Source organism: Pieris napi, chromosome 22 (assembly GCF_905475465.1).
Source record: "Pieris napi chromosome 22, ilPieNapi1.2, whole genome shotgun sequence".
Lineage (NCBI taxonomy): Eukaryota > Metazoa > Arthropoda > Insecta > Lepidoptera > Pieridae > Pieris > Pieris napi.
Window position 1 is genome coordinate 540,961 of NC_062255.1, and position 114,792 is coordinate 655,752.

Sequence of the window (114,792 nt, forward strand, 5' to 3'; positions counted from 1 at the left end):
TATCGTGATGTAAGTCGGAACTATTTGTAAAATCGATTTATATTTATGTGTAAAAAATAATAATCATATACTCAAATACTCAATGGACTTCTAAGGTATATTCTGTATACAGTCTGTATACCAAAGCTTATAAAAAAAATACAAAATATATAAAATATTTATTTTTTCTTTCCTTTTGTGTATCAAATCTCGATATTGTCTTAAATTATTTTTTCTTGTTATTTTCGTGACCTTCCTGGATGTTGTTAATGTTGTGTTTGTACCTAATTATGATGCATTAAAATGTAAAATATAATAATTCTTTAAAAAGATGAGGTATATTTTTTGAACAATATATACTTTTCTGTACTTTTAACTAATAAATATACTTTGAGATATAATATGTTTTTTACTATCCCAATTAAAACCTTGTAAAATGTCATTGATCAGGATTTCAAGTTTTCACGTACAATCGTTTAGTATTAAGATTCCTGCATAGTACTATAATTACTTGTTCCGCCGTAAATTCAATGCGCGTCGAGTTTCAGGCGCAGTTATTTTTATACCAGAAGCATGCGCACGCGCAACGTGCCAGTATTCATTTGATAGTATTTATTTGCGGGTTATATTGTTGCTTTACAGTGAAAAGTGTGTTAACACCATAAATCAGGTAAAATTAGTAAATTAAATTAATAGCTAGAAGTCCAGCGAACAGTTTTAAGGAAAAAATATGCGGAAAGTCGTGTAGAAATCTTTTTCTAGTTTGTCTACACTCTACAGTTATTTAAAATACACATATATTTTAAAATAAAAATATCCCAATATAGTGTAAAAAGGATAAATTCTTATACCATAGCTCACGAATCGTGGAGTTATGTGAAAAATTCTGTAGATTTTCGTAAAAGAAGTGTAAAATCGTATCCCGTTTCGTTGCATTGCAGTAATGACACAGATCGGAAGCTGCGCTATCTGCTTAGCTCCGGCTGAGCAAAAATGTGCAAACTGTCAGTGGGTACATTACTGCTCAAGAGATCATCAGAAGCAGCATTGGAAGACACATAAACAGTATTGCACCCCCGCAAGGGTGAAGACAGATGAGAAGTATGGAAGATATTTGGAAGCTACGCGACAAATCAAGCCAGGAGATGTAATTTTGAAGGAATCTCCCCTTATATCTGGCCCTGCTCAGGTTCGGCTGATTTTCTATAATTATTATTATATTTTTAATTATTATTATATTAATACGGATTTGTGTAACTTTAATACGGTAAAGGTAACAACACCTGTTTATAGATCTTACTGCCCAACTCTGAGTCGTACATGCAATTATACTAAGTAATTATATAAGTAATCACGATTTATTAATAAATAGGTTAGTAAACACTGTTTAGCGTCCAATTGGATCTGTGGTATTCATTTATAAATTGGATACTATTTAAACAATTTTTATTTAGAAATTTAATTAATAAAATATAACGTATTTACAATTTTCTTAACCTATATTATTATAATAAAGTAGTTTCCTCCCGGTGGCAGTGTTCCTTTACCGCTGGCAGCATTTCCTCCCTGTATTGCGATACTTATTCATTGAGCCAGGAAAGTACCAGCTCTGGGGTCACCGGTACTATCTACCAGGCGCCAATTTAAATATTTCATTAGCGCCTGCGCACTTGTACTTAAGTATCTACTCCAAAGGAAACAAAATTGAACTTGGAGGAAAGACTCTTATATTTGAGATGTCTATAATTTCCCGCCTGCTCTGCGGCCGCCCCAGCTTTTTTGCTTAGGGGGCGTCCATAAACTACGTGAGGTGTTTAAGGGGGGGAGGGGGTCGAGTCAAATCTCATTTAATCTTACGATGGAGAGAGGGGGGGTCTTGGCAAATATCACGCAATTTTTTTTTTTGATTGAAAAAAAATTAGGAAAACGGTTGACCCTACAGGCCATCTCTCCAACTTCCTGCTAACTCCATACCTAAACTCTCAACATTTTACTTATTTTGTTTTAGTCGTAAATAAAAGCACGAAGCAAATTTTTTTTCTTTTTACAATAACAATCCAACGCGTTTACGTAAGAAACCTAAATTTTGAAAAATCTCACGTGAGATTGGGGGATGGGGGAGGGGGTTGAATAAAATCTCACGACATCTCACCAGGGGGGGAGGGAGGTACAGAAAATTCAAAAAAACACCTCACGTAATTTATGGACGCCCCCTTATCAGAGGGAGGTGAGACGGGGCAAACGTGGCACAAGTAGCATCCCATACCAAAGTCCGTCCGGCTGCTTGCCATCGTCTCTAGCGATGCCATAATCAATTTACTAATGGTTTAAATTTTATTGATTTCACAATATTATGTATCTATCATTTTAATTATAGGTAACACCGCCCGTGTGCCTTGGTTGCTATAAGATGCTAGAAGAAGATAAAACAGTGCCATGCGATAAGTGTGGATGGCCCATGTGCAGCACAGAATGTTCAGAAAGAGATGTCCATAGGCCAGAGTGTTTCTACACGCAAAATAGAGGGGAAAAGGTAAGGTAACAAGATAATTCACTTTTATTTTAATTACTCTTATGTAAAACTATTAAAAAAAAGCGCCTTGATGAAGTGCAAGGCAATCTTTTGATTAATTATATACGTTTTCATAATAGATACATTATGAAAATACACACAGATAGATATTAATTTCTAATTATTTATACGCAAATATCAATCCCATGCACCAGGTCAAAATATCAACTTACGGCGTCCCACATCCAAACTACCAATGCATTACAGTACTCCGTTGTCTTTACCAACGTGACCATGATCAGAAGCTGTGGTCAAAGCTCCAAGCTCTCCAATCACATTGTGAAGACAGAAAGGATACAGACAAGTGGAACAATGATAGGAAGATGATTTTAGAGTTTATCTGGAAATTCTTTAAATTGGAGACGACATTTAGTGAGGAAGAGATCATGAAGTGTTGTGGGATTATACAGGTATGCGTATGAAAATTATTATGGTATTACATTATCAAGCAATAATCATACATATTATGGTAGTGGGCTGATCAGTTTTATAGAAATATAATCCGCTGTTTTGCTGGAATTTCTGTTTTGCTAAAGAAAAACCAAAAATTAGTAGTATTTTTAGTTTAGTATACTTGCATATTGTGGTAAATAAAGTTATGATTTTTGTTCGTTACATATTTAAAAGATGGAGTAATAGGATAGTAATAGGATTATTGGAAGCAAGTAAAATAATTATTTGGTTAACTCAGATAAATGGACACGAGGTTCCCCTTCTTGAGCCGGAGTACGTGGCTGTGTTCGATAGGATATCAATGGTGGAGCATAACTGTCGGGCCAACTGCAACAAAAGCTTTACATCCGAAGGAGATATTGTAAGTCAATTATAATCATAATTGTTTCCTCGGGAACAGATCGAGTGTTTGACAATACCTCTTGAACTTATGGAGATGGAATAATTATACTGTTTAATAAATATAAAGGTTTTTCATTCTTTATTGTGAAATTAACGACCAAATCATATTAGGCCCTTACATATGAAATTGGCGTTTTGTATGGTAGGACCAAAAAGTACATTTTTTTTAAAATAATATATTTAATTAATCAAAGTATGTAAAAAAAACATTCGGATTGAAATCAATAAAATCTTTGTAGGCGGTTTCGACTGCCCCATCAGAGTTGTATATTTGCTTTGCAAAAAGTTCAAATTTCTAAAAAAATGGTAATCTGTTGGAGCAAGGTCCGGGGAGCACGGTGGATTAGACATTCCAATTAAAAAAAAACGACATATGTAAAGCCCTAATATCAATCCGACATTTTGATTAACTATATCATCAACGATAGCTATATATGAATAAAATAAACTAAACTAAAATAACATAAAATAAACTATGTCTTCCAGATTCTATGTGCAGGGTCTCCCTTATCACCCGGTACACATATATCAGTGTGTTACACAGACCCCTTGTGGGGAACAGAGGCAAGGCGTCATCACTTAGCTGACTCTAAGTTCTTCGAATGCACCTGCGAGAGGTGTTCCGATGTCACAGAGTTTGGAACTATGTACAGCGCTGTTAAGTGCAAGAAGAAGTAAGCTGTTTTATTTAAAATGTTTACTTGATTGATTGACTTGATGACAGAGTAGTGTTGTAGTAGTGGCTTCAGCGTGAGACTCTCATCCACCAATTGACTTTCTTTCTATGTATATTTACTATTCGAACGGTGAAGGAAAAGTAAAAATTCGACGGTAGGCACAGGAGGCCTATCACCTACTTGCCAATAGGCATAAGATGAACTAATTATCATTAAACAGATATCGAAATCTGAGGCCTAGACGTAAAAAGGTTGTAGTGCCACTGATTGATTTATTTATTTTTTTATATAAAGAAAGGGTGTGACCTTCAATGCGTGATGGCTTTTATCTTTACACATAAAACAAATACAATTAAGATAAATCTTTTCCAAATAATAAACACGACTCGCTTTAAGCATCTTTTTTTTCTTTATTTCAGGAACTGCAAAGGCTACCTCTTACCAGAAACATTCGTCCTTCCCATTCTACACAAGACGACATCCCCGGACCCAAAGTCGCGTGGTTTGGACAATAAATTCTGGAAATGCCCGGTCTGTGAGGACGGGGTCTCAGACGCCATCATACAACAGCTTTTGCAAGACATTGGCAAAGAGCTGAGCGCTCTGCCCAAAGAAGACCCTGATGCTTGCGAGAGGTAACACAGCTTTTACAAAACTGTCATTGGATCAAATATAAATCTAAGAATCTTTTAATATTACAGTGTTTCTTAATATTGTTACGAGCTAGGGGGATCGGATAGAAACGCCGTAAATCTCTTCAAGGGTTTATTTCTAAATAAATCTACGAGGAATTTGTAAACACTAAAAACTGGAAATTACGCACAATAATTCACTAAGTACACACACAAAATACTTTCTCTAATTACACGCACTTCACACAGTACTTGTATTCACTTGTATTCGCTTGTCTTCGCACTTTGTCACTCCGGTGTTTATCGCTTGGTATCGCATTCAAAACTGAACTAACTGGTCGCGTTTCGGCTCGCTTATATATCCCTGGGAGCGATGTTCGAGAACTCTCTAGGCGGCAGCGCAACTGAGTAGCGATCGCACAATTCTAGAACGTGCGTACTAGCTATCTCTTTCGCACATTGCTCCGTCCTTGTCGTACGGCGTTCTAGAGTGCTCGGTCTAGCTTCGAGAAGGTTCCGATCTTCCCTCTCTCTCGCGCATCATTCCGTCCTTGTCTCACACCTAGGAAATTCGTTCTAGAACATTCCTTCATCAAAGGGGTATAACCAGGCCTGAAAACGCCTGAAAACGGGTTTCCTGAATAGTTTACCAATCGACTACACGTGTTCTGAAACGGCCTGAAAAAATGTTTCAGCCTCCTGAAAACTAGGGTAACATTATGTAAATCACGATTTTCTAATATGTGATTGACCCTCTCCTGAAACGGTCAGAAATCACATTTCAGCCTGCTGAAAAGTTCTCTAAGTAGTGGAAAAATCAAGAAACATTGCAGTCGACCCGTCTTCGTAACACTACCCCCTCCTTAGACATGCTCGTCCCGAGCATCATTACTTCCTTTATAGGGAGCCAATCGATTTATGTGAACGACTTTCGGTTTGCTTCTTAAACTACTCATTTTCTTTATCCGGTAAGTAACGTCATTAATCTTCGTGACTATCGTGTATGGACCGTCCCAGTCAGCTTGAAGCTTTGGTGATTTGCCTTTGCGTTTTGTTGGGTTATGGAGCCATACTTGCGAGCCTTCTTTAAATTCTATGTGATTCGTCTTTCTGTCATACCTAATCTTCGTAGTCTCACTTATTTTGCTTTGTGATGCTCGTACGTGTTCATGGATTTCATGCAGTTTATTACGCAAATCCGCAGCATATTCTGTAACACTCTCCGGGGTGTCAGGTGGTCGTCCCGTTACAATGTCTGCTGGTAATCTAAGTTGTCTCCCAAACATGGCTAAAGCAGGTGTAACATTCGTGGTTTCATGAACCGCAGACCGGTATGACATTAAAAATAATGGAATATACTTGTCCCAGTCTTTTTGATGGCTGTCCACCAGTTTTGCCAAGTGCCTTTCCAAGGTTTGATTAAAGCGTTCCACCATTCCATCTGACTGTGGGTGATATGGAGTAGTCCGCGTCTTATGAATTCCCATTAATCTGCATACTTCTTGGAACAGTAAAGACTCAAAATTTCTTCCCTGATCACTGTGCATTTCCAAGGGTACTCCAAATCTAGAGAATACGTCATTTACAAGTATCTCGGCTACTGTAGCTGCTTCTTGATTGGGAATAGCGAACACTTCAGGCCACTTTGTAAAATAATCCATAACAACCATGATGTACTTATTTCCTCTTTCTGTTAACGGAAATGGTCCGGCTATGTCAACTGCTATCCTCTCCCATGGAGCTCCGACATTGTATTGCTTCATAGTCGCTCTGGTTCTCGTCTGTGGGCCTTTAACAGCTGCACAAGCTTTACATTTCCGAATCCAGTCTTCTACATCTTCGCGGCAATGTATCCAATAAAATCTCTCTTTAATTTTTAGAAGAGTCCTTTTTACTCCTAAGTGTCCGCCTGATGAGCCATCATGAAACATTTCTAAGATATCGCGAACCTTGGATCTTGGCACCACTAACTGTAGATGAGATGCATCCCCTCGAGTGTTTTCCCATTTGCGACATAACACTCCATTATGAAGAACTAAGCTATCCCATTGAGCCCAGTAACTCTTGGTCGTGGTGCTAGTAGATGCAACATCATTCCACCGCGGCTTGATAGCTGAAGATTTCATCCAGTCCAGAATTGGTTTAATGTCAGAATCTTGTTGTTGTTCTTCCTGAATTAATTTCCCACACCAATCTGGACTAATGGTGTCTGTCCTTAGTATCCTCACATGGGCTACCTCTCTACCTTCGTGTCTTGTACAATGTTTGCAATCCTCCTCACATGGCCTTCGAGATAATGCATCTGCGTTCCCGTGGGCTCTGCCCTTGCGATGTTCAGTAGCAAAGTCATACTCTTGCAGTTGTTCGATCCATCGAGCCACTTGTCCTTCCGGATTCTTGAACTGAAGTAGCCATTTTAATGCAGCATGATCTGTCCTAAGACGGAACTTGCGACCTAGCAAGTATTTACTGAAGTGCTGCAGCGTCTTCACAACAGCCAGTAGTTCCCTCCGAGTGACACAGTAGTTTCGTTCTGGTTTCGACAATGACTTGCTGAAGTAGGCTATTACTTGCTCGTGCTCACCTTTTACTTGTGATAGTACACCTCCAATGCCAATTCCACTGGCATCTGTATCTACCACATATTCACCATCTTGATCCGGGTAGACTAGTATTGGAGTCTCACACAGTCGGTTCTTCAGCTCATTAAACGCATCTTCACACTCTCCATCCCATGTGAATTTCCTCTTCTGTTCGGTGAGTCTGTGAAGTGGTTTTGCAATATCCGCGAAATTTTTCACAAATCTTCGGTAGTAAGAACATAAGCCTAAGAAAGCGCGGACTTCAGTTTTATCTTTAGGTACTGGCCAATCCTTCACCGCAACTATCTTCTCAGGGTCTGTTCGAACTCCGTCCTCTGATATAATGTGACCCAAATAGCTCACTGCTCTTTTGAAGAATAAACATTTCTTTGCACTTAGTTTCAGGTTGGCTTTATGCAGTCTGGAGAGCACCCGTTGCAGATTCCGTATGTGATCATCAAAATCCTTCCCAATGATGACTACATCATCCAAGTACACTAAGCAGGCTTCTCCTATCAGTCCTGACAGTACTTTTTCCATTAGTCTTTCAAAGGTGGCAGGTGCATTGCAAAGCCCAAACGGCATAACTTTAAACTGCCATAGTCCTTTTCCAGTTGAGAACGCTGTTTTCTCTTTATGACTTGGGTCTATTTCCACTTGCCAGTACCCACTTTTCAAGTCTAAAGTTGTAAACCATTTTGCCCCACTTAAGGTATCCAAGGTGTCATCTATTCTAGGTAACGGATAACTGTCCTTCTTCGTGATATCGTTAAGACGACGGTAGTCGACGCAGAACCTTAAACTGTTATCCTTTTTCTTGACTAAAACTACTGGAGAGCACCAAGGGCTGGAAGATGCTTCAATAACATTATGGTTTGACATTTCTGCAATCATCTTGTCTATATGCTTTTCATATGCGACAGGTACTCGTCGCGGTCTTAAACGTATAGGTGCTTCGGTTCCAGTCTCAATTCGATGTTTAACTACACCTGTCCTTCCTAGATCTCCATCGTGTGTAGCAAACATGTCAGAAAATGTTTTGAATAGTCCCTTGGCTTTCGACATTTCTTCCCTCGTCAAGGTTTCCTGACAGTCCTCCAGTATTGCTTGAACTATATCTCGTTGTTTACTAACTGTACCATCTTCAATGATAGCTCTATACATGTCGTACCCGTTCTTCATTGTGTTATCTTTTAGGGAAACTACTTCATCTCTACACTTGAATGTGCCGTTCTTCAGGTCAATCTTACAGTTGTAATGCTTCATGAAGTCTAAACCGATAATACAGTCATCCACGATATCAGCAATAACCACCTTATGTCTGTATGTTCTTCCACCAATCTTGAAGGTAGCGATACCTTCTCCTCGAACGGTTATGTGCTGACCAGTAGCTGTAAGGAGCTGTACATTTCCACCAGAAAGGCTCTTGTAAAACGACTTCAGAAGTTGGTATCTGATTACTGTCCGGGAAGCTCCAGTATCAAGGGTTAATTCACACCTAGTGCCGTTAACTTCGCCGTCGATGACAATGGTATTCCCATCCTGAGTTTGAGAGATCATAACTTTTGGGGCCTTCCTTACAGAATCGGCCAGCACCCGCCCCGTGGTCCTGGCTTCTATTCGTTTCCCTGCCGCTGTTCAGCGGCAGTCACATCCACGTCATCGGGCTCCCCACGTCCTGTCTTCATTTCGCCTCGGGGATCTCTCTTAGGGCACGAAAACCTCATATGCCCTACTTCCCCGCAGAGGTAACAGGTGGGTCCACGTTGGGAACTGCGTTTTTCCGAGACAGCCCTAATGCGGTTAGGTCGAGAATCCTTGCAAAATGCTTCCACTTCCAACGCATGAGCAAGAGCATTCTTGAGGTCCTTATGGTGACCTAGGTTCACAGCCATTCGAATTTCACGGTCACGAATACCGTCGACGAAGGCTTGAACCAACATCTTGTCTGCAACGTCTGGTGAGGATGCGTAGGCTTTCCTAACCAGCTTCTCTATTTCAAATCCCCATTTTTGCAAACTTTCATTTGTCTGCTGAATTCTATCCTTTAATTGAGCCCTATAGACGTGCTCATAATGTGCGTCTCCGTACCGTGATTCCAGGGCATCCAGCAGTTGCTTCAACGTCACTTTACCTGTCTTGGTTTCTAATATGGTGAGGGCTTCATCTCGCAGTCCCATAATAAGGGCGGTGACAGCCTGATCGTCATTCCACCCGTTTGACTCTGCCATAGTCTCAAACTGTATTTTGTACGCGCCCCAGGAAGATGTACCGTCAAAGGGAGGTACTTTAAGATTTCCAGATGGTGCTACAGTCGTTACGACACCTTTGGTCTTCAGGCACTGCATCTCTTGTTCTAATCCGAGAATACGTTTGTCCTGTTTCGAAAATTTGCAGTCCATATCAGATTCCAAGTTTTCTATTTTTTTATCTACTTGTATTTTCAGGTCACCAAGTTTTTCTCCAATACGGCGGGCCTGTTCCTCCATCAACTGATGAGCCTGCTCCTCTTGACGCCGTGCCTGTTTCTCCATCATACGACGTGTCTGAGCCTGTTCTTCCATCATTAGGCGTGCCTGTTCTTCTTGACGGCGTGCCTGTTCCTCCATCATTTGTCGTGCCTGTTCCTCTTGACGTCGTGCCTGTTCTTCCATCATTTGGCGCAGAGCAAAAAGCATGTTGGCATCGTTGCTTTCACCCATCCCGCGGTTTGCATCGAAACTTTGTCGCCGGGCGGCGTCGCGTGCTGATTGTGCCCTTGTCTGCACTCCCTCCGCAGCTGGAGACTCGGCCACAAACTCCTCTTGATTCTCCCTTGGAGTAATTGGCATTTTTCTATCCCACTTCTGACACCAAAATGTTACGAGCTAGGGGATCGGATAGAAACGCCGTAGATTTCTTCAAGGGTTTATTTTCTAATTAAATCTATGAGGAATTTGTTAACACTAAAAACTGGAAATTACGCACAATAATTCACTAAGTACACACACAAAGTACTTTCTCTAATTACACGCACTTCACACAGTACTTGTATTCACTTGTATTCGCTTGTCTTCGCACTTTGTCACTCCGGTTTATCGCTTGGTATCGCATTCAAAACTGAACTAACTGGTCGCGTTTCGGCTCGCTTATATATCCCTGGGAGCGATGTTCGAGAACTCTCTAGGCGGCAGCGCAACTGAGTAGCGATCGCACAATTCTAGAACGTGCGTACTAGCTATCTCTTTCGCACATTGCTCCGTCCTTGTCGTACGGCGTTCTAGAGTGCTCGGTCTAGCTTCGAGAAGGTTCCGATCTTCCCTCTCTCTCGCGCATCATTCCGTCCTTGTCTCACACCTAGGAAATTCGTTCTAGAACATTCCTTCATCAAAGGGGTATAACCAGGCCTGAAAACGCCTGAAAACGGGTTTCCTGAATAGTTTACCAATCGACTACACGTGTTCTGAAACGGCCTGAAAAAATGTTTCAGCCTCCTGAAAACTAGGGTAACATTATGTAAATCACGATTTTCTAATATGTGATTGACCCTCTCCTGAAACGGTCAGAAATCACATTTCAGCCTGCTGAAAAGTTCTCTAAGTAGTGGAAAAATCAAGAAACATTGCAGTCGACCCGTCTTCGTAACAATATTGATTTTTCTTCCCCGTATCTTAGATTTATCGAGCACTGCAGCGGCTACCTCCATCCATCCCACTACTACATAACGGACGCTGGACTTGCTCTTGCGCAGATGATAGGCCAGCAGCACAACCTTGGCCTCGCCGGCGTCTCCGACGACCGCTTGCTGCTCAAAACTCAGCTATGCCGGAAAATAACTACCCTGCTGGAGACTTTAGCACCAGGTACAAATAATGCCTTTAAAATATTAGACAAGAAATAAACTATTTTACTTTCATTAAAATATTTAAGAAGGCATGGCAACACAAGTTAGAAGAAACTGTATCGTTAAAAAGTTTTGTTTTACTTTCGTATGTATGCATACTTGACCTATGAAAATGCGCTTGAAAAGAAACGTCGTAATGGTCTAAGATCCCGCTATACAACGACCTTCACCGAGATGCTTATTTAATGAAACTTATTTTATATATAATTTAATATGTCAATAAATATAATCCATATGGGTTGCCTAGCAAATTTCAGTCCAGAGTATTTTTAATTAATTTAAAAAAAAATATTTTATTAAACATTTCACCGGTATGATTATTAAATAAATTCTATACCAATCGAAAGTATGAAGCCCATAGAATGTGCAAAAGTTAGGTTGTTTTTAATCAATTAATTATTTATGTGTATATTTTTTATGTTACACTAAAGTATATATACATCTTTAGTATAAAAGAAGGTTATAGTGATACATATATAATACTACCCTGATTAAAAATATTGATTGAAAAAAGTTCAAAAAATTTACGACATGCTAATTATAAAAAAATTTTTTTTTTTTAAATGTTAATTAAACATACTCTGGACTGAAATTTGCTAGGCAACCCATATGGATTATATTTATTGACATATTAAATTAAATATAAAATAAGTTTCATTAAATAAGCATCTCGGTGAAGGTCGTTGTATAGCGGGATCTCATACTATAACGATAATTGCAGGTTTTTACTCGAGTCTTGAGTGTTCAAAATTAGTTAATATTACTATTATTACACTAAACTGCATCTTCTACCGGATTTACCAAGGAGAGTGTTCAGAGGAATTGTTCGGACTAATACCTGCAGCTGAGTATGATCATCGGCAAGGCTGAATACGAAATTCCACCCATATCACCTCGACGTCCGTCGTTCCGCAACTTAAGGCAGTTTTTGCCGCGCGCCACTATGTGGAACCAGCTGCCCACTGAAGTGTTTCTGAACCAATTCGATTTAGAGTCCTTCAAGAAAAGACCATACCAATTCTTAAACGGCCGGCAGTACGCTTAGCTGTCAGTGTATGTCCTTGGGCGGCAGATTCACTTTCAGGTGAGCCTCCCGTAACATAAAAAAAAAGCCTGAACTCCTGCTATACTATATGATGCACAAATAAAAGGTGGACTTTAAAGACAACTACATGAAAGGACCTAGGGGAATAAGGAGAAGAGGGCGCCCTAAAAAAATAAGGATAGAAGAAATAGAAGCGTTAGCAGGAAGCGAATGGAGAAAAAAAGCCATGAATTTACTTTAAAAAAAAGTTATATAAACAAATCTAGCTTATAATATGCTACTTTTGTAAATGAATGAGCTTTATTAATATTATTATTATTGTAAGCTCCTGCTCTTACTTCCATGTTTATTAAATTTTTAGCTGAAACTCGTTTGCGCGGTTCTTTACTGTTCGAGCTTCACGCCGCAGTCGCGGAGTCGGGAAGAAGGAAATCTCTCACCGATGGCCCGATGGTGATGCTGGGATATGTTACGGTTAGTTTTTCTTTTCTTTTCTTTTCAATTGACACCATCAAAAAACACTGAAAACACATAAGTATTCATTAGATTTTTATTTACAATTTGAACATAATTCTTGCGCGCCTATATTTATCTATAAGTCCTAAAACAACATGTATGCTTAAAATATACAAGAAAATATGACTTCACAAATTTTACACATTTATCTTAGAACATGACAATTTCAAACTAGAGTTATGTAACCGAAGCCAGTTGACACCCAGCTTCAAATGTTTCATTTAACAAACATTTGAACATTCCTCCAAAAACCGCCACCGAACTTTACTTTTGCAAGGACAAAATTAAACACATGCAAAGAAACTAAATAGAAACTTAAACCTCATTAAATAAAATTACCGTAAGTTGGAAGATTTTTGTAAAATATATCAATATTTTCATTAATGTTAGTAATAAAGTTGTAAGAGCGAGATAGCCTATTCACTGAACCATTAAAAGTAGGAGATAAGCGAGCCGTGGGTACGTATAGAAGACTTCTAGTTGTAGTAACTCTAGGATTACAAAGAAAGGAAAGTCATGTAATAAATTTGTGTAAAAGAAATGTCTTTTTTTAATAAAATGAGTAGGTACACATAGATCTGTAATTATTTACATTTTAATCACATCTTTCACATTGTCTTCTAGGAATCTCGTAAAATCCTCTCCGAGTCAGCGAACCTACTTCGCCATGAGCCCGTGGAGTTACCAGAAGGTCAGGTGGCTCGGCAGGCCAGGATTAACCTGATTCAAATGGATGACCTCATAGAGAAACTGTCGAATGCTCTCCCTTCGCCACTCTAGTTGTTCTTTCTGTTCACTAGTAAATGTAAATTATGTTTAATAAATTCTTTATCAGTTAAATGTGTTTTAGTTATATTATAGATTTTTTTCATACAGAATTGGACTGCCATCGGGCGTCGATACGTGACGGCTCCATCGCCCACTGGCGAAATAATATATATGTATATTATATAATCCAAGAAGTCCTGTTTTCAGAAGAAACGACGATCCAAATCGTATAGCAGCAGAATTAATCGCCATTTCAATTATGTGGGAATCAGAATCGAAACTTAGGACTAACTCTATAACTATACTGAATTCAGTACCTATGTCAAAATAATTTTATAATTAAACTCCCCAGTGGTTATTTTATAAATATAAGGCGAACCCGCTGAATCCAACTAAAATGGATATCCATTTTAGTATTCAGATTTCTGTCCGTCAAGTGTCTTTACGACCTTATTTCCCAGATTAGAGCCTCCCGAGTGGCGTGTTGGCGAGATGCGAACTCGACCGTGCTCAGAATACGTTTAATCCAGTTATATCGAGTTAATTGGGCCACTATTGGTTCTCGGAAAGTGTCCACTATGACAAGTAACTGTAACCTCTCGCGAGGAAACGTCGGCCAACTTAAGCCAACTCAAAAACAAATATTTATTTTAATGGACTGCTCAAGTCGTTCAGAGCATCCGCTGTTTTTATCATAATAAGTGTAAATCTGTAGTTTATGGTACAATCATTGGTTAAGAGTGCCTTATCCATGTTTCGATTATGGGACGACGAAAAGTGGCAAATACATTTAACCCGTTAAAATGTTCAGTGGAAGAGAAAGGGACCTGTATCCAGTCACTCAATGCTATATTTACCTGGAGAAATATTATTGGAGTAAAACTTGCATGTATAAGACCCATGCCAATTTGGGAATAACGAATATTCAGATAAAATAGCATCGCAGATTGTGGTTTTAGTATATTATCATATAATTGACATACTTATACTGATTACTTAAGTCCTCCGTGAGATGAGGGTTTTCCAGAAAAGCAATTTACAATGTTGTTCTAATCTAAAGGGTAAAAAGCTGGAACAAAGGCAAAATATATGTACGCTTTCTAATGAATAATATATATGTATTACTGTTATACTTATTATATCATACAGATTTCTAAGCAATTTTAATTAGTTTCTCATAAAATATTAGTTTTTATGCTAATTGAAATTCATATACAAAATGTAGCGAAGAAATTATTAATAATTGTAATATTAACCTGTTTGTTGGTTGTAAGTAGTTTCCATTTTCATGTGGTAGGTCTAACATACCTGTACTGACTTTATCTTTATCATTCCGCAGGGAAAGTTATATATTACTGAATGTAGGTATATGTTTAAAGAACTTTATTTCTCATTACAAAAAAAAAAATATTTTTATATAGATGTGTTCCAAGCTCTATCGTATATAAATGATCAAAAGTTGAAACGACAAAAAAAGTAACCAATTCTTAGGTTCTATTAAATATTACGTGATTACTAATTACAGTTAGAATTATATTTTCCGTTACTTAATATTTGGTGAGTCTTCTGTCCGTTTGCCCCCTGATCTATAAAATAATCAGCTCTAATTCAATAGAAAAAAATAACGATATAATTGTTAACTTTGCCATTATTTAAACAAGATAGAACTAACCTAAGTCTTTGATTTACACATTTTCATAGCTCAATTTTGATTGTCTAATTTATAATCTAAATATGGTGGCAATACGGCAATTTAAAAGTTTCGGAAAAGGCCTGCGGGTGAAGAGCGAATATTCCGAAATCCGTCATACAATGCAGGCTTCATTGAAATTATCACTAGTGCAAATATTTTCATAGTCGTGACGGTGTATCATCATACTAAAATTTACTTAGAGCAATCGCAACTCGACTGTGGGCCAACGAAGGCTAAAATATTGAACGTTTTCATAAATTATTATTACGATGTGCAAGTGAATTGTGAAAGTGAAATAAATGGAATGTCCTGAGCAGATGCTTTATTTGTTAAGAATTAAAGATTGCAACGATTTATCTGAATGTAAAATCGACGGTAAGATTACTAACTTAAATTTTTTAACGAACCTTTATGACATTTTTCGCGTTATAAATAAAACTCTACGTCCCATTTTTATCTAATCTTTTTCACCTTCACTTATTTGTTAGATCGTAGTAGGCTAATAGTAACCATTTGCCAGTCAATAACTATAAAATGTAATGATTTTTCCAACATCATCATCATTCAACATATTTAATAAATAAAATTTATTATTTATTATTATTTTATTTATTTATTATTATTATAGAAATACATACATTATCCTTACAGCCTTACATTATGTTTAAAAACATCTTTTATATAAATCGCGAATGACAGCAAACTTATGCGCAGCAAGTGATCAGCATTGTTTATGTTTGCATGGTTACTTAAGTAAAAAATTAATACGATAAAAGGTACATTTAATAAATTATAAATACATTTCTGAGGCATTGGCATTCACCATAGTCATGTACTGTTTAGCACCTTCTTATTTATTTTTATTATTAGCTTATACCTACTTGATCTTATGTTATTGATGACTGAATATAAAATGGCGGAAAGAAATGTTTTGAATTTATAATTCAAGCTATCAAATTCTATTACTGCATGAGCCAAGGCTATACATTTTTCTCATTCAGGCTTTCTTAGTTTTGTTAGCGTGGTGATTTCCTAAATCGTCGTAGTTTAGTCCCGAGAGTATAGCCGGACGTTGGCACTCACTTCAACTGCGTTATACGTTGCGTTCATTCGTTACATAGCAATTAACATATCATAATTTCGCTTAGAATATAATTTGTAGCGCGTGGTTAATATAGAGTAAACCTAAAATCCTCTATTATTTAGAGCAACCTGATGACCCAGGAACCGTGCATGTTGGTCCATCGAGCCGGATTCGAACCGAATACGAGTTAAGGCACTGTACAGTTACAATTCCAGTGTTGGCAAATATTATAATTTATTGCATTGACTTTTGGACATCTAGTCAGTCTAATTTCATCATTTTATTACTACCATACTAATGGGAGACACGGACTCGTACTAATAATTTTGCTAAATGAAAATTTCATCAGCCTCACCTTGATGGCTGGAAGTCTTCCACACTCCGATTACAAGACACTTTTTTGCGAACTAGCTGTGGAATCGACTTCCTATGGGGGTCTTCTTACATGGGTGCACTTCAAGGGTCCATGAACTGCGATGACTGTACTTATTGGGTGTCCCATAGGCTCGTTTGACCCCTATAATATAAATGATTTAAATGGGCGGGCTTCTTGCTGAAAACAGTTACTGATAAAAATAAATGCCACAAAGAAAATTTATTATGGAACAATATGTATTAGGCATGGTTTCAGAAATGCATGATAAAAATTGGCTGATTGTTGTTTACTGTTATTGATAAGAATCGTACCATTTTAAAAACAAATAAACGTGTAAAAATCTAAAATAATCTTTATCATGTAGCTTCATCGTGTCCTTTGAAACGATTATATTCTATTTATATACTGCTTGAGAACTTTGCGCATAATATGACAAAGAGAAATAGAAATTGTGATGTTTCGTAAACCCTCACTCCAGTGATCATATATTTTCAGACTAGATCCGTATCTATCTATCTACCTATAGACTATGTTTTATTAATGTAAATATGCAGGGAGAGCAGTAAAAACTATTATACTACAGTGTCATCACACTTTCCCATTAAGAGCTCAACATCAAAAATGTTTGATTAATTTTCCCTCTTTATAGAAAACTGTACGTGAAATGCCCACTTTCCTATGGCTCTTACTGTCTTTCACCCTCAATGTGAAGAGTAACATAATGCAAGACTATGAAACTATCAGCGTCAATCTGTTGAGCCCGCCTGTAGACAAGACGAGCCTGGCTCTGCCCCTCGATGTGGGAAAGGACAAGGTTTCTGGCTGCCTGTGTCGAGGAACTATGGATAGGGAGGTCGTTGTATGTTTCGGGAACTATGAATGCAAGAGGTTTCCAAAGGTCTGTATTCTACCAAAAATAATATATATCATACTACAAACTGAGCAGTGTTCGCTTCAATGTGCAACTCTCATCCCTGAAGTCGTAGGTTCGATCCCCGGCTATGCACAAATGGATGTGCGCATTTAACTTTCGCTAGAACGGTGAAGGAAAACATCGTGAGGAAACGCAGGAAGGCACAGGCTGTTCACCTACTTGCCTATTTGATTGACAAATGATTATCAAACAGATACAATAAATCTGAGGCCCAAACGTAAAAAGGTTGCACCGCCTTTTTTTTTTTACTAAAAACTAAGTAATATAATTAATATATTTGACTGTTATGTTTAGATTTTCATAAACAATAATAATTTATTAAAAAGTATGTTGTTTGAGAAGTAAAGATTGTGTTTTTTACACATTAATTAAAAGATATGCATCGAAGGTAGTTGTTCAATGGAAAAGTCAGATAATTTAGGTATTCAATAGCTTCGTTAATTTTGTTTTGTTAGTTTTATTGACGAAGTTGCCAAGTCAGCAAGTGTTTTAAGGCAACATCGCAATAAGAGGTTTACAAAGCATTAGAACAGAATGAAGTATTATTATTGAAAAAATATAATATAGGCATTCGCTAGATGGGATGTTTACCGTTTAGAAATATATCTTACCTAATTGTTATCAAACGTGAGAAATTATAATCTCTTTAATCGCTTTGTTTGTTATAAACAACCTCTGAAAACATCGAGAACGTCTCGTAAGTTTGTTTTTTAACTAATATATTTGATGAAGTTTATTAAATTGACTACATTACATACAGATATATAAACTACATAGAAGGGCCCATCCATTGAATGCGTATGTATAGTAATAAATTTAAAAAATAACAATAATTATTTGTTAAATACATTACATACCGTATCAGTATGTAAACAACGAACAATAAAATTTTGCTTTCAGACATTGATATTAGGTTGATAATAAATATTACCTCCAACAAAGCTTATCAGTTTAAAATTTCCACGAATTTAATGATGTTCTTAATTGTGTTTATTAATTAGATAGCATATTTCCACATACTTAATAATTATATTTTCTAAACTCAATTTATAAGTAATATACAAACTTTCTTTTTCAGATAAAACTGGAAAAGTGCAAAGTGTTAGTTGTGAGGACAACAATAATTTCAGAAATATCAATCGGGGATTTGGACTCATACACCCATGTCCAAGTGTTGAAAATTGATGGCAACAGTCGACTGGAATATCTACAACCAGGTTTATTTAAAAACCTATCAAACGTAGAAGAACTGTCGATATCATACAATACTCAATTACATTCTATACATCCAGACACTTTCACGGGACTCGTCAAACTCCATAATCTGACGTTAGCTAACAACGCATTCAAAAATATTGGTTTAATCACGCCAGCCTTTAGACCCACCATCTTACCATCATTACGCGTCTTAGATATATCCGAAAATGCTTTTGGTGTAATTGCAGAGGATGCATTTATCCCAATGGAAGGCTCAAAACTTAGTAGACTTGTTATAAATTTATGTAGTCTTGACTATATTCATGCGAACAGTTTAACGAAATTAAAGGAGTTAAAACAGTTGCGTATTGGAGAAAATGACTTGTCTTCGTCGAATATAATTGGCTTTTTACTGGCGCTTCAAGCAGACAACATTAATTTAACACATTTGTGCATATCAAGTATGGGGTTCCGGAAGAGGCCCCCTATGAGCCTATTGAAAGTTATTGCGAACTCTACCATTTCAGTGCTCAGTCTCGCAGATAATCAATTTGAAGTTCTGGAAGATGATGATTTTCCTACGATGCCAAATATAGAATTATTAGATTTGAGAAGAATTTTTGTTATGTACATAGGAGCTTATTCATTTAGTCCAGTAAAATTCCCTAAACTACGGATCCTTCTGTTGAGCGAAAATAATTTACCTGGTATTCACGTAAAGCATATATCAAATCCACAAGTTCTGCTTCTGGATCTTTCATCGAACAAGGGCAGGCCAACAAGACCATTGTATTATGAAATAGACCGTGGGGTGTTTAGTGATTGTCGAGATCTACGTTTTTTGAATCTTGCTTTTAACAGGTTAAAACATATGTACAACCACACCTTTACCGGGTTAATAAACTTAAGAATACTTAACATGGAAAACGGAACTATTTTTCATATTGGTAACGGCACGTTTAAGCCTTTGAGGCGCCTGGAATTGTTAAATTTAGGAAATAATCCACTCACAGCAAACGAGAACCTTACTAGTGCAATGTTTGATGGGCTAAACGAGCTGAAGGTACTTATTCTGAAAAATTGCGGAATTAAACGTTTTTATGACGATGATAACATCTTTGAAATGATGCCGAATATCACCCATTTAATACTTACAAGTAACCAACTATCTTATATTACTCCTGAAATATTAAAACCATTAAAAACCTTAAGGGTTTTAGATTTAAGTCAAAATTTATTTGTATCTTGGTGGCAACCACTCTTTTTAGCTGCAGGCGTGCGTCCTTTAAAACTTTACTTAATGAATAACAAAATAACACATTTTACAATAAGTATGATAGGAGATATAGATTATTTATTAGAAAATTCTAATACCACTAGTGTTGAAATCGATCTCGCTGACAATCTTTTTATTTGCGACTGTAACACTATGTACAGAACCTATATGTGGTTGCAAGCGAACGGTTCGATTGCATTGCAAAGATATTTTCAATCTTCAGATGTGCAGTGCAGTAGCCCAGATGTATGGGAAAATCGAAAAGTAGCGGACTACATTTTATCAATTAAAAACCGGCGCTGTCTAATCTATAATAAAATCACAAATATGATGTTACTAATTTGGACTGCTCCCTCATTAGTTTCCATAGCTCTTCTTATAATGATTCTAGTAGTTATTTATAAATATAGAATATACATAAGATACTGGATATTCTTAGCCAAGATAGCGCTAGGACGAAAATTTATTAGAAACTCTATCAAAACTAAAAGCGATCAGAAAGGTTACAAATATGATGCGTTTGTGTCATATTGCAACGATGATAGACAATTTGTTTTAGATATGACGAAGGAGTTGGAAGCAAAACCTCCTTTTCTAAAACTTTGTATTTACGAAAGAGATTTCGAGATTGGTTCTTTTATATCCGAATCTATATTAGGTAGTATAAATGAAAGTAGATATATAATATTAATTGTAAGCAATGCGTTTGCAAAATCTCAATGGTGTAGATGGGAGACCCATTTGGCGGAATACCACAGATTATTTTTAGAAGATGGGTCACCGTACGATCCGTTAGTTTTAATCAAGATTGGGGAAGTAGATAGCAAGTACCTTACTACCACGTTGAAATACTTGCTTAAGACAAAGATATACCATACGTGGGACGAACAAAATCCAGAAGACTTTTTTATTAGGTTAAGAAATGTTTTAGTTAAAAATAAATGATTTCCTCACAATTTCATCGTTTTCATGAATCTGGAAAATCCCGGTCCATTACTTTCTCCACTCTCTAAATGAGTTGATATAAATAAAATTAAACGTCGGAGCGAAAGTGCTAAAAGCTGTATAAGTTTCCAATATGCATTAAGTAAATTTTTAGTGAAAGGGCTCCATAAACTTAATTGAAAAGATAATTTAGGCAAACACAGTTTCACTATAAATATTACACGAACGCAAAATAATATAATATTTAGCAGTAAATCAATGTGTTAACAACATTTTCATTAAAATTTAGCTTTGAAATAAGTAAATTAAATATGTTTTTGATATACTTATAAAAAAATCAATGGCGCTTTTTAGATCTGGGACTCAGATTTCTCTGTTTCATGATGTTTCATTTCATTGATCTGTTTCATGATCATATGGTAATCTAATAGGCAAGTAGGTGATCAGCCTTCTGTGCCTGACGCAGGCCGTTGACTTTTTGGGTCTAAGGCAAGCCGGTTTCCTCACGATGATTTCCTTCACCGTTCGAGTGAATGTTAAATGCGCATATATAATGTAAGTCCATTGGTGCACAGCCGAGGATCGAACCTACGATCTCAGGGATGAGAGTCGCACGCTGAAGCCTAGTGGCCAACACTGCTCCCTATTAATATATTTTACTGGGACTTATTTTACAAGATAAAAAAACTGGGTAAACCAAGTAATTTTTATGCTTTAGGTACAATTCCACCAAAATAGCGCACAGGACATTTGTTTACAAACATTTTGTGCAAAACTATAGCAGAACACGTATTAAACAGCTATCGCGTTTGGCTTCTGTCTCCAGCGGCAATGCTGTGTGCAAGTTTTGTGAGCGCAAAGTGTTGCACACTTGTTTACGAACATGTTCACTAAGATTTCATAGTATAAGTATGTATTAACACTAACTACATTATAAAATGAATGAAAATGCCATTATATAATGTGTCAATTAGGAATCATAACAAATATAGGTATAGTATTTACAATTTTAGTAATAATAAAAATAATTAACAATTAAAAAAGAAGATTAAAACAAATTTAAAAAGTTTGGTCCCTGTGGGAGTGTACCTTTAACGCTGGCAGCATTTCCTCCCTGTATTGCGATATTTATACGTTGAGCGAGGAAATCACCAGCTCTGGGGACATGCTCAGGGAATATACATTTCGATTAGCTCCGTCCTACTGGATGATCCCCAATCCCCTGAGACAAGCTGAGGATAGAGTGGTGTAGAGGCAGCAAGCCCACGTAACGGTTACTGCTTTTCAAGACAGGCACAACCTTTAGTAATTCAGAATACGAAGGAGAAGAAGAACCAGATGATTTTTATCTGGTGAGGCATAAGTCAAATTTAGTTTATCTGTCGTTTTAGACGTGATTCCTTATGAATGCCACTTAGTAGAATACTTATTCAGATAAAAGCCTCCTAACATTACAAGGAAATCTTTTGTTGCGAAATGTCAAAGCATACGCAATTGTTACAAGTTTCCGTTAATTGGGAACAAATGCGTTTGAATATCAATAGACATGGCTGACCAACAAGGTAAGATGCATTATGTAGTGATACGTATAGAAATCACTTCAAAAAGATAAGCGTACTGTGGAGTTGAGTTCCCTGGTAGGTACGACCTCCAATTGTTTAAAAAAAAAGTGTCTGTACTTATTTATGTACACGCGTTAGAAGTTATACTTCTTTGGCGTAACAAGATAAAAATACTTAAAAAAATTATCTTTCGCTTTATTCTACGTTTGTAGAAAAAACGACACTAAAAAAAGGTATAAATTAACACATTGAAAGTGTTTTTATAACGCCTTATTAAAATATTTCTACATAATTAAAGAAATGGACATTTTTTATTTTAATATGTTGACTATGCTACCTTCAGGGTTTTGGTTTTTTGTGACGGTGTGCGCGCATAGTAAAAAGATACTCTCATAATTTTCCCCTAACGCGCCAAAAGAAGTAAAACTTCAAAAAGTGCATACTCTTCGCATCCTCTAAAATTGGTGGCCATGGGCTGCGATGACTACCCTTTTTATGCGTCCCGTAGGATCATTTGTCCCCCCTATCCTAATAAAAAGGTATTTATTCAGTTTGTTCTTATAATTAAAGTAAATAATCAGAACATTTTCAACTCCAAAGAGCAAGCCATTGACAATAATATTTTCCCTGGAATAGCCACATACGGGATCGATGAAATAAATTACTAATAAAGGTCGTATTAGAGTCAGCGCATAAAACCATCCATTTTTTTTATATAACGAGGCAAACTGATATTAATAATTGATACCCACGGACACTCACTTTGCCAGAAGGCCCACAATGTGCCGGCCTTTTACAAATTGGTACACTCTTTTCTTGAAGGACCCTAAGTCAAATTGGTTCGGAAAAATTTTTGACTCAAAACTTAGCGATTAAAAAGAGTGGCGGAAAGTTTCTTGCCAGTTCTTCTTGCCCGCTCTACGCCCCTGACTTGCGAACTGGTGGTAAGTGTAAATTTACAATTATTTTACTTCTTTTTTGACGTTCATAAGTGTACTTGTTTACCTATATGAATAAAGTTATTTTGAGTTTGAGTGGGTAGCTGGTTCCACATACTAGTGGTGCGCGGCAAAAACTGTCTTAAGAATCGTTCTGTTGTGGAAAAAACTTTGCCTGGCAACACTGCATTAAAAAAGATCGTAGGGGGTCCGTGAAACGGGTAGACATTTGAACGAAAGAAGAGTCTTAAACATAAACAGTTTCAATGCTTTGTGATTCAGCTAAATTAACATTATACGCGTTTGTATAGAACTTGTGTAAATGGCATGTTATTGGCAATTACCGCACAAGACATGTCTGCGTCTGCAAACAAAGAATAGAAAGCGCCGGCGCACTCGCCATCGAATACTTTCACAAGGATACTTTCCATCTCTCGATATTTCGATTATCATCGTGGAAACTCTTATACTGTACTTTTAATGCGTTATATATGAATCAAAATTAAATAAGTTTTGGTAATATTTTCCCTAGCAATATATATATAGGAATATTTCCGGCTGCAACAATGTATTACAGCCATGGGTAAGCTGATGGATCGAACCCCGGTGCACCAATGGGGTTTTCTATCTGCCGAAATCAATAATCAATCCTGATCCAATTTTTTCCATCTAAGATTGGTGTTTGGGATGAGTGTTGAGTTTTTGGGACTAAGGATGCTAATAAACTATATATTGTTTTTTTATATGCGTAAGGAATGGCACCGTCAGGAAAACGGCCCGTCTAAGTATTATTTTTATTTATTTATTTATTTTCTCACAAAAACTTAGGACATAAGCAAGTGACAGTTATATCCTTACTTAAAAGGTATGTGACGATCTGTGTCTAAGAGTGCAAGATATTGTCAATGTATGTATGGTTTTATGTCAAAACTGTTTATTGGCGAATGCTACACGCTCGATATTTATCGTGATATTTGGATCGTGATCCAAAATTACGATGTGTAGTACATGCGTATCACGATCCGTGATACGGATCGCTGGATTTCTAGAAATCTAAAAATCCACGATCCGTATCAATTATCGTCGATAAATATCGAGCGTCTAGTCTCTGCTCGATATTTATCGCGTCAGTATTTATTCTGCCAGCGATGGAAGAGGACGCGCATATATGGAGGCGGAATAATATAGAGAATTCATACTTGTATTAGAAACATTACCTATAAGTATAGGCTGATTTACACGTATTAAGTTGCCAAGTCTTAACTAAATTTCAAGTGACTTAATTTTAAGTAACCGTTTACACGTAAAAATACTAAATAATTAGTTAAACTCATTTATTCGCTCAAGATGGACGACCACAGAACAAAATATTATAGGATTTTCTCTTCCTGATTGGGGATTTACTGTATTGTATGCTCCAATACATGATTGTGAAGGTTCTGGGGACTCAACGTAATACGTATTTGAAGAAGGCGAAGGAGTAAAACGGCTACTATTATTCATTGGGGAAGGGGTTCTACTACTGTTCATTAATTGTCGTATACGCATATCGGACAAATAGTTTTGGATATGTTTTTGAGCTTCCAGCGCCGAAAGCAAAAGCATAGCTTTGCAATGACTCCGCCAGCTTATGCTTTTCACTTAAATTTAACTAAATTTTGCCTGTCCAAACGTGTCAAGTGATTAGCCACGCCCACCAACTTAACCGAAAAATAGACAAAATTCTATTCTACCTTGTTTAGTTGCAACTAAATTTTAACTTGCAACTTCTTACTAAATTCACTGTTTACACGGGTTAAGTTACTTAAAATTAAGTTAATATTTAGTAAATTTTTAGTCAACTTAATACGTGTAAATCGGCCATATGGGACACCTCAAATGCAAACTAGGCAAACTACAGAAAATAATTTAAAAAATAACAGATTTGAAACGATCTGGTGCTGCAGCGGAAAATGTTTACAATTCAAAGTCTTGGATATTGATGTATATCAGCATATACTGATAATAATAATAATAATAATGGCAACGCAAGCTTTCTTAATATTGTTACTCATATTGTAACACGAAATGTACGAGTGTACTCAATGAAATTTACCGTCGTACTGACGCGATTCGTATCGAGTGTGTAGTATACTAAAAAAATACAAGATAAATATCACGATAAATATCACGATAATTATCGAGCGTGTAGCATTCGCCATTGCGATTTTGCCGGTTTTTCGATTGTGATGAAATTGTATAAAAAATATATTTTCATAAGATTGTCTTCATTTTAAAATGTGTGATGTTTGAGAACAGAAATACGTATGGTAAGTAGAATATATTGTCAAGTAATGTTTATAAGTAAATATTTTGTGCCTTGTGCTGTCTATTAAGTACATATTGCTCTATACATATATTAAAACATATAACAGTTATTCTTATTTTTTATTTTTTTATTTACTATACTTTTACAAACAAATCTTCCAAGACGTCTTTACTGTCACTGCAATTTTTTTTACTATTATTATTACATTATTTTTCTTTTTTGCGTCTGAGGCGCAAACTGTTGTGGACTCTGGCAGAATGACCAACGACGTGGAACATAATGCTAAGCCAGGGCCAGGGCCAGTTACAACCACAACACACACACATTACACACTTAAAATTTACCTTATTCCTTTTTTTTCCATTTTTTTTGTTATTATTCTTCTTTGATTATTATTGATTATTATTATTATTATTTTGTGTATTTCTGTGTGTGTGTTTCGTTTGTAATAAAATTTACGTCTGTCTGTTTGTAAAAGTACAAAAAGCGAAATGCTTAATGCACATATTTTGTATGTTATATGAATAACAGTACCACCTCGCAAATGAAGTCGTAAAAGCAGCAAATCGGTTTAAATCACCCAATAAAAGTTTACAGATACACTTAACATCGTTAATTAAATGTCTCATTAAAATTGATTAGCCGCTTTTAAGTAGTCGATCAGTCATTTGTTTTGGCGCGGGAGAAAACACTAGATACATTGAAGACATCGTAACGGTGCCGTTTGCGTGTTTATGTTCCTCTCACACAGACTAATTTATTATAGGTTAGAACGAGACGAAGCTATTAAAATGTCGCTCTGTGAACGATTACCGAGTGACCTACTCAAACGCTACACTAACAAACGGAACCTAATTTTTATTATTCTAGAAATGGTAATTAATAAGACGCAAGTTTCATAAATATACTTAGATAAAGTAATTCTCGGGAAAATTAATAGGATTAAATACAATGCATGTCGTAATTAGTAAATATTTATCTAGCAAATTATACCCACCGTTATATTTATAATCGTACATACTTTATATGTGTGTTTTCTAAACATTTGTATACCATTGCTGTTATGCCTGAACGCTACTTCTCTGTAAAAGCCAATTTTATTTTTCGATTTTATGGCTCAAAATCACCGTTGGAACTGAGAAGTATAACTTCCATACATGATGATCTACGTGAAAAACGTATTGACTTAGCAGAAGTAGTAGATAAAGCTTTAAATTGTAATCATTTACTATTACTGCTATTTAATTAACTTTGAGTGTATCATTTATATAGATAAGTAAATGTGTTTTAAGTACTCCTTTAAGTTTTTGGCTTTGTGTTATATGTAATAAAAAATATTGCAGATATGAAATGCAACACAATTTCTTTTTGTTTTTTTTTTGTTCAAAGTGGCATTTAGGTTATGGATGAGCTTATAAGCTAAATAATAATTTTAACAACAACTATACGTTAGAATATGTTGCAAAAAGAGAAAGACGCAAGGAAGAAGTGGCTATTTGATACCTTCTTCCTTGATACCTCGTTCCTTGCATCTTTTTAGCTTGTTACATGGACGAAATATATTCATTTTAAATTGTGAAAATACAAATTTTTTAGTTGTTATAAATTATATAAAGCAAGTGATGACGTTAATTTAATAAATGTTTGACGTTCAACTTGAGTCTCAGTTCACTATTCCTTGTAAGTATTAATCTTTAAAAAAAAATTAGACCTTTGAAACGTTTACAAAAACTAGGTACAGCGTGGTTTATTAAGCTAAATAAATTATCAAGCAGAAGTTGGTATATTATTTATGTATGAATTTTCATTTATTTGTATCGAATCTTTAATTACATATTACTTTCTTTTTATTCCTTAGTAATGTATTCTTACGCTGCGAGAAATTACAGTAAACACGCTAACTACTTCTATAGTAATAAAATTAACGTTTATTAAATATAAAATTTATCTACTATATAAAAATAAGTCGGGTTTTCCTTCCTGAAACTCCAGAACGCACGAACCGATTTCCACGGTTTTGCATTCGATGGAAGGGTCTCGGGCTCCGTGACGTTTATAGCAAAGAAAATTCAGAAAAATTTCAACAGAAAAGCGGGATCACCAAACGAAATGTTACATAAAACGAAGCCATCTGGTGGCGAAACGAAGTTCGCCGAGTTTGCTAGTAAACTTATAAATTTTTTTGCAGTCATAAATCCTGACACACATTTAAACTCTAAATCCCTAATCGATATTTCTGTATCTACAAAATAATTTTTTACAACTGTAAATACATAACGAAATTTTTTCAAAATTAAACTGCCGCAGCTTGTTGGATCGTCCATAGCTTGTAGAAGTTTAGAGATTGCAGCTTGAATGCCAAGTTCAGGGTTTCGTAGACCTATCGATGCATCATGCGACCTCCAGACCTTGGCAATGGAGATGTTAAATCAGCAGTCGTCTGTGGGACGTAGCGGCGTGCGGTCGACACAATGAGACAAATCGCGGTGGTCGCAGTGAAAGTTTCTTAGAGAAATGCGTTTGGCGCTCGCCTTTCTGTTTGTGGTGAGTGTTAATCACACTAAGTGCCCGGTGTCTTATTGAAGATTGTATAATTTTTGTGCTTCACGGTGATATCGTTCTACTAACACAGATTTCACTATGTAAATAATTATTTTTAAGTGGCCGTAAGTATGTAAATATAAGTTAATGATCAATTGTTAAAATGTTAGAGCAAACGGTTCGTTTTTTCAACTAATAACTTATAAATAACAATTTAATTTTTCGTAATAAATAAAACAAATAAAAATTACTTTATTTGACGCAAAATCATTATATTTTGTACTTACATTCTAAAGGTTGTAAACATACAAAGGCCACGAATCGTTGAGATACAATATTCATTTTGGTTAACCTTATACTATATACTTTTAAGAGCACAATATACTTATATACTAGGCCTAGCCTGTATCTTAAATGCTCGGTTCTTCCAGTGTCATCAACAAATTGATTGAATAACGCATACAATTTTGTCTCCTGTAAGAAATTTATCAAAAACGTATAGATTGTTATAATTTATTATTTTAAGGGAATGTCAGAAGTTTGTAGGTAAGTTTATTTAGAAAGTCCACTATAAAATAACAAAAACTTTTTCTTGTATTATTAATACTAAAAAATCTTGTATTACTAATTCCTACATACAAAAGTGATTATAGTTAGCCAGTTAGGTCGTACTTCAGTGTTTAATTGAGCTTAATAGTTGAATAGCTGTTGTGAGAGTAATAAACAACACCTTGTCTCGTTTAACGAGTACTTAAGATAACTAATATGTGTATTGTTTAATGTTTAGGAAGTATTAAGGTCAACGAACCCACACAAATTAAACAATTCAATATGTCATTGAAAATTGCAGGGAACAGTTATTTTTATGTTTAGCACATGGTATATTTTGCTGTCAGCACAAATCCATTTTTTATAATAAAAGCAGAACATTTTAAGTCCGATAAAAGGCGTTAAATGTAAGAAACTTCCAAGCCTTACAATGCCTCCTCCAAATTCTTCCATTTGTCTCTTCACTCACTCATCTCCACTATTATTTTACAATCTTTCCCCGCTATATCTATTATTTCAACCAAATGAATAATTCAAACGAATGATTACGTATAGTCTATGTAACGAGGTTATTCGAAATAGGTTCTATACGAATACTAAACCAATACTTTCACATATAGCCAATTTTTATTAATACATACATATCAATACTGATTAAGTGCATTACATTCCATAGGTTTCCAATAATTTCAAATTTATTATAACTTTTCTATGGTCTGAACATAGTATTCAGTCCTAGACCAGATAACAGTTCGAAGCAAACCTGTATGAAGTGACATACAAAGCGATGAATATCACCGCTGGGTACACCTTAAATGGCGGCATTTTCCTGGACCTGCATGTGCATCCAGTCGGTGTATGAGATATAGGGCTGCTTCTAAAGTTTTCAATTTAATTGTAAAATAATACATATTATTTTTGCAAATTTTTTTTTAATTTTCACAACCAAACATGTTGTGAAATTTAAAAAAAATAAGCTAACTCAAGACTAATAAGTAATTTACGTCTAACTAACTTGCAAATATAATGTTATAACTTCGCAATTTCGATTGCTAAATTGTGATTTATAATCTACACATTATTGAAATTACTCACCAACGTTGGAGCTCTTAACAGAATCCAAAACTTCAGGCGCATCTGTTTTTTTTTTAATATAATTTTATGGCCTGGTAACGAGACCTTTAAGCCAGGCGCATCTGTTATTGTGTGTGAAGTTACAGTATTTCAAAAATGTATTGTAATTAATACAACCTTTAAATGTTTTATACATATTTTACTTACACTTCGAATTATGTGAAGTTTAGTGAAGTTTTTTCTTCATATCAGTGTTTGTTTAACAGATAAATTTCGGTAAAATCTTATACGTAAGTAATATTAATTTAATTTAGTGATAAATCACTACATACTGTGATAACAAAAAACAAAGAAACGACTATAATATACAAATTTGTTTAAATTTTATTTCAATTAGTAATTAGCTGCCTATTGGATAGTGTAATTTCTTTTTTGTTTGTGAATTGTATTAAATACATAATACTTTCATCAAAGGCATTTTAAAGTATTGCAATTTATCTAGCTATAATGTAAAATACATTTATGAAAAGGTGTCATTGGCATCCCTGAAGAAGGGTCACAGACATCGTGGGAAGCGGGCCAAATAAGCTCACACCCATTTTTTAACAAGCGTACAACCGACAATTACGTACTTAGCAATTTAAGCCGCAATTTAATCTAACCGAAAGCCGAATTCGCATGCTCCAATTTTCATTAACATTATGACGAAAAAAGTAATCGAGAATTAAGATAATAATTTTAAGCAATGTTTAAGCGTCTATATCTATATAATTAATGTAATTCTAAAATACCAAATCTAAGTAACTTTGCCATAAAAGAAGATAAAAGAAGACATAGAAGAAGTTAGTGTAAGCAAAAGATAAGCAACTTTAAAGCATATAATGTAAAAGACCTTGTCATCACTAACTATTTATCTTACACGTTTGGGGGAGAGTGTACGAGCCAAGACTCTACATTTTGCCCACTCACTCTTTCTTAGTTTTATAAGCGTGGCGATTACCTAAAACGTCGGAGTTACGGCCCAAGAGTATAGGTACAGACACTCTCTTCAGCATTTCATAGCATCCAATAGCGTACGTTATATTTTACATTATTTAAAACATCACCACTGACCCAAGAACCGTACAAGACGTATAAGGGAAAAGTGTATAATACGGCTCGAAGTAATGGCGATTCAAACTTCAACATTGAGTTTTTCAATATTTAATACCAGCACCGCCGCCTACACCTTCCACGATACAATTATTTTTGCCTTTCACCCCAAACTCTTACTAAGTAAATACAGAATTCTAACATACAAGAACTATGTGTTGTAATATGAATTTTAATAGATTTAGTATCCTTCCATGTATATAATTGTAATAATATCTGTATGTTGGTAGGATTGGTAGAGACGCGATACTCGTGTAATGTCGGCTGTCGGTAGATCGCCGTAATGTTTATTTATATCATACTTTACCCTACATTCGATAGAGAAAGTAGACTTGCGGTGATTTCTCCGTAATTAATAAGTTGTTTTATTTGCTCTACAATAACTTTGAGAGGCAAATAAGATGATTGTTTCAATTCATTGTATGAAACGTACTTGATCGAAGCATCAACGTCTAAAGACAAAAAACAAAATATTTATTATTATTACCTTTAATTCGGGCATTAAAACTTCACATTAGTATATGTTAATACATTAATGAATTACACAATTTAAATACCGACGTTCTGAAAAATTTTCAGCCTAATTGTACTTCTATGGATATTGTATGATTTAAATAGTTTTTCAAATTAATCATTGAAAAATATTAAATATGGCAACTTATAATAGAAAATGTACTGTTCTTTTTAAATACAAAATAAAACTTGATTTTATTATTTTATTTAAAATAAAAAAGAAACATGAAATAAACTTTTCAAATAAGAATTTAATAACTTCTATCATTTTATTTAAAAATAAAGCCTGAAATTTCAAAATGGGATCTGCCATAGTTTAGGATAAAATTGAATTAAACCGTGTCGCACTGATACTACGTATCTAGCCTTCCTTAGGTCAACAATTAAATATCATACAAAAAAATGTGTGTCCACATGTCCACTACTAGAAGTACGCTGAATATGAACAAACTTCAGTACATCATTTTTCGCTATCCACTTCACGGGAAATGCCCCATGATTCGAATATAAAAAGACAAATATACAAAATACCTTACTCAAATTAGCATTTTGTATGTCCATGTATGTCCAGTTAAGTAATTTCAAGAATATAATCGAATGTAACCCTTCCAATGATCTAAATTCCGTCTTAGCTGTGCTTGAATTTCTTTATCAGAAAAGTCAGAAATCAGAAACTCGAAGAGAAGAAAGCTGATTTCGCCAGAGAATCTGTATAACATATCGGCACGTTTATGGTATTGCGAAGACAATGACGTCACACCTGCTCCAAAATAGCGGCACTTTCACTCACATGCCTGTCTGTACAGATATGGAGTATCTTCGATGTTTCTTTTTCAGTTTGTATTCCAAAATGTTATTTATCAAATTTGTTTGTTACACGTAAAAATCCTCGTACATTGGTCTGCTTAGGGTCGGTTTTTTGATCCGTAGTTAACTCAACTATTGGTAAAAAATCGTTACTATTAGTTAAATATCAGCAAAATGCGTTTTTTGATCCGTGGTAAGAGCATCCAATGGTAAAATATCCAACCATTAGTCAAAAAAGTTAACTACTCAGTATCGGAGGGTTAAAAAGATGGCCGCTGGTAATTTATATAGTAACAGCTGTTTGTCACAGAAATCAAACTATGATAAATACGTTTATTACTATCTAATGATGAATTTAAACATATTGAGATACTTTAATTAATGAGACGATGAAGAAGACGATAATATTATATGAGAATGTGTTAATGAGTGACCAAAAATATTTAGGCAATGTCATCCGCTATTAGAAACCTGGGATGATGTAGATTTTTGTCACTGTTACCCCCTATCGAAGGGAACAGTGCTCTGGATTGTTACTGAAATTGATCTTAAACTGCCAATGAACAAGAGTATATATAGACAGCAGCTCATACCAACTCATTTTGCTTCATTACTAACTACAGAACCGCAGCAGTATATAATTAAGTATATTACTAATTCATTATGTGTTTTATTGCCTATAATATTAACTTATAATTATTATATTTAAATAAAATACAAGAACAAGAGTTATATAGACAGCAGCTCATACAAACCTATTTTGCTTCATTACTAGCTACAGAACCGCAGCAGTATATAATTAAGTATATTACTAATTCATTGTGTTTTATTGCCTATAATATTAACTTATAATTATTATAAGTTAATATTATAGGCAATAAAATACATAATGAATTAGAGTTAATATTATTTATATATTACTAATAATATTAACTTATAATTATTATAAGTACATACAAGTATGTACTTATACTAAAAACTACAGCTACACATTAGTTAGGGACCTATGATATTCTTTAGGGCTTTTATTACATTTGTGAGTTAGCATCTACCTACTTTATTACAAGAATTTATAAATAAAACATTTGACTTGATTAATAAACTGTTTAATTATAACTTAAATACAAACCATTTTTATTAAAAAAACATTACAAAATTTACATGAAACCCTAAAGTAGCAATTAAATATTTTCTAATTGTTTCTTCTTGCATTTTACCTCAATTTGATGCAACTCATTTTGCTGCTACATATATTTATTGTGTCTTTCTTCCATCTGCTGCATCACTTTTTGGTGCACCTCCTCTTTATGCACTTAGGATTTTTGGTGGGCCTCTCATTGGTGCAGCAAATGTTTTTGATGCTCTTCCTTAGCATAATTGAACAAATCATCCTCTCTTATTTGTCTTTGTTTCAAAAACTCAATTTTTTTTATCCGTGTGGATCATAATTCGCTTCCTTGTTTCCAAAGGGTTAAAAGATTTTTTCCTTTTGTTGTAGGACACAGCTATACAAGAATAAATATAAAAATGTGCCTACACCTTCATTAAATGTATATTAAATTTAACACTTCGGTGTCTAGACCCATCTGAGTTGAAAACGTCACAGAGATTTCCAAGCTGCATCTTTTTGTAGATTGCTGCAGTGATCAGTTGTTTGCAGGTTACGACTGTGTAATCCTTGAGAAGCATCACCAGTTTGGCAGTTTCTTTTTTGGCGAAGTTAGCAGTATGGTCCCTTTAACAAAACATAAATGTATTACTTTCTATTACGAAACACAAGATAAACCGAAATAAATAACACGAAAATATATTTGTACTTACTTATTTGACCGTTGGCTGTTTGCGGACATCGTTATTTATATATTTAAGTATCGTAAAAAGTGTAAACCGTATTAAAACACAGAAAAACAACTTTATTTATATCGTGTTATTTAGATTAATTTGACACTTCAAACTCTTCAAAGCGCAAATAACGAATGAAGATGGCAAAAATGGATTTCATTCACTCAATATGTCTAGTGTTGTCATACAAAATAAATGTTCCCCACAAAAAAGAACCACATTTTTTGGGATGTCATTGCTCATTGCACTGGCAACAAATTGACAAATTGTTAAGTTTAACAATAGTTAAAAAAGGGATTGAAAAACGCATTTACGATTTTACCAATGGTTATTCATGTAACTATAGTTAATGTAACAAATGGTAAAACCATTTTTTACTACGGATCAAAAAACTGGCCCTTAGAGTTATGCGTAGTTTTGTTATACGTTTAAAGTTTTTTTTTTTGTATTTTTAAGTTTTAAAGTTAAAGATATCATATTTATATACTTATGATGTTCCCACTCATTGTATGGGATAATAAATAACTAAAAAGAGACAAAGCATAAAAAAAAGGTTACATTGAATAGGGCGAGTAAGGGTTCTAAAATTCGTGCAAATTCTTAATAGCCCGGCAACGCACTGGCTAGCATTTTGCCAATGTTGTGTCCATGGACGGCATGTCCTTGCCGTTTGCCCCCAATAAAGGGAACTAATACTAATACGATCGCTGCATCAATAATATAATGTTTATAATGCTCTTCCCTGAATACCTAAGCCTACAATATAACACAAATGAGGTTATTAACACATATTAAGGTTTAAGAATAACTTTATTTCTCATAAGAATTGCATACAAAATTCACTTACTGAGAAACACATATTTAAAACAAAGATTAAAAATTAGAAATTACATATGACAAACTAATGAATCACTTGTTTTTTCTTTGTTCTTGTTTCATTAATTAGACAGGCCACACTTAGGGCTTTTCAAGACAGCCACGACGTTCAGTAAGAAAGAATACGAAGAAAAAGATTTGTTTTTGTAATGGAGATGCACTCTCATTTGTAATAAGTCCAATGGATAAACTTACGAAGTGAGAATCAACGGTTAAGCTATATGAAAAAATATTTAATAATTAATAAACTTCTTGAAGTATAGAAGCGAATTTCAATAATAACGGTAGAGCAAGCCCGCACGTACACTTTTGGGTCATGAGTTTTGGTAACAACTGTTTATGTGATTCACAAATACATCTAGGTTGTTAGATAAATTAACTTTATGATTTTAATCTCGATTAAATGATAACTTTAAGACTTGATTGATGATGATCGTATTCTGATAGCTCAAAGGCATAGATTTTGTATACAAGTAAAAAGCACACGAACGCTAATAGAACGACATGTTGTGTGCTTCTGTCCAGTTCCTAATTCGCACATATTTGAGTGTATCGTATCAAAAATAAAGTTACTTGTAAATATTTATATAACTTTGATATAGTGATAAATGAATAGGTCTGTAATCCGTACGATTATAAAAGTATCTTTGCGTTATTTACCGTCTTAGAGCGCCAAGCAAAGTAGTTAAGCAAGCAGTAGAGAAAAGTCTATCTATTAGTTTATGACAACTGATCTCCGTGTATCCTCATTAAGATTACCTCAATCTGTGGTAGTGATGTTAAAACAAAAACGTTTATGAATATTAAATATTTCGGGATCGGAAAATTAAGGTGTGTTAAAAGGAAAAACGCTGCAATAACATATAAATATAATTAACAAGGCAGTAGTCCCAAAATTCGTGCATTTATGTGAAGAAGAAAAATGTTAATCAATGTTATCAACTCGAATCCGTGTGTCCTTTGAAGTCGTAAATCTAACATTAGGTCAATATACCAACAAATGTTTTTCACTTAAGGAAGTCCTCCAATTGCTGATAAGTGGTTATATGTGTTAATATATTCGGAGATTAATGAACTTTATACTATAGTTTAAAAACATATGTACTTTTGATTTTATGATATTTACAGTAGCACCTGTTAGAAGCAACCCTTTCGAAACACACATTTGCCGTCGATTTTTGAGTCTAAGAGTGTTGGTTTTCTCACGATATTTTCACCTTACGAACGAGTCTTAAATGCACATATAGAAAGAAAAATGCATACATGCAAAACCGTGATACAAACGCCCTAATTTACAGTCGGACGCTCAAACCACTAGGCCAATACTGTTAATAATACTTATATGTTGCATCATAATAGTAATTGAAGGCAACTCATCAGCCCTACGTGCCTTCCGCGAGAAAGTCAATAAAAGTGAAACCCACCTAGAACAATATCCCAATGAAATATACAAATGTATTTACTTTCATTTTAGTGTTTGGTGCCTTACCTAAATAGGCTTGCATTTAGCAGTAAGGTACATTTTGAAATCTGTAGTAGTTGTATACTTTTCTTCGTAGATAATTTGTATAACGTATGTGTATATCTAAACTATACTAACAGTAATTTAAGCAATATTGACAGATCTTGTAAGCTACAGAATCTTAGTAGGGCAACAATTAGGAAACGATTTCAATCAAGCACTAATGAAACAACGTGCGTCTGTAATTTGACTTGGAACGAACTGCGTTTATTGAAAGATGCTAACCAATACACGTCACTTTAATTACTCACTAGATGACGCCAGTACTACTTACAACTATTATTATATATATTATTTTTAAATAAATTAACACCCCAGTTTCTATTTGACTTTATATTACAACGTTTATCGATATGTTCGAGTATCAAAGTATCAATTGTCCGTAAGTAGGTGACATGGCGAGACGTGGTTGGCTTGGACTCGGCCAGCTCGTGTGCGCGGCCGCATCGGACCACACGTGGACTCCCGGACGCACCATGCGACCTCAGCAAGCTGAGCTATTGTACAACGCCAGGGAACAGCTATCCATGGCATGCGATACGGCGATTCGTTAGAGAAAATCAGGTACACATCTAGATCTTATTATTAGTTATTATTAGTATTTACATTATTATAGTATTCTTAATAATTTCCGTAGTAAGCTTACAATATATTCTTTTTAATAGTAGTATTATTAAAAAGAAATATCATTTTTAAGTCTTTAAAATAAATTCTTAACAAGAACAATATTTTTACAGGGACTTATGAAAAGAATGTACGGCGAAGAACGTCACATAGCAGTGTTGAAAGCTGAAATAGAAAACTTTATTGAAGATGACGAAGACGACAAGTCGAAAGAATTCGCTGAAGATATAATTAAGACAAAAATAAAGTACACAAAGAAAACACATCGAGGTATAAAAGATAAACCGCATTTTAGACCGATACAAACTGATAAACAAAAAAAAGAAAACGATACATTACGAGTTAAACCACTACACACTTCAAGCAATAAAACTAAAATTGAAAATAAAAAAGTGGAGAAAGTAGAAGAAAATGAAACTATAGATGATGCAGAAATATCATATAAAACAAAACTAGAAAGTATTGCAAATATAGAAATTAACAACCTAGCCCCAGATGTTATAACATTAGAAGCCGTCATAAAACAAAGTATCGAAACAAATAGTATTTACCCAAAGGTATCTAGTAATTCTAAAGTTGAGGCTTTAAAATTTGATAATAAATCAAAGGATGAAAGTAATGTCACTAGTAGTACAGAAAAAGTTAATTCAACGGAAACGACATATGATCAATACGATGAAATAACAACAGAATCGAAAGACAGTTGGAAAACGACGGATACATCGACTCTCCCACCGACACTTCTGTTCTCTGAGCATGAAAAAGTCAAAATAACTGATCGTATAGATACAAAAGTAAATGAAAAGAAAGAAGAATTTCACCCAAAACCTCAAGAGACAATACGACCTGCAGTAATTAAGTTGCGAGGAGCGTGAGTTGACAATTTATTATAATTTTACATATTTATACAATAACCTGTAGCTGAGATCATCATAATCAGCATAACGATGATGTCATGTTTACCTAAATTTCCACACACCATATTTAGAATGCTAACTTTCTCCACTACTTTAAGAGACATTTTATTATGATAAATTTACCATTTTAGTGTTGGGAAACAATTTCTTTTTCTCGTCCAAATGGCATCAACACTTTGAGTATCATTTGTCCAATCAAAATATTATCATGGACCTTAGATTAAATTTAAGTTTATCTAGCTAATAACAATGTTTTATATTACAGTAATGCATGCGAGTCAAAGGAGGAGATGGCAGCTCCGTTCTGGGCGAATAGCACTCGCGGCGAAGTCCTGGCCCTTCTCAACATGTATCCTTTCGAGCAGTACATACATTTGGAGACCTGCGTACACGAACACAAACAGATGTATTGCAGAGAAGGATGCAGGTATGTTATACAGGAGACCTCGACTTACGTCGTTTCGATTTACGTCGCGTATTTCGAGAACCTAACATGCCGTAATTACGAGGACTGCCTGTATTTTATTTCAATGCTTTATTTTTTATCGACTTAATATTTACATTCAATAAACTAAACATCGTCACAATTTATGACGCCTGCCAAAAAAATACAATATTGTTTAATTTATTTATTGTATACATAATCTTAAATAGAAGTGGGGTGGAAACACAAACTGGATATAATTATTCTGTCCACCAGCACCTCGAACATATTTAAATAGCTTACTTATATACAAAGGCCAGTGACATATACACTATAACATTATAACCATTAAAATTGTACGTAAAACGTCACAAACCAATTGAAACATTGACGCTCCACAGTTAGCCGATGCAAGAAACCTGTTCTTGACGAGAATTCTCATTCGAATACATGGTTTCATAATAAAACATGGAATTAATTAGAAATATGTTTTGTCTAAATCTTTAGTAATAAAATATTAATGTTCAATATCGTCAGATATCTGAGTTTGATTATATCTTTCTTACAGATGTGAGCAGCAGTATCGTATTCACCGACTTCTAGCGTATGATCCTCGCAACGAGTGCCGTGGTATATTCGCCGACTGGTTCAAATTTCCTGCGTGCTGTGTTTGCAAGTGCTATGATGTTCCATTGGAGTTTAGAGCCCGGTCTCCAAGAATTCTTCGTCCTCAATATGATGACGATGTCAGAAGGATCATTTATGAAGACGTGGCTCGCGATTGGTACTCGCTATCCTACGACGACGAAGATGATGACTTTTATTAGGAGTTTTTAACACGTGCATACACTTAATTACGACAATAACATTAGATCGTGGTATTTGAAAACATCTTAGTTTACATCAAATGAGACTATAGGCATTGTATGTTAGGTTCAGTTTCCTTTAAGCGTTAACAGAACAACCTGTCACCCGAACAAACTGACTCGCTAACTCACTATAGAACTGTGAGACGACTAAAACGTCACCATATCCTAGAGCTAGAATACCAGCTATAGCTCTAGGCAGAAGATGAGTAGATACTTCCAAGTCTTCCATGGGAAGCCACTCCATATCTCCATATGACAGCACCACAGAACACATTTGCTCATAGGCATTGCAAATACGTGCAGAAAAAGGGATCCGTCAAAAATATGTATATCTTTTGTATGTTGTACTGTACTTATTCAACAAATATCACTTGTCCTTAAATTCATCTATAAGATGTTTTGTTTCTGTACAAATCCCATATAACTATTAATATATGAGAAAATATTAACATAGATTTCTATTTTTAAAGTGCCTTATATGCTCTCCAATTACTCCAATTAAGTAGGTTAAGAAAATATGTGAATAGTTGTATTAAGATACTTGTTATATAAATATATAAATTATGGTTTACTCAATAAATTAAATGTAAGGCTAGTGAAGTTGTAAATTTATCAATTAAATGATCTATATTTTTATTAAACAACGTTTAGAAAATCGTATTTTTATTAAATGGTGATTATTTCTTTTGTTACAATACTCTATCTATGATAATACTATATGACTTAAGTACATTATTAATATTCCCTAAATCTCATCAGGAAATTTTCATTATCACTAATCGGTAAATTAACATTATATTTTCAACAGTATGAAGTTAAATAATTCTGACGCCTCAAGCTAGTAATACGTGGGTAACACTGAAAATGTTTAGAACTGGCCAGTTGCTACTACACACACACTACACTACAGCCACATTGCTAATGAAAACTTTTTTGAATTTCAATTTTAGAACTCTTTAGTAACCTAATGTAGTATATTGCATTCATTTGTTTTTGTGAATTGGCGGCAAATCTAAAACTCATGATACACGTGAAAATGAACCTAACGCGAGAAAAAGTTCGGTCAATGATTTATTATGACTTTCGTTGTGGGCTTACTCAACAACAAAGCTATAGTTATATATAGTATGACTATAGCTTATAAGTATAGTTAAGTATAGTAGTTAATAAGCAGTTAATAATGAGTCATCCGCCTGACCTAGCGCCCTGCGACTGCGAACTGTATTCGCTTTAGGAGCCCTGAAGATACTGTGAAAGCGTACGAAAATGCCATAGAAGATACCCCTAAGGAAGAATGGGCCCACTGTTTTTCTCAGCTTTTCCATCGAATGCGATGATGTGTAGAGAGGAACGGAGATTACTTCGAAAAACAATAAAAGTATTGGCAACTTTCTACATTAAGCTAAGTTTTTCATTTTCCAAACATTTTCAGTGTTACCTAGGTATAATTAAAACTATCCAAAGACAAACTCAAGTACAACAGGACTAGATAATACCAAAGACAATTAATGTAATTGTCAAATAACTTAATTGTCTTCGTTAATAATAAAAAGGCAGTCATACTATTTATATCACATAGATTACGCTGCTTTCGTAGGACCCACCAAAAGACCACAAATATCGACACACTGGCAACCCAGTGCTCACACAGGGTTTGTCGTCTCAATGTATCAACGTCTTTAATTCCCCCAAGAACATCATAATGTTCTAGTGCCGAGTTCTCCATTTACAGTGGACGATAGCGTGGGAGTCGATTGATGGGAATTATTTGATTTTGCTGGTAATCATTATAGTTATATTAAAACGTATATGTATCGTAACGTTTTATGATATAATAGCCCGCCACTCTTCGATAGTGATACTTCGTTAATATATTTTTAAATTCGTATCTTACTTTAGTTGTCCTTTAAAAACATACATACAATAAAACCCAATATATAAAATAAATGTTATGATTTTTTTTTATAATATAAGCATTAAGCACCTATACGGTGTTATATGCACATTTTCGTATAGTCACAAGGAATATGTAAATAACTAAATACCCCATCTTCATATAAGTATTAAACAACAAGTAATCGCTACGTTCACTTGTTTTTCAATCAGAACAAATTCAGAATAAAAGATTACGATTGTTTACTTTCAGATGTTCAGAAGTATCAATGCTTTAATAAATCTCAACTATAACCAACGTGAGCCGTGTAGCGGTCAATTAAACGAAGTTTTGTTGCAATCTACTTTTTATTTTCAAAACAAAACAATTCTCATCTCGCATCAGTCATTGAATAAATCATGTTATAATTATAATTGATATAAAATCAATTATTACAGCGACAATAATAATAATAAAGTTTATTTCAAATTAATATTCTTTACAATATACAATGTACTTTTATTGTATTTATGAAATAGGTATTTATTACTCCATTTTGTAACTTCCTTCTGTGTGTAGATCGAAATCCTTTCTCGGCTAAAGGCATTCAGCGCTTTCCAGCTCTATACATGGCTTTCATTCGTTTCATGCTTTAGTTTCTATATCATCTAACCACCTTTTGTTAGGTCGCCCTTTCCTCATTCTTCCCCCTGGACCTTTCCATAAAGTTGTTTCAGTCCATAGTTTATCTATGCGTCAGAACGACACACAGCCAGATACACCGATTATAGCAACCCCATATTTCATGCTAATGTTCCTTTAGAAATGAATAAAAGGTAATCGATTTTGTTATATTTATCGATTATTTCCTAATTTTTGAACTTTAAAGTTTTAGAATAATAGCCCCCAACCACTTTCACGCCCCAGAAATAGTTATTTAAAAAAAATAATAATATACTTACCTAACCTAACCGAACAATAGATAATAATTGGTTTTTTGGACAGCTCCGGCGCCACGGGAAATGCAGCCCCTCCACCACCTCCGCCTCCGCGCCTACGGTTTTCAATAATACTCTAGGGGTAAAACAGACTATAAGTATAAAAAAAAATTTTTTTGCTAAAAAAACAATCGATTTGTTAAAAAACCGATTTTTTATGCAGGATGTCGCATCTCTAATAACCAATAAAAAAGTAGAAAATGTACGAATTTCAATACATTTCACAGAATTTTAAATCATTTTTTGAAGTTATACTTCTTTAGGCGCGTTATGAAAAATTGATAAGAGCGAAATTTTACTATGACATAATTAAAAAACAAAATTCGAATAATAATAAAATTTATGTTACACTTAATGTAAGAGAATAATAATAAATATTTATTTATTTAATTTTTCAAATGTAAACTGAACCTTATTGACTATAATGACTCCTTTTCCAGTCTTTGATTATTTAATTGTAATTAATTATTTGCATGCAATCAAAAACTATTTTTAATAATGCCGTAACGATAATAATAAGTATAACTTCTTCCGCGCGTACATAGGTACACGCACCCTTTTTTTTAATTCATCGATTATTTCCTCAAAAAATAATGGCACTACAACAACTCGAGCAACTACAACTCCTAGGGTCTGGGTCCCTGTCTGATTCTGTTTCGTGATCATTTGTTTTTAATAGGCAAAAAAATGATCAACCTTTTGATTTAGATGTTTGTGTCTTAGACCGGTTTCTTCAGGATGTTTATCTTCACCGTACGAGCCAGTGTTTAAAGGGTTCGAACCTAAGGCGTACGTCACTAGGCGAACAATGTGTGTATAAATATATAATTAAAAATGTATATTATTTTAAGGCGATTGGACTGCGGTAGAAGAACGAAGAAGACGTCGGCTTATCACCAGCAGTCTGGTACTACGCTATTGGACCAGTTCACCCATGCGCTTATAGTTACCGTTAGGTTATCTAACATTAGTTAAGTAATTTGAATTTGGCGCGCTTCACGCTTTAATAAGTTGTCTGTGGAGGTTGACAGCCATAGACAAAGGATACGTCATGATGACAGATGAGTGATGACGGCTCGTGCAAGTTTTACAAAAACGATAGTGTTCTGTGTTAGTCAAACGGCAAACCAAACGAAATAGAAGAATCGGCGGTAGAATTAATTCGTTTTACTATTTAAAGTTTTGTCAAATCTAAACTGTTGTATAATCAAATCTGTTGTAATTAAAAATCATGCTTGTGTAAATAAAGTGTATATTGTAATTAATTATCAGTAGATATACTTAGTTAAAATGACTGGAAGAGGACGAAAAGCGGCAGCGCCGAAGAAAAAAGCTAATGGCTACAAAATGCCAGCACCAATTCCAGCAGGAGAAGTAATTAATGATACGATAGCTAAGAAGAAATGGAGAATCGGCCCTTCGATTGGAGTCGGCGGATTTGGGGAAATATATTCAGCGTGCAATCATGAAGCCTCTCCGAAAAAGGCATCTGAATATCCATTCGTCGTTAAAATAGTAAGCTATAATAATAATAATCTTTATAACGCGTGAATCCTATCATGTATTTTAAATCTAGAATGCATTGCTTGCCTGAAAACACAACTTGTGTGCTTGTACATACACTCCCTCAATTATTGCAATATCTAAATAGGCTGCAATTCTTTTATCTAGGGTCTAAAGTGAAGTTTAAAATGTGTAGGTCTTTCTGTGTTCTTAATATATAAAATATGTCTAATGTTATTATAGAGATAGATTAATACTATGATGATAATGTGATAGGATATGGGTTCTGTTTATAATTGAACAATTTTTACTCACAGGAACCTCATGAAAATGGACCATTGTTTGTAGAGAAGCATTTTTACATAAGAAATGCTAACAAGGATGACAGTAAGTGGTTGTAATAGTTGATAAAGCATGTTAAAACAATTGTATAGTTCTGTAAAATTTCTGTTTTAGTTTCCAAATTCATGAAGGAAAAGAAGTTATCAACATTTGGCATGCCAAGTTACTATGGAAATGGCTCACATACCTTCAAAGGTGAAAAGTACAGATATTTAGTCCTAGAAAGATATGGCAAAGATGTGTGGAGTATATTTAAGGATTCTGCACGATCATTTCCACCAACTACTGTTTTTCAAATAGGACTGCAAATGGTATGTCTATGTCTATTATGTCTAAGATAGGAATTCTTAGCTGGTAAACTACTAATTAGGTTATTGGTAGATAAATTGTAAGTTGTCAATACAATCTTCTTATCTTCCCAACAATTGTTAAAATAATCTAAGCTTGTCTCCATTTATTTATAAATTGGTATTTTCCTGTTGTTTCTAACAGTGTAGTCTGGATTTCAGAAGTTAAGTTCACTTCATGACTTACACACATTTAAATAAAAAAAACACATTAGTTCCTTTAATTGGATCCTAAATTTTGGTTAGATAATGTGTTTTTAGACTGTATTACTTTTTATATTTTTTTTCACTTATGTTTAATATAAATATTATATAATTTTACATGTTAAAACAATTTGACAAAGTAATAACATGTAGCCTCATTCCTTTAAGGCTAGGAATTATTGCGACTCCTACAACTTTATACTATCATTATCCTATCTGTCACTCTTCATTTGCATCAATTTACCCATTACTTCGTACTTATGTTTACAAAGTTCAGAAACATTTTGTGAAGGAGACACAATCTAAATATCCTTAAGAAGACCCTACTCTGGTGTTAATGTTGTACAATGCCCATATGAACCTTCAGATGCTGTCCACAGCACTGCAATTTTAGTTTATTGTTATGAGGCAACCGTCACATTTTTTAGATATGTTTTCTTTAAATCTAGAGATTTAAATTGATGAGTATCTTACATTTACAGCTGGATGTGTTAGAGTACATTCACAGTAGAGGCTATGTGCATGCAGATATTAAGGGAGCAAATATTCTATTAGGACTTAAGAAGGGAACAGAGAATCAGGCATATCTGGTTGACTTTGGTCTGGCGACACGGGTAAATGATAAAGAGTTCAAACCTGATCCGAAGTGTGCTCACAATGGCACCATTGAGTATACAAGCAGAGATGCTCATTTGGGAGGTAAATTATGTTCCTTATATATGTCTATTTATAATTGGTTTATAATACCTCTTAAAAACTACTTTATTCTTTGAAAAAACCTCTAAGTCATTAAAGGCTGCATCACAAGTTTTATGTATTAATGTAAAAAGGCCAGGTGATAATTATTTATAAGACAAAAGATGCATTATCTTTACCCTTAAGACTACAATATCATAACTTCACTCATAGTTTGCAACAATAGCCATTTACTGTTCCTTATTTATCTGCAATATGCGTTATGTATATTTATGTGTGTAAGAGCAACATTTTTACAATTATCCTTTAATAGATATATTAAAACTCTGCCCATGTAAATTGGGGTCTAATATGTTCAGTTCCACGATGTATGTATAATTGCAGCTTGCTTTTGGTAGAGCTCAAACATTTAAATATAACTTCCCATAATTTTAGTATCAACAATGCGTGGAGATCTGGAAATCTTGGGGTATAACATGCTTCAGTGGATCGTTGGGGAACTTCCTTGGGAAAAGGTTCTGTCCCAACCGAAGACAGTGCAGGGAATGAAGGAAGCCTTTATGAAGAATGTTCGTGCTGAAATCACTAAGAAATATGATAATGTACCTGGTGTGTAATTTCTGTCATTTGAATTTCTTTGTTAAAACGAAGCTAAAGCTTAGAAAAAAGTGTAACAGCAATAAGTAGAATGGTTGATTTAGAGTCACTATATTTATTTTATTTTATATATATTAGCTATAGTTAAAATACCAACTATAGGTGCTATGCATATTAAAAAGATCTGCCTCCATTGTGCTCTTCTGCCTTAAATTAGTATGAAATCTAAAAAAAATTGATACATATTAAATTAATCCATCAATATAACTTAATGTTAGACTCTAAGATTCTGTCAATGCTTCAAACCAGTTTATGTAACTTTTGTGAGGTAACTAGGTAGGGGAGTGTTCAAGTATTATGTAACGAATTTCGGGAGGGGGGGTCCTCTTGTCGATGCGGGGCGGGGATTGAATTACGCGTTATTGTTAATATTATTTTCGACTTTCCAGTACTTTATACCACATAAAGGTAACTTTTCGGTATAAAGAGTCACTGGGTGGTCACGAAACGTTTTACTATTGGGTACAGAAAAACGTTACGGTGCGTACATGAGGGGGGGTCAAGAATCTCCAAAAAATGCGTGACGTAATACTTGAACGCTCCCTAGGCCAGTAATGTTTTAACTGCTTCAAAAGCCGACTTTACTTACGATATTCATTTATTATTTCTGTTGCTGGTCCATTAAAACGACTAGAAAAAAAAAATTACTTGTCAAATATAAACTCCAATGTGTTACCAATCTAATCCATGTTCCCAATATACTAATCCAAAGTATTAACTTTGCTTAGCTTTGTTAACTTATGATAATGTTACATATTTTCTTTTCAGATCAGTTAATAAAGTTTTTTGAATATATAAACAAATTAAAACCAAAAGACCCGGTCGATTACACAAAATGCAGACAACTGTTTGAAAGCTACCTTAAAACCGAGGGAAAGACGAAATCGAGCAAATTAGAATTCGCATCGAGCAAGAAACGGAAAGCGACAAAGAAAAATAATATAGTAGATGATGAAAGCGACGTAAAAGCACCCGAAAGCGATGAAGACGGCGATGACAACGCTGATGAATGTAAACCGAAGAGGAGAACAACGAAGCGTAATGGTGTAGTTAAAACAAGAAGTAGAAAAAAGAAAGATGAAAATACGGAACCGGATAAAAATAAAAGTTTAACTTTGAAAAGAAAGTCCCTCGAACCTTCGTTCGTTGTGAAAGTAAAACGAACAAGAATGGCTCCAAAGGCCACGCCCCCCGCGAAACAGAATCACACGAACATTTCAACGCAGACGTCGGAAGAAAAATCTAAGAAAAATTTGCGACAGGTATTTTTTATTTTTTAACCCAAAAAATGTTGTCTTGAAACATATTTTTTTATAATAAATGTTTTTTAATTAAATTGTATCTATATCCCGTAAAGCCGGTTTCAGACTAGCGCATTTTTCTGTGCGTATACGATCGTTACAGCATACGCGCTTCAAAAAATCGGACGCGCGAAACTGGCATATTTCGGCGTTTCGCTCGAACCGGTAGTGGCATCGTGTATCAACATGGATTCTGACGAAGACACATTGCTATTTGCGTTACTTATTGGCCGTTCACTGAGAAGACGAAACAGATGCTGGGTGTCATCGATGATTGTAACAAGACAGAACCGGTCACTTTAATACACTCTACCCAGAACTGCGAACTTATACGAGCTTAGAAGCGCGTCAACGCTAGTTGCGTGCGTGCTTAAAGGCGCGCCTATAGTTGTCTACATGCGCGTCCAAAGACGAGCTTATACGCGTGTAAAAACGCTAGTCTGTAACCGCCCTGTACCCTCAGAGGCGCAGGTAGATTCTCATATCTGTCTCACTGATCACGCCCTGTCCAGTCTTCGCATGGCTGGACATTGTGCTTTTTAATATGATCCAGTAGTTTTTGTCTTTTCGTTAGAAACATAAAAAAAAAAATCAATAATTAATATTACACGGCAGGCTGGTACTTTCTCAAACAAAGTGTTGTTTAACTATGTGTAATTTTAATCCGTTGGTAAAAATAATTGTGTATCATTGCAGGTGTCATTCGACAGTCCCATTTGTGCTGTCATCGGTGAAAACAAAGCTGACTCCAGCGGAGACATCTTCGATGATTCCTTCACTATTGAAAATAAAAAGGTAGAACCTTATATTATAATGATGATTTGGAAAATTACTTGATTCAAAAAATAATGAATTTTGCAATAAATACATAGAATTATAATTAGCCGTTAAACTGACTTTACTATTTTGACTAAGATATCGCTTAATTTTATGTTTGAATGGAGTTCCATACAACGGATTCTTTTATATTGAATTTTTTAATATTACAACAAAATTTTGGAAAATGGTCTGTGGAAATCAATAACTTTATACACCTGAATTATCTAAGACTATAAATATGAAACACGCGTCGGTACTTAGGTGAAGCCGAAACCAAAAAGGCGTTTGCTGTCAGATGAAGAGGTAACTGTCACAAGGGTGGTCAGGCGGAAGGTGACCGCGACCAAGGCTAAAGGCCGCTCGTGGAAGGACACGGCTGCAGTGCTCAACGGAAGGTCACCGCCCAAGGCATAAGGTCGCTATCGTGTTATTTTAAATTCCTTTATGTGACCATTATTAAAATAGAACAAAATTTCATATTATTAATTTTCTTTAATTAGTCAAATTTTAAATGAACTAATATGTTATAACCAAATTTAAGCTCAAATTGCGATTTTGGCAATTGACTTATTTTATCTGCATGTGAATGAACAACATCAAAAATAAAATAAAAATTTACATAATTATCTATAAATAAAATAAATCGGTGGCGCTACAACCTTTTTAGGTTCTTATTTTGAGGCCCAGCCTAAGATTTCTGTTTCATTATTTGTCAATCTAAAAGGTTACAGTATTTTATTCATATATTTATGATAATGATAAATAATATTTACTAATAATTTCTAATACATTAATAATACTCTTTTGTTGTTCACAGGGTGTGGTATTTCGGCGACTGTTTTTAATAAAACATGTATTTTAATATTTTGCCAAGTATTAGCAAATATAAGGTATTTAATAATTAATGTATTATGAATGCAGACTGATAGGAATAACTTGACTTCTGCATTGATGTGTTTGGAATTAATTGTTCTTTGTACTTTATAATGTAAATGCTCTCGTTGAGTTTGTACTTTTAAATAATAAATAATTTGTACTTTATAAACTACCTTACTTAATCTACCCTCAATTTGAAATTTAACTTTATATATGTCCAGATATGTTGAAATTGCACTTTTCACAATTTTATCACAGGTTATGCTAAATGTCTTATGTGAGTATTTTATTACAATGAATTTCGAGAATTAGCACTTTAGGTTGTTATTCAAACTCTCCATCTCAGGGACCACTCTTTCGATTCCTTTGAACCGATCCTCAATTTGTTGTAAAGTCCGTCCCTTGGTCTCGGGCATCGCGAACCATATCACAGAAAACCCGTAGCAAATGACACTCGCGTAGATCCCGTACACGCCCTCGATCCCCACCCCCGACAGGAGGTAGGGGAACGTCTTCAGAACGGCAAAATGGAACCCGGTCGCCATTGCCGTGGTGACGCTTATTCCGATACTGCGATGCGCTAAAGGAAATATTTCGCCGACTATCACGTTATTCATCGGCAATATCCCCGAGGACAGAGCCACGCATTGCAGAATTAATAACAAAGCCGGAATCGCTACGTAGTCGAACGATACGTAATTTCTGACGCACACGTAGGAGATAATCAAGACGTGTATCAAGAGACACAAGCCGACGGAATTGAACAACACGGTCCGCCTTTTGAACGTTCTGATGAGGTACACTGCGAGGAAACTGGTGACGATTCGGGTCACGTCCAAGCACACCAGCCAGAAGTGTGCATCGACATCCGATCCCATAATATTTGAGACGATGGTCGTTCCATAAACCGCGATGGTCATGGCTCCACTGAAATATGTTATCAGCGACACGTGCAGACTGATAATTATTGGCTTGTAAAACTCCATACTTCGAATGAGCTCACCAATATTCACGGCTCTTTCGGTGTTGTGTTTTATTCTTGCCTGGATCAATTCGTTCAATTCCTCGTCTTCGCCATCGCCTCTGAGCCACCGGAAATGCTTCTCGCATTCGTTATATCTCCCGTTGTTTGCGAGCCAGCTGGGCGATTCTGGAAGGATGAAGGTCATCACAAAGCTAAGTATCGTGAAGAGGACGCTGATGCCGGCGGTGATCTGCCAACTGACCAGGGAGCCCAGCAGGTGGACGAAGAACACTCCAGACGATTGGGCGACGGATATCAAAGTGAGGAAAGCGCCTCGGTTTCTGGGGCTTGTGTATTCTCCGATGATAACGGCGCGAATTAAAACGACCTGGCCGAGGGATAGACCGTGCATGATACGGGCTAGAATTAAACTCTGAAAAGAGAAAGAGGATTTATTCAAGAGTTTTAATGTAATGCGAGTGCTTGGAGGTTTTTGTATACGATTTATTTCCAAATAGCAATGGCTGATTAACATATTGGATTGAGAACGCAAATAAGGTTAATTATATGTATGTGAATGGTTTCTTAAACTGGAAATGGGTAAGCTTGACTGTAAAACTTGCGGAGAACTAGTGTGGGAAATTTTCTAAATGTAGATTTAGATTGAAATTCAAGAAATTCCCATTCCATTGTGTAATGATTATTAGAAACAGACACTAAAATAGAAAATATAACGCATATTTTTTTATAGAAGAGGGAGCAAATCCACAATACAGCCAGATGGCTCGCGAGTATGTTGCCGGACCTTCGCCATTCGTCACGCTCTTTTCTTTAAGGAGCTTAAGTTGTTTGGACGAGTAAAGTTTATCGGTGAAATATATTCGATTATAGAGGCTATGCTATATGTACACTGTACAGTGCGTCCCAAGACTGGGACATCGAGGGAAAGTACCAAAAATATAGGATATTTTTCAGAAAAAAAAACTATAATTTATTTTGAAAAGTAAGTGATGCTGTTTTTCACTTTTGAGTCCGTTCGATTCCCAGACGAGACAAGTTTGTTAATATCATTGAATGCAGTTTGTATGAAAAGTACGAATATATTCTACTTACCTCTACATTGGTTGCAAATACGATGAGTAACCACCCAATAGCGGTGGGTATCATGACTATAAAGTGTGCTTTTTTACGTCCCAATCGGTCCATCACCGCCGGCATGCTGAAATTGCCCACCAACATGGCTATTGTTACCACTGACGCTGCAATTAGTAAGTCTTTATGATAAACCAATCAAAAATACTTTTTCTCAGTCGTTGCCTGGAAGAGAGTTCGCTCTGAACCTCGACGTTACATGACCTATTTAATAGCTATGAAATTTATTTGAATGAATGCAGACATAAGATCACTTTGTGGCTATAGGTTATGACACATAACTTATGAGATTGAGATAGTGGTTACCCACATAGGAAATAACAGTGATATGGTACTGCGAGTACGTTGGCTTTTTCTATATTAAAGTGAAATATTATATTTTTCAGCTTTAGTGTATTAACAACTTTAGCTTAGTAATTTGAAGAAAGTATAGTAAACAAACCGAATGGCAAGCAAAATATAGGATAAATTCCACTAGTTTAAGCTTTATTTATTAACACTTCGTAGCATACACAAATATAATATACATATCTATATATATAAAAGAAAGTCGTGTTTGTTACAACACTTATAACTCGAGAACGGCTGGACCGATTGCCATGGTTTTTGATTTGTTTCCGTCCCGAATAGCAGAATAAGCAATAAAATATCGGATAAGTTATCGAATAACAATAAATAAATTAATTAATTTTACAAATGCAAAAACCATATGGTGCCATCTGTTGACAAAACTACGCATCATTTTACGTCGAATTCGTGTCAGTTCAAGAAATTCCGATCTTGAGGTGAACGAGGAGATGCATAACCATGCTTTGATCCTGATAAAAAGATGTTGGATATCAGAAAGTGCTTAACATGCAGTATCGCCATATTGACGCTAGAGAGAAGATGCCTAATGTGTAAAACTGCCATTCTTCTTTCGCAAAACATTTCATTAATGAAATCCTAAAATAAGTTAAATTAAAGTAACAACGATATTATAAGGTTGTAGGGCGGAACGAAGTTAGCCAGGTCAGCTAGTAATTAAATGAAAAGGAGGGCAACTGGCGGCCTTATCGCTTTCGTGCGATCTTTTCTAGGCAATTACAAAAAAAATAAGATAACGTACGCAAGAAGTGCAAAAATACATACATATTTAGTCTACTTTAGTTTAGTTTTAAGGCCGGCAACGCACTTGCGAACCTTCTGGCAATGTGAGTGTCCAGAGGCGGCGGCGGTATCACTTACCATCAGATAAGCACCTCAGGTTAAATAAAAAAATCTAAATATTTGAAGGACTCCATTTTTATAGTGAAAGGATGTTTGGGTAACTTTAAATAAGTTTCTATTAATTTAGAAATTGCTTTCTTAATATCGAATATGTATATAAAATTTCGTGTCAGAATGTTCGAGTATGGGATACTCCTCCGAAACGGCTCGACCGATTCTTATGAAATTTTTTATGCATATTCAGTAATTCTGAGAATCGGACAACATCTATTTTTCATCTCCCTTAATGTTGGTCCCACCCCTAAATTTTTATTTTTTAAAGAAAACTTTATTTTTTTTATGATACAGCATACAAAAATACATACAACCCTTAATTGTCACCCCTCTACGATCAACTATTAGTTTTTATTATAGTAGATAGAATTTTTGTTTTAAACGACATTTGCCGGGTCAGCTAGTATTCTATATATTTTTTTTTAACTATATTAACCTTTAGCGATGGAAAGTAATGCGTGCGTCGAGACCGTTAGTTGGCCCAGACAACGATTAAATGAAAGTTCACTTTAATATTTTAAGTAATTTCTCTTTCATTCAAATTATTAATTAACCCGAAAAAATTGTAGTTTTCTTATCTTTAACTAGAATATTACATAGAGAAAATATACATGACTTGCGTTTCACTGTTATAACAAAATTTAGTTTGATTTCAATGGAGGGATATTTTTCATACATACACCATTACAAGGCTAAAATAATTAAAAATCTCTGTTTGTCTGAGGTAATCTATGATATCGCAGAACAAGATAATTAATAAATTGTGCGTAGGTAATTGTAAATATTGAACTACTTATCTCTAGTAGTTAGGTCTTATCTACAGTAGGTATGGCAGTGATATTTTTTTGATTTTCCTGATTTGATTTTATCTCGTGAGTATGTTATATAGTTTTAATGAAGCCATGTTTTAGTCCTGTTACTTAATCGATAGCAACATCGCCATCGGTCAGTGGTTAGCTGTAAATCAATGCGTTTAATCTGGTTCGGGGTTTGGACATTTGCAAATTTCGGCATACAAGACTTACTCTCTCCTTATCTTTAATTTGAGGTGATTGCTACTTCTAAATGACGTATAAGAAAAACATTACAGTAGGTACAGTATCGAAAAAAATATTGCAATTAAGATCAAACTATCAAAGATGATTCAGGACAAAAATCAGAGTTGACACTTAGCGCGAGCTGTCTTCTGTATGTCAAAATCCAATCTTCATGTAGTTATGAGTACTGTACAATTACGACTGACCAATAAGAAAATTAATTTTAAAATAATATTGATTTACCTATCCATGACTCCTGGGCCTTGGTGAGTGGAATGGGAGAGTCTGGAAGCTTGAGTTGCGGCAGCAGCACCGCAGGGAAGCCATAAGCGCAACCATTACTAAGCACATTCATACAAACCGTCGCGCACACGAAACACTGTAATATGTAATTGGGTTTGTATTTCTAACATATAAATTTTGTTATAAGTTATGAAGGAACTTTCTGTATCCGATTATTCATTAAGATGTAAATTTGTTTTGGTATCAGAATTGGGAATAGAACGGAGGAGATTCGAACTTGTTCTTGTATGTCACATTGAACACCATCTACATATAGGACAAGACAAAACTTCCTATACCTGACGAACATATAGTGATTGAAAAGTGAGATATCTAAAGGTGTATGCCAGGATAGGAAGTGAGAGACTGGTCTCTTCAGAGTAGGGCATTAATATGGTTTATATTAATAAAAGTGAATCATGATCTTTGAAGCAGACCGCTTGTCGCGTTTACTCCAGTTATGACCGAGTTTCAGTTTCCTTATTAATTTCACTTTCATCGAGCCTTATTGAATTACACAGACGTCGTTAAGCGCATGTAAATACTATTATAACGCAACAGCACGTCACTTGTAGCCTACTTATTTGAAAATCAAGAAAAATATAAGAAAAAAAACATTTTTTATATCGAATGGTATAGTAAAATAATTATTAAATCTACGAAATATGTCAATGTCCAAAATGTTTTAACATTGCCATGAATTTGGAAAATCAATGCGTATTTTTCAAACATGTACAAGCAAAATACTTACTTGTTTTATAAACGGTGAGATGAGGCTCTTGTCGATGTCCGTCATTCTTACATTACACACTGAACACTGGATTCATTAAACAGGCAATAAAAATTATCTTTATGACTATTTCAATAAAAATAAATAAAGACTACACGTTTTCTTTATTATTAATGTTCGCGCGAAATTCGTGAGACGTCACTTAGATTGTTATGCGAGTGCGAATTTTCTACATCTCCAACCCCCACCTATGCTGATATAAAGACAGGTTTTTTATTTCCTGATGATATTCCTATCAAATAAGGTCACCGTTATGTTACGGAAATCTTTTAACCTGTCTTTTAATTTGGAACAAACTATTTGCATAATTATAAAATAGTTCGAGATTTTGAATTTAACACAGACTATTATTTTAAATAACCTTTGGTATTTATTTATTAGGTAAATATTTTCCTTATTGTCTACAACTCTAAAACCTTAATAAATACATATTTTTTTCGGTCTACTTAGATAAATCAGTTCCAAATTGTTAGCATCTTATGTGATATACTTATAGTTTGGAATAAAACAAGTCACACACACGGTACTTTTCACATGCTATTTGCGTTCCTTAAAAGTATAGTTGTGTTTCAGACTTGCTTATAATAGAATATATTTTTGTCTTGCAATTTATAGTTAATGTAAATACGTTATGCCTATGGAATTATTTATAGAAATAATAGGCGGGCCTCAGATTTCAAGCAACGGCGGATGCAACGACGTATGGGCATCACAAGAACGGCGATGGACAAGATGCGAAAAATATGGATAAACAGGAAAATCCACGAAGACCAGGCTCGTGAAGACACTTATTTCTATACGCGGCTGAAACGTGGAAAGGTAGAAAATAGACGCTTTGGAAATGTGGTGCTGGGGTTGGGCAAGAAGGCTTGGGGTTTCGTGGACCGAGTTTCGTACAAACGTATCTCGGCGTGGTGATCAGTCCATAAAACGCCTTGTCGTCCAAGGGAAGGTGGTAGGTACTAGACCGCCCGGAAGGTCACCTACGCGATGGACTGACCAGATCAAGGAGGATCACTCAATGAGTGCAGCAGGATGACCTCTAATAGTTAACGATGGCGATGTCTACATAGCGATCACGACCGCACTGGCAAAAATGTACCGAATAAGAAAAACTTTTACACACTAAAATAAAAAAAAAACATTTAGTCATGATTTTTAATAAACCTTATTTCTAACTACGTTTATCAATAAGTACCTACTTAACTATATTTAGCAAGTACACTTAAAGGCTGAGCTTCTTCCACAGTTTTCTCAATACCTTTAAACCTATCCTCGATTTGTTGCAATGTGCGGCCCTTTGTCTCCGGCATCATGAACCAACAGACGATCATGCAATAGCAAATTACAACGGCATTTATTCCGTACACGCCTTCAACGCCAACCATAGTTACCAGGTACGGGAAAGTCTTTAATATCACAAAGTGGAACGCAGTTGCGATGGCCGTACTTACACTGATACCTAAACTACGATATGCCAGAGGGAACACTTCTCCCGCTATGACGGTAATTATCGGTACTATGCCTGCTGATATAGAGAAACTTTGCAGGTGAAGCAGTACTGCCGGTATCCAGTACACATGCCATATCACACCAATCTTTACCAGCCATACATAAATCACTACAGCAACATGCATTGCCAAACATAACCCAACAGAAGAAAAGGTGACCGTTCGCCGATTAAACTTCTTCATAAAGTAAACCGCAAAGAAACTGGTTAGTATCCGTAATATATCTATAGAAACGAGCCAGAATTGAGGATCGACCCCGTTGCCCATGACCTCTGATATGATTGTAGGCCCATACACGGCTATAATCATGCCTCCCGACATATATCCCAATAAGGAAATATGCAACGTTATAATTATAGGCTTATAAAACTCCACTTTACAAATAATCTCTTTAAAACTTGACCTGTTCTCGTTCTCTCTGTAATCTTTTCTCGCTTGAATTAACTCGATAAGTTCATCGTTTTCGTTCAATCCCCTTAGCCATTCAAAATACTTTTTACTCTCCTCGTACCGGCCCTTACTTGCGAGCCAACTCGGCGATTCGGGAATAATAAATGTCATGACAAAGCTTATAACTGAAAAGAGAATGCAAATGGCCGCAGTTGTCTTCCAGCTGACTAAATAGCCCAAGAGATGGACGACGAATATCCCTGATATCTGTGCGACTGCGTTCATACTGAGGAAAGCCCCTCGATTATTTGGACTGGTGTATTCTCCAATCATGACGGCTCGAATAGGAACAACTTGACCAAATGAGATACCTTGCATGATTCTTCCCGATAAAAGCATCTAAAAATTGATGATCATATAATAAATTTAATAATTTCTATAGAATTTCGCTTACGTTCTTATACGTACTTCTACATTTGACGCGAAGACGATTAAAAGCCAGCCTACAGTTATGGGTATAATGACAAGAAAGTGGGAGTTTTTCCGCCCTAATTTGCCCATTAATATGGGCATGGTAAAATTTCCAACCATCATTGCTATTGTGAAAACCGCCGCTGAAATATAATAAAAAAAAAGTAATATAGTTTTACCTGATGATTCTAATAGGTGTTACAATACACAAAGCATCAATGTTACCTATACCTACTTTCAATGGTTTGATATGGGTTTAAACCAATTTTGACCATGGTTATTATTCATAGGAATTATAGACGTATTTTTGTATATATTCATAAGTTTATTAATGCGAAAGAATAACTTAGGTACACTTACTTATTTAGTTTTGTAAAGAACATATTTACATTAGTTTTTCTTACTACTTAGTACAACTACAAAGTTAAAATATTTGGCCTGATGTATTTAACCTACCTATCCATGACTCCTGGGCCTTGGTGAGTGGAATGGGAGAGTCTGGAAGCTTGAGTTGCGGCAGCAGCACCGCAGGGAAGCCATAAGCGCAACCATTACTAAGCACATTCATACAAACCGTCGCGCACACGAAACACTGCAAAAATTACGATCTAGCTTCTAATTTCACATTTTTTTTTTATAAAAAAAGTAATAACACACTCACTTGTTTGATAAATGGAGAAAAAACTGTCTTGTCGGTCATTTTATTGCGTGTTTATCGTATTGTTTCAAGCCTAACCACTTGAGTTACAATTCATTTTGACTTCTAGAATGATACATCCGATTTTAAGTAGCATCTTAAGTTATCTAATCAATATTTCTTGTCCATGGAAATTTGATTTTTCATAATCATGCTTATTCGTGGGTTTTCTGAATTGCATAATCATCTTTCTTATATTTTAAAACGTAGAAATTTAACTGTCGGTTTAATAAATAGTTTTATTTGTACACTGTGTTGTTTTATAAGCCAGAAATAGGTGGTCACACATTTTGTCTTTCACAAATCACTGTCCAAGGTTATTTATAACGAGAACACACGTTGCGTTAGACTTGTTTTGCCACTTACGTATTACTCTTCGTAGATATTTATCGGCAAACATATACTTACACTAAACAAAATGTATACTAGAACGCGATACTCGATACAGTTTATTGGCCCGACCAGAGATAAGAAATATCACACGTCATTGACTAGAACAAAAAACTCAAGTTAATTAAAATTAGAGATTTAGTGGGTCGTAATTTGATACAAGATTTCGAATAGATAAAATGGGTACAAAGAAAACAAAAATCAAATCCAAAGCTTTTATTTATTTACAATATAATCGTAATATGAAAGTAAACAAAACGCAACGTACGAAAAATTAGATTTAGAAATTTATAAAACATAACATCGGGCGAGCCCACGAAAATGCGAGAGAAAACTTTAAATGTGATAGAAACATTTCAGCGAGAGCCGCACTCAGTTACAAAAGCTAAAATACGTAAGTGTAGTGATGTTAGTCTAGATCTAGGGCCTTGTGATATGGCTCAGCCGCAAGCTGACGTCACTAACACGAATAGCACCTTTGCAGAACGACCACTCGGTGCTCGCCGGTTGGCTCCCGTCGCAACTACACGTTCACTATGCACACTTACTCATAATATTAAAAAAAAAACTTTACGCCGTTACAGGAACATCTTTATGCAAAATCCTATTAAACTTGCAATGGGACTAGTATAGAATAAAACTCCATTTGTCATGACGTCTCTCGTGGAGCTTCTTCTCGTACAATATACGATAATAAGGCCGCATTCACACTAGCTTTCGATGTCGTATAATACGTTTCCCACCAATGTAAATGTTGCCGAACGCTCCTTTTATAATACGCAACTTTTTTCTAAATATATTTTCATCTGCTTTTGTGACCCTTAGCGTAAAACGTATTTGTGCTTATGAATAAATATTTTCTCTATATAACACTTTGTAAAATATGAATATACGAACAACTCGTATTATAAAAGGACGTTCCGTTCGTTTACGCTATCCGGTACGGGTGCACTTAACACTAGGGCCGACTCGACGCGCCTTACAGCTATGTGGAATAAAGTAAATACGCTACTCGTAAATGTATAATATATACCTAAATGTAACTACATAATTGCGAGGTGGCTAGCTATCTGCGTACAGGCTAAAATTAAATAAACTCCGACGCCCGGCGACTCGTCAGCGACCGTGGCCAAACTTACGCCTAAATTAAATAATAAATTAAATTAAGTCTTATCCACTCGTATTTTGAACAAATTATACTTACACTGGTTAAAGTCGCAGACACCAGACAACGCTATATGTATAAAAACAACGGCTGTGCCCAATTGTACTAAATACCGCTTAAAACATTCGCCAAAAGGCGACGCAATTTTCTGGGATATCGAATATCAGGAATTTTGACTCTAATTTTATACACACCCTTGGGCACGGACTACATTCACAAAGGTCGGTTTCAAAGAGAAATCGAACCTTTACAGCCGTGAAAGCTACCTTTCGGGGTAATTTAAAGCTAGTTTATCGACCACAAGAGGTCCAGATTGGGGATACAATTAATTCATCAGACGCCTTCAATAAATAACATTATATATAAAATTTGGTGTTAACTCAGTCAGGCATATAGGTCCCATTACGTCATCTTGAGCGCGGCGAGCGTACACACGACCTAAGTCCGGTGAGAGCCATTGATTTTGTCGTTCTAGGATATTTACAGTATAAATATATGGTGGGATGTGTTAGGGAGCGTTCAAGTATTACGTAACTAATTTTGGGGGGGGGGGGGGTCCTTTTGTAAAACGTTACGGGGGGCGGGGATTGATAATATTATTTTCGACTTTCCAGTACTTTACACCACATAATGGTAACTTTAGGTATAAAGAGTCACTAGGTGGTCACGAAACGTCTTACTATACTTGGGTACAGAAAAATGTTACGGCGCGTTACATTGGGGGGAGTCAATGACCTCCAAAAATTGCGTTCAAGTTGAACGCTCCCTTAGTTTGTAAATGACAAAAACTTATAGCTCTTATGGCCAATCTCAATAGCATACTTATCAATAGACATTTTCATTATTACTGTAGTAGAATAGCTATTAAACGATAATCATTGTAACAAAAAAAATTAAGTTATTAAGATTGGTAGTGGAAGATTATTGAACACATGAGATTAGTCAAATTGCTTCTATCGGAATGTCAACCGTGAATAATTCATACTACATTTACTGCATCAACGACCTGTAGGATTAGATAACTGAAAATTGTTGCTTGGAGAATGCGAATTTTTGTCTGAAGCTATTGGACGAGTTGTTGGAACTAGACACCAAGCCCCTCATCCTGCTAGCGCACCAGTCGTACCTCAAGGTATTGAGGCCGCACTTAAGTGGGCCATACGGCCTCGTGGGGTTCTCAGGGCGCTAAAGGCCGATGACACAGAGGATAAATGTATTACAAGAGATACAAATTTGCACATTCAAATCGAGTTTAGTAGAGAAGAACCCAACGCTAACAGGACGAGAGAGCAAAAAGACAACCGCAGAAATCTCCAACGAATACACTTAAACATCCGTTTTTTTTTATTACTCAGAAATAAAAAAGTAAACTATTACTTAAGTTGACTTAGGGAAACGAAATATGCATAAAGAGTGTATGAGAGCTTTTAATGAACGACTCTGAGGTCTAATCAAAATTCTTTAAATTAGCATAATTATATTATTGTAATATAAAATAGTTCTATTTAGTGATCGTTAACGAACGGGTCGTCGATTTAAGCAATTCTCGTGTAGTAACCTAATTCATTCCGGTAAAAACGATTTGAAATATACAAATATAGTTTAATTTAAGCAGCTCCTATTACATATTTGTATCAAACGATTCTGTATTTATGTCAAGAGGAACATACATATATCGTCACTGTAGAACGATAGCCTCGTATGTCAAAAAACCTTTTTTTTTCTTAGACTCTTATGTCATTTAACTGATATAATCAAAGACTTATTATAAACACAAATTTTACCATCTAACACGAAACATTTTTCTCGTTTCCTGTAATGTTTGGTTCTCTGGACATACGAGGTTATATAAATTGCAATTTGATTATACGATAAATATTCGTGCTTTCAATAATTTAACAGTTTTATTAAAAGAACAAAACGTATCATTGGTATGTAGTACAATATGTAGTACTAAGATCGGCGTCTTTGAAGACCCCAAGAACCGCGTAATTGTACCTAATTGTGCCCAACAGTGGACAGAGATATACTTTATTGAGCTAAACATAGCTAGAACAGACTACGGGTCAGTTAATAATGACTGAGGCGTCCGATATGCCGCAGATGCTGCCGAATGGATTGCTGGATTTTTATTCTGGAAATATACCCAGTTTTAATCGCGGTCAACGTTCTAAACCAGTGTTTCCGGGGCCCACGCCCCGCAAGGGAGCAATTCGATTATAAAGGGAGCTATTCGGAAATTTATTAAAATTATTTATAATTTTAATATTAGTTGTTCGTATATGTTTTGAAAATTTACTTGCTGTGTTTTTCGTTAAGGTAAGTGAACAATACAAATTTTAGAATGGCTAAGGTGACCCAAAGATGTTGGGAAACATTATTCTAAACTGACTTTGGTGTTTAGATGTTAATTCAATGGAGTTGCAAAAACTTTTGGTTGGGTTTTTATTCCACTGTTATAAACCATACAACGTTATGAATTTTTCGTATTCCGGTTCAATTTAACAAACTTGGGCGTTTTAACGAATTTTTTGTAAGCTTGATTAGTTTAACTGGAATAATCCTTATTTACAATCTAACCAGAGAAATGTAATTTACAAAATTTTTACATTGACCATTTTAAAAACTGGGAGTTTGTGTCAAAATTTTTGTAGAATTTTTATCTATTTTATACAAGGCGCGGGGAACCTGCCGTACTGGAAATATAAGGACCTAAATGTCCCACTAGCAATTCCATTTGCACAACCAAACATTTGACAATTATATGAATTATTTCGAGAAACTGGCCACATAATTTGCCATAAACCAAGTAAATACGGCACATCAGACGCCCATCACCTACGAAACACGCAATAACAAGTGTAACACGTAACCAGAGACAATATCACCTACCTGTAAAACTGTCAATATGAAAACAAATATCTTGAACACATCATTACGAAGCCTGAGCCTGAACTTTACGAGAGAAAAGAGAGAAACAAGACTTAAATCTGAAAGATTTCGTCCTTATTTGTCTCAAATATTCGAAACTTACAAATCAATTGAACGCATTTCATTTGGAACATTTACTCCAAACAAACAGATTTCCCTCGTTTCGTCGTAATTAAAATAAAATTGTTCATAACTAGTTGAACGAACAGTCACCGTCGGCCACAGAAGAGAGAACTAAAACTATACGTATACGTGTCGTAAAAAATAACGCGTCACACGCCGAGGAACTAAACACAGGTGGTATCTCTGAGGTAACGAAGGGGCAGAAGGGGCCGAAGGGGCCGAGGGGCAGGCTCAGGTTCACCTGTCTATACCGAGAGCCGTTAATACAACGAGCACCACTTTTCATAAGAAATTAAACGGGAAATTAATGGGGCTCTCGTTATAAACAGTATAACAAACGGACTGGAGACCGGACAGATGGTCACGTTGCGGCCTCAATTCTGCTTTTTTTTTAATTTTCTAACTGTTTATTACAAAAAACCGTATGAAAATAACTAAGATTTGTGATAAATTTTCTAAATATTGTTTGCTATATAGAACATGTAATATAAGAATGGCCTCGAACGTCCGCGCACGTATACGTGACCATCTGTCCGCGTTAATTTCGCGGTCAGAGCTGTAACTACGAACACAACGGGTACGTCGGAACGTAACTGTCAACTAATTAGGCCTCACTCACAACCGTGGCTTACGTGAACGCGACAAACGTTTGAACCAAATTTGTGAAACTTGAACATAAATTCGTTTATTATCGCGTGTCGAGTTCACTTTGTATTTTTAAATATTTTTAATTCGAACAACAACTCCTAACCGATATCTGATTAATCTTTGATTTCCCACGGGACGACTTGAGAAAATTTTATATCAAAAATATTGATGAGTATTTTTACTATGCATTACGAAAAATATTTTTTTTAACACTTTAATAAAAATCCTATATGGAAGCGCGTCATTGGCTAAAAGGCTCGATTAATATTTTTGATATAAAACCGTTATATACAAATAGGTCCTACGTACGAAAGCTATGTGAAAATCTAAATTACATAAACTTTTTACAAATATTCAACAGACGCAAAGCGCGAACTCGTCCGGCGACGAACAGCGAATCGACGGTCCGGTCTTCGTCGACGACGAGCGTTCAATCTTTTCGACGGCCCGTACGGGTGTCGCCATGAAAGACTTAAATGTATCATTTTAAACAGAAGCGAGCGACCCGAGTCTAACTTAATTTCGTTCAAAACTTAATATTTCAAATCAATAACAGAAAAATAACAAAAAAATAACATTCGATTTAACCAGATTTTGTACAACATCGCTCAAGCCACGTTCTCAATTATTGAAACTAGCTTCGTTTACGGGGCCCGTATTCCAACACGTTTCTCACAATTTAGTCTTTACAAATGTCAACGCGTAGAATACGGAGTTAGAACTTATGATTTTGAGTAACACGTGGTATAAAAACTGTAGAACACACACTTTGGCGACGTCAACGTGATTTAAAATTTCCTAACAAAATTTGATAATCCCGTTTGTTGCGTATACGTACGTACGCGTGTACGTGTTCTCGTGCGGAGGCGTCCGGTGGGCTGATCGCTGACTTCAAAGTGCACACATCTGGAATATCATTTTAGAAAATTAACTCTGGCAGTGACATTAGCAAAACTAGCACCGGTACTCCTACTCTATAGTGCTTTTCATGAAAGAAGTCCCGCGGATATTTTTGGAACTAAATTTGACAGGTCGGCAATGTTGTCATTCGTCGATGTTATCAAGTTCGTTTGTTGTGGTAGATTTTTGTGAATTTTTAACTAGCTTAGTGCATTTTAAATATTGATTACAATGCCAAAAGTTGTAAAAAGTTCGGCTCGAGAAATGATATTAAAGGTGAAAGAGTTCTGTGAAGCGGAACATAAGAATCAAGGTGTTTTAATACAACTAAACAATGTTCGGAAGAGAATTGCCGCCATAACGGGTACTTTTTAGAGTTGCCATTTAATATTTTTTTTGCTGTATTGATGGGACTTTTATGATATAAATTCGTTTTTGCGACAAAATTGAACAAATACATAACGTGATGAAACTAGGTAACTGAAATTAAAACATATATTACATAAGCATTATAAACTTAAAGTTATTATTATTTTTGGTTGTTCATAATTTAATTGCAGGTGTGTCAGAAATAACTATAACAAGAATTACAAACGAAGGTATAACAGCGGTGTGTACTTCGAAAAAAATTGTAACCCAACAATTATGCAATAAAACTCTGAATAAAAAATTGTATTGCTTTTCTTTACCCTATTTTCTCATCTTTTCCCTGTAAGTAGGTAGAACACCGCTAATATAAGTAAATAAATATGTATATACTTTTTACATAACAGAAATATTGTTTCATCGAAGTATGCAGAAAATAATATTACTTGATAAATTACATCTGCTAAATGTAAATAAAATAGGTAAATTTTTTACTCATAAATGGCAACATTACGTCATGCGATTGCAGCGCCGCGTCACTTCTTTCGTGAAAAGGACTATACTTCTACGCTTCTAATGAGAGCAGGCATACCTGGCTAGAGCGCGTCGGCGGCGTATGTCTCGCTGCGGGCGAAGTCGATCTGCGTGTAGAGGCGGTGAGGGGGAGGGACCGGGGGAGTGCGCTCCTCCAGGTCCAGAGCTGCGTAGTGAAGGCGCCCGCCCTCTGTGGACGTTTACACTTGTAGGACTTTATCGAGTGAGGGGTTCCGAATGGAAATTTATTGGCATACTTAAACCGAATAAACGGAATTTATTTCAAGAATATGGCATTAAAACTAGAAAATCAAGAATATATTCTTCAACAAAAGATCTTCACGATCTTTTTCTAAATGGTGTATTTGATAAATGAAATTAAGGAATGCAGTATCATTTTCAGATTTTTATTTTTAGATAACAAAAACAACCTTTCCTACCATTTTGGTAGAACATAATTCTTCTACACCTATATACGAGAAGACTGTAAACATACCTCTGTTTTCATCGATCCTGGCAGTCTTATTATTGTTGAGGCAATCGGGCCTCGCCAACGTCACGTATTGAGGCGAAGAGGAGACTTCGACTCTTCCTTCTCTTCCGTCTCTCCCCTCCTCCGAAATCTCCCTCACGGTGCTCAACGCGTGCTCCATTTCAGGGGGGGAGTCGGGGGAAAAGGGGAAAATGGTCTGCGATCCGTGGAGGGCTTTCTCCGAATCGGGGGAGGAATAGGACGGCCGATTCGTTATAGCTATCGGGCGAGTGCGAGAGCGATAACTCATCTCCACGTACCCGTCCGGGGGGGTCAATGGGTTCATCGGGGAGGAGATGGGGTTGATCGAGGGGATGGGAGTGAACGGCTCGCCGGGCTTCATCTCTACATAACCGGCGTTGCGGGGGGACATGTCGACGTATTCGTCGACGGGTTTCGATTTTGGTATGTCTGAATGGGTTGGCGGAGTTCGGGCGATCGTTGGCTGGAATGACAATAGCAACAGTAAATTGTGTACCCAAAACTTTGTAATTGTTATTCAATTATAATAATTACATCTTTAAAATCACATAACATAATTGATGTGGTAAATGATATTCCGAAATTTCCGAAGATTAATCGAGGTCTATAATAGTTCGGTAGATGAAGGATCCCTTTGCTGGTTATATTTCAACCAACTCCTAACATTAAATAATGATTAATTTGTCGAAATTCGACCTCAGGGGCTATTGTGCGTTACAAATAAAAAGCAGGGAAATATTTACACTAAACGGTGCCATGCAAATTACAATTCAATTAACATGCCCTTCATATGCCTTTGAAGCTCTCTAAGGACCGTTCTCTATATCTATAATCTATATAGTATATATATTGAATTTACTCTCTTTACCTTAGACTGTGGTGAATTAGCGGAGAAGTCGATCTCCATCAGGTCGTCAGTGGGCCTGGCGTGCGCTGGGCGTCGTCTCGCGCCCGCACTGTACGCTCGAAGTCTCGACGCGGGCTCGACGCGCTCCGTGCGCACGGGCCGACTTCCGACGCTGTACGCGCGCGTCGATCGCTCCTCGGATATGTGGGACGTCGCCGGTTCCAGTTGGTATTCGCTGGAATTATTTTGTAATCGTTGCACATAATTTTTTTGTATTTTGATATTTATGTATGAGTATTTTACATTCCGAAAAATAACTCCCATTTTAAAACCAAGAGAGAGAAAATAAGAAATATCATACCTAAACCGTGGATCCGTGGAAGGCGTCCCGCTACAAACGGAGGCAGAGGAGGACAAGTGCGGGGGACCCATGGGCAAATAGCCGTCAGGTATGTCACCCACGTCTCTGTCACCACCGTCGTCCACCCCCATTGACGATGTTCGAGAATGCGCAATGGACCCCGTGCGCATACTAAAAAAATATACAATTTCGTCCTTACTGAACTACATATATAAATTGTACAACAAACATTCGTCTAGTAAAACCAATGGCGGAATATCTTACCAGTTATGCATGCTATCCTATGATAATATCATTTAATTTTTATATAATATATTATACGAAAAAACTATGTATTACGGCAAAACTTCAATTTAGATCAGTGTTATTACAAAGGCGGTTGACGTATTCTCACAAATAAACGTTACGATAAGATAGTTTAGTTTGTGCATCTGAACAGCCTACCTCATAAAGTCCCGAGGCAACATATATTCGCAGCCGTCCGGCTCTTCCGGTATTCGCGGAGTGCGATACCATTCCGATATAGAATCTATGTCGTCGCGTGATGAAGCCAGACCTAATAATAATAATAATTTATTTGAATATGGTACAAAAAAGGTGGTACAATCTTAAGTTAGCATATTCTGCCACACATAATGGCGAGCAAATTTGTCACTTAAAAGATAGAATCTTATATAGAAGTTACATTACGTTATCAAAGACGTTGCCCCTACTCATAATAAATAAATAAATATTACATTACATTATGAGTCATATATTATAGTAAATTCTTATATTATTTTATCACTTTTATGAAATTAATTTTAATTATAATGTTGCACCCAAATAATAATTAATAGAATAATATTTTTTTTTCCAAAAATTGAAAATTAAGTAGATTTTAAAAAACTTTAGTAGGAAGATCTTTGAATGTTTTTGGTAAATTATTATAAACTTTGATTGCCATACAAAAGGTGTTTCTCTATAATATTCTAGATTATTTTGGCAATACATACAATTTATTCATTACCTTACATGGACGGGTAAAGTTAGTGATTCCGTAACAAAATTGACAGAGACATTTTTTGTAGGATCCTTCCTACGTCTTTCCAAAGGTAATTTGTTTTAAAATTGTGTTAATTTGTTCAGAAGATTTAGGACGTACCGTCAACGACATCAGTGTGCCTCGTTATTTGTGGACGGTCCGACTCGAACGAGGAACAAGCCCTAGAAGGCATAGTCTCACAACGATTACGAAGTGCCGTTACATCTGTGAACAACGGTGACTTATTAACGGATCGTTTTAATACCGATGTAATTAATAACCCATTGCCTACGTATACTTCCGTTTAAGAGTTTAAGAAATGACATATATTAATCTTTGCATACTTACTTGTACTCATGCTAAAGCTAATTCTAAATTGATACAGTTAGACTTTTGTCTCAAGCATACACAACTTACAAGCTTACGAACAAAGATTTTACAGCAAAATATACATTGGGGAGTATATACAAAGGGAAACGATCACAAAAGCAAATAAACACATGCAGACAAAACACAAGCAAATCTGATAAATGGAAATCAGAAGTAGGATTAGTGTATGCGATGCGATGTTGGTTAGTCGAAGCATGATACATACTCTTAGTATGCGCCGGCGACAGTTTGGAAAACCTTGTGCCGGTACTTGCACGTCTGCACCATGGGTTCTTCTTGATCGTATCCGTTCCATTGACGGTTTTGCAGGAGGAATGCATCACTGTTTTCTCTAAGATAGCTCGATCTACTTCGTCCCCTGTGAGAGGCTCGGATCTAGTTCTGCCGTGGGCGATCTTCAAAGGCTCCTGGAAGACTGAACAGCCGGCGGGGAGTGACACTGTACGGTGGTGTTTAATATGCCGCGCGGGGCGGTCCTGCTTTTCGGGCGTTAGTGTGTTATTCGGCGGTTGGTTTTCTGCTGAAGACAATGAGAAGCGACACGTAAACATCTGGCACCAAGCGTCACCCGGTGCGTTGGTTATTCGTGAATTGACTATGGTACCTTGTGTACGTGTTTAAACGTAGAATCGCAAGACTGTTTATTATACCTGAATGCAACTGTCAACCGAAATGTCAAGTACCATGGTCGGAATGTGATTACAACGTTGATATAAAGATATGGCATGATTTAATACATACTTGTTGTGTTTTTAGCGTACATGCACTGTTGGCCAGTTAATTATATGTTGGAAAGTAACTGTATCGTTTGTTTTACCATATCTTTACACACAGGTGAGTAAATGACGCACACAACACAAGACCGAACCATCACCGATCCATGCAGACAACAATCATTCATCATACCTTACAAATTCAAAGTACATAGAGTCATACAGATTTTGGGGTACACGGTTATTGTAAATTCAATATTTAATATTATGAGCGTTGTTAAAAACATGCTACATTTTGTTCTTTTGCATTTTCCAAATATCTTAAAGCCGTTAAATTTCGCAGTTAATTTCATGCTCATCGGTTAATAAAGATGTCACCGTCACATTTAAAGCATCAGATATTAATCGAGCGATTAGAAATTTAATGATTTGATAGTTAACAGTTAATTATACACCACATCAATTTGAGGCACCATTGAAAAGCCATTCAGATATTCTGACGTTATTCTGACGTGAAATTAGTTATCAATCTTTTCTCCGATGGTGAATGAGGATGAACGATGAATGAGTTACGATGCCTCCATAACCAAGCACGACCATTTGACAGCCATGAACGAATTGAGCTGGTGAATGAACATTTCCAACATTATGTACACTCGGTTTACAATCTAGACAAACTAATTAACAGATCCTCACTTCAATCTGTTTTCAAGACAATAATAATTACTTTATTTTTTATTTTGATAACAGGAAAAGGATTAAATAGTTTACAAGAAGAAAAGATATAATTTCTTTAAAAAATACTAAAAAAATAAGTCATAGTATGCTTTCAAAAGTAGAAGAAATAGTTTTCAAAGAGGTTACAAGACTTAAGAGTTAAAGACGTACAACGTAGTTGCAAGAAGAGTCTAGAATGTCACCGAGCATACAAGAGAAGAGAATCAGCCAATAGAGCGATCTCGTACCGTTAGTGGGGACGGCAGCGGCCGAATCGTCAATGGAGTAGGTGGCGGAGGCGCAGACGCACTGCCGTATGCACGCGCCCACGCAGAGGCCTTTCTCTGCAATGCGCAACGCGTGAACCCACTACGCTACATACAGCTCACACAATACTAAACTACATTTTAAAGATAGTGTGGTGTGGTGTAATTTTTTTGTTCATAGGTTTAATAATTGTGAACTTTTGTATTGATCTGTGTAAATAATCTAACAATTATAAACCAAAAAATGTTGAACTAATTATTGAGATTTCTTATTTTTTTATGTATTTATGATGGCAAACGGGCAGACTCACCTGATGTTAAATGATACCGCTGCCGATGGACACTCACATTGACATAAGTCTCGCAAGTGCGTTGCCGGCCTTTTACGAACCATATATAGATGGTTATATAAGTTATAAGTTAAACATCATAAACTCAATGTAAACTTTTTGAAGGAATAAAATTTTAACTGATATTTATACTTGTGAAACTTAAATGTTGAGAAATTGAATTCGTGTAAGGTATTTGAGCTATCTACGTGCTATGTTACATAAGTGATAATGGAACTATGTACTACTAATATAGTTAAACGCTATCTATATATTAGTCAAAACAACTTTATTTACCCACATAACTTCAATATAAATAGCTATTCTATTCACACAATCATTAAACAAAAATGATAAATAGTAAAGAGAAATCTTTCGAAATATCTTATTTTAAGTATAACATATTATTTGGTACCTTAGTGGGTGAATAAAATTGTCGAACAAGCATTCTACTCTACTGTAAGTCAAACAAACTACTATGACACACTATTCTACTAAATGACATCTACAAGTATCTTTTAGTCGAAATCAGCCGCGCAATATAGGACCCTATCGTCACTGTACAATGATAACCTCGTATGTCAAAAAACCATTTCTTTTTTATTCGTAGACATGTCATTTAACAGGTATAATCATTAAGTAAGGACTTATTTATGTTTTTAATAAATAAGTCGTCTTTACCCCTAAAACTATGGACAAAAACACATAATAATTTTTACGAACATTGACGAAATGAAACATTTTTCGTTTCCTGTAATGTTTGGTTCTCTGGACATACGAGGTTGTCATTCAAGCGAGGGTTCAATAATTGCATACATCAGTTTTCAACTAAAGATTTTTGTACTATTGAACTAATGATCTGAGTAAGAGAAAAGATTTTTTGGAAATCGCGCCAAATTACAATTTTTTTTATAACTTTTATTACAGCGTTGTATAAACTACAATAATAATCTATCTGACCACCCCAGCTTCTTATATAACCAGTCGTAATGTAATCAAAATATTCTATATGTGATATTAAGGTATACCGTCGTTCTTAAATTCATTAAAGCCCGGTTTCATCAAGAAATTTTATGTGTACATTCGTACGAGTAGATTTTTTCTTTTTCGCTGAACCAAATTTAATTGAGAGTGAATGTAATCTGTTTAGTGTGTTAATCACATATAGTAATATCACTATATTAATTAAAAATATAAAAAAGTAAATAATTGCGTATTAAATACAATTATATAATAATTAGTTTAACTACAAAAGAACATCTGTTATTGTAAAACTATAATAAATGTATTCCGATAGCAATTGTTTAAACTAACTTATAAAAACGCCACGGTCATTTAATTAAGAGGTAATAAGTTATAAACCATTGAATACATACCGTTATAAAGTCCAGCGCGTCCTCTGCCATCTGAGTAGGTTTGTCTTCGTGCGGGTAGTGGGTTCGAACTCTCGAGCAAAGAACTTTTCCCAGGTACCACTATATGATCCTTTTCATTCTCCGACTCTTTCGCGCAGTTCATCATCGCACTGAAAAGTAAATCATTTACACAATCTCTGTTTGAATTTGCTTAGCTAATAGACTACATGGTGTAGTGAAATGAGTAGGTTTCTTATTTAAAGGAAAAAAATAATACTTTATCATTGTCGATTTATATACCCGTATCTTATCCTATATTACATCTGGTTTTAGTTGTTACCTACCCTAGTTAGTACTACTTAGTATCTTACCCTTGAAAGTGGTAAAGCAGGGCGCGGTTATACAGCTACGGTTTCCTAGAAAAGCGGTGCCGTTAACTAACGAGCTGTAAGCTTTGTACAATATCAAATCCAAAGAGTACAGACAAGCTCAGATGTACCAAATTTGTGGAATTAAATTGGAATAACACTCCAAAAATACGGTCGCACTACTTACTAGGAAACCACAGCTTGGCCACCGTAAAGACGGCCGTTTATTAACTACCGTAAAATAACCGCGGCCGCGGCCGTTAGTTAACGGCACCGCTTTTCTAGAAAACCGTAGCTTTACTAGTTGATAAACTATGTGTAATGATTTTATTTAATTTTTGTATTTAAATAAAGGAACGAATAAAGGCTATTTTTATTTTTTATTTTATTTATTTAAATACGTGTATTATTTATGTATTTTTTAGTGTATGTACTGTTCCATTCCCGGAAAATAACGTATGATTTAATATACATAAATGTAAAAAAATATTATAAACTTTAATTATTAATTAAGTTTAAATAAACACCCACAGAGAAATTATTTTCAATAGCGTACCGAATAGATGTCGTGTAAAAGGTTGAGAATTTTTAAAATGTTTACTTATATTTTTTTCATTTATTTAAGCAGACTATCACAATCTGAGTGAGTGCTTTAATTATTTTTAATCAGTCAACATAACACGTTTGCAACAAAAATGCTCGATTCTTCGTTTCGTTTTTCTTTTTTTGGATAAATTCATTCAGTTTGACTTTAAACCAGTTAAAAATGTTCAACCTGAAACTCTGTATAAACAACCTGATAGTGAAGATAACGCTTTATAATGTAACCGTTGCGTCAATATTAAAGTTTGTTTCGACTTGTCTGCATAATTCTAATATTCGCGATCGACGTGTTTAGAGGATATAATATTATCCTTATAAAAATATAATTATCGTGGTTTAAGGAGTGCGGAACGTGTTAAAGAGTAATAAGTTCATCATGTATCTTCCATTTGCCATATCGCCGTTTCTTATACAAGTAAGATTTATTTTCTTTGAATAAAATGATTTATACATAACTCTTGTATATTCAAAATGTTAATTATGCCAACAAAAATATATAATTTTTATTGTTAATGGGGGTAGTTAAAATTTGTTTAGAATATTTACTTTCTTCGAACTTCGTGACAAATTTTTTAAATTCAATAAAAGAAAAGTTTTATTTTGGACAGAAAAATACATATTAAATAGGATTGTAAATACTGAAGAGTAATATGTAGTAATTTTAGCTAATTTCTTAATTTAAATTATGACAACCCATTAGGAAAGCCTTCTCATAGAGAAGTGTTAGCTTTATGGTTACGTGTGCGATTCCTATTACCCTGAATCTCCACGACATCAGGGTCAAAGTCGGCCAAGTGCACCAATACAAGAAGGATCTATTGGTGCACTAGCGCAGAAAAACAGAAACAATTAAATTAATATTGTATGACAAGTATTACAAATGGATACGTTGCTGGAATTTTACGCTCTTTTTTCACGGATTGTGGAACTTATGATTATGATTGAATTAATATTGATTTTCGTTTTTGCTATACGTAGGCTGATATGTATTGAATGGTCTGTAAACATGAGTTAAGGACCGATCTGGTCACCCGATTCCAAATTACATTGTTTCTTTCCATTTTTCGTCATCATTGCTTGAAGTAGGGAGAATGGAAAAAATATATGGTGGAGTTGAGTTGTTTATGTATCCATTTTGGAAGATCGATACACGATTTAAATAACTTAGCTTGATAGAAAAAAAAAATCCAAACATCCCATTTTTGACACTTGAATTCATTTTATGACGAAAATGTATATAATAGAATATGATTTTGAAATTTACACAATATATTTTATCGCAAGCCAAGCATTTCAGATTTTTTTTTTGTAAAATTACATTAATTTAATGTTTTAAGTCCACCCCGAGACACTGACACAGCAATTCGTGCTGGGATAGGGCCTTAAGATACTTTTATAATGTGACTAGCTGGCCTGGCGAACATCGTACCGCCTAACAGTTGATTCTTTATTTTTTTTAAATACTTATTCTGCTATTCGGGACACCGGTCTAGCTAAGATAAAAAAAAGAAAGTTGATAAGACAGCAAATACATTATGTCAAAAAATAAAAATTTACCTTCCCGGAACCCCTCCACTACCACTTGAACTTTATGATATGGTATTAAAGTTCAAATCGACTTTTAAGTATTATTACGAATATTATGTATGAGAATATAGAAAAGTGTTGTTTTTAGACTTTTTCACTCAATTTTTTTAATTTTTCTCTCCGTAAGAACCATCCTCGTACTTCAAAGAATATTATAAAAAAAGAAATGGCCAAATCGGTCAAGCCGTTTTCATGTTATGTCGTGACAACGGAAAACGGGTTTCATTTTTATATATATAGATTATTATGAACAAATAAAACATTGGTTACTTCACAAACGAATATTATATTTTCCAGTGTTTCGTGTGTGCAACTGTGTCTATGAATGTGCTAAGTAATGGTTGCGCTTATGGCTTCCCTGCGGTTCTGCTGCCGCAACTCAAGCTTCCAGACTCTCCCATTCCACTCACCAAGGCCCAGGAGTCATGGATAGGTACTTATTAAGGACCGGGGTTAATAGTTGTAATTAGGGACTGAGATGGTGTATGTTTGTCACGTCATAACAGATTTACTTGTAAAATAATAACTCCTCTTACTCATATTTGCTATAGGTGTTTTAACTAATGCACACACAACACAATAAAAGATTCACCTTTGCCACTAACAAAGAGACCAAAATATTGAATGATATGCAACAGTTACTAATCTGTGTCTATTAGTAAAGTTTAGTACTTTTCTGTATGCTTTAAAATCCATACTAACTTATGCTAGTATCTAGGAATGTACAGCAGGAAAAAATTTAACTAATAGAAAAAGATAAGACCGGCTTACTATTATCTGATTAAATTGAGAGGAGACAAATTTTTTTCGTTATCGTACATTTTAACGAGCATGTCACATTTATTTTGTAAATTATTCATATTTAATTTGTACCTAAATTATATTCTCTCTAACCCATCCAACTATTGTTAAATAGCTATAACCTCCTTGTTCTCGGGGAGGCGCTAGTGATTAGTCTAGTATATCCAGCCTACGATCGGGTGTGCCATTGGTATTTTTTGAGATATCTCTCTCTGTCAAAATGTGTTTAACGCTGCGTTGAAAAGAGATAGATTAGGAATTTAGTTAAATCAGTTTACTTGGACATATGCGCAATAAAACTGATTTTTTAAAGCATCCAATTTGGCTACTAAGCCTCTTGCTAATACATTTTCAAAATCTTATATTTTTTACTCAGTCAATAATTTTGTGGGACAATGTAGAACTCGGCAAAGTGTAGATAAAAGTAACGTTATAATTGTAGTTTTTTTCAGCTTCAATTATCACCATAGCTATGTTAGTGGGTAATTTATCCATGCCATTGATACTGGATAAATTAGGACGGAAAAAGGCGCATTTCTTGGTCAATATACCGGCTGTTGTAGGATGGCTTCTGATAATATTTGCAAACAACGTTCAGGTTAGTACAACTAGTATGATTTGTATAACATTATAAGTGTTAGTAGAAAATAAATACTAGCACTACTAGTAGTAGGTGAGCATTTAATTAGAAATATTAAATTATTTTTATTTTAAAACAATTTTTTTTTAAAACCGTTGCCGGCCTTTTTGGGAGAAGTGTATATATATGTTACCAGTTCTTCTTGCCCGCTCTACGCCGTTGACTTGCGAACTGGTAGTAAATATAAATTTACAATCAATTTAACTTCTTTTTTGACGTTCGTAAGTGTACTTGTTTACCTATATGAATAAAAATATTTTGAGTTTGAGTTTATACTCTATCTTTGAATTACAGGAGGTGGTTCTCCCAGGGAAGACCCACTGGGAGTCGATTCCACAGCTCGCTAGTTCTCAAAAGAAAGTTTCTTGTAAAGCAGACCGTGGAAGACTTCCAAATGTTATACGACAAATTAATAAAATGGTTAATTTCAGATTATTTTACTTGCAAGACTGATGCAGGGACTATCATTTGGGCAAATGGTACCTCTACGAGCTGTCGTTATAGGAGAGTACTCAAGTCCTAAGAACCGCGGGGCATTCCTAACAACAACTACGGTTGCACAAACACTTGGCATGTTTTTAGTGCATTTGATAGGATCCCTGATACATTGGAAGATGACCGCTCTCATCTGTATCTCATTCACTTTAATCAGCTTTATCATGACATTTTTTCTACCAGAATCCCCGAGTTGGCTCGCAAGTAAAGGGAGATATGATGAATGTAAACAACATTTCCATAAACTTAGAGGCGATCAGGAGGAAGCCGAGCTAAACGAGCTCATACAAGCCAGAATGGAGCACAATGCGACAAAAACTGTCATCAATCTTAAAAACAGCGTGGAGATTGTACGTAAAGTAGAATTTTATAAGCCCATTCTTCTGTTCTTGCATGTCACGTTACTGGTGTATGTGGCTGGTGGGATGAATTTAGCAGTTTACGGGGTAGCTATTGTGGGGCTCATTATGGGTCCGGGCGTTGATGCAAATTTCTGGCTGGTAGAGATAGATATATTACGTATAATCACCAATATACTGGCCGTTTACTTTATGAAGATGTGTTTGCGTCGCACCGTGGCGTTTAGCACTGGTGTCCTGTGCTTCATAGTACACATCGCTGTAGTTGCCCATGTCATTATGATAAAACAAGGCATTACCTTATTTGACTATATTTGGATACCAGCTTTACTACTGAATCTTCAATGTTTCGCTATATCCGCAGGAGTATTACCAATAATGTGCGTAATTGCTGGGGAAATATTTCCTTTGGCTTACCGCAGCATCGGTATAAGCTTTGGGACCGCTATAGCGACGCTTTTCCACTTTCTCATATTAAAGACCTTCCCCTACCTCACATCTTCAGTGGGTATTGAAGGTGTGTACGGAATATATGGGAGTGTGATTTTGTACTGTTTGATAGTTATGTGGTTTTTGATGCCGGAGACGAAGGGTCGGACGTTGCAACAGATTGAAGACAATTTAAAAGGTGTAGACAGATCGAGTAAAATTGACTGTAACACAAAAACCTCAGCTCCGACCGACAAGTTTTAGTTAATCACATATAATAATAATCTTTATATATATAATTCTTCTGTGAGTGTGTATGTCACTGAACTTCTCTCAAACGACTGGACCGATTTTGATGAAATTTTTTGTGTGTGTTCAAGGGGATCTGGGAATGGTTTAGATTCACTAATCAGCCCGCCAGATGGCGCTCAGTCGGTACTTTCATACTTTGCTTTACTAATTGCTTGAAATATCATGCAGGACAACGTCTGTCGGGTCCACTTGTAATTATATATAAGTGTAGTATAGAATCAATTTGGACTATTATATATTTAACTCTGAAACTAAACATTTACTTTCGGCGTATTCTAGTTTCAAATTCTATTATTTGCAGAAATATTCTTATATAATGTACTCACAATTAATTTTTATAGTTGGCTACATCACATCACATTTACTTATGTTAACACGATAGTAATTTTAAATATGAAAATAGACCGATGAAGAATTAGTCCCTTCCACAAAATGATTTCGTATACTGAGGGAGCTTTTGCCAATAAATTTTAACAGGCGCGAATTAATTATAACAACGTGATTATTCTCTTCGTATATTCTTCGCAATTATTCATGTCTAAATATATTAATTTAGTATATAAGAAAAATACCTATTAATAAGCTAAATGTAGAATGGTACATAAGAATAACGAATATTTGTTATATTGTAAATAGATTTTTCACTTAAGATTATTTCATATTTAGATTTCTTTATTGAGGAACGTAATTGTATAAAATATAAATCTAAGTGGTCAAGTGTATTTTTTGTGTGTTTAGAAACCTGTAACCCGTCAAATGGAGCATGATACAGACATTATACTCATCTGTTCACACTGTTCTGGGTTCAAATCCAGGTCAACTAAATATATGATATAATATAACTTACTGATATATAGTTGAATGCATGCTCTGCGCGATGTTAGAGTCGTCTGAATGCATCCACAACTCTCCCGCACCTGTCGACGTCTGCCGTCCCACTTCCATATAGAAGAAACATTCCGAATCACCGCATCTGTTAAAGAATTTAAATCACTTTCGCATTAACAACAAAAATTTGATCTGAAACTAACTTTGGTTAAAAATGAAAACTATTAATAAAGATCTTAGGATAAAATTCTGTCGAAACCGTAACCTCACTGCAAACTAAGCTTCGTAATACAAAATCCAATAAATTTTGGGCATACGGCAGTTGTCCATAATTCTAAGTACCTATTGACTCTGAATGTTACCCTTATTACGAACAATACAAATTGAATTGAATATAAAACGATAAATATTGTATGAAACGGATGTTTTCGAGTTGTTGTTTATCCAAAATTTAAATTATCATATTGACGTTTACAGATACTTCACTCTTTTTTATATATAGCTAGTGCATGGTCGGCCTTTTAATAATAATTGGTACGCTCTTTTCTTGAAGGACCCTACGTCGAATTGACTTAATTCCTAATGTTTTTAAATGCCCCTAAAAGTTGACGCGATGAGCTGTGTTGGCTAAGTGGCATCAGCGTGCGACTCTCATTCCTGAGGGCATAGGTTTGATCCCCGGCTGTGCACCAATGGACTTTTTTTCTATGTGCGCATTTAACATTCGCTTGAACGGTGAAGGAAAACATCGTGAGGAAACTGACATGTCTTACACCCAAAAAGTCAACGGTGTGCGTCAGGCACAGAAGGCTGATCACCTTCTTGCCTATTAGATATGATCCTGAAATGCCATATGATCATGAAACAGAGACAGAAATATGATGCCCAGGCCTAAAAAGGTTGTAGCGGAATTGATTAAAAGTTGACGCGTGAGCAAATGTTACAAATGTACGACGTCCAGACCATCACTGAGCTGCAATACTTGAATTTCTGTAGACACGAAAAAATTCAAGTAGTAACCGAAATTAGCAATGATTTGAACTAATACTCCCAAAACTCGTCTTCGTTTCCTAAAACGAGCAATCAGACAAACGTGATGCCAATAATTCCAAGACGAAAACAAATCAAACCCGTCTGAGACGCGTATTAAGTCCATTCAACAAAACATGGCCTGGTATAGCCCACGCGCTCAGTGAATCATCAAAACAAGTGCCAAATATTGCTTCTACAGTGCAACGAACGTACAGTTAGTTATACGTTTTAGCATTCAGCTGAGGGTCGCTACTTATAGAACTAACATTTATAAAGAATATTGCAACTTGTCAATTAGGCTAACAATTAAAATATCTAGGATACAAGACAGTCATTGCAGAAAAATCCGTAAATTATTTATTTGTGAAATCTAGATTCAATCTTCAATGGATTTTGAAATATAATAGCCGAGTAATCATCACCACATATTATAAAACAAAATCCTTCTCTCTCTCAATACTCATAAACTACTGCACGGATTTTCGTGGGGTTTCGGTCACTGATAGACCGATTCATATAGGTTGCTTGGAATAGAACGATAATTATTTGAATTCTTGGAAAAAGTCAAATGGAAGCCCGCAAAGCCGGAGCCAGTCGCTGTTAAATAAAATTTTAAACAGTATAGCTTGTTTCTCAAGGAAATAAATTTTACCCTAAAATCCTAGACGCATTTTATGACCTATATGATATGGTATATTGTTGATCTACAGCACATCATCCTACATCTACAATATTTACAAAACAGCTATGGCAAAACGCAATTTAATACTGCACCAACGTGTATCACTTAAGAATTCACACGCAGCTAAATGCGATATAAACTGTACCAGACGTGTCTCGCATTATAATTAAGTGTTATTTATAACTGGGAGAACAAAGCGAACCTAAAATAATCTGCATCCAGTAATAGACTAGCAATGCTGAGACAAGCCCGCAACTTCTGCAAAGATAAAAACATCCCAAACAAAACGTGTGTTATTAAGCGTAAAATTTTAAAAACTGGTCTGGGGTAATTCAGGTAACAAAAACATACCAAAGTCAAACTCAAAATGAAATATTCATATAGGTAACACAATGTACACTTATGACCGTCAAAAAAGAAATATACATTAAATGCTTCTACTTTTACAGTCTTCTCAAATCAAAGGCGTAGAACGGAAGAGAAGTACTAGCAATAAACTCTCCACCACTCTTTTTAATCGCCAAGTTTTTTGTTTTAACCAACGTTCGTAAGGAGCTGCAACCATTACACCATGTTCCACATAACATCTTAAGTATAATAATAATATAATAAATAAAAAACGAAGATTTGTCCTCGATCAGCAGGAGGCATGGTGAAATAGGAGCACGCACTTAGATTCTCGTGGGAACAACACGCAAATACATAGTTGAAATAACTAACATCACCGCATTCACGAATTCACATATACCAAACATTAAAACCTCAGAAAAGACAAAGCAAAACAATGGATAAAAAGTTATTTTTGTAAAAATCCGCTGGATTGCAATAGATGGTGTTGATATAGCTATTTTAGTTGAAATAGTTATGATGTGGCAGACATCTAACTACGATTTCTGTAAAGCACTCGAAACAAGTTACGTAATTAAGGGGGGCAGGAGGCTCACTTGATTTTAAGTGATACCGCCCATGGACAGTCAGTGCGAGTACGAGGCTTTTTAGAAGTTGGTACGCTCTTTTCTTGAAGGACACTAAGTCTGGTTCAATATAGTGGTGGTGCGCGGCAAAATATACTTTAAATAACGCTCAGGCGGACGTCGCAGTGATATGGGTGGAATTTTGTATTCATTTTCGATGTCCGATGCTGAAACTCAGCAATTCAGCTGAAGGTAATAATCCAATCTAACTGTCTCACTTTTATTCAACTATGTAGAAGTCACGTTAAAAAAACAATGATAAACTTGGCGCTATAGTATAGTAAGAGTTTATTCCCAGTTCTTCTTTTCCCTTCTACGCCCTTGATTGTAAAATTAGAAGCATTTAATGTATATTTCTTTTTTGACGTTCATAAGTGTACATTGTGTTACCTATATGAGCAAATGATTTTTGATACATGTGTCTACATTATGGCTGTGAGAGCTTGTTTGTTTGACTTGGCTGGTCACAAACCTATTAAGTAAAATTATCAAAAAGATAAATATTACAGTTGTTCGTGTATCTGTAAACAGGAAAATGGTAAAAAACAAACTCTACCAAGCGGGAAACTAAAACACCAATACCAATTTGAATCGCAGTTTCATTCGCACAAAGCAAAGAAACACGTCTTAGTTTTTCTACTGTGGACCTTTCTTAGAAATATTAAAATGAATTTCCGCGTCTCCAGATCTTACTTTGTGTAAGAAAAAGTTCAGGTCATCGACACGAGACGGTGTTTTTTAAAGGAAACGATTTTCTTAGAATTATATCGCCCTAAATTAAAAAGTATGTATATCATTGTGTTTACGTAGGATTTTATTGGACCACACATGTACAATAACTATTATTTAGTTATGTATGATTCAGGAAAAACTACAACACAGATTTTACCTTATCTTACTGATTGGATTGTTTTATTAAAAACTTATTCCGTATGTCTTATGTTGTATAGTTATTGAAATAATGGAATTGTTAAGACTAGATTATAAAACAATGAGTTTTAGTTTTCCCTATTGAGTATTAAAGTATGACACTATAATCTATATCTATTTTCTTCGATAACATATCTATGCTCAATAATATTATAAAGCTGAAGAATTTGTTTGTATTTAGCCATACTCAGAAAGTACTGATTCCAACTGAAGAAGAATTTTTTTTTATTAATCCATTAATTAAGGAATATATCGCATTACACTAGGATCGAGTTAAAGCGAGGAGACACCAGACAGCAATATAAATTCAATTCTCCAATCCAAATTCAATCTAATAAGTTAGCAAGTGATCAGCCTCCTGTGCCTGACACACGCCGTCGTCTTTTTGGGTCTGAGGCTAGCCGGTTTCCTCATCCTCATGATGTTTTCCTTCACCGTTCGAGCGAATGTTAAATAACTCAAGGACGAGAGCCGCACGCTGAAGCCACTAGGCCAACAATGCTGCTGTAGTTACAAACACGGCCCTAAAATATCAACAAGTATACGCGACTTAAAGACTTACCGTCTAATATTCTTCAGAGAGTACTCCACACGTTCCGGTATGACCAGGTCGCTGATGATGTTGTTGTGGCTTTTGATCTTAACCAGAGTTAAAGTCTTGTCTGTGAGACACAGGTTATATAAACCTTGGATGCTCTTGGATGCGCCAAGACCTTTCTTCTGGACGTTCACTTGCCATACGTGTTCTGGAAATTGGTAATATATTTAGTTAAGCAAATGCACTGGCAATAACAGCATAACAGAGCTAGAGAAAAGAGAGCTGTCATATGTAAACACTAAATGACTGTGTTTTAATCACGATAATGTGTAACTTTATTTTACTAAGTTTTTCGTAATATATTATGTATTAAAAATATAGCATATATATTTGTAGCAAATAAGTTCTTAGTGGTTTAGCTATTTATTAGAAGGCTAACATAGATACATTGAAATGAAGTTTTACTCTATATATATATTATCGAATCTTGGAACCCACGATGAATTATGGTCTAAGATCCGGCTGCAGGATTAGTGCACTCATCGGTTATTTGCTAAAAAAACAAATTTTTATCTATATTTATAATAAGGAGAATGTATATCTACCATATGTTGCCTATCATAATGTAGCCGCTAGTATTCTTAATTAAATTCCAAAACAGACCCGTCATCCCCTTCCCTACTTCTCTATGAATCTTCTTTAAATTATAATCAGATGCCTATTTACTATTTTATTATTACTATTTTAAGATAACTTATATATACCTGAGTGACCTAAAAAAAAATTTAGCCTTTAGATGGGCTAAAATTTTCGTATTTCATAGAGAAGTAAGGAAGGGGATGACAGGTCTGGGCGTTACTGCATACGATTTTTTGCCTTTTTTTGAGAAGATTTACTATGGTAATATATATATATATTTTTTTACCATAGGAAAGTAGAGATTTCAACGAACTGAAAGCACACCAACTTTTTGAAAAAAGCTGAAATTTTGACGTCAGAATTTTCGATTGAAAATTAAGGTGTTTTTTCGATATTAATTCAAAATAAGGTTAACAAATAAATATTTTTAATCAAATAAATTACAGTGTATTTGGGACATAGAAAGGTAAGTTTTCACCGAATTTCGTTAAAAAAAAATATTTTTGTTAAAGATAAAAATAAAAAACCAAAAACTTGGTTTTTTGAATTTTTCACATAAATTTTGAGGAAGATTAAAGATTGAGATTTATGTGAAAAATGTGTGAATACAAGAGTTTTAGATCTTTTTATTACCTCCAACTTTGCCATTTAACTTTCTTCGATAGGACTTGTAGTTTTGCCGGAAATCGAGATAAACCGTTTTTTAACCTTAAAACTAATCATACCTGTTTATACCTGGCTACGAAGAAGTGCGGCCAGGTGGGCAACGGCACCCGTGATTTTTTAAAACCTTTATGTAAATTGCCGTGATGTAGACGATATTTTAATTAAACGACAAGTGAACGAAATGTTTTCCCAAAAATCAATTCAAAATAATTGAATTAAAAATATTAGTGGCCAAATTTTGATAGGCAACTTGGTAGATATATGTACATTCTCCTAATTATAAATATATAACATTAAAATTTGATTTTTAGCAAATAACCGATGAGCGAACTAATCCTGCAGCCGGATCTCGTACTATTCAACAATTCAATACCTTTTTGACATAGGCAGTCAATCTAAGTCCGAACTCTGAATTAGACCTTTCGGAGTAATCCCATAGAATAGTTACGACAACAATTTATAAGGCGGTTGAAGATAACTCAGCAACTTTTAAGTACCCAGAAGGTTGTTTGGTTTGAGGCTTAGCAATGTAGCACAATTAGAAATTATATTAATATTAAGTCTAAACAAAATTAACTTCCATTTAAACAAAGAAAAATAATTATATAATGCTACTAAAATAATTTTAATATGCCTACAAAAAAATAATAAATATTCAAATATGGCGTGCGAAATCTTTTTTTGGTTAATTTAATAATAAAAATATTCACATGAGAACCGCATGATCGCTACAGGTTCTATAGACAAAATAGTTAAGAGTTGTTTTTTAAATCTCTCATAGACGTGATTTACGTACAAAAATACGTTCATTTTGTAAATGAGTCTATACGAAATAATAATTAATATATCGACAGAGTTAAGAGATAATAAGTTTCATAGGAAATACCTAATCTATAGATCAATCATAACTCGATAGAAAATAACCAATTGAGTCATTTGTGTTTTCCCCACGACTTGATAAATAATTTGAATAAAAGATTATTCAACTCATACGCACAAGGATTTCCATTTTTGGACTTAGCATGGAAAAACTATTAACAAGAAAAACGGACAAAAAATAATTCCGGTGCATACTTTGTTACTAAGGCTTAGTGGTAAAGTAAAATATTTTATTAAGTTAATAATTATATTAAAATACTTTTAAATATTTACTTATCAATAATGAATCACACTAGAGGAACAATTCAGTATTGTCTACTAGTCCAGGTTTTACTATAATCCTATAACCAAATCTTAGACTTCCGGGTTAATCCAATTGACCACTAAGCGACGTATGGATGTTACATAAGGTAAATAAATATCAAATATTACAAATATAAGGAAAACGGCAAGTTTGTTCGCTGAGATTTGGAAAGTGATACGTTCGATAGCTGTTCGTGGAAAAATATTGTTTATAGAAATATATCATCTTTATCATTACTTAAGGAGACTTTGATTTAATGTATATGTCACCTTTAAGTATCGTATGCCTTCATGATACCGTAGTATTAATCAGTAGAACCGCATGTGCGTAACATTTAAAAAAAATAATAAAAAAATATTAGAAAAACGCAAAAACGTTTTTAATTTATTGTGTTTCTCCGTCCGTTCTCGCTTATCTTTAAACCTATGTTTAAACGAATTTTACAAATTAAATTGCTTAGGTCGGCTTTGTATAATTGATGGGTTTCGATTATCGGAATTAAAAGATATTATACATATTATAGCTTTATATGTTCAGTTAGTCAAATGTTGAAGGTTTTTTTTTAATAAGTACAGTAAACCCTCCTATAACACGGTAGATTGCTTTCGAGTTGATGGAAACGCGTTGTATGAGTATTCTCGAATAACGCGCTTGTATGACTCCATATAGCGCCTTATGTACAAACGATTCACGTTTAACTTTTCTCGTTAAACGGGATTTTAGTCGAATATTAAGAAAATACAGTGTTATGACCGAAATAAGTGCGCACAAATCATTATAAATGTCACAGTACAGAAATATAACGTGTGAAATCCCCGCGTTATGTGGTGGAATATCCATCCGTGTTATACGAGGGACTGAAATCGTTTAATATGAAAATGCGCTATGAGAGTACAGTGCTACAAGGGGATTTAATGTATTTGTTATATATATATAAATTTGTGTATTAACAATCTCACATAATATATCATTTAATTTCATAATTAGATATATATATAATATAGAAAATAATTTATTTATTTTGTAATCCTACAGTTAAAATAAATTATATATATAATAACAAACAGTTACACTGAAAATATAACCAGAGATGGAATACATAATACACTTAACTACAAAAAGGTTCAAAATTTACAAAAGGAAACAAACAAAAAAAAATTATTCAACACATTTAACTAAGTGGTACGGAATTTGGCTATGTTGTGTGATGGTGTAAAAGTGAGGGTAAGTACGTGAAGCTGTGTATGTGGGGTATGCTCATGATGGAGGTGATTATGCGCTATGGATATTCTTAATACTCCTTATAACCATATTCCGCGATAGCGTAAACAAGTCAAGGATTAAATATTGGTCGTTGTATGTCCGGGATGCGCGATATAAATCTGAGTTTTTTACTTAGTGTTGATGTGAGAAACATGAATAAAAGTACGATTACGAGTCTGGTAGGCAGGAACAAGGAAGGTAGGCAGGAATAAAAAAAATGAAAATAAATCAGTGGCGCTACAACCTTTATAGGTCTGGGCATCATATTTCTGTATCTGTTTCATGATCATTTTTCAATCTAACAGGCAAGTAGGTGATCAACCTCCTGTGCCTGACACACGCCGTCGATTTTTTGGGCCTAAGGTAAGCCGGTTCCCTAACGATGTTTTCCTTCACCGTTCGAACGAATGTTAATAGCGACCATGGATAGAAATCTATTGGAGCACAGCCGAGGATCGAACCTACGACCTCAGGGACGAGGCCGAGGCTAACTCTGCTCTAGCATAATGCATAGAAAAAATATAAAGGTCAAACTAAGCATTGTAATTAAATTTTATTTATCACAGCATAGAACTAGGGAATTAAAGTTCGATGACTTTTTTTGTTTTAAGCCGTTTGTACTATCAATACGTGACTGAAAAACCTATGTGATAAAACTGATCTATCATAAATATCATCAAATCAAAATATAATAAATTTATAAAACGGTGGTAAAAAAAGCTACCAAAGCCAAAAGTCCCTTAACTAATGTTTCGATTTAATCACTATTTAAAATAAGGAGGCCCGCAGAATTACGAACAGTGCTGCGCTCATTGGATTGCATAAATGTTATGTTATGTTATGCTTTATTCGTTCTATAAAGTTCGGTAAAAGAGAAAAACTATTTTTTTTTGGCTAGACGAGTTGGTGAATAGTCTGTGATTTTGGGTAATTTAGTTCTTGACTAATTGAATATCGCCAACATTGGAGAATAGCATGACGCCTAATATAAGGTAAAATTATCAGAGATACATTGGAGACAAATATATTGCGTTCTCTGCATTCATCTATGTTTTATTCATATTTACGCACGTTTATTTTGTTGTATACTAAAGAACTGGTAACCTTTATATAGTAAATGGATGCGAAGTTGTTTATCATCCGCAAAACAAGGCATCAAAAATACAAATAAAGCGAAAGTAAAAGATCGCTTTCCACCCTGTCATCACAAACAGCTGAAAACGAAAGCCAAGTAAATACCGAATGTTTTCAGTGAGGATATTTTCCGGTAAATAGGATTTTACGAAAACACAATATTTATGAAATTGTACAGAACATTATAATAAAACCAAAACATTGCTTCTAATATGCACATACAGTTTTATTTTAATAAAATATTTTTTTTATAAGTATGTATATATATTAACAAGGTAGGAATTAGAATGTTTAACACAATTTTACGCAAAGTAACCGCGAGCTAAAATATTTCAGCAATTGTCGCGACATTAATTTAATTATGATCGATCATGGTTTTTGTTGACTTGTTATGATACGTACAATGGTAAGGTCAATGACATATCAATTAGTTTTTTAAGTATGTTTCCACCGTGACGCGGCGCGGTACACAATCCTTGCAAACTCAACTCTCAAGTCATTAACACTTGGCTCCAATTAGATATAACTGTTCAAACTTACGTCTTGCCACATCTTTTGTAATGTTTTGTTGGAATTGCATAAGCACAAGATATTGGAATGCGCTATTTACTAAAATATTAGAAATAAACAAGAATTACCAATGCAGCAGACATATTTAATTTTATTTAAAATTTGTGTTGTTATAATACGTTTTCATTACGTGTTTAAATATAGAATCAAAATCGAAAGTACTCAGGATGTGGCTGAACTATTTTGTGACTATTGAATTAATTTTAGCAATTCAGACTCCACAACTTCCTGATATACCAATATATTCAACATCCTACTTATTAATCTCAATGTCTAACAAATACACTAAATAATTTATGTTTCTAAAATAGGGAATATTTAAATACAAAATAAACACATATATACATAATATCAACATCAATTCTAGTCATTAAAGTTTTTCACTATCTGTACTTTTTTTAATTTCCTCTTTTAATTCATTAAAAACTAGTTATTTATTTTTTATTGAAGTGAATTAATTTCAATGTATTGTTTTTTATTTGTCCTTCAATACTTCTTAATGAGTTTTTATCGAGACTTTTTTTTTCTCTTGAATATACAATTTTCTCAATGACAGTCTTTCAAGAAGTGAAAACTCTCTTTATTTAGTAAAATACATTTACATGGTCAAAAAGAGTATTACTTGACAGACATAAATAGACTGCAAAGCCAATTATAATATTTTTTTAAATATCGAGGGAAAAGTTTTAATATAATTTTTAACAAATTTAATTACTCATTCAAATATTTATTTAGTAGTAGTGGTGGTATATATTAATTTCCATAGCCTCAATGAACTTAATACAAGTTTCGCCATAACCTTATACAATTAAACATTGGTATGACATAACTTTTTATTTATTGTGAAATCATGTTTAATCAAAATCTCTATCAAGAAACAAATTTTGCTAATATTAAATAGATATATAAAAACTTTTTATTTTCCACCAAAAGAAACTTTGATAATTATTAATTATTTCATAAGTAGTTTAAAAATAACAGTTTGGCTTTGCTTAATGATCAATTAAAAAGGTATAGTTAACATGAAGAAACTTAAATATTTCTCGTTTTTTAATGTCAAGCTCTATAAATTAGTACCTATTATTAGTTTGATAAAATGTTCACTAATTTAAAGATTACTTAAAAACTAAAGTGATAATGGCTCAAGTCAGGCAAGTAAAATTAAATTTAAATTAAATAATTTGTATGGCAAATGCTTACTTCGTTTGTGTTATCAGCAGCTATTTTCATTCAATGAAATTGATGAATCAGACTGACTTGTTTACAAGTCATAATTTCAAAATAACTTATCAAAGCAAATTATATAAAAACAATTATAGGGAACAAGTTTGCTTAGTAATTTATAATACAATATTATTATGCAACATTGAAACAGGTACATTTGCCAGTCAGGTAAATAAGTAAAGTACTTACGTATGGGATGTAGAAGTTCAGCACTTGCATCATCATTGCGGAATAATTTGAGTATAGCAGCCAACCATGCATGCAAGTCTTGCTCATTCTCTGCTACTATGCACAGCTGCTCCTCTCGAGTGAAAAGAGCAATAACATGCTTCTGCTTCAAGTCCAACCTTCTAGTTATGTTGTAGCAGCTCTTTAGGGACAGCACGCGGCGCGGGGCCGAACCTGATCTAAACTTCTTCTCACTCTCGTAATACTCTAGCCTAGCAGAACAGTCCGAGGTTTCCGCGCGTAGAACGAAAAATTTCTTTTTCATCGTCTTTAATTTTCGTAGGTGGCCCTGACGCACGATGGCGCCAGCCTCAGAAACCGCAGCCATGTCAGCGCCTCCGCATCAGACACAAATAACCTTCAAGTTGTTTACGAACTGTTATGAAAGTCACTAGTCTCGGTTGACGCGACTAAAAATACGTACTATCTCTTTTCAATAGTGCGTAAATAGTAAAGCGCTCGACAAATCGAACGGCGTAACTAATCCGTATTCGAGATAGTCCTGGCGCCATATGACTGCTTATTTTCAACCACTATGATCTTCAACCGAGATAACGGCGATTACTCCGCAGCAATGCGGTGCAAATATCAAAATACAAACAACAAACACTTTTCAATCCATAATTTGGTACGCTCGCTGTTACACTCGGTCATTCACAGATACTCGAGTTTAGAAAGAGATAAAACCATTCATAGTAAACGTAATCTGCACGCCCTTCCGTAGGTACACAGGGCATGGAAGTCACGCCGTGGTCATGCCTTGGAACGACACCAAAACAATCAGATTCCAAACTAGTCTTGCACTATCACTAACACAAAACCATCTGGACACAGTCAATACAAGAATCAAGTTACACGAAAGTAGATGAATGTTTTGCACTCGATTTACAAAACTCTTGTTTTTGCGCGTCGTTTTTTATTGGCTCGTCGCTATTGCGTGTCATTTTTCGAACACCGTACTCGAGAAAAATAGTGCCGTATATAAATCGGAAAGTTGTACCAATCATAGTCACAGATTACTAAAAGACAAAAAATAATTATAACTTTGTTGGAGTACCTTTTTAAAAGAAGTTCACGTTTACAATTTCTTTAAATATTAATATCACTATAATTCATAATTATGATTGTTTAGCGTAGTATTCTTATACAAATTTGAACGTTTGTTAGATTTCAATTAGGCCATTATTATTGGAATAAATCTTGAGAAAAATATAATTTCACTTTGTATGATATAGGGTTAGTTACTTTGTTTCTTGTGCATTGTAGTCCAAGAAAACTAATAATGGTAATTGTTATATGTTTATTGCGATATCAAGACACGTATCCGAGTTTATATATTTTTGATTATGACAACACATAATTATACGTCCGTCTGCTTTTGTTCCGAATCCGTCATTTCATTCATTCATTTCATTTTGCTACTAAAAAAGGTACCTACCTACCTACTGAGAAACGGGAAATGTTGGCAAATTACAGAAGATAAATACGTGTTAAACTCGTAACCGCATAATTATTTGATGAAGAAGATTGGTGTTACTTTCGAGTGGATGTTCAAAGCCCAATATTTTACCTATTTCTGTTGTGAAATTGGTAATATTTCGATACAGTGAAAACCATAGTCGTAGGGAAAGGAGAGTTTTTATGTCGTTTTCGGTGTTCAGTGTTCAGTGATCGTGTTTATTGACTGCATTACATTTACAGTTATGTGATAATCGTGGGAGGTTATGGTGAATTGGGCTGGATTACAAGGTAATTTATATTATAAAATCGTGTGTAAACAGAATAATGTGCAAAAGTGAAGTACCTAGCACGGTTGCGGTTTCATAGTTTTGCAACCATCATTAGAGCGTGAAAATCGTGTCAAGCTTATATCCTCTGGGCCTTAGATTTGTGAATATGTTTATTATACTAGTTATTTCTTATAAGATGATTCTTGTTTGTTGTAGTTGAGGAGACAATGGACTACAGTCACTGATTGTGAAGGTAATTACTAGTTGTAATTCAATAGATTTCACTTTAGTTTGTCATCACACTTACATTGAACATATTTCAGATTATGGCTTCTGCAGCATCTTCATTGGAAAGCAATGGTAGTAATGGTAGGTATCTTTAGTATTAGCAATTGTAGCATGTTTATTATTTAAACTTTGTATTATATTTAGGTAATATATAAGAGTCTGTATTTTTAAAGCAAGAAGTTAAATAAATCTTAGTTATGCATACTTATCACGCTTATTAATAATAACAATATATAAAAAAAATCATTTTATATTGTCTTTTAACTTTTTAATATGAAGAATACATTAAATTTGTTCTTATATAAAAAAATAACTAATATCACTAAAATGTCAGCGCATTCTCTTAAACTGAAGAATTTAGATCTCTCTTGACAAATATTCTTGTTTCACAATAATTTAGAAAATATGATATGAGAAATAGATAAGATACTATTTATTTCTCACAAAGATAAAGTAATAGATACACAGACATCAATATGATGAATGATGATTTGATAGGTACCATTTATAGCTCAAAGAAGCTAGTGTATTTACTCTTACTGTCTAAAGAAGATATATTTCATTACAGAGTCCATATCTCACAGCTATGCTGGCAATGAGCGGCACAATACAGCACAGTCAATACCTCTACCCATAGACTATGAAGTCATAACTTCTAACTATGACAAGAACTACACCCATTCCCATACTCTGTCCACACCTTATGAACATCAATATGATGTTATTAACAAACAGGCAAATGAGAACTTGAAACAACAATGTGAGAAAGCCCTACATGATTTAAATCAATTGCGACGGCAGCATACAGAAACCACAAGGCGATGTGAGCATGTTATGAAAGTGAGTGCTTTTTATTTATTCAAAATATATTTATTTTTAATTAGTTCCACAGTTGTGAGTCTAATTTAATTTAGTTGCATAAAATAGATTGTTATGGTAAAGATAACAGTTATCTTTATGGTGAGATTATATAATTTTAGCAACATAAGCAGAGCATATTGAATTACCTTAATTATAATTCACAACGACAATACTGTTTGAACTTTGAAAAAGATTTACCTTCAAAACAATGAGCTAAAAATTCATTTTGTCTGTTTAAAACTTCAAAATTTTGGGTTGTTTTACTGTATTCATAGATAGAACCTGTATAGATATCACATTTTGTGATAGAATTTTCTATTAAATATCTGATTAAAATTGACATTAAAAATTCAGTTGTTGACAAATGGTTTATTTATAAATTTGTCACAAAGTAAGAATAATAAAGCTTGCTAGTTTAAGGTAATTATAAGTTTTGATAGAGGACTTTGTAAGATGCTTGTAAAGTTTGGCCGAATGCTGAATGTTCATTGTTTTGAATAAAGATAAAATTTCTAGGAGTTAGAGTACTTCCGTGGACAACATAGGGCTGCAATGAATCAGTTGGATGTATCAGCTCAGGAGGCAAGTAGCCTTCGCGGCAAGTATGGAGACTTGCTTAATGACAATCAGAGGTAAGCTTTAATTTCCTGCCCATTATTAATTTTTATTTTATTTATTTCACATTATATCATGATGACTTTTTGTTACTCCTTTGAATTCTCATGAATTGCAATGGAACTGTAGGGCAAGACATTTTTGACGTATGGGACTCACACTCATTAAATATTTCTTTGTTGGATCGGTTACAAAACTGTTGTATATTATATGCATTTTACAGATTGGAGCGTGAAGTTCAGCACCTGCAGCAAAGCAGTACTTCAGAAGGTAGTTCCGATGCCCTCGTCCACACGTTAAGGAAATATGAAGCTCTCAAAGAGGAACTTGACTGCTTCCAGAAGAGGTACGTATCCGTTCGACGTCCGCCGTTCCACAACTGAGTGTTTTGTAAGGTAGTTTCTGACGCTTACCACCACTATGTGAAACCAGCTGCCCACTGAAGTATGTACGACCAGTTCGACTTAGGGTATTAAGATAAGAGCGTATAGATTTTTAAAAGGCCGGTACCGCACTCGCGAGCCCTCCGGCATTGAGAGCGTCTATGTGTGGCGATATCACTTAACAACAGATAAGCCTCCTGCCCATTTGCCCACTGCTCTATAAAAATAACAGTTACGTTTCTGTTGGACTAGCAAATGCAATGTGCATACAATTATTTAATAATAATAAAGACATTATTTTGTTTCGTTTTGAGATGACTAAGAATTCACAGTCCGATAATCATTCTGTTTAGGTACGATGATCTCATAGAAACACACAATGCTACATTGGAGAAGCTTCGAAGCGTCCAAGAAGACAACAGCAGACTGAAGACGCAGTGTCACGAGCTCACACAAGAGAGGAATGCTGTGGTACGTTAATTTGAATTTGCATTAATTAAATATGCTATATTGTGGCTTGAGCGTGCGCCTTTCAACCCAGAGGTCGTGTGTTCGAATTATAGAATTTCAGCCAGTAGTTTATTTGTAACACCCTCACGGTGATGGAAAATCGACAGCGTGTATCAGGAACAGGAAGCTTGTTTATTAAGATTAATTAAATGATTTTCAAACAGAATTGTTTTTTTCTCACGTAACTAAACTGTATTAGATATCTATATTACATCTATTAGATATAGATGAAGAATTTAATACTACCTGTAGAGCAACTAAATATTAGGTGTAGAAACGTTTTTTTTAAAGACTATTTTAGATTTTTTTAATGCTATTGATTACCCTTAAAGCCACATCGAAGTCATTATATATCAAATGTTAGTTATTGTTATTTCCGTTACTTAGTGTTCTGCAGTATGGATCACTTTTGGATAAAGAACTGAACTTTCCATTTGTATTTTGGCTTTATTATAATTAATAAATTTTTAATTAGATCCGTGAGCGTAATGCCCTAAAGCAGCAAGTGTCGAGCGTGGTCCGCCAATGGGAGGGCGGAGTGCGGGAGAGGGCGGACATGAAGCGACTGACGGACGAGCGCAATGCTGCGATGGCCGAGTACACGCTGATCATGAGTGAGAGGTGAAGCTTTTATTCTCTAAAGACTTCCTTTAAATGTTGACTTATACCTGAAAATAATAAAAAAAATGCAGTTATGTAAACATCTACACTCTGATTTTTCATTCCATGGAATTCTGACATTTCATTAGTGTTGCTACTAAAAAAGTCCACCGAAAAAACGGGAAAAATTTGATACATTTGAGGGCAATAAAAAATAAAATGCTACGTATTTTTATGTTTTACCTACAAAAAGGTAAATCAAATATTTACTTACTCAATTCACCTAGTACATATGAACTATTTCAATATCACGAACAATATATCGAATTAGCTTTAATTACTTTATTTTATTCTTTAGCTGGCATCACTGCCTACTAATTCCAGGTTTAGAAAAAAATCAAAAGTCATCCTTGCTTGTGCGAATTTTACTGTTTGTGATGAAAACGGACGTAATTATCACTCGCCGTAAAACCACTTTTAATGTGAACACCGCACTTAATAAAATATATACATTCAATAACAAATAAAATGTATGTACTCAAATGTTCAGACTCGTATTGAAATTGAAAAATGTGCCCGGCCAAAAAGGTTTGTAATTTCTGACATGTCTTAAAATGATAGCTGTCAGATTTCTACGGAATTAAAAATCCGAGTATAGTAAAATGCCATTTTGACATGTAAAACGTCTTCATTAACAGGTCGGTAACGCACTTGCGAGTGTCCATGGGTGTATCGTATCACTTAACATCAGGTGAAACTTCTGCTCGTTTAAATAAATAAAAAAATACTCAGATGCAAAAAGTACACGATATAATAAAAAATATCAAACTTTTGTATAATAAAAGGTACAAGTGTCTGATGTGCCGAAGGTCGTATTTCAGGGACACAGTGCACAAGGAGATGGAGAAGCTGTCGGATGATCTGCAGGCTGCGTTAAAGAGAGTCGCGGCGCTAGAGGGGGCTCTGCAGGCCAGCAGGGATGAGCAGAGGGCCACTGCGCTGCAGGTGATTAAGACACCTCAGTTATTCCTTGAAACATTTATCCATCTTTACAGAAGATACATACTTAAAATTTTATAGAGAAACTAGCTGCCCCGCGAACTTCGCTTCTCCTTAATGTGATTTTACTTACCCACCATTTTAGTACATACCAATATGGAACATTTTGCTATGCTACCCCAGAGACTGTAAAATTTTCTGGAATGACAACTTTTTATTTCTGTGTATTTTTATTATTTTCCAAAGTCGCACTTAGCGCTAAGTTTAGTTTATCAATAACAAAGTAAAAATGAAGTGCAAGTTTAAGAAAATGGCTAGTACACGCCTGACGTAAGTTACGTGAGTGTGAATAAAAAAATATTGCTTAATTGTAAAATTTAATTGTGGCAATTTCCTTCACTCTTTGTGAGAGTCTTTCTCACTCTCACTCACTTTGATACAGGGGCACTCTTCTGTCCTTTAAGTATGATTTAATATTATCCTGGGAAATGGGAAAACTAATAACACAGAAATATGTTTTAATGAGATTAGAGTAGAATATATCGTTGTAGTTCGTACAATCTCACTTTGTTATTTTTGTTTACTAAAGTTAATAAAAATAACAAAGTTGTAAATTCATTGTAATCGTTCTTTCAAAAATAAATAATAAATATATAACCTTTATTATTGTGGCAGACTCAAAGTGGCTCTTTTTTCTCAAAAAATGTGTTGATTCCAGGCTGAAAGTTTGCGTCGTGAGATAGAGTCGGCGTTGGTGGACCGCGATCGAGCTATCAAAGAGTGTACAGATCTCAAAACTCCACAGAACACATCCACTTTGGGAAAGTCTCGGTGAGTTTTAGTCCGTTGATCTAATGCCCGTATTCTAGAACATCTATAAAACCTAAATCTAGTTTCAAGAGCTTTTTTTTGAAGATTTACTTCTTTTGGCGTGTTAGGGAAACATGATGAGACTAAATTTTTACGATGCGCGCGCAAACCGTCACAAAAAACTGCCACCCTGAATATCTGTTCTGGGCTGCTATTTGGCGCTTGCTCTGTTTTATCGACAAGTTGCATTGTTTGTCTCGGCGTAGTGTTTTTCAGAGTCGTATTTATTTAAACCAAAATAATGATTTCTATACGAGAAACCCCGTTCCAATGTGATAAAAAACATAGTGTTTATTGTAAAATATCATGAATATATCGTTTCGATTTCAAGTGACCATTAAAATGGACAAGAAAAATGCAATTCGAAGAGGGAAACGTCCCTGTAAAGTGCTCGAAGAAAATTCTCACGCCATAGAAGTATAACTTCTAACGCGTGTACACACGTCTTGTATAAAGTTTTCCAAACTTTATACAAAATTTGTTCAAAACTAGATTATGAGTTTAGATTCAAATCAGAATACAGACCAAAAACATATTATTGTGATATTGATAAGAATGTGAGGGTATCTATTTTATTGATTTATATATATGTTACATTATAAGTGTATATAAAACAGCTAACATATATTATTAGGTACGCAACGGGAGGCCGTATCGCTAACAACCGATCTCTTCCAAATACATTAAAGTATTTTTTTTGTGTGTGATACGTTTTAATAGGCTTGTGAGAGGTACTACTTAAATATTTTGTCATTGCAGCCAAGACAACACTGCGTACCATCACCTGGGTCTGTCCACTGGAGTAGGCACCGATGGCTTCCTTAACGGGCAACACTCCAACAATCCGTCTATGGATAAGTTGCAAGGTATGGAGAGGATAGCGTTAAGATATTTCGGGAATTAATGTGAATACGGAGAAGTAAATTAATTTTTATAATCATTGCTCTACTGCTTTAATGACATATTGATAAGACTTTCATAATTACCCATTGTTTACATTTGCAATTGATAAGGGTTCTTTTGTCTTAGTACAAACTTTAATTAACGAATTATGATTTTTTGAGTACTAGCTGTTTTTCCATTTTCTTTCTTCAATACTAAGCTTAATACACTTAAACAACTTAAATATATAGCATATTATATAGTTAACTTGATATAAATAAATCATATGTACATTCAAAATGTCTCGTCTGATCCGTGCGTATGTGTGCGTGCGCGCAGGTAACACGTACGTGTGGCAGTATGTGAAGTATTGTTGGAGGCTACTTTTTTTTTAATTTTTGTAATACATATAACATTTTAAAAATGTTGAATTTTCTACTACTCATGAGGGATGTGCGCTAAGCGTACGAAAAAAAATCTAATAGTAATTGTTATTTCCCAGAACTCAGATATTTAAACCCGCTTTATGTATGTATTTATTTATTTCGTAGTTTTAGGTTAGAATTACTTTAAATCAAATCGAGTAAGGATTTCAAATGTCAGGTTTAGTGGGTATGGTAGTGGACGCAGCCGATAAGGAGCGAGTGGACAACTTGGAGCAGGCGAACCAAGAGATAGAGAGACTCCGCAAACATGTCGACAGGCTGCAAGCGGACTTTAACGATGCTACACGAGAGGCCGAGGTGAGCTCATTTCATTATCATCTATCGCCAACCTGCAATTATATATTATATAATTGAAAATATATAAATACTTATAAACTCTCTTCCATGTTATTAAGGAAGAGAAAGAAGAGACAAAATAAAAAAAATCGACATGGCAAAAATCTCGAAGCGTAAGATTAAATGATGACGAAATAGTGTATTCCACATAACGTTGAATAATCCGGTGACATTTAGATCATTTTAACTCCCGTGAGTCAAAAATGCATTGGACTTTGACATACGTTGTTCGCGCTAAGTCTCTTTTCTGAATCTCACTCTTAGAAATCGAGATCGCATGCTGTGCTCTGATTGGTCAAAGTAATTTTAATAATGATATAAGTTAGTTCAAGTCGAAATCCAAGTTTTATTGTACGTCATTCAATAGTTAATAAGTTGGGTTTTTAATAGGTCTCAAAACGAAGAAGAGACTGGGCCTTTTCTGAAAGAGATAAGCTGCTACAAGAGAGAGAAAGCGTCAAAGCGTTGTGCAATAGACTGAGAAAGGTTAGTTCCCAAAAAAATATTGTTTTAAATAAAGTTCTGATTTTGGAAATTAACATGAATACACTTTTTTAATGCTTAAATTTTTTATAGGAACGAGACCAAATGGTCGGTGAGTTGGCTGAAGCCAGACGTCACGGGAAGTCTGAGGGGAGAGAGGGGAAGTCGAGGAAGCACGATCCTCGGTTGGGGAACTCTAGTGAAGCGAGGGAATTTCAGGTAAAAAAAAAAATATAAATTTTTGTGTTTGTAAAAGTAGTTTGGTTATGGCTGATTCACTAAAATACTTGGTTTATTTGAAAAAAAAAAGTCTCTATTCAATTTATACTGTTAAACAAATATATGAAGATTAGCGTTAACCGAAAATGTAAGAATTTTTTTCTAACAAAACTGATGTAATTAATTTATATTCTCTCTCAGATGTTAGTAGTCTGAGTTAGCTGGTTAGTCACCACAGACTACAGACAAATAACCGCTAAATATTTACTTATAAGTCAACGTTTAATTATGGGTGTGACGCTCAATAAAAAACGTAGAGGAATAAGAATAAATAACAGTGTTTCGGTAGGAAGGCCCAACAAACTTAAAATATTTTAACATACAATAATATAAGGAAGAAGATACAGACAACAAAGAGGAATAAATGAGGTCATAAATGCATCCGTCTTTCTGTAGGACTACAGTTCAGAAAAATATTTATAGACTTTTGTATTATTACAGGTAACTTGAATAATATATACAAACAATAATGCCAAGCCAAAAATGGATTACACATATACATACACAAAAAAGCTGAAACTTTTATAAGTAAATTTAATATATTGAGAAGACAAAAATATGTATACATAGCTTGGGTGTTATGGTGTAATTTATCCTTATTTTGTCATTACCATAATGTAGGACTTGGAGTGGGAAACGATGGAGATCGAGCTCTGCGGGGAGCTAGAGGCGGGAGGGGGGTTGGAGCTGTGCGGGGGGAGGGAGCAACCCGCCTTCCCAGGGGACCACGCCCTCTACGTGGCCAGTGTGGCGCCTGGCTCCGTCGCTGATGGGAAACTTCGGTATGTTAATTTACTATTATTTGATATTACATAAATAAATTAATGACATTTTAAAATCAGCCGAAGTTAAGAGTATTTAGTAGTATAGCTACATATCAACCAAATTTAATAAAAACAAAATACTATCAACAAAAAAAATCTTGCATTATTTTTTTTTGTCATTTTTTTCTTATTAATGAAAAGATATGACATACTACAAAGCAAAAACAATTTTAATAAATGTTTTCTTTTGTTACATAATTAATACAAATTTCAATGTGTGATTCAAACGTACGCGCGTACGTACCTCAAAAACACAAAAGGTGTTTTTGTTCGCCTTCAGAAATGTTTTCTGAATTCTTATTATTCTGATTATAGGGTCCTTGATCGTGTAACAGAGGCCTGTGGGGTCTCGAATTGGGCACGTGGAGCGGCCTGTAGGGCGGCGATTAGGGCCGCCTTGATGAGAGGGCCCGTGGCTTTGAGGATCCAACGCGCAAGGGGAAACACGGCCACGCTTACTATACATCAAGGTGTGTATATGTGTTGTTGGTGTGAACTTATAATCTTTTAAGAAAGTGATTATAATTAAAAACCCATTTACGTTTTAAATCTATGGACGTAAGGTGTATTTTCCTTTAAAATAATAATGGATAAAAGGATACAAAAGGGATGCGAGGGAGGACATTCAAGGCAACCTTGGGTGGTAAGTCAGTCTTGTCGTACATACCTGGACGAAATCCAGGAGGTACTAGAGACGGTACAAGTAAAAAGTACCCATAACAGACGGGCATGCATGGTGAATGTTATCAAAGTGACTTAAGTGGGAGAGGTATGTCAAGAGCGTAGTAAGTGGAGATCCGTGGTCTCTGTCTGTCTCTTCAGGAAAAAGGCTTGAAATAACAACTTGAAAGGTGTCAAGGGACACCCGGATGGAACGAAGTGCCTTTCGGTTAATTAGTGAAAGAATAGTAATAAAATTTATTTTTTAAGTTATTATAATATTTTTTTTATTATTAACAATTATAATGTAATATAAACTTTATCAGTAGGCTCAAATTTAGTAATTATTGGCTTGTGGTAACTGAAGTAGGAAACATGTTTGGGATTCTATTTTATTTAAAAGTATTGAAAAAACTGCATCGATGTACAAAAAACCTGTATACACTCGACAAAAATAATCGTCCTGACACCACACTGTTCATGCGAAATAGAAAGACGAAACAAAAATAACTGGCTTGCTTTCTATGAGAGAGAGAGAGACAGACAGAGAAACACGCGCACGCCGCACGGTTTACAACTATACCAAAAAGTGTCGTTACAACTTTTAGTCTTCATTTCTTCCGTCTAGCCCCCTTTAGCAACGCGCAATAAGGAACTTCGTTCCAAAAATTAATATGGAGAAATATCTTTTGTCGTCAAGTATGGAAAAATAGAGTAATATTTTTATAATTTCAGGTCTGTTTATAAGCAAAATGGCGAATGCTAACGCGGCTAAAGCTGGAAACATTTATGTCGGAGATCGGATTGTCGGGGTAAGTTTTTACATAAACTCCAAACTCATTTTTTTTTCAAAATATATTTTATTAACAACAGCAAAAGTTAGTTTAAAAAATAGTTGTCTATAAAGTCGGTTAACGGGCGACAGTTCAACGTGACAATGTCATAACAAAACATTGATGGTATGATTGCATACTTTTTTCAGTAAAATTGAATATTAGTATTAGATTCAAAGGAGTGAATTCTCGGACGCATAGGCCAATCGAGAGGAAGAGAGCTTATCTCTCTCTCTGCGGCGCAAGCGTACAATGAGCGTAACGGGACAATGAGTCAATCTTTTTTTCCCTGCGTTCATCGATTTATTAGACGTTGTCACGTCAAAAAGTGTCGGAACCGAAAGATTGTTATTTTTAAACGTTTTGAATTAAATTTTTTTCATATACAATTGTTGTTGTAAAGTTAGAAGAGTAAGTGATAATTTGCATTCAGATAAACAACCGATCGTTGGACGGCGTGAAGAACGCCAACGAGGCGTTGTGGCTCCTACACGAATGTCAGTACGATTGTGTGTTGATGACTTCGTTACGGCCTGTGCACTGTCACGATACGAGACACAGGTATGGATGGGGCATGGGACGATTAGATCTTTGATGGAATTCACTTGTTTTGTGTAATGTTTACAAAACGCGTTGCATTTTTTGCATACTCGAGAATATTTGTCAACAAATTCAGTTTGATCTCGACTTCCGTCGTCTATTGATTGCTTTTGGAATTTCTCGTGTCAAAATTTATGTTCAAGCAAGTTGCAAACACCAGTTTATCTTCATGAAGTCTTTATGGAGGTTTGAATGTTTTTAATTGTTAATATAAATTCTGTACGTCTATTTTTACTATGTTATGGACTAATGTTATTAATCAGTGATATTAAAATGTTGTTATTTATTCCAATGCAAAGGTTTTAATTTTGTATAGAGCAAGAAATCTGTAATTATATATTTATTTTGTAGGTCGTCATTGTATGAGCCATCATACGGAGATGGGAAATCTTCGGACGATGCGTGGGCTCCGTTCACTCCACCGCCACCTGAACCAAAGGTAATTTCTGCGAATTTAAATAATAATATATTTCTTAAGGTCCTCTACTTTTATTGTTTATTAAAACCTAAACAAAACAATCAAATACACAATATTTTAAATACGGCGATTAAAAAGAGTGGCGGAAAGTTTATTGTCATTTCTTAGAGAAGACCGTTCTACGCCCCTGATTTGAGAACTGGCAGTAAATGTAAAATTAGAAACTATATGAATAAATTATTGTTGACTGTGACTTAAAATTTAATAATAATAATTAAAAATTAATAAAAAGAAAATTAAAACAAATTTGAATCGTTTTTTCCCTGTGGCAGTATTTCTTCGCTGTATTGCGATACTTATTCGTTGAGCGAGGAGAGCACCAGCTCTGTGGTCATCTGTACTAACAGCAACGTTATATTTTGCGCAAATAATGATTTAATATCAAATATTCTTTCCTAATATTTTTTTATTATCACAAACCAATTACTATAAGAACAAAACTAAGATGTAACCCCACCTAATAAGTATATTTAGTCATATAATTTGTATGTAAATATATTTCTATATAGAATTTGAAGTGAATTTGCTATCTCTATCTTTCCACTCCATAAATATAGCCGTCTCTCTCTACTTCACTTCACAGGTTCACATCGACGCGTGCGTAGCGGAGTTCGATCGTCGCTACGTATACCACGTGGCTGCTTCGAGCCAGGGGAAGATACATCAAGAAAGAGGTAATATATGTGATAAGTCTCTGTAGGTCATATTAAAAAAGATCAGCTTAAATCTAAAAACATTTATTTCTAAATTAAGAGACTTTTTGTGAAATAAAACTTACTTCACTTTATACAAGATAAAGTGTTTATTATAAGTTTAAATAAAATTTCTTTAATGAATATACATTTTTTAATTTTTTTTTTTTTTAATTTTATAAATTTTTTTTTAACATGAAGTTTCAAGTGGTTAGCAATCGTGGTTTAAAACAATAGTAAATACTTTAGTTTAATTTAAATGTGCCGTGTACAATATTGTTATTATTTTCTAGCTAATTTTAGACACTTTAACAGTGTGTAATCGCACTTGACTGACATAGTGATTAGCTCTTATTAGAAACCTATAGTTTTAAAATGTACTAGGTATTCTTAAATTTTGGGGGCAAGTTCTAAAAGCCCAGTTTTATTTGAACTGTATTTCAATTATATTTTCTTAACTGGTCAGTAAATATTATTGCGATATCAAACAAATATACCATAACATTCGATCGCACTTCAGTGATATCCTATCGATCTCTGATAAGATTGTAATTTCTATCGATTACGGCTGTCGTACATTTAGCTGCACTTGCATTATATTTGCTATTTTTGCATATATTTATTCACTCATTTTAATCATTCGACAATCTTATATATTTTTTTAAATATGTTCAATAGCTTTTCCCCAAAGATATTGATCGATAAGATATAATTGATTTGCCAATATTATATAATAGATCTTTTAAGATTGGAATGATGTGCCAATAAATCACAGAACAGTTTTGAACTAATTTCACTCTGATGTTATTAAATTATGATAATGGCAGATACCAGCGCCGGTATTAAAGTTTTTACATTTTAATGTATAACAAATTATTTCCCTCCTATTAAATTACTAAAGTAACTCAGTTATAGCGAATGAATAGGACTAAGGCAAGCATTTATTGTACATAATTACAGCTTGCATGCCAGATAATAAAGACTAACCTACATTCTACCTTAAACTACTAAATTGTTTCTTCTTAAAAAATAAAGGAGATGTGAAACCTATTTATAAAAGATATTTTAAATTTGTCCTAATCTAATTGTTATAAGGGTAGAAGCCTTTGTTTCTTAGTCACTTAAAATTATTTTTAAAATTATGTTTAATTATTCTATCAAAAACATAATTGTCAGAGTCACCGAAGTTTTATATTACCGGCGAACTTCGTACCTAACAATGAATGCTAAACAAATATTAAGTTCACTACTAACACCGAATTGCAATTCTTAAAATGTTCCTTGATTTTTTGTATATTTATATAGCTTGATCTATTCTCTTTAGTTTACATAATTCTCTCTAAGTCAACGCACGCATATCTTTGACAACCAATATGTATGTCAATCCTTTTTCATTATTGACATTATTGTATAATACGCCGTTATCCGAATATTGTAAATATATTTTGATAACATTTTATCTCTTATTTTATTTCTCGTTAATTTTAATTTTTTTTAATAGTTATTCAGCTATTCGGGGCGAAAACGAATATATCAAAACAATGAAAAACTGTCCAGCCGTTTTGGAGTTAAAAGTTTCCGAACAAACATGACTTTGTTTTATATAAAAGTTGTTTATTTATTTTAATGCAACCCTAATAGGTCTATAAAAGTTATCATATAATTTGCTATACGATAACGGCTCTCAGAGTGCACATGTGTGTTGCTGGCCTATCGTTATCGGTTGTGATCGTGTTTCAGGGACGTGGGACATGATCCGAGGCAAAATTGAGGCAGTTACCGGGCGAAGCAAATCTAAGGATAAACAGAACAAGGTGGGTATTTTAGTCTTTATAATTTTAAATATTCTTCATCACGAATACAAATTTCTCACTTTTTTTTAATTCCAATATATATCAAAATATATATTACTATATTCATAATTTATATTATATTAATCAACTCTAGGTTCCGGAATCTGATGCAATCGCAGAGTTAGACTCTGTTATCGACAGCTATCATGGCAAAACAAGTGAGTTTGTTTATTGATTAAAATTATTTAATATTAATTATTCTAACATAACGTTTTCAATTATATATTTTTTTCAGTAAAAGAAACGAGTAGCGTGTTAAAACGTTCGCGAAGAAAAAATAAAGAATCACAAAACGACGCCAAAAACGGCGGCACCTGGCCCAAAGCCCGAGCTAATTTTATCCTTGAAGATAACGCGACCGGGACTATAGTCCAACCCCGTTCCAGAAAAGAGAGACCACCTCTGTCGATTCTACTCAGTCCACCCACAAAATTACCACCCGAACCACAGCGCTCGAACACTAATAGAAATTCAAACCCCATACCCTTGGGACACATGCCTCTAACTCAAGCGACGACACCGGCTAGACATTCCGTGTATAAATCCATCGAATCTAGCCCAGCCATCGAACATTTTCCAAAACCAGCGCCGCTAGCCATACACAACCCTTTCGCTTCCCCTAACAATATTAACTTTGAAAAGAGTCGAACGTTGGAAAAGGAAAGGGACAAAATATCCATAAGTGACTACGAACATGATGTCACGCCGAATAGACTTAGCCTAGTTCTCAACCCTTCCGATGATTCCTTGGACTATCAACCTGCTATACGAAACAGAACAAAAAGCCCACATTCTTTAGATTTCATGGTCAACAAGGGACCCAGCTCTCTCGATTTCGTTTCTCGAAAATCGCCGAGTTCTTTAGAGCACTCTATCAAAAATCACACGGGTAAAGATATTCTCGACCAGTATTATTCATCAAAAAAGTCTTCCTCGCCCAAAACTGTGAACAAGTACCCCTCTGACAGCGATAGTTTCGGTCCTGATAGTTTGACCAGCAATGCAAACTTTCCCATGACAGGGACTCTACCTTCACAGACGAGATTGCAATCGCAATATTACAGAGGACCGTTCACCAACTCCAATCCACACAACTCCAGCAGATACACGCATCTGTCCAGCCCCACAAACATCCCTCAGAGCCAGTCTGGAGAGAGCATAGGAACCAGTTACGATATGCATTCGTTCACCTCACACACGCACAATATGTCGGACTTGAACCCCGTGCCTAGAGTGAACAGAGAATATCAGCAGACGTACGAAGGCGGGACGTTTCCCAGGAAAAAGGAAAATCAGAGGTTTCGAATCCCATCCAACCCCAGTGTGACATCCAAGAACTCCGCCGGGAAACTTAGCACGGGTTCTATCGAAAGGAGTTCGGAGAGAAATTCTCCCATGCCGACATTTCATGTCGAAGTTTTAAGTCCCGGACACGGTGTTAAGCAGTTAGCCCACAAAACGAGAAATTCGATGCCCGAATACTGTGGACTCAGCTGGAACAAGCCGTTACCTGGTGAACTACGAAGGGTACACATAGATAAAAGCCAGCAGCCGCTCGGTATTCAGATTTACTGCCCTCCTAGTAGTGGCGGAGTGTTCGTGTCGACGGTGAATGAAAACTCCTTGGCTAGTCAAGTTGGTTTACAAGTGGGTGACCAATTACTTGAAGTTTGCGGGATAAATATGCGATCAGCGACGTATACTTTAGCCGCAAGTGTTTTGAGGCAAATCGGGAACTCGATCACGATGCTTGTCCAATTCAGCCCCGAGAAGTATAAAGATGAAATGGAAACTCCCGGCAGCTCGTCGTCAGGAGAAAGTTCTCACGACGAAGAGGTTTCACTCTCCGGATCGCCTACTCCCAGAAATTCTCCTGGTCCTCAACAGTCCCTGAGGATGGACGTCCCGTCGACTGACGCTTCCACGCTGAGGCAATCGCAAGGCAAGGACTTGCCGAGGTTTTTGTTGATAGAGATGAGGAATTGCTCAGACCTGGGCATTAGTCTGGTTGGAGGAAATGCTGTCGGGATTTTTGTACATAGTGTTCAAATAGACTCTCCGGCGTACATAGCAGGTCTACGTACGGGAGACCAGATATTGGAGTATAATAACGTTGACCTAAGGAGGGCTACGGCCGAGCAAGCCGCTCTAGAACTGGCAAAGCCTGCTGATAAGGTAAGTCTGTTTTAATACATTTCCATATCCCATAACAAAGTTAATCATTCCTTTTTTTTTTAAATTACAATGAGTGAGTGTGTATGATGTGTATGAGTGTGTGACTACATGTTAGGTCCCAGTATCATCTACAACTCATTATTAGTAAATGAGGTTAGATTTAAATTACTTATTAGTAGTAAGGCTAGATCGTAATGTTTCATGATGTCTAAGTAAAGATAAATGAAAAAAAATACGTGTGGCACTCGGGGACTGCCGCGGTAGAACTATTGCATAGAATTTTTATAAACTTAGCAATATAATTATTTATTTATTTCTTGCAGTATATTTTTTTCCTTGATATTAATTCAATCTACCACTCTACCAGACTCAGACTAACACGCCTATCCGATCACGCTAAACCGACGTGAGACGCAGTATGCGTTCTGTCCCGCTCTAACGCGTATTGGCCGCACCTATATTACGTCATCGTGTGTTAGGTTTATTTCGTTATGTAATTTCTTGATTCAGTTGCCGCGCTCAAAGCCCGCGATAAAATCTATGGAATAGCTTAAAAACTCCAACTCTTGGTGTGTTCCAGAAGCCAGTGACTTAAATGTTTTTTTTTAATTGTGGGCGGTGAGTGGGTAGATATTGAGCAGCCTATTTAATATTTTGTTGATGTAGTCTGCCTGCATATTTCGACTGGCAAAGTCAGTCTTTACTTTTCCTTAATTGCAGAATTGGCTTAATTCTCACCCCAAATGTTATTTTATTCTCATTAGGTGAGCGTACTAGTCCGTCACGATCTCCAACAATACCACGAAATAAAAGACAAGCCGGGCGATGCATTTTACATTCGAGCTGGTTTCGATCGTTGTGCCAAAATTACTTCCATAGGAATGGATACGATAGACGAATATTCATTATGGTTCCGAAAGGACGAAGTCCTCTTCGTGGATAATACATTGTTCAATGGAGCTCCGGGTCTGTGGCGCGCTTGGCAGTTGGATTGTAAGGGCGTTAAGCGACACTGGGGAACTATACCGAGTAAATTCAAGTGAGTGCCGTCTGACTTGTTAGGTTTTGTTCATAAGAAAAATTATGTTTAATAAATCTAACATTAATTAACTAAAAACAGAATAAGGCGACATTTTTTATCCATTTAAGAGGCACGTATATAAAAAAGATGGGGATCTTTTTTATATACGTGCCCAAAAGTTATTAACCGTACTGTATCATATTGTATAATTCTTTCAGAGTTGAAGAAATCCTTCGAAGATCGATAGGTACGTTAGACGCCGATGCCCAAAGACGCGCGTCAAGCACGGCGCGAAGATCTTTCTTCAGGCGAAAGAAACACCGAGACAGCAAGGAGTTAGCTTCCTTTTCTAATACGGAGCTGGGATGCTGGAGTGACTCTGGGACCCTCGCTGATGATGTACCGCCTCTGTCTTATCAGAGGGTTGAGAGGTTGCATTGTGAGTACAGGTTTTCTTTGACTACATAACATGCTTTTCTTAGAATTTCTTTCTAAAAACTATCTCTATCTATCGCTTAAATATTTTCTAATAGCCAAGTATTCCCTTTTCAGACGGTAGTCGCCGTCCAGTAGCAGTGTTAGGACCGCTTAGAGAGATCGTAGCGGGAAAATTGGTGACGGACTGGCCTCACGTGTTTGTACGTGTAAGGCCGGAGCCGCGTACGTTACGAGATCGTGCGGATAAGGTAACGTACGACTAGATATTGCATTACTATTTTTTAATTCCCAAAAAGAGTTCAAAACCCGTGGCTTAGGTTTTTACGCACTTGTCGAATCCCGGATGTACAAATTGCTATTTGCAGCGAAACCTTCATGAGTTACTATCTTGATGACAAGGTGCTATATATCTAGATATTGTCGTCAATATTAGTCCACCATTTTTGCAATAGAAGAGTAAATTCAATAAAAAAATGTATGTTTTGTGACTATTTTTCGTATACCCAACACGCTACAATTACATAAATATTTAAAACATCAACATGGACATAATCTTTGTCTAGTTACAAATCGCGTACATGTTTCAACCCGAGATTCCAACAGATAATTTACGTCACAGTTTACTTGAGCATTGGCAAATGTCAAACTGCTAATGGAACAAAATGACAGACTAGATTTAAGTGTTCTAGAATACGACCAGCGACGTGAAATCCTAGGTTTTTTTATTAAGAAAGGCAGTGATCAATTCAAAACAGAATTTAATTTTTTATTCTGGCACATAAATCGTGCCTCACGCATGGAACACGATTTCTTGGTTTGCAATAAGGGTCCATAAGAGTGATAATTATTTTTCAGGGTATCCACTGTATAATCGACGTCTCAGTGGCCATAATCGAAAAGCTTCACAAGCACCAGATATACCCGATTGTGCTGTTTATCAAGTTTAAATCGTTCAAACAAATAAAGGAAGTGAAAGACACCCGCTATCCAGCGGACAAAGTGTCGGCGAAGGCTGCGAAAGAGATGTACGAGCACGGGCTTAAGTTGGAGAATGAGTTCAGGAATTTTATCTCGGGTATGATGAGTTTTTTTTTTAAGATATAAGGCAGGGTGTTTACCCTATATTTTGACCGTGGCAATCGGATCAGTTATATTGAGATACCATCAGAAAATATTTTTTTACCAAATATCATGAATTTTAACACGCACATATTTAGTTAATGCATAGAAAACGTATAATCAAATTAACCCTATTGAAGTGATAACTTCTTATGGGAGGGTATAGCGCTTCGTTACGTAACGCGTTACGGCGCGAGTCTGTCTAGCTTCTCTTTCTCTCACGCATACGGCTCCTCCTCTCTCTAACCAGCAGCGTTAGCCGTATTTCGGACAGACGCTTTCACCTCTCTCTTCTCAGTGTTTAGTGTTAGACTTTTGCTGTTGACACTTAGTATATAACCTCAAACTATCACCGTTTTTGAAAGTGATTATAAAAATATGATGAATGAAGCAGAAGATGATCTTCGGAACATTACAGAATTAAATAGTTCAAGTTAGATTAATTTAAGTTAGTATTTTTATTTTTAACTTCTGAATAAGAATTGCACTATAATTATGTAATATTATTTTATAGCGGAGATTCCGGCCGGAGTAAATATCGCGTACATGTGCACTCAAATCAAAGAGGCCGTCGAAGAGGAACAGAACAAAACCCTCTGGGTTCCCTCCGCACAGGCCTGACCCTTGCCCCCCACTCCTCAGAAGTCTGTCACGTTCTGCGCCCACTACAATCACGAGAGACGCAAACGCACGGACAAACGCAAACAGATCGACAAACATATTGAACAATACCACTCGGACCCGGAAAAACCGCAGACGGAAATCAAAAAGAAAACGAAAGACGATGACGTCAGATATTATTCGGAACCGGACGCGAAGTATTTCGAGATCGACTACGAATTCCTCAAAGAGTTACGTCAGATCGCTAGAAATAACTGCCCTAAATGTCGCCGAAGATCCAAGAAGGTCGACAATACGAAAAGATATAGAGAAAAGAGACAGAAAGAGAGAAAAAGAGGCGAAGAGAACTACGTTCTGTGTAACGGGAGGTATCACAGCGCCCGGCAACATTGCAGATTCTGCTGCAAAATCTGCAATCGGTCGACGGACACGCTCGACTCTTACGACGACGAATATTCGTTCGTTTCGAAGAGTTACAGCTTCCCGTCGAGCAGGACCACTAGCTCTCGATCGAGATCGATCCCGAGCAAATTCAAGGAGAGAAAGAATTCGATACAATCGAATAAATCGGTGTCCTTCTTGGAGTCCAGTAACGAGGAGTCGATGAAAGACGAACCGAATTACACGGCGAAGAGTTTCACAAATGATCTGAAGAAGTTCTTACTTAAACCGTCGTCGCCTCGACTCAGTTTGAGGGAGAAGTTTATGATCAGTTTCAAGCAGGAGCTGGAGGCGACGAAAAAGTCACCGAAGTTAAAGGCTATTAAGGGATTATGGAAATCTTATTGAATTTAACCTAACGGAAGCGAAGTATACAGCATTTTGGTATGTTTATCACGGATTTTCTATTAAGTCTTGTGCGATTGGCAATTCAGGTCGAGTTACAATTTATTTCAGACAGTGATTAGATATGAAAATGTATTTTTCTTGACTTTTTCAATTCTTGGTGCTGTGTTCTGTTGTGTTTTTTAATTTATACGGTAACTGTACAAACGTGTTCATATTGGTCTAAACGTAGGTGCTAACCTATCTATACCCGTCCTTGTTTATTTATCTTTCTATTTATTGGAACTAAGATTCTAATTAGACATTAGCGGTCCTTCTGAGGCGCTTTCGTAGGAGTAAGTCAATACTACTGAATTGGCGTCTTTGTGACTTTCAAGTTAAAGTGCATTTTACAATGTACATCAACGTGTATTGTTGAGTCGGTTTGAATTTAAAAGCAATCCATCACTAATGAGTGAAAGGGACGCAGTTATTAGGAAAGAAAGAGCAAATAGAATATTTTCTCTTAAAACTTAATGGTATCGTGAAAAGATGTTTAATCTTTTTATCTGTAATAGAAATCGCGTAGATCGTAAAAATAAAAGTTAAAATTAACATTTTAAAGATTTAGATTACTTAGCGGTGTGATTTATTTAAAATGGGAAATTTAGATTTTGCGATAGTGGTTTTCAATTATATTAGTAATATGATGAAATTCCCTTATTGAAATATGACATCATTGAAATAAAACTCGTCCTAGTCTCGACATAAAAATCTTAAAACAATGACTACTACAAAATCGGAAGTATTACAAAAAGAACAAAATTTAAGACATTGGATCTCAGAAAACACAAAATTGCATCGTAGCGTAGATTAGATTTGTGGTAGTTATCTAGGGAACAATAGACAACTTTTGTTGTATAGATGTTTGTATACTCTGTTAGATTTAGGTATGCCATTTTTGCGTTTTACTAAAATCTGTATCAACTTGTGTAATACGTTTAGTAAAATGCAAAAATTTAATGAAAAATTGTGACAGTTCGTTAGTCCATTGACGATATACAGTTATACACGTAGAGGTAGTAAGCACAGTGAAATTAGCACATTTAATAGATATTCTAAAGTACTTTGATACCGTATAAGAATTTAAAAATTATTTGCAATTTTTTAAACATAAACATCACAAAAAACCGATTTAGATATTACGTCTTTCCTAAAATATGATATGATTTTAAATTATGTCAAAAACTCTAGTGCAAACAAAATATAACTATAGTTCAGAGATTATACAATTATGCACGTTATGGTAGAAACTTTTCATGTTAGTGATGCGTAAAATATAGATTTACAAGCTAAAGCTATTGTTTCCTCAGCTATCTTTAGTAATTACAATACTACTAATTCAGTCTTATCAATTTAAACTATTCCATATTAAGTTAGTAAAACGCACGCATACGTTGGCGCGTACGTCGTGACGTATACGTTAAACTGAAAACAACTCCAGTTATGACAACGTTTTGTAAGGTTTTGTTTTGAGCAGTATGGTTCATAATAAGACACATATATTTCTTTTTGTAGATTTTTTTATAACAGAATCTGACTTAGTAAGGAATAGTTTGTGGATCTTTCAACTATTAATTAAGATTTATCAACTATCAATAATTTTGTGGACCATTCTTTGCTAAATAGTTATTTGGATTAAAATATATTTATTTTTAAATTATCTCCATAGATATTTTTCTGATATAAAGCAATAAAAAGTGCTCTTTATTCAACGAAATAACCTATGCAATAAATACAATTATTTTGAAATTTAAAGCAATAGAAATGATATATTTAGTCTAAGAGATAATTTGTTTAGCACGATTACGGTTTTTCGATATTTGATATAAGACGTTACAATTTTTTGATTCTACCATTATTATTGTTTGTTGTCGTTTGCGCAACAGTTAACAATTTATATCTTTGTCCTTGGTTCACTCAAGTACTATATGACGGAAGCATATAACCCGTTTTGAGTAATTTACAGATATAAGTGAGACACGCCCACTACGGCACTCCTAAAGTTTTGTAAAGGAAAATGCTAGTTCTTCATATAAGTAACGAACGGCGTTTTATATGATTATGTTTTGTTGAATCGATACTGCTGTTGGCCATCGTGGTGAAACCAGAAGTTGAAGTTGCGATCTCAATGATATATTTAACAAGAGGCTTACGATTTTATATTTGAGCACAGTTAGTTAAGTTTTTGTACAGTTTTAATTTGAGTTTACGCTTGTCGCTTATTCAGAGCTTGGCAATGGTTATTTAAGTTTTCGGCGCAGATGCGCCACAGAGCTGAATGTGCAATAGTTCAAAATGTTGCCAGTCAAACGTCGTATTCAATTTGTTTACACGGTGCTAAGTAGCGGCTTTTCCTAGAACAATGTGAAAATGAAACTGGCAATCTGATAAAATAGTTACCATAGAAAATGTTTAACTACAATATGCACAAAAACAGTTCAATTTACAATAGAATAGGTTTTTACTTTTAGTTGTTAAATTAATTTGATCTGACATAAGTTATTGCCATCTTCGCGCTCTTGAAGCCTAAAGTTTATTTGACGTTTCTTTAAGTATTTATGTTTTGTATATAATATAGAATTTTTATTAAACTATGACCAGAAAATTTCCTTATAGTTAGGAAGGCCCGAACGTGTATTTTAAAATTGACAATAAACAGTATTTATACAATGTATGTAACGTAGTCTATATTATATTGTTTTGGAGATATATTTATATGTTAATATTTGATAATTTCTGTATTTTGTAATGGTATTATTTTATTTTAGATTGTGTATAAGTATTTTGTGTATATTTGTGTACGGCCGTGAGCGTTGGCCAACCTTACATATTGTTTATGCAAATGTTTCAACGAATTGTTTTTAATTTAGAACGAAGCAATAAAATAATAAACGATATTATATTTGTGTTTTAATCGGCTGACAATCCTCAGTAATAAGCAGAAACTTTATGACAGTAGTGTATGTTTGTCATAGTTCGGATAGGGTTCAATACAACTTTTATAGTTTACTGTACGAATGCTATTCGGATGTGTGTCCTATCATAATTATTTATTTATTTCGAAATCCAACTAAAAATATAGCCAAAGATTGGAATACATAATATTTACAAAAAGGTTCAAACATTTACAAAATGAAAAAAATCAATAAAAATTATTCAATACATTTAATTTAAAAATACCTTGTATAATACAGCTTACACCTTATAAGTCAATTTAACAAACGCACTGTTCTCATTTAAATATAGCGTAAATACTATATGAAAAAGTAAAAAGTACATTAAAAACACAATGTATAACACTGAGTTTTTGAGACAAAAAAATGGTATCAATTTTACATGGAGCCTTTACAATTTTATTAAAAAGCTACTATTGTGATAGGTTTTTGCTTTTACGATTCTCCGTGTGTATATGACATTTAGGTGTTTGGCGTATTCGCTACAATAAAGAATTTTATAACATCCTTAACGATGCCAACATTGTCCAATTCATAAAATGGACAGGCTCAAGTGGTTGGGACATTTGCTCAGAATGGCGGACGACAGAACCCCATCTTACTGAACTCAGAAGCTGGTGGCAAGAGAAAATCCGGTAGACCTGTGTTTCCCAACGTGAAGCCCACGCTCCATAAGGGGGCAATTTGATTGTTAAGGAGGCAATCGAAATCAGATGGATATAAGGCAATGTGTAGACTTGAGACTAAAGCTCACAAATTGGAACCTAATATAAAATCTGTGCATCAGGCATCAAGCGCATGGATCTCACTAAATTAATATAGAAAAATATTTATTAAAATTATTTGGAATTTGAATTCCAGATTTTCATTATGTTTTGAAAATTTACTTTTTGTTTAGTTAACAGTTTCCTAGTACATTATCATTTAAATTTCTTAAGTGAACGATTAAATTTTTAAATATATAAATTACTAGCTGGCCTGGCGAACATCGTACCGCCTAACAGCTGATTCTTTATTTTTTTTAAATACTTATTCTGCTATTCGGTACACCGGTCTAGCTAGTAATATAAAAAAAAGAAAGTTGATAATACAACAAATACATAATGTCAAAAAATAAAAATTTACCTTCCCGGAACCCCTCCACTAACACTTGAACTTTATGATATGGTATTAAAGTTCAAATTGCCTTTAAATATTATTACGAATATTTTGTATGGGAATATAGAAAAGTGTTGTTTTTAGACTTTTTCACTCATTTTTTTTTAATTTTTCTCTCCGTAAGAACCTTCCTCGTACTTCAAGGAATATTATAAAAAAAGAATCAGACAAATCGGTCAAGCCGTTTTCATGTTATGTCGTGACAACGGAAAACGGGTTTCATTTTTATATATATAGATGTAAGTTACATAGGGCGGCATAAGAATTTTAGGTAGGCTAAGATGGGGCATGGCACAGAAAAGGTTGGAAAGCACTGCGGTAGACCGAGACGTTAGTGGGATGGAGTTGTAAAGAATCTCGATACAAAGGGGTTCGAAGTTGGACGCAAATAGCACGAAATAGATTGCGATGGCGAAATATACTTACGGGACTGTATAGCAATTGAAGATGATAATGAGACATTTTGTAGATACTGTAAATCAGTAAAAAACTA

General features: G+C 35.0%; 10 protein-coding genes and 1 long non-coding RNA gene across 23 annotated transcripts; 7 read left to right on the top strand and 4 right to left on the bottom strand.

Annotated features, from left to right (window-relative positions):
- The first annotated feature begins 514 nt into the window (after positions 1 to 514).
- Positions 515 to 13,581, top strand: LOC125060594 (SET domain-containing protein SmydA-8). Its single transcript, XM_047665535.1, has 10 exons — positions 515 to 649; positions 921 to 1,168; positions 2,357 to 2,512; positions 2,707 to 2,961; positions 3,243 to 3,365; positions 3,893 to 4,080; positions 4,503 to 4,718; positions 10,952 to 11,139; positions 12,587 to 12,699; positions 13,366 to 13,581. The coding sequence occupies exons 2-10, from the start codon at positions 923 to 925 to the stop codon at positions 13,519 to 13,521; spliced, it is 1,641 nt and encodes a 546-aa protein (XP_047521491.1). The 5' UTR covers positions 515 to 649; positions 921 to 922; the 3' UTR covers positions 13,522 to 13,581.
- Positions 13,582 to 15,419: 1,838 nt separating this feature from the next.
- On the top strand, positions 15,420 to 21,022 carry LOC125061002 (toll-like receptor 3). Its single transcript, XM_047666138.1, has 3 exons — positions 15,420 to 15,577; positions 17,312 to 17,560; positions 18,675 to 21,022. Exons 2-3 carry the CDS (start codon positions 17,327 to 17,329, stop codon positions 21,012 to 21,014), a joined length of 2,574 nt encoding a protein of 857 aa, XP_047522094.1. The 5' UTR covers positions 15,420 to 15,577; positions 17,312 to 17,326; the 3' UTR covers positions 21,015 to 21,022.
- A 7,245-nt stretch (positions 21,023 to 28,267) lies between these two features.
- On the top strand, positions 28,268 to 40,169 carry LOC125060839 (protein spaetzle 4). Of its 2 annotated transcripts, none has more exons than XM_047665947.1 (5): positions 28,268 to 28,366; positions 37,089 to 37,262; positions 37,436 to 38,193; positions 38,505 to 38,666; positions 39,232 to 40,169. In XM_047665947.1, the coding sequence occupies exons 1-5, from the start codon at positions 28,337 to 28,339 to the stop codon at positions 39,488 to 39,490; spliced, it is 1,383 nt and encodes a 460-aa protein (XP_047521903.1). In that variant the 5' UTR covers positions 28,268 to 28,336; the 3' UTR covers positions 39,491 to 40,169. The 2 variants fall into 2 exon arrangements, with proteins under 2 accessions (XP_047521903.1, XP_047521904.1); XM_047665948.1 differs by having other exon boundaries at positions 28,294 to 28,366; positions 37,086 to 37,262; positions 39,232 to 40,168.
- LOC125060840 lies at positions 33,784 to 34,698 on the bottom strand. The gene is made up of 2 exons (XR_007118929.1): positions 34,280 to 34,698; positions 33,784 to 34,193 (listed from the first exon to the last, which is right to left on the bottom strand). It is a non-coding gene; the product is annotated as an uncharacterized LOC125060840 (long non-coding RNA).
- A 3,333-nt stretch (positions 40,170 to 43,502) lies between the features above and the next one.
- Positions 43,503 to 49,117, top strand: LOC125060715 (serine/threonine-protein kinase VRK1-like). Its single transcript, XM_047665737.1, has 9 exons — positions 43,503 to 43,918; positions 44,224 to 44,293; positions 44,363 to 44,559; positions 45,282 to 45,498; positions 45,931 to 46,104; positions 46,921 to 47,414; positions 48,150 to 48,248; positions 48,534 to 48,687; positions 49,090 to 49,117. The coding sequence occupies exons 1-8, from the start codon at positions 43,694 to 43,696 to the stop codon at positions 48,684 to 48,686; spliced, it is 1,629 nt and encodes a 542-aa protein (XP_047521693.1). The 5' UTR covers positions 43,503 to 43,693; the 3' UTR covers position 48,687; positions 49,090 to 49,117.
- An 11-nt stretch (positions 49,118 to 49,128) lies between these two features.
- Positions 49,129 to 55,165, bottom strand: LOC125060717 (facilitated trehalose transporter Tret1-like). Of its 2 annotated transcripts, XM_047665742.1 has the most exons (5): positions 54,598 to 55,165; positions 53,808 to 53,943; positions 51,226 to 51,371; positions 50,375 to 50,545; positions 50,073 to 50,298 (listed from the first exon to the last, which is right to left on the bottom strand). In XM_047665742.1, the coding sequence occupies exons 1-5, from the start codon at positions 54,640 to 54,642 to the stop codon at positions 50,206 to 50,208; spliced, it is 591 nt and encodes a 196-aa protein (XP_047521698.1). In that variant the 5' UTR covers positions 54,643 to 55,165; the 3' UTR covers positions 50,073 to 50,205. The 2 variants fall into 2 exon arrangements, with proteins under 2 accessions (XP_047521697.1, XP_047521698.1); XM_047665741.1 differs by having other exon boundaries at positions 49,129 to 50,545; positions 54,598 to 55,158.
- A 615-nt stretch (positions 55,166 to 55,780) lies between these two features.
- Positions 55,781 to 59,844, bottom strand: LOC125060716 (facilitated trehalose transporter Tret1-like). 3 transcript variants are annotated; one of them, XM_047665738.1, is made up of 4 exons: positions 57,670 to 59,844; positions 57,465 to 57,600; positions 57,006 to 57,151; positions 55,781 to 56,936 (listed from the first exon to the last, which is right to left on the bottom strand). In XM_047665738.1, exons 1-4 carry the CDS (start codon positions 57,706 to 57,708, stop codon positions 55,839 to 55,841), a joined length of 1,419 nt encoding a protein of 472 aa, XP_047521694.1. In that variant the 5' UTR covers positions 57,709 to 59,844; the 3' UTR covers positions 55,781 to 55,838. The 3 variants fall into 3 exon arrangements, with proteins under 3 accessions (XP_047521694.1, XP_047521695.1, XP_047521696.1); XM_047665739.1 differs by having other exon boundaries at positions 57,465 to 57,623; XM_047665740.1 differs by lacking the exon at positions 57,465 to 57,600 and having other exon boundaries at positions 57,670 to 59,843.
- Positions 59,845 to 61,627: 1,783 nt separating this feature from the next.
- On the bottom strand, positions 61,628 to 89,727 carry LOC125060743 (insulin receptor substrate 1-like). 6 transcript variants are annotated; one of them, XM_047665777.1, is made up of 13 exons: positions 88,725 to 89,727; positions 81,881 to 82,064; positions 77,720 to 77,845; positions 71,300 to 71,448; positions 69,577 to 69,672; positions 68,104 to 68,415; positions 67,629 to 67,733; positions 66,929 to 67,040; positions 66,485 to 66,655; positions 66,145 to 66,358; positions 65,259 to 65,739; positions 64,821 to 64,952; positions 61,628 to 63,868 (listed from the first exon to the last, which is right to left on the bottom strand). In XM_047665777.1, exons 1-12 carry the CDS (start codon positions 89,089 to 89,091, stop codon positions 64,825 to 64,827), a joined length of 2,445 nt encoding a protein of 814 aa, XP_047521733.1. In that variant the 5' UTR covers positions 89,092 to 89,727; the 3' UTR covers positions 61,628 to 63,868; positions 64,821 to 64,824. The 6 variants fall into 6 exon arrangements, with proteins under 6 accessions (XP_047521733.1, XP_047521732.1, XP_047521735.1 ...); XM_047665776.1 differs by having other exon boundaries at positions 68,104 to 68,418; XM_047665779.1 differs by lacking the exon at positions 69,577 to 69,672.
- Positions 72,413 to 76,927, top strand: LOC125060745 (facilitated trehalose transporter Tret1-like). The gene is made up of 4 exons (XM_047665782.1): positions 72,413 to 72,664; positions 74,134 to 74,269; positions 75,090 to 75,235; positions 75,709 to 76,927. The coding sequence occupies exons 1-4, from the start codon at positions 72,626 to 72,628 to the stop codon at positions 76,822 to 76,824; spliced, it is 1,437 nt and encodes a 478-aa protein (XP_047521738.1). The 5' UTR covers positions 72,413 to 72,625; the 3' UTR covers positions 76,825 to 76,927.
- A 416-nt stretch (positions 89,728 to 90,143) lies between the features above and the next one.
- Positions 90,144 to 109,390, top strand: LOC125060641 (disks large homolog 5). Of its 4 annotated transcripts, none has more exons than XM_047665618.1 (28): positions 90,144 to 90,512; positions 90,710 to 90,746; positions 90,817 to 90,862; positions 91,350 to 91,621; positions 92,159 to 92,274; positions 92,481 to 92,603; positions 92,994 to 93,111; positions 93,626 to 93,771; positions 94,632 to 94,755; positions 95,468 to 95,580; positions 96,379 to 96,485; positions 97,105 to 97,244; positions 97,674 to 97,769; positions 97,860 to 97,985; positions 98,667 to 98,827; positions 99,185 to 99,339; positions 100,265 to 100,341; positions 100,796 to 100,923; positions 101,314 to 101,401; positions 102,024 to 102,114; positions 103,873 to 103,946; positions 104,080 to 104,143; positions 104,221 to 106,160; positions 106,925 to 107,199; positions 107,400 to 107,620; positions 107,734 to 107,867; positions 108,475 to 108,694; positions 109,253 to 109,390. In XM_047665618.1, the coding sequence occupies exons 3-28, from the start codon at positions 90,820 to 90,822 to the stop codon at positions 109,357 to 109,359; spliced, it is 5,259 nt and encodes a 1,752-aa protein (XP_047521574.1). In that variant the 5' UTR covers positions 90,144 to 90,512; positions 90,710 to 90,746; positions 90,817 to 90,819; the 3' UTR covers positions 109,360 to 109,390. The 4 variants fall into 4 exon arrangements, with proteins under 4 accessions (XP_047521574.1, XP_047521575.1, XP_047521576.1 ...); XM_047665619.1 differs by having other exon boundaries at positions 97,111 to 97,244; XM_047665620.1 differs by having other exon boundaries at positions 91,517 to 91,621.
- Positions 109,360 to 113,087, top strand: LOC125061028 (the record flags this gene model as incomplete). The annotated part of the gene is made up of 1 exon (XM_047666170.1): positions 109,360 to 113,087. A coding segment is annotated over one exon (789 nt), but the record flags the coding sequence as incomplete, so codon positions are not given.
- Positions 113,088 to 114,792: the final 1,705 nt, after the last annotated feature.

Bases quoted from the DNA above. Each gene is read 5' to 3' on its own strand.
- LOC125061002 (XM_047666138.1), top strand. From the start codon at position 17,327: ATGCCCACTTTCCTATGGCTCTTACTGTCTTTCACCCTCAATGTGAAG. The intron at 17,561-18,674 runs GTCTGTATTCTA...TTTCTTTTTCAG, and splicing joins AATGCAAGAGGTTTCCAAAG to ATAAAACTGGAAAAGTGCAA.
- LOC125060839 (XM_047665947.1), top strand. From the start codon at position 28,337: ATGCGTTTGGCGCTCGCCTTTCTGTTTGTG. The intron at 38,194-38,504 runs GTGAGTTGACAA...TTTATATTACAG, and splicing joins GTAATTAAGTTGCGAGGAGC to TAATGCATGCGAGTCAAAGG. The intron at 38,667-39,231 runs GTATGTTATACA...TCTTTCTTACAG, and splicing joins TATTGCAGAGAAGGATGCAG to ATGTGAGCAGCAGTATCGTA.
- LOC125060594 (XM_047665535.1), top strand. From the start codon at position 923: ATGACACAGATCGGAAGCTGCGCTATCTGCTTAGCTCCGGCTGAGCAA. The intron at 2,513-2,706 runs GTAAGGTAACAA...CCCATGCACCAG, and splicing joins CGCAAAATAGAGGGGAAAAG to GTCAAAATATCAACTTACGG. The intron at 2,962-3,242 runs GTATGCGTATGA...TGGTTAACTCAG, and splicing joins AGTGTTGTGGGATTATACAG to ATAAATGGACACGAGGTTCC.
- LOC125060743 (XM_047665776.1), bottom strand. From the start codon at position 89,091: ATGGCTGCGGTTTCTGAGGCTGGCGCCATCGTGCGTCAGGGCCACCTA. The intron at 82,065-88,724 runs GTAAGTACTTTA...ACCAATTTCCAG, and splicing joins TGAACTTCTACATCCCATAC to AACACGTATGGCAAGTGAAC. The intron at 68,419-69,576 runs GTACGAGATCGC...CATTGTCTTCAG, and splicing joins CGCTGCCGTCCCCACTAACG to CAGAAAACCAACCGCCGAAT.
- LOC125060745 (XM_047665782.1), top strand. From the start codon at position 72,626: ATGTATCTTCCATTTGCCATATCGCCGTTTCTTATACAA. The intron at 72,665-74,133 runs GTAAGATTTATT...TATATTTTCCAG, and splicing joins TATCGCCGTTTCTTATACAA to TGTTTCGTGTGTGCAACTGT. The intron at 75,236-75,708 runs GTTAGTACAACT...GGTTAATTTCAG, and splicing joins TATTTGCAAACAACGTTCAG to ATTATTTTACTTGCAAGACT.
- LOC125060641 (XM_047665618.1), top strand. From the start codon at position 90,820: ATGGCTTCTGCAGCATCTTCATTGGAAAGCAATGGTAGTAATG. The intron at 92,604-92,993 runs GTACGTATCCGT...CATTCTGTTTAG, and splicing joins CTTGACTGCTTCCAGAAGAG to GTACGATGATCTCATAGAAA. The intron at 100,924-101,313 runs GTATGGATGGGG...TTTATTTTGTAG, and splicing joins TGTCACGATACGAGACACAG to GTCGTCATTGTATGAGCCAT.
- LOC125060717 (XM_047665741.1), bottom strand. From the start codon at position 54,642: ATGACGGACATCGACAAGAGCCTCATCTCACCGTTTATAAAACAA. The intron at 53,944-54,597 runs GTAAGTATTTTG...TACATATTACAG, and splicing joins TCTCACCGTTTATAAAACAA to TGTTTCGTGTGCGCGACGGT. The intron at 50,546-51,225 runs GTAAGTAGAATA...TTCTCTTTTCAG, and splicing joins TATTTGCAACCAATGTAGAG to AGTTTAATTCTAGCCCGTAT.
- LOC125060716 (XM_047665738.1), bottom strand. From the start codon at position 57,708: ATGACCGACAAGACAGTTTTTTCTCCATTTATCAAACAA. The intron at 57,601-57,669 runs GTGAGTGTGTTA...TAATTTTTGCAG, and splicing joins TTTCTCCATTTATCAAACAA to TGTTTCGTGTGCGCGACGGT. The intron at 57,152-57,464 runs GTAGGTTAAATA...ATTATATTTCAG, and splicing joins GGCCCAGGAGTCATGGATAG to CGGCGGTTTTCACAATAGCA.
- LOC125060715 (XM_047665737.1), top strand. From the start codon at position 43,694: ATGACTGGAAGAGGACGAAAAGCGGCAGCGCCGAAGAAAAAAGCTAAT. The intron at 43,919-44,223 runs GTAAGCTATAAT...TTTTACTCACAG, and splicing joins ATCCATTCGTCGTTAAAATA to GAACCTCATGAAAATGGACC. The intron at 44,294-44,362 runs GTAAGTGGTTGT...TTTCTGTTTTAG, and splicing joins AAATGCTAACAAGGATGACA to TTTCCAAATTCATGAAGGAA.